Raw genomic sequence first — 144179 nt, 5'->3', positions numbered from 1 at the left:
GGCGCCAGCAAGGAGGTACTTGTCATTGGGCAGGAGGAGAAAATGGAGGGCAGATCTGAGTGCCACTGAAACTAGAGAGATCGAGCCAGGCCAGAGGTTTAGAGAGGAAAAGGGAACTGGGGCTTTGGAGTAAAGGTCATGCAGGAGGCTAAGAGTTTCCTGAGTCAGAGAAACTTGAAGCAGGTAGAGGGAGAGAGCTGAGGTTTGGGTCAAGGAACAGACTGGTGTCACTGCAAAGTAGAGCGAAGGGGAAATGGCTGGGTTGGTACAAGGAAGCTGAGATAAACGCTCAGGAAAAAAATGCAACCCTGTTTAAAACGTGCCTGATATATGTTATATTGCATATTAAAAAAACCAGCATCCTTTTGTGTCTCATGAAAATCTCTCTGGTGGAAGGGTTACATATTTAACAGCCCTTTAAGGAATAATGACCATCAGCAGCAAGAAGTCAGAGGCTGAAGTTTGGTTACAATGCAGAGCTAGAGTGTAGCATCACAAGCACCAGGTAAACATGACCTGTTTGTGCACCATAAATAATGGAGTAATTCAACAGAATGGGTCCATCAAACAAAGTGAATATTTAAAGTATCTGTGGATGACTGAAGCAAGTATCATTCTTCGGAATTCCACCAAACTGCAGTAGTAGATCACACACATTTGTTACAAGCTTCCTTGTTGACAGCTCTCGCAATTTGATCATGAATCTTGTGATACTGGAGATTTTCTTAAAGCGCCATTAGAATTTAGGGGTTGATTAGGTGAGAATCTCAGCTTTTAACAAAACAAAATGGATATTTCTACGCCTCATGGTTATAGAAAAGGCTTAAAAACAAAGTCTGAAGGCTTATAAACCAGAAGGCATAATTACCATAAAAACTATTTTAAACCTCTTGATTTTTAAGCCGCTCTCATGATTTCTCGGGGGCTGACTCCTGATTTGTGAATGCTAGGGTTGACAGTTCTGATCATTATGTTTTAATCATTTTAAAATTACAAGAGTTTTGTTTTTCTCTGCTTCAACTATTAGAGAAGGAGATACCCCACATAGACCACATTTCAACATAACTAAGGTGAGTCAAGCCACTAGGCTATAGCAAGCCTTTTTCAGCAATGGGGCATGCAAGGCCAAATTATGGCTCCTACAACTGAGATGCACTGGAGTAGGGGAAGAGGGGGACAAAGCAACGCGAGTCTTCTCCTTTCCCATGTACCCAGGCAAGTATAATACAGTTACAAGTGCAGGAAAAGCAGGGTGCTGACACTGCCAGCCAAATCCTGGCTCCCTTGTGTGTTGGAATTGATGTGCTGAGGGAGCCTATATGAAGCTTATTAACCAAGTGTAGCAATGGAAGCCACTCTCCCAATACCAGTGATCACGTTGTGTCATTCAGAGGTGTAACGCTTTCAGACGGTCACTGGAGAGGTGCACCTTCTCCAGCACAGCCTAGCCCTACAGAGGCATAACTTAGCCCTCAGTGTTGCGTATCTGTCTAGCACACTAGTGTTCGAAGTAGTAATTGCTAACTCATAAACCAGCAGCACATACACGAGAGGGGGAGAGTTTACCCACAGATGATACCTGTAGAGTGACAGTTGTCAAGGCTCACTAGCAATAATTGTAATAAATAAATAATAATAATAATCTTGCTCTATCACAGGGGTCGGCAACCTGCTGCACGCATGCCAAAGGTGGCACGCAGGCTGATTTTAGTGGCACGCTGCTGCCAGCCGGGGTCCCAGCCACCGGCCCCGCCCAGCCTGCTGCTGGCCGGGATTACGGAACCCCGACCAGCAGCAGGATGAGCCGCTCAGCCCACTGCTGGTCTGGGGTCCCGGCCGCCAGCCCCTTGGCAGCCAGAGTCCTGCTGCACAAGGACTGTGACAGGAGTTGGTGGTGGTAACTCTAATAAAACTCTCAGGAGGTGCTGACAAGTAAGAGGCATCCAAAACTGTTTTTAGGGACCCCAAGACAGGAGAGGAGTCTGCCCTGTTGCCACATACCATACTTCAAATTTGAATCTCTAGCTGTATCTTCCCACCACTGCAACTATTTTACTTGGGTGAAGGAGAGGGATGAATCATTTCCACTTGGGGAAGCCCAAACGGACATTCCTTTTCTATCTGCTCTTCCTCAGACATGGGGTACTGGGATAGTCTCAGACTTCATGCGACACTGGACTGCCTCTAGGGCTAGTAATATTATCTTCCAGCACAGAACAGTCTGAGCAGGTAGCAGGAAGTGAAAGGAGCAGGAGAAAAGTCCTAAATCTTTTCTGATTTGCACTGGCTGCCCATTGCTTTCCAGGTCAAGCTTAAGGTATTGGTTTTGAGCTATTAAGCCCTAAACAGCCTGGAACCTCAATAACCAAATAAAATGCAGGACATGCGAGGAAAGACTCTTTGCAGGTCTGCATGTATTACAGCCAGAAAAAACACACAGATAACCTCAGTTATTCTCCCTTGGAGGAAGGATTTGGGGAGGGGGAATTGGAAACAACTGATGCCCTTCTAAAAGTTTTGCACACAGAATACATTTGTATTACATCCAAATGATGTAATCATAATTTGCAATCTAATTATCTCTCTTCCATGGAACCAGAAACCTTCAAAATAATATTCTTGTGGCTCTCACAACATTAGAAAAGGTAACTTCCATAAAATGGGGAAGGCCCTTTATACAGGCATGATTGACCAGTAGAACCCAGCTGTCTCTGGGATTTGTTTATCAACCAGAACTTCGTTAGCAAAGATCTTCTCTACCAACTTGCAAAGAAAATCCTTTGCAGGCAGCTTAATGCTGAGTCTAACGAGTCAGACCAGCGCTATCCAACAAAATAGTAGCGAATCAGTGTCTGAATACTGCCTTGTAATTACTATAGTAGATGATAACCCTGATGCTATAATGGAATTGACAGTGATAGGAGAACACTTAAATATACATAGAGCATTTCGGGAAACTTGTGAGGATACTACAGAAAGTACGGTTTTCTTACTCAAGTAGAGCTGCTTTCACTCAAAGCCAGTTTAATTTGGGGCAAGAGATTACAAGTAGATCCCAAGGCTGGTTCTCTCTAATTTCAAAATAAAACAAATATAAAATTAACAGGTCCAAGTCAGACAATCTCAGTCTGCTGACTTTAAGCATCTTCCAGTGTCAAAATTGACATTTTCATTTTCTTGAGCGTAAGAAGGGTCTCCTAAATCTTGTCAAATATTAACATTTTGGATCCTCAGACAAATAACAGTCAGACCACCACATACAGCAATAGATTTCCTGTATCTTAAGCAATGTTCCCAAAATGTATAATGAAACTGACATTCATAAAAAATATTTGTTATATGAACAATTTATTGCACATACAGGCTCTAATTCAGCAAAACAATTACTCACGTGCTTAACTAAAGTATGTGCTTAAGTCCCATTGACTTCAATGAACCCTCATGTTTAAGTGCTTTGCTGAATCAGGGCCATAACCTTGGCAACTAGAATCCAAAAATTTTATATTTTTTCAATTACATTTAAACTCACTTTTCACTGACAGAGGTGAAGCAGCATTCAGTACATCTATTCTGCTGTACAGTGTAATCTTGAATTAGGAGGGGTTTTTCTTCCATCAGCCCTAGTGCTAAAAAGAAAGTAGTAAAGCTGCTCCCACACAGGTCTCGGTCCCAGAACTATTACAGACTTTAATGGAAGTTTTTCTAGTGTAAGGAACATAGGCTCATGCCCACCACGAGTAAAGTAATTCCTTGCTCATAAATAATACAATCAGAGACAAAACTGTTCAGACTACTCATTTGTACTACCCTTTTCAAAGTTCCTAGCAAACTATCATTTACGTGTCTGATACGGAGAAGATACATAATTAAAACTTACTACTGCAACATGTTACATCTTTGAGGCTTACAGAATGGTCTTTACAGCTTTTAAAAAGCTATTTTATTTGGTATTGATTTTTCCTTTCTAAGAGCCTCTCTCTCTCTCTCTCTCTCTCTCCTGTTGGCTGTGTTTTTCCTGACAGACACTGAGGTCCGCCAGGAAATTTAATCTTCAGAGGTGGGGATGAGTCACAATATTCTGGACCATGCTTTGCATGCTTTGTTGTATTTTTAAACTCATGAAAACGTTTTGGACCCAGAGCTTTAGCCAGTTTAATCCCAGCCAGCCTATAATCTTTGGTATACACCAGATTTCTAAAATGCAGTGTTACTAATGTTGGTGAAGTTCTATTAGTCATTATAAATTGTTAACGTTCTGTTAAAAGGAACTGAGAATACTTATCTTAACTATCAATTTCTGACTGAAAAATTGTAGCAGAATAACTGCATTTGACTGGAGTGTGTATTCATTTCTAACAGGGAAACTCCAGCACTTTATCAAAATCTGTTTTGTACATCTCTCTTTAACAACAAAAATAATTAACTCATTCATATGAAAATACAAAAACTATAGGAGACTTCAATCTATCACTCTGTTTCAGGGTCATCCCTGTTATCAATGTGTGACAAGTTAATGGGTCTTAATTATAAAAGTAGCAGTAAAGCAATTAAGCAAATGGAGGGATTATGGTGATTCCCAGCTGTGGCAGCATGTTTCTTAGTCTTTCTAAGATAACAGATATTTTCCATTGTAAATTAGATTAATCTTCTTAAATATTGTCTGAATCTTGTGCTGAGAAACTTTTTAAAATAGATCCTGGTCTGAAACATGACCCTGCAGATAACATACCATTTTAGTCTAGATATTTGATAATTGCATACTGTGATTCAACTTAAATTATTACAAAAAAGTGACAATAAATTAGTGGTATATGTCTTATGAAAGCCCTGGAAAGCAAGTGGCTATGGGTTTAAGACAAACTATCTTTAACCCTTTCTATTGTGCCAAGGTATTCAGTCTCCAGAGCTGGTACACCCCTGCAATTTCTATCAGGTAGCCATCTCATGGGAAGCTTTACATAGTTCTCACTGGCACGATCCCTTCAGAGAGAGAGAGAGTGTGTCTGGTTATACCTTTTGATTAGCTAATCACTTACAAATGGAGGGCCTGATTTGGAACCACATAGCTCTGCAATTGCACACAATTCTGTGTGCACACACCTTGGTGTACTAACACTTCTATTAACAGCTGATAAATGCCAACATTTCCACATACAGGTGATAACACTTTCACATGTGACATCTGCTTATTCCAATTACTATTGCATACTCAGGCATTAGAATCTGTGTGGAGGTGTTTGTGCATCAATTTGCACACTGAGATGTTAGTATGAAGTGTACACACGGTTGTTACTGTACTGAAGTATGTATGAGAGGGAGTGTGAATGCAAAAACGCACATGTTGCCGGTCTATTGAAGATTTGGCCCTGAGTGAATGTTTGCATTCAATTGAAGTGAAACTTTTGCAACAATATATATTTTGTGCTTGAACAAATCCAAACCTTTAGAAGGGGATTTTTGATGACATGCTACATTCAGTTACCTAGGAGTTTCAAACTGAAAATTAGGATTGCACTGCATTTTTACATGTTTTTCTACTTTATATATAAATAATCTTGTAATATTTCTTAATGGATTAACAAATACAATATATCTTGAATTCAACATATATACCACATGGTTTCTGTGAGCCGTATTAGTATAACAGTCCTGGAGTGTTATAGCAGGTGTTTGCTGTAATTGCTTGTAGTATTCCTGCTATGTATGGTTCAGTTGAAAGTCAAACCAGTAAATGTTGTCTGACAATAAAATATGAGTCTACAGAACAAGCCACTGCATCACTGTCTGATGAAAATACACGGAATTGTAAAGACTGAAACTGTGGCTTGTGTATTAAAGCATATACAGAAAATACAATTTCAGGAGTATAACTTCAATTGGCCCAATGCTTCAGTCATTTCTCAGTCAAATTTTCCAGTGAACTCAGTGGGAAGTGTGCCCAAGTAAAAAATGCAGGATCAAACCCGGATTCAAAGCTCGGATTCTCATTTACACTAAGGTCCCTCTACACATCATAAATTTATGCTTTGTACAATTACTGCCAGAGTGGTACAAAGTGGCCTTGGTATAACTGAATTCAGGCCATAGTCTGTTTTATTAAATTCATTTTGTAATGTTTCTTATTGATCTAATTTGTATAAGATGTACATTTTACTTCAATAAAAAGCCATGTTATAGAGCAAAAAAAGTGGATTTTTCTATGTAAAAAATTAACCAGCCAACTCCCACTTCTTCTTGCCATGTTTGTCTCTTTTTATTATTACCTTATGCAAAAGTGACATTTGAGTTTGTGGGCATACATTTTCAGTGTGCATTTGTTAGTTGAAAAAGCAAGAGTGTGTACAGATACATACTAGCACAACTGCATGAGCCAAGACCACACACCCAAGACCCACAGAGTTCTCTGCCAGCAAAATTTGGAACTAGAGTTCCAGTCTGTGGCTCATCACCATCTAAATTACAACATAAATTTCCCACTTTCCTGGTATTTTTCATTTTTAGTAAATATATTGGAGTATCATCATAAGGGCCCAACTCTCCAATGGTATCCATTAGCACAGATCAAAGTAAGTATTGTGTGGCAAGTCAGTCTTCTGCACATACTACTGACGATGAAGTCAAAGTTTCGAAACAAGCTTGATTTACTAAGTTGGAATTGATTTACTGTACAGTTATGCAACATTTTTAAATGCCACTTCAGGCTAATTACACCATTCAGCTAATCCCCAAGTGATTAATAAGGTTCCTGACTAATTTTCTCTCCCCTCAACTGCCAGATGGACTGAGGAAAATTCATCTACATCACATAATGCATATTTGCACATTAATGAACAGAGCTTACAGCTAAAAGAACTAGCGAACATTTTACTTGGTCTCACTCTTCTCTTAGATCCCTGCAGAAACCAAACGAGAAGAACTAATAAGGGTTTCCTTTTTCGCTTTCAGACAATATCACTAGTCCTGCTGTATTCCTTTTTATTTATACCATAATAAAATTATTTTCAATGTTGTCGCTGGAACAATTCCATTGGTAAAGTCTCTTATTGTACCATGGAATTTTGTATCTCTATTCATGAGGTTTCGGGTTCTCCCCCCCCCCCCAACTTCAAACAATTTTTGCTGGGAAGAAGAAACAGCATTGCCACCTCTCACAATATTATCACAAATTTCACGATATTTAGTGTGGTTCTTAAAGAGACATGTCCTGTAGACATGTTGCCAGGAGAGAATCTCAGCTTAAACTCTATTTTAAAACAAAGTTTAGTAGAAAAGATTGTAAGTCACCCTAGTTGTCTTAAAGCTCAGAAATCAGAAGGCAAATAAAATTAACCAAACTCTGGAAATTTTTTAATTGATCAGTGGTGTTCGAAAGTTGTGTCCCATTCAAATGTCCAACAGAGAAAAACAATTAAGTTAAGTGTTAGGCCTCCCAAGCTCGGCCAAAAATGGATTTTTTAAAACAAACAAACAATGAAGCCTACAGAAGAGCTCTCTTGTTTTTTTGTGGGTTCCAACATAAGGAGGCAGAGTCCAAAAGATCAATTTAACATGCTGTGAATTCCTCAAAACAATTTTCAAAAACTATCCTATCCACCTTATATGTTCTAATGGCCTGACAGAACTATGGAATAACAGCATGGGGCTTTTAACCTAAGAGCTTAGGTGGTGGTTGGGTTGGGTTTTTTGGGGGGAGGTGTTGTTGGGCATTTGTTGTGTTTTAAACCCAAGAGATTAGATGATTATTGGGGTTTGGAGGGGAGGGGTGTGTGTTTGTTATTGAAACCCTGAAGTCATTTTAAGTGTTTCAATCAAAAGGCATTCATAGGTGGTTTCTTTCCTGCACAAATTGAAGCAGGTTATTTTTAAACATTTTTATAGTCACAACAACATTGGCAAACTCTGTGTTTGTAGGAAATCTGATTCAGAGAAGTGAAGGAAAGTGACATTAACGTTTCCTCACAAACAAAAAGCCATGCCAAAGGTGACCTTGCTGTTCTTTTTTAATTTTATAATGAATGCAAAAAAGTAATCAGAATGAGATAGCCAGTGATTCAATTCTTCAGAGAGTGATTCAAATTCATTTGTCCCTTATAAGGCCCAAAGAAAAAAGCCATTATTAATTTAGGCAATTAGAGTACTTTGAAAGCAATATCCAGTACATTAAAGAATCTATCCCTTGAGTGCTGCCTACAGTCTACAAAAACTTAATTTTATAGCATTTAAAATGAAGAAAGGTCATTTCTTAGATGTGCTCTACAAAGATTGTAATTTTAAAGTGGTGATTTTAATGAGAAGTGGGTTTTTCATAAATATGGAATGAATGATTGCATGAATTAGAAATAAAACTAAAAGGCATATATTATGTTCATCATGTCATTTTAAATGAACCTATGCACAAAAATATGTATTGGTCCCTTCCACATGTGCATCAAAAGGAGACTTATTCTTGGTTTCACCCCTCCCCCCTCAGTTTCCTAAACAGATACCCATCACATTATACTACTTACAATCAGAAAATAGAAAGTTTTGACACCTACCCATATTATCCATCTGACAATAGGAAAAGGCCACGTGTGCATGACCTTGAGCAAGTAACTAAACTTCTCCAAGCTTCAGCTGTACATTAGGGATCTATTTACCCACTTTAGAAAGTGCACTAAAAGGCACCATAAATGGAAGCTTATTTACTTCATGAGAACATTATTAAGGGCCACACCATTCTGAAAGTTTGGTAAAACAAGTTCTTTGCCTTTGTGTATAGTTTCCATTTGAAAAAAGTTTAAAAATAAACTCAACACAAAAATAAAGTATCCATGGCACACATTAGCATCTTGTAGTTTGGTTACTTTCCCTCACAGAACGATAGGAGAAAAGATGCTTTTGGAGTTAAGGCACAGGATTGGAAATTAAAAGACAGGGTTCAATTCCCATCTCCGCAACAGACTTCTTGTGTGTGACCATAAGCGAGTCACTTAATCTCCTTGTGCCTCCGTTTCCCCATCTGTACAATGGGGATAATACTTTCTGGCAGAGAAATCCATCAACGCTCATGTGAAGTTCAGATACTAATATGATGGAGGCTGTATAAACTAGAAACATATCTAGTTTAATTAGCGGTAAACCAAGAAGATTCTAAAAATTACAATATTGTAAAAATAACTTCTGTATACAGAGTATCCTTATTACATTTTGTAAGATGATTTTAAAACCTCTAGAAAAGTTATCACTTTCTATTAAAAACACAAGGGGGCTTTTCTAGAAGGGTCAAATCCTGCTTACCTGACTCAGTAAGGCAGTCCCTGACTTCAAAGGAATTATTGATATCAGTACAGAGAACTAGATTTGGCTTTCTCACAAAATCTAAACCCCTTAAAAAAGGAGTTAAACTGATTGCACACTCTTTTATTGTACTATAAAAATATACTTAGTAAGGTTTTTATGAACGCTTATGTTCTGAACTGGTCATTATGAATATGTATATAGATTGTGGTTATAAATTATGTTTATAGAAAATTGTGCTCATAATCTGTGGTGGAAATTTAGCTATACCTCACAGGAGATGGTGAGCAGTCAAGCAGGGACAGTCAAGACATCCTGGCTAGAGTTTCCCCACTCTGAATACCCATGAGTCACCCTCGAGGAGAGACGGAGGGCGTAAAGAGGGAGGGGGTTAGGGGAAGCCTTTTAAAAACAGGTTTGAAACTGAGTTTTGTCTGAGGGACAGTCTCTGGGTGGGAGGCTGTCTGTGAACACTGGATCCCCCCTAATGCTAGGCAGTACAATGGGAACTGTTCAAAGACCACAGGTAACTGGAACTGAAAAAGGGATCATATCTAATATAGAAATGTAAAGCCTGAAGCTGCATTTTATTTTCAGTGTAACTTGTACATTTGCTTTCCCTTACTATTTCATCTTGGAATCTGTGGTTTTTCTATTAAATATACTTTGTTTATTTTTACCCAAGGCAGGTCCCTCGTGTGCAAACTGCATGGAACGTGTGCGCCAAAGTAAACTCATCTCTGTGGAGGCTGGTTTCATGCCTTTGGGATGACAAACCAGAGGGGAATGGTCTGAGTGTCTGATACTTAAGGACCAAGGGAAGACAGATTTGGGGAGACTTGAGACTAGAAGGGCTGTTGGAGTCACCTTGCAAAGAGTAACTAGGCTAGTGGAAGCCAGAGTGAGACCTTGTGCTTGTGGGCAGGCTACTGCTGCCAGGGAATAGAACCTTATCTGCACAGCATAAAGGTTACAGGGCAGGTGGTGACAGAACTCCTTACTGGTCTGGGCAGTCCCCAAAACATCACAGTGCTGAACACCCTTCCAATCCCAGTGAAGTCCACGGGAGTTGAAAAGAGGTGTTAAATACCTTGCAGGACTGGACTGTGTAAGAAGCCAGTGTCGCATATAGGGTAAAGCATTGGAAAGGGACTCAGGGGAGCTGGATTCTTTTCCAAGCTCTGCTGCTGGCATGCTGGGTGACTTTGCTTAAGTCCACTTTAGTGTCTCAGTTTTAGTGTCCCATCTTTAAAATTAAAATAATGGTATTTACCTCCTTTGTAAATGACTTTGAGAACAACAGATGAAAAGTGCTACATGAACTAGGTATTACTATATTCTATTGTTACCTTATTCAAATACAACTACTCAATGAAAGGGCACAAGATACTATGGTGACATTTTATACATGTACATAAAAACACATGGGAATGAAAAAACAAGTTCAGAAACCTGTCTGAATTCACGCAAATAATGAATCTAAATAACCAATACAAAGCCCCGCAACATACATTAGATTTACTTGTCTCCAGGCTGAGAATACAGATCCTTCTGTCTCTTATTCTTAATGGTCAGCATGGATCATCTGAGATTAACTGCCTCAAGAGAGTTCTCAGTACAATAAGAAAAATAGGCAAAAATGGCAACATCTTAAAACAAAATTTTAACAAAAAATTCTCTTTATAAATTATGTTAGAAATGCATCAGTTTGAAATAAAGGTCTGTTTCAATCACACAGGATTTACAGGTACATTTACTGATGACAGGGTTATCATATTCTTTCAAGCTGGAAGATAGCGATAGCTTTCAATTTTATAGAGTAAAGAGATTTCATGGGACAAAACTGTATAGTCTAATACAAAAACGGATCTTCTTTGTGTATTATCTATTGTGACGCATGGCTAGAAAGGGTTAAACAGCTTACAGGCTGAATGACCCAAAGCCCACATTTAAAGTCGTGTTAGAAATGTATGCAAATGATAATTGGGGCCATTCATGCTAAATAGGCAAGAACTTTGAAATGTAAACCTATATTTTTAGAAGTAATACTAATTGTATGCATCTTAGATGCTACCCCTAAAAAGACAGTTCCTGTCTGTCACTATAACTACTGATTCAGAGATCAAAAGGGAATATTAACATTTGGATGAATCTTGGGTAAAATAATGTCAATGTCTCTTTGAAATTTGTAACAGACTGACTAATAGATAAATTGCCCTATGTTAATTTGTGCAACTAATTACTGGTGGTGTTTAGAAAGCAAAAGGTTACATCAAAAGCCTGTTGTTTAACCAGGACTGTATGGTCAAGTGGACGCTTGGACACTATATAAAAAGGACCCTTGGGTCCTGATCCTGTTCATCTCAGATCTGCTTAGGCTTCATCAGGGGAAGTTTGAGTCACAAGACAAAGATCCCAGTTATGCTGGTATGCCCTGAATAGGATATTTGGACATTGGACTATATATAATCTATGAACTATTTCTGAAAGAACTCTTTACAACTACAAAGCTCACCATCTATGCTATGAATCTGAACCTCAATGAATTGAACTCATGTCTGTATGTATATTAAGCTTTTAACCATACTCTCTCATTTTTTAATAAATTTTCATTTAGTTAATAAGAATTGGCTGTAGCGTGTATTTGGGTAAAATCTGGAATATTCAATAACCTGGGAGGTAATGCGTCCAATCCTTTGGAATTGGTTGAACCTTTTCTTTTATATGATGAAATAAGATTTTCATGAATCATCATATCTGACGTGGGTACCTGGATGGAGGCCTGAAACTGGATCACTTTAAGGGAACTGTTTTTTGACTTCTGAGTAACCAGTAAGGAAATAAAGAAGCTGTTTTATGCTGGCGTGGTAAATCTAAGTATTGGAATATCCACCAGCTTTTGGGGGTTTGGAGCACCATTCTTTGCAGTTCACTCTAATTGAGTGACCGTAGCTGGCCCCCACAGCTATGGACCCCGATCACATCTATACACACAGATAACGGTCCCATTAAATTACATTCTCATAATTACTAATACTATTGGAGGACTAATGCTCACCTGAAACTGGGGGAAAGATGGTTTCTGGGTTAGAAATGTCTTTCTTTTGCAAAGGTGGGATTGGGGTGGGGAAGAAAGCCTGGCTCTAAGGATTGCCAGATTTTTTAATGGAAATATCATAGGCAAAGCTCATTAAAGTTGTGTTAGTTAAAGCAATACAATGTGTGTCCTCTAAAATATTGTGAGTGACAGCAGCCAACCAGAAATAATGAAAAGGGTAAATAAAGCAGGTAGTGAATATAGAAAAAAGGGAGGAAGAATTATAGATAATGTAGAACACTAATAATATAGCATAATGTTGAATGAAAGGTGAAATGTAGGTTGAGAGTAAGAAAAATCTTCAAGAAAAAAAGACTCAAGAAGGCTCAAATAGCAAGTGGAATGCTTGTATGCAATTTTCCTATTAGTAACCTGCTAAAAATGAAAGGAAGTACATGGCTAACCATTGTGAGTGCTTTTTATGTGGCTCTCTAAGCTACAACAATTATTTCATTAATGTGCATATATTCAGAATGGACTGTGCATGGAGTAAAGGTACTGCTCAGTGCAGCAATAATAGGTCTTCTCACAGGCTTCCAGGGTAGGAACTTGCTGCTTTATTTAACTGCATCTGAATGGAATGGGAGGACAACTCCCACTGACTAAACGGTAAAGTAAGGGCTCCATCCCATAACTCAGTTAACCTTTTCATGACCACTCTATTGCAATATTTCACTATTGGATGAAGTGGTCCAGATTACTTCCTTTTACCAGCACAGACCTTGGCAGAAGGCCTCAGCAAGGAAATGTGCACCCAATAGGTCACACTGTTGGTGATGAAGGAATGACAGAAGTTTCCTCTGCATTCTTGGAGCAGCCCTTTTTGCTTTTAAATTCTCTGTTTCTACATCAGACTTCCCGCTCCTCTCCCCCTTTGTGTCGGGTCCTAGTCCAAAGACCTCACATTTAACAGAATGCACCATTAAGATGACGACAGACATGAGACTTTCTTACCCTTTTATGTAATCAAATGAAAATAGTTGCACATTTTACCTCCCTTTGTAAAAGCACAGCCATTTAGGGTGTGGCTTGTCAACTACCATGCACTAAAAATGCCTCACAAAATGTCTTGGTTTTAAAGGTAAAGCATTCTGCCAGCCACTGTCAGGATGGATTAAGAGAAATGTTGTGTGCACCTTAAACACAGGAGGAGCCCTGTGTCAGTTATTATTAAGGTTTTTTTTGTTTCATTAGGGTATGCTAATTGGTTTTGTTCATAGGCCACTGGCTCCAGAGCTCATCATGTGCATCTTTCTCACCATCAGTCAATTGATAATACTGTGCTCCCCTTAAAACATAAACAAACACCTTCTGTCTTTATCCTGGCTCTGTTTCAGCTTGTTTAGTACTACAACATATGTCATCTGTTTCCCTAAACAATCTGCATGAGCACTGCACTCTGGGATCAGTAATTTGAGAAAATGAAAAACAAGCTGTAATTGCCATACATATGCAGTCACATCTGATTTGCTTTAAGTAGACATTTTAGTACATTATTCTCCCCTCCCCAAAAAGCATCTCTATAAATAACTTTTTTAAAAAAAATAGCCTTGTTCCTGTAGGCTTCATCTTTTCAAATACTGTAATACATGAGGCAGTAAAAAAAAAAAAAAAAACCCTCCAAGCTGTCCTGTGCAATTGGAAAAGGAAACCTCTCTCAAAACATCTGCCAGAGCTGTTCTTTAATAAAACTAAACCAGTGTTGTAAAATTACCTACCCAACAGAAAACAAGTTTGTTTTAAAGAAACAGTAACTAATCTAAGTATTAACCAAACCTTCCACCATAAGCTAGCAAGTCAAGCCAGCATTATAGAAATTATATCTAATTTCTTGGCTGCAAAAAATTGATTCTGCTCTTTGCTGAATTAATTCTTTTTACAAAAATTCTAAGTTCTAGTCATTTTATGCATGCAGGCAGCAGTATTTTTAGTAGTCCAGTTGTTTTTCCTAATATATACATTGCAGAAATACTTTCATTTCTCTCAAAAAAATGCATATCATTGTCTGTTACAGCTGTAAGTGCCATTGGTAAAAGGATACATTGTAGTCTCAAAGATGGCATGCTTGGTGCTAGAACAAATTCCACCCTTGGAGGAATGAGAAAGAAGGCCGACTATTCAGAAGTGGGTGCCTAAATTGTATGTGTATAGCCTGTGTTTACACATGGAAATAGACACCTAGTTCCCCAATTAAACTAGATGGTTTCATTTCAGTGGTGGGTGAGTTCTTCTGAACATATACAGGACAGGATTCTCCTCACAATAATTTTTTTCCCCACCAGTTTAACTTCATTGATTTCAGTAGAGTTACATCTGATTTACACCAGAGTTCAGTCAGAATCAGCCCAACGATCTGTAAAGAACCACAGGATACTTTAGGGTAATCTGCACTATATAAACATAAGTGAAGAATAATAAATAAAAATTGATATTTGCAGATTAAAAACATTTCTAGGTAAAATGTTCTGTGCTGTATGAAGAAAACAAGAATGCCTTGAAGTGTTCCAGATTAAATTGAGCCTGTCATCTTCCTAAAGAAGTCCCAATAAGAGATTTTTTTAAACCCAATTACAGATTGACAGAATCTCATTAATGTCATAATCTTCCCAGCAGCAAAAGATAAGGTAAGATCTTTCAAAAGCACCAAAGTGACTCAGGAGCCTCAGTTCCTTACAAAGTCATCCCATACCAAGAATAAGGTGGTAACATCCTCTCATAAAATATATTTGCCTTTTGATAAATAGATGAAGAATTGCCCATTGGTTAGGGCAGTAGCTAGAATGTGTGTCCTTGGTTCGAGTCCTTTCTCTGCCATAGACTTACTGTGCGTCTTTGGGCATGACATTTAGCTTCTCTGTGTCTCAGTTGTAAGATGGGCCTAAACTAGAGATAGCTTCCAGTCTAGATACTTAAGCCAAGAAACTGACAGAAGTTGGCCTACTCAATCTTGGTATTAGAAAAAGGACACGATGAAACAAGGAAACAGAAACAGGGAATATGCAAACAGGATCATTTTCATTTTTGTTCTTGTCTGTCTTTTTCTCTGACGTTACAGACCAGGAATTTGTTCTCCACCCAGATATAATGTTTAGGGTCACTCTTTCTAGATTAATTTCCTTAAACACAGGAAAAGAATGGATTGATTAAAGATACCTGTCGTTATTCTTTTATAGGCAAAATGTTCTTTTGAGATCTGCCCAATAGAATTCAACTTTGATATACTTCAATTGGAGTCTGATCCAAGAGGACAATGGCTTTAGATGAGACCCTAAGGCCAACATTTTCTTGGTTAAGTCAAATAGTACACAACCAACTTGTGTATGTGAGCAGTCCCATGTGCATAAAGTTAAGCATGTGCATAACTGTTGCAAAATCTGGGCCTAAATCCTTATTTAAAAATATGTGGCCTGGCTACGCAGACACTCATCATAAACATCTCCCACTGAAGTGATTTTGACCTGTCATGGTCAGTATGTCTGAAACCTGGCCACTTATTTGGGTGTCTAAATATAGATTTCAGTGCCTTGCTTTAAGCAGCAACGTTTGAAAAATTTGTCATTAGTGTCAAGTGAAGAATAGTACTTGAGTTTTATTTCAAAATTATAACTTTTCACAGAAATCAACCAGAAATCTACATGTGTAGATAAAGGAGACTATTGGAGTTGAAGTCAACCAAGAGGATTTGAGAGAAGAATTTTGCTTTCAGGTTGTTAAACACTTCTAGAAGTTTTAATCACTAGAACTAACTGTAAACAAGCTATCAAAATGTCACTTTGGATAAGTGCTATGCATGTGATTTCCAAGAGCAACCAAATATAGTATTAAACTGAATACAAATTAACAGACTCTGGATGCCAGAACTGAGAAGTTTATTAAATAATGTGAAACATGTTTTATTAATGTCAAAAGTCAGTCATACATAAAGAATAACACATTCAGAGAGAATGACACAAAAAATGTCATACATAAAGGATGACAGACTGTAGAGCTTTTCACATTCTGTACCAGCAGCACTTTACAGTTGAGCTTTTTTGGAAGTGAATGGAAGTGTTGTACAATTTGTATTTCGGCGATGCATACACGATTGTTATTTTCCTAACTTTTGATCCATTATCATAAATAAAGAGTGATGGCTTATATTGAACGTTTGCTAGTTTCCTTTGACTATGATGCTTTTTATGTTGCAAATAGAAAGCTGGAACAATCTGAGATCTGTGTGTATATCTTAAAGCATGAAATCCATGTCACGAAAACTGGTTTAGATATTGCATATGCTTTCTGAGCAATCTAAATTTACTTGTTTTTAATAATCATATTTAATCATGTTAACTATGGCAGCACCTAGGGTCCAACCTGATTGAGACCCCATTGCCCTAGGTGTTGTGCAAACACATAATACCACCTGAAAACAAACTTTGAAGAAGAATTTAATAAAGTGGTAACAGGCACCAACGTGTAATTAAAAGGAGTTCGTCCCTAACATGGTAAAGAAATAACCAACATCAGAATGAATCATTGCCACTAACAAATAAAGTTTTAAATTAAATCTAATTTCTGGAATTATTTGTACTGCTGTATACAGGCCTTTGCAATTGTACTGGCCTTCAATAGCAGTATGGTCCAGTGGGTTAATCATGGCGGAATGCATATGAATCAAAATTTGGTATTTGTTTATCTGGACCAGATGCTCAACTGGCATAAATCAGCCTTGTTCTATTGACTTCGATGGGGCTGATTTACGCCAGTTGAGAATCTGACGCTTTGTATTTGTGTATGCTGTCATTACTAATTTTCATTTAATTTTGTTTTTAAATTATTCTTTAGGTTATTAAAAAACTAGTGATTTGATTGCCATGCTGACCTCTAACTACTCTATACGCTACACACCAAAACAACTAACTCTGTGACAGAGTCAAGATTAAAACTGAAGTCTTAACACACATTCCTGTGCTCTAGACATTAGAAAACAATTGGATGAAATTGGAAAGAATTATGTTTACAGTTATTCTGTAACTATGTCAATAAATTATTTCAGTGGCACTCACACTGCCCGGGTCCTGGCCACCGATCCAGGGGCTCTGCATTTTAATTTAATTTTAAATGAAGCTTCTTAAATATTTTTAAAACCTTATTTACTTTACATACAACAATAGTTTAGTTATATATTATAGACTTGTAGAAAGAGACCTTCTAAAAATGTTAAAATGTATGACTGGCACGCAAAACCTTAAATTAGAGTGAATAAATGACGATGCAGCACACCACTTCTGAAAGGTTGCCGACTCCTGCTGTAATGTGATACTAGAGCTGGGTAAATAGCTGACTTCTCAATTAGCTGGCAGCTTCAAAAAGCTGGGGGGGGGGAATTGTTCACAGGCACAACTGAAAAATTGTCAATTTTCCAAAATAATTTTGATTCTTATTGGAGTCAAACAAAATACACCATTTGACCCCAAACATTTTGGTTTTGGGGCTGAAGAGGTGGGGGTGTTAGGGCACTCTCTTGGAATATGGGCAACAAAGATTCGATTCTCCCTCTGGTACATGTGGAACAAGGACTTAAATTTGGGTCTCCACCTCCCAGGTGGGTCCTGACCACTAAGCTAGAGAATCATTTGCACTCTGTCTTTGGCCCAATGACTATTTCGTGCAAAGTGGAACAGCTTCGACAGGGGGTGTTGAGAAAGACCTGCTTCAGAATAGCCCATAGTCCAGTAGTTAGGGCACTCACCTGAGAAGTGGGGAGTTAAAATCCCTTCTCCACATCAAGCAAATAGGGGAGTTGGACTCAGGTCTCCCACGTCCCAGGTGAGTGCTCTAACCAGCTAAAGGTTCTAAGGGGGCCCTTCCATTCCAGCCATTTTGTGAATTGCACCGAAGTCCCTCTAAACCATTATGGGGGCAAAACTATTCAGAGATTTCAGTTAAACTGGCGAACAGTATCAGGCTGACCACATCTGTATTTTCAGCAAATAAACTGTCCAAAAAATTTCACTCACCTTTAGTAACTAGTGCTCCTTTGGGAGTTAGTGCTGCTGTGATTCAATAAACCACCAGAATTCTAGTTCAGTTTTAAAAGGTGAAATTGTGCTAGCATCACAAACAGTCAAAGGTGTGCTGTTGCTGAAGGCAGCAGTCATTCAGGGCTTACTCTTTCACAGATAACATTGCCTATTATATATTCTTCTCCATACAAGTGATAGAAAGGAAGAGAGAAAATAAGGTACACAGAGATGACCTGAAGAGAACCAGCAAGGTTTGATTTAAGGACTGATCTCAGTGCCCTCTCCCCAAACTCCCATTAAAACCTAGCAGAGCTAAGAAATAAGTTTTTACTTTTGTATTTCCCATAGGTATCGGAATAGTTTATCACAGAGAACCTTGTATAATTACTATTAGTTTACTCAATTCTGATGAACTCAGCTTGGACACAGAGATTGATCCTGACAAAACTGCAATAAGCACATCATTACATGCCAGTGGCAAAGAATGATATAAATGTCGCTTTCTTCTAACACTGAAGGAGGACATTTATTGGGATAAGGAAAGCAGATATATCCCTAAAACTACTTAGGGCTTCCTTCTACTTCACCATAAAGCTTCTTCTTGAAACTTTCCCCAGCTCCGTCTGGCCAGCCTTCCTGCTACAGATTTAAAGAAACACTACACATTTCCAGAAACGATTAATTGTCAAAGTGATCACACTTCTTAGGTAATTAGTCCAGGATTTATGAGGCTGTGAGAGGGAAAATAAGAGTGGAAAAAGTGTTTTCTAAAGTCCTAGGCACACAACATTTTATTTTGTAGGTAATCACATACTAGATTTTAAGTAAAGATTTTACAATGAATAGTTCATCCTCTTTCTCTGCTTGTGAATATTCACAAGCATATTACAACTTACTTTGGTTAATTTGTCTCAGTTGCATTATTATTAGTTTTAATTCCCTATAAGATTCTTTGTGGGTTTTTTAAAACTCTATGGGCTGATTGCATACAGTTCTCTGAAGATATTCCCTGCTTGCTATTGTGTGTTAGTAGTGATTGGTCAAGTAAGTCACATTACATGGGTTTCTCTGGCTGAGTGAGCAAGCAAGCACTTCCATTGGGAATATTTAAGCATATTTACAGTGTGTTCAGAAATCTTACATTTCATATGCAGATATGGTGGTGCATTGCTATGTTGTGTTTGCCTACAAGTTCTGGTAAACATACATCATTGCTAATGCTGTTTATTGAGCAAAGTTCTACGGCACACGAGATCACTGACTTTTATTCCTATTCCGGTGTGTTCCTTTTCTGAGTTTTCTTTTGGAATAAATGATAAATAACAATCAACTTTTTTGATTTTGACATCCACTTTAGGTCTAGTGATACTTTTTCCTTCTTGGAGTTTCTAGAAACTAGCACCATATCAATATTGATTTGTCATTTGAATTATGTATTCATTTTCTGTACCTGGTCAGAAATCATCACTGAAAACTTGTTAAAATTTGAAGCTATATAAAAAATGAATAGAAATGCCAAGATCATTGCTCTGAAGTCTAAGGAAAGACTCCCATTAATTTTAAAGGGCTTTGTGTACTAAGCAAGTCATCTTCTGTAATTAGTTCAAGAAATGAACAGTAAATTTAAATCTGTGTACCTTATTTAAAATTATTTAAGGTTTTAGATTATTTTGGTTTTCTCCAGTGATGACATCTAAGCAAAAGTCTAATTCTGTCAAGAAATCAGTTTAGTCTTATAGGGTGAGGGCTGTGAGTGACAGACATTAAATCACAGAAATGTGTGTAGAAGCGAGAGATGGGTCATCTACAACAGCACTTCCCTCAGTCTCAGCAATTTCCCTATGATATACAAATATTTTCCAGCATTTAGCCTAGAATTAATCTCTGTTGCCCATTCAAATACTTTTTTGTCAATACCATAGAAGAGAATAGCGGTGGGCACATAGTGGGCTTGAACAGTGGATCAAATGCAGAAGCCCAGTGAATATGGCACAGCAGTCTGAACTCCTGCACATTTCAGCAGAGATTTTCAAAGACACAAAGGGCTGCTAGATGTAAAAGTCCCATTGAAAAATCCACTCTAAATCTTGAATATTTTTTTTTTGTCTTGGGTCAAAAGTTTTGATGATTTCATATGTTTGTTTAGATTTTGATCTTTTTCTTTTAAACCTTTTCAGTCTAATTAGCTTCCATTTTGAAATAAAGTCACTATTATTTTATAATAATCATTGGAGATATACCAATCTCCTAGAACTGGAAGGGACCTTGAAAGGTCATCAAGTCCAGCCCCCTGCCCTCATGGTAGGACCAAATACTGTCTAGACCATCCCTGATAGACATTTATCTAACCTACTCTTAAATATCTCCACAGATGGAGATTCCACAACCTCCCTAGGCAATTTATTCCAATGTTTAACCACCCTAACAGTTAGGAACTTTTTCCTAACGTCCAACCTAAACCTCCCTTGCTGCAGTTTAAGTCCATTGCTTCTTGTTCTATCCTTAGAGGCTAAGATGAACGAGTTTTCTCCATCCTCCTTATGACACCCTTTTAGATACCTGAAAACTGCTATCATGTCCCCTCTCAGGTCTTCTCTTTTCCAAACTAAACAAACCCAATTCTTTCAGCCTTCCTTCATAGGTCATGTTCTCTAGACCTTTAATCATTCTTGTTGCTCTTCTCTGGACCCTCTCCAATTTCTCCACATCTTTCTTGAAATGAGGTGCCCAGAACTGGACACAATACTCCAGCTGAGGCCTGACCAGCACAGAGTAGAGCGGAAGAATGACTTCTCGTGTCTTGCTCACAACACACCTGTTAATGCATCCCAGAATCACGTTTGCTTTTTTTGCAACAGCATCACACTGTTGACTCATATTTAGCTTGTGGTCCACTAGAACCCCTAGATCCCTTTCTGCCATACTCTTTCCTAGACAGTCTCTTCCCATTCTGTATGTGTGAAACTGATTGTTCCTTCCTAAGTTGAGCACTTTGCATTTGTCTTTATAGAGTAATGGTCCAACTGGCTTTCCAACCGTGGCCAGTGCCAGATGCTTCAGAGGAAATGAACAGAACAGGGTAATTTATCTAGCGAGTCATGCCCTGTCATCCAGTCCCATCTTCTGGCAGTCAGAGGTTTAGGGACACCCAGAGCCTGGGGGGTTATGTCCCTGACTATGTTGGCTAAAAACCATTGATGAATTCATCTAATTCTTTTTTTAATCTAGTTATACTTTTGGCCTTCAAAGCATCCCCTGGCAAAAAGTTCCACAGGCTGACGGTGTGTTGTGTGACAACATGAGACAGTGTACTCAAGTTCTGGTCTCAGTAGCAGAATGGTGAGATTCCTCCTTGAGACAGGTAAGGGAAAGAGGCTCAAGACCTGAGGTGGCTGCTCTTAGAGAAACTAGAAAGAAGATAGAGATGCAGCTAACCTAGTAACCATGTTAGGAGTTTTCTTCAAAATATTGGAATAGCAGCTCCTGCAGCACTGCATAATGTAAATTTTTTCTTTCATTAAAATAATCATTATAAATATTTTATTTTCAATTACACCTGCTGTTCTAGTTATCTACTGGAGCTTTGTTTTCCACCTCCAGGCTCTTGGATTAGAAAAATGACATGCAGTTGGTGGAGCTTAAATAAAGCTGTAAACAGAATGTTCTGGAAATCCTGTGGAGCTATATAAATCAGGGTTTTACTTCATTGACTTTGACATTTTATGAAGTTTTATACATGCCTTTAAACATGTCATCTCGAGACTGGAAAATAAGAATCAGGTCCAGGAATTAATTTTAATTGTGATCCAACCAGGAGCTACATGCATTAGTCTTGTAAATATTAACAGAAAAAGCTAGTCAAACTGTGCATGAACATGCATTCAAATTCTAAATCCCTGTCCAATTAGACTCTAATCTTGAGCCCTTGCTGTGTGCTCTTCAAGAACATTTACACAAATGGTGTTTTTGTTGACAAGAGTGTATGAGGAATGGCTTGTATTCATAGTCTCATGCAAACAAGGGCATTTTTGCCAGAAAAGTTTGTTACTCACTAATTGTTTTTAGAAGTTGCAGTCATCCAAGTCAGAAAGCAAAAACAATACCATGTGACTTAGTTGACCTGACATCAATAATGAACAGCAAATAGTCAAAATAGATTAATTTCTGCTTGTGCCTTGTGAACAATTAATTTAAACCACCAAGAAAATAGCTACAAGTCAACACATTGACAGAAATCAGGATCTAGTTACTAACATTTCACAAACAGATAAGAAATTAATATTATTGTGAACTAATGTTATTCAAAATAAATTATTTATCCAGCCTTAGCAACCTAACCAGTGCATGCAAGTCCCCATACACGAGGCACTTAACATTAAAATATTGTAACTAGGAAAGCCTGACTTCCCGAATCCATACAGCTTTGAGGCATTATTACAAGTAAAATTTAATTGTCTTATAGTGAATGGCCCAAATCATTTGGTTATGGTGGCAATTACAGGTGAGTTATAACCACAATGGAGACATGGCGTTATTCTCCTTTAAGGTAAACACGATTATTAATTTTCCTTCAGCTTCAGACCTCACTACAGTTATCCATGCCATTGCCACCTCACGGTTAGGCTATTGTAATACTCTCTTCATGGGGCTACGCTTTGAAACATTTCTAAACATTAGCACTATTAGAGGGCAAAACATCGATGCAACCACTGTCCTCACCCCCAACTCTTCACTATTCTGTTGATATCCTCCTTAATGCCACTGCAGCTATTCTGAATGTCCTGTGCTGGTTTCCTCCCCTTTTCTCATACATCTGTCCACTCCATAGGTTGGGGCATTGCATACAGAGCTCTTAACATCACCGTTCCCACAGGCTGCATTGGCCTCGGATTATATTTTGGCTAGAGGTTAAGGTGTTAGTTGTTACCTATAAAATTCTAAAAGGCTTGGAATCCAGTTACTTAACAGATTGCCCCTCTCTTCATGGGATTTTCCTGTAGTTGTGAATACTACCTGTCAATTTTCCCTGGAGCATGAGATTACAGAGAGATGGTAATAGAAACTACGAGTGTAGTATGATTTTAAAAGTTTCATAGGTGGTTTATTGTAACAAGTGGAGTGGCTTGGGGGAAGGTGGGTAAATTTACATTTAAAGGGGCAGCTACAAGTCTCCATCCAGACTAGTGCCCCATTTTGCTAGGAACTGTAAATACACATAGTAAAGCGCAGTCCATACCCTGAAGTGCTGAGGACTAAAGCTGATTGAAAAATGCCAAGTATTTCTCATGGGAAATTTCAAAGAAAGCACATGTAAGGGAAAGGTGTTTGTTTTCAACAAAACACATTTTTGGTAAAATATTTTGTCTGTTGAAAACCAAAAGCTTTTACTGATTACCCAAATATTTTACTGAAAATGTTTTGTTTTTTTCATTGTAGGCAGAACTGGTTGAAATTATTTCAGTGAATAAATGCTTTTCCATCAAAAGCAAAACATTTTCTATTTTTGATGGGAAAGCATTTCCTCATCGAAATAATTTCAACCAGCTCTACTTCCAATGTAAAGAGATGGGTGAGAGAAAGTATCATCATTCTGGCTTTGCATATAAATTAAGTCAGTCTGTAGTAGAGTTGGGAACTGAACCAGACGCCCCATCTATTGCATTAACTGCAAGACCATCCTTCCTCATTGTCTGTTATACTGATACTTAGTGGTATAGGTTTTAAAGTTTTCTACAAACATCTAGAATTTGGGATGGGCACTTTGAAACAAACCTGAATAAATAAGCACACACACTGATCACAGGTTTCTGTGAGGATATTATTCATTAACCAAGAGATCATCATCTTGATGTTTTCAGAGCTATCACGCAGATTGCCTCTGTAGTGGTCTAAATATTAGACTGTACTCATACGCATGGGATTACTGTTCTACAGTTTCTTCTCAGAGCATTGTGATTCTTGTAACTCACAACTAATCAAATAAAAAAAGGGAAATTGCAGCTCAGCTCACAAAAAGGTGTTTTAAATACACGTTTCTAAAGGTGAAAAACACAAGCTCCAAGGAGCACCAATCAAGAAATCACCAGAGAGCATGACAGCTAATTAGCAATTGGCACCTAGTATTTGTTATGTGTTTCCTCAAAGTCACTTACACAGATTTTGCGGTATTTGAAAACAGGCTTGAACTTCTGACTTTCAGTGTAAACTCACTTAAAAATTGAACACAGTACACGTCCCTGAAGGAAATGACTTGTAGTTGTCTTCAACCCCATTATGTGCAATATCATTTCATCACCCAAATATTCCCTGCAGCTGCAGCAGTCTGGCAAGCACAAGTCACAAGAAAAACTCATCTACATATGGCTTCTGGCCTTGCTCACTAGAGAAACTTGCTAAGACAAATTACAGTGTCAAAAGAGAGCTCATTAAATTTTTATATCAGATGGTTGTGTTACCCTTAATTCCCTGGGTACTCATCCCTTTTGTTGCTTTTAGCTTTGAGTCCTCAAGGCTCAAAAATGTTCAAGGGCAGCAAGCACCAATTATAAACGAAAAATAAGTTTGCTTACTAATATAAAATGAAGCATAAGAACATCACTAATTCCCATTTACCAAAAATATAGCTCCATTACTATGTTGCCCAAGTCTGCTGAATAGTGTGGTATTCCCGCATCTGTTTAATTTAGTGCTGGTATTTGTGCTGAGGCAATGACAACAATTAAATATAATGAAATGGGGATTAAGCACATTTTCCACCATTCGTCTGGATATTTTCTTTTTTTCCTTGATAAAAAATAAACTCGGACTGTCTATCTAGTGCTGATGTGAATGCTTTATAGAATTTTAAAATCCTCTGCTTTGGGGAAAGTTAAAAGAATGTGATCATAGCTTGCACTTATAGTCAGTATTCTGAAGGAATAAACATTAAAACAAATAAAGAACATTCAAGTTACTATATTCCTACACATTCATTTTTTAAGTAAATGAATTAAAAGAAAGCTTTGCCTCCTTTAGAATAGTGCATCTAAAAATATTTTTATTTTCCACCAGAATAGTCTAAGATTTTTTTTCTGCCATCTTCATTATATTTTCCACTATTAATAATATTTTAAAGTATAACTATTCTCTCTTTTACTATTCTTTAACATTTAAAAATTAGCTATATGTGAGAACAGTGTATGATATTTTAATATTCGTTTCTGCAAATGTTTCAGTTGTTACAGGGTTTCAGCATCAAAATGCAATAAGAAATGTGCAGTGTCTCTTTTCATAAACATTTCATCACTTCTCAATAAAGACAGAGTCTCAAGATTTCATACAATGACAGTGATGCTGCATTTAGATTGAGCTGAGACAGTTTGGTCCCATCTTCTGCATATGGCTCCTAGGAAAAGGTCAAATTACTTTTCAGGATTGACACATTCAGAGGTCAGCTGATGAAATGCAATCATTCCTTCTGGGATTGATGCAGCACAGCTACTGTAGGATGCAATCCAAATCAAAGTGATTACTTCTGAAACTTCAGAACATGTGATTTATCTTTGGTGAGTGTCAGAGACAGCACGCGTCAGGCCCTGGATGATCTTGGAGTGCTCCTGAATTCTTAGAGCTCTGTAGTCACAGAATCAGAATTAGAGTTTAAACCTGATATCTGCTATGGAACTGCACTCTTATCAAACAAATATCATCAACAACAATTTACAGATAATGTGCCTATCTTCCCCCCGCCCCCATTACTTTAAGTGATTGCTCAAGTTTACGTAGCAAGTTGGTGGCACAGACAGGAATAGAACCCAGTTTTTCACTGGGATGCCTACTCCCAGGCACTAATCACTAGAGCACACTCCCTGCTTTCCTTAGTAAGATTAAAACTCCAATAAAATGATTACCGTCTAAAATACATTGGTATGTATATCAAATGCATTGCAATCTATTTACCTACAGTTTTGAAGGTCCTCGGCATACCATTTTGTAGTACAAAACAGCAGATTATGCTGTTAAATATAACATGTTTGTATATTTTTCTTGGTATATATTGCTTTTGAATATTTTTAGTATATTTACTCTCATTGAGGTCACACTGAGATTAACACTGGACTATATAACATAGGTTTAAAAAAAATATTGAGAGACAGATATAGAGACAGATTATGGCCTGGCCTATGATGCCTTGTAGGCACATAAGTGAGAGCAAGTTAATCCATTCCCACAACTTGCACACAACCTATCTGGACCTCAGGTTGCACACCCATACATCCCACCCACCAGCCAGTGGATGGAGTGGGCTGAGGAGTGTGCAGAGCCTTGAGTTTGTAGTTGTCACAGGGTGTGGGAAGTAATCTGTGACCATACAGGGCCAATAGTAATTTACTACCATCCTGGAGCAAGCGGAGGGGTGGAAGGAAGGCATCCTGCCTCTCTGAGGAGCATTTCTCTCTCTGTTACGTGCCATCTCTTATGTACACGTACGTGCAGCGCCATAAGACAAAGGGTCATGGACGCTGCTCCAAACAACATGCTAACATTAAGAAAAAAAAGACAAAGAATGCTTAGTATTTATGCAGCATGTTTCACCCATCAGTGTGAAAATGCTTTACAAAAGGTGGATAGGTACCACAGTGATAAAATGGAGGGTATAGATACGTTAAGAGACTTGGCCAAGATCACAGCTAGTAAGAGTCAGGAGCAAAATCCAGTTCTCCTGATCTCAGTCTTGTGCCTTAGCTACTGTCAATGCTGATTCACATGATTTTTAATTGAATATGCATTTAAGAAAAGAAGAAGAGTCATGTGTGTAGGTGAGCATTTCCACAAACTTCAGGTTTGTTAGTTATCCTGGAAGTACCATATATATTAGATCATAAGCCGGTTCATTTATAAACCGACCCCCACCCCCAGATGGACATGTAAAAATGGAAGCCTTTTATGACCCATTCATAAGCTGACCCCATAATTCAGGGGTTAGCAAACTTTGGCTCCCGGGCCATCAGGGTAAGCCGCTGGCCGACCGAGATGGTTTGTTTACCTCAAAAGTCCACAGGCATGGAAGTAAACCGAAGTAAACAAAGTGTCCCGGCGCACCAACGGCTTACCCTGACGGGCCGGGACAGCAACTGGTGGGGACATTTTTTTGGGTGAGGGGAGAAGCTGGGGGGTCAGGGGAGTAACCCCTGTGACCATCCCACACATGACCCCACCCCTAGCCTGGGACCCCGACACTCTCTCCATCACATCCCTTCCCACCTTATCTGGGGAGGGCCAGGGGAGAATGTCTCCGGCCTGGCTGGAGCTGCTCCAGCAGGCTGGGCGGCGTGGCCACAGCCTGCTCTGGTGGGCCAGACTGGGCGGCACAGTACAGCCTGCCCCGGTGGGCCAGGCGACGTGGCTGCAGCGTGCTCCAGCAGGCAGGGCTGAGCGGCGCAGCCACAGCCTGCCAGCCCTGGAGCTGCAGCTGTTTTGGAGGCTGGGGGAAGAGCACCGTGGCCAGAAGCAGAGAGACTCTGGCTCAACCTCTTCCCTTCTGGCTCTGCTGCCTCTCCTTGCCCCCTCTGTTGGGGGGAGGGGCTGTGTCCCACCTCTCCCTCTCTATACCCGTTCATAAGCCGACACCCTTCTCTGATGCTTCCCCTTTTTTACTAAAAAAATTTGGCTTATGAACGAGTATATACTGTTACTTTTGTTACCCCCAGACAACTTCAGGGCAGCTTATCCTTGGAATACAAGTCCGTTAGAAAACTTCATTCACAATTTTTTTTAAAAAGCAAGTTTGCTCATCAAATGAGCTTTCCAAGTTTTCCTGCAAGTTAGTTTTGGATTTGACTTCCTCTAACATACAAGTGGGTGTTATGTGGGTGAGTGATGGGCGGGAAACTCAGACCCAATCTGGTAGCATTACAGAAAGAATCTGTTGGAAAACATATTTAGAACATTCATTGTTTCACTAAACTGGACTTCAAATAAATACAGCTATTAGAAAAAAAAACTGTTACTAAACAAAGTGAAATCAGAAACCACCTGATACAATTTCCATAATTTCTATGAGGAATACAATACTTGTCAAAATTGTTTGATATTAAATATCAATACTTAAAAGGTCTTTCCACCATAAGACTAACACTCAAAACATGAAAACCCTTCAATCCTTAACCTTACAAAATAAAAGAGAACATGAATGAAATCTAAACAAAAAACCCTACCCCAGAGTTTCTGCTCCAAAGAGAAAGCACCAGAGACTCTATGAAGTCCACAGTGGATTTCACTACTGCAACTAATTGTGTGTGGTTGGTGCTCAGATACTCGGGTAATGAACAACAGTATAAAACTCTAAGATAGGCTATACAGTATATAACAATCCTCATCTCATTTGCAGTGGACTGTCTCCTTTTTAGTTAACTACCTGTTCAAATCATATTAAGCCTTTAAACTTCGTAGTAGGAAAAAGACCCCCAAACAAATAATCATTTTGGCACCAAGTGTCTATGAATAGGGCTTGCCAGAAAATAATTCTGTTTCACAACAAAATTTAAAGTTGCAACATTTTCATTCATTCCAATGCAAAATAAAACCAAGACCTTTCAAAAATTGTCATGCAAACAACAGACACTCCCAGAATATCATCAGTCTCTCTTCTGGCCCAAAAGGATATTTAATTATTATTACAAAGTGGAACAACTCAAACAAACGAGACTAAGAAAGAGACTCAAATCAGGCAGAACAGGGATTTGAGGCTGTATTTACACACACTTGCAGTTTGGGGTGTGAATACCGGTGTGCACAGAAATGCTGAGTTGTAATTCCTCCATGTGGACACCGCAGGCAGGGGCAAAAGGTTCCCAGTTGGCATTAATGTAAAAGTCCTCTTCAAACAGAACTACGTTAATGTGAACCAGGAATCTTTTCGCTCACGTCTGCAACATCCACATAGGGTAGTTCCAATGCAGCTCTTCAGTGTGCACAGTTATTCACACCTCCATAGTCCTAACTGCAGGGCAGTGTAAACAAGCCCTCTGACTCCCACTACCCATCAAGCTATTGACTCTTCTGAGGATAGAGTGAAGGTGTCTGGTTCTCTCTACTGGCCTCACACACACAGATCCTGGACCTGAGAAAATGTTTCAATGAAACTGCATTTTTCAATTTAATTTTTTTCCAAACATATTTATGTTGTGTCTTGATCTCATGAAAATTAGAAAAGCACTTAAAAAAATTCACAGTGGAGGGTTGCCCCCTTTGAAGTGCTGATGAAACCCCAAGTAAGAACATGGAATTATATTTTAATGTTCAGCTATACAGTGAATGCTGTTATGTGAATGGGAAGGCTTTCTCCCCTTCAGTCGGAGCAGAGAGCTGATCAGAGGAGCAAGCATCTTGACTGACGTTATCTCTATCTAGGCAGAAACCAATTTCTGCAAGAATTCTGCAGTTTGGAACTTGAAGATATAACGCATTCAGAGAATCATTTTTCTTCCATAAATTATAGGTTTGTCATTTAAGATGTTTAATACTTCTGTAAGGTTCCCACTTCTCACATTTTTTGTTACTGCTGCCATCTCTGGACACACTAAAGACATGTCTGTTTGCTTTAAATAACAATCATGATAATATCTAGACTTCCCTCTAAAAAAATGCAAATTTTTGGATCATAAAGGTATTAAATTATGAGTATTTCTCTAGAGGGGAAGGAGTTTAGATTCAAAGCGCTGGATAGAGAGCCACACCCATGGTTTTGGTTCTAAAACAGGAAGGAACTGAATTTCCACTTCCAGTTCTCAGACAGCCAAAATCCTCAGCATTTCAGACCAAGTTGCTAGAGATCTCACAAGAACTGACCTCCTGAGCGGGGAAAAAACAACACTGGCACTCCTGACAAATGTAAATGTGCATAAAGAAGGGGCACCATCACCACTCAAGCACCACCTTCTGGTGGAGTGCAGCACTGCTGTGGCCTGCCTCAGTTCCCCCTCCCAATGAAGTCACTTAAACAGCCAGGCCAAGCAGAAGCCAAATAATTTACTTTACAGAAGTTTATCTCTCTCCAATAAAGCCTTCTGAAAGGGGCACTTGTACAACAGTGTAAAGGCTCTTACCTCAGACCCCAGATAAAACTTAAGAGTCCCAAAACAAGAGTGTCTAGGTTCCAGCAGAAGCTCTCCTTCTGCTGTAAGGCCTCTGGCTTCTGCACTGCCTGGAGAACTCTGCCATCTTCCCCTCTGCTTGTTCAGGGTCTCTCCTAGGCCTCCTAGCCTGCACAGCTTTTGTCTAGTTCAGGCTCCACATGAGTTCCCCTGCTGCAGAGCTTCCTTTCTCCACAGGAGTCCTTGCTAACTGAGGTTCTGAGCCTTTTAGCATGCCCAAGTGCTTCCCTGCCTAATTAACTACCTCCCAGTTACTCAGTGAGTTAATACTCCCAGGAGAACCTTAGTTGCCTCATTCCCCCTGTCAGCCTGTAAGCTGGGCTTCTGACTGCTTCAGCAGGCCAGCTACCATCTGATACTACCAAGTATGCAAAATTAGTTGACATCCTAGATTTAAAAAAAAAAAAAAGTTTAAAGAATATCAGGGTTGGAAGGGACCTCAAGAGGTCATCTAGTCCAACCCCCTGTTCAAAGCAGGGCCAATCCCCTGACAGATTTTTATGCTGGTTCCCTAAGTGGCCCCCTCAAGGTTTGAACTCACAACCCTATGTTTAGCAGGCCAAATGTTCAAACCACTGAGCTATACTTGGCTACCTAGGGTCCTTTCCTGCTTGCTTTCAAATCAATAGGAGTGTTGCTGGCCATCTTCAGCGAGTAAGGCCCCTAATTAATAGACTATTTCAAAGGCACTCCAAAGTACTTTTATAGTCTTCCTCCTTATATACCCTTTCTATACAGTCAGACAGTTCTTTAAGCCAAACACCATCAGCAACTCCACAGGCAGCTTACAATCTTTTGAGAAGATTAAAAGTTCCACAGCAATAACCTCAACATTAGCCACATAGCCTTTCAAAAGTATTCAAATAGTACTGGTTTCAGAGTGGTAGCCATGTTAGTCTGTATCAGAAAAAACAATGAGGAGACCTTGTGGCACCTTAGAGACTAAATACATTTGTTAGTCTCCAAGGTGCCACAAGAACTCCTTGTTGTTTTTTCAAATAGGACTAGTCCTCCTTGGTGACAAATAAAATGAGGCCCAAATCAGTGTGCACCTTACTCAGGGTGTACACCTTTGCTCAATGTATAGGCACAGATTCCCACTGCGCACAGCAAATCCCAAGGTTGCTTGCCTGCATACCTATTTTGTGCACAAAACCCAATTTACAACTGCAAAGTGCAATTTCAGTTGCCTCTGAATGGCTTTATTTCCTTACTGACCTCCTGCCTGGTACTAAGTTAAGTGCAGCATAACACTCCTTACTCCCTCTGAGCTATAATTGCAAAGCCACAACCATTAATGGATACTGGGAAATGGTTGGAAAATAGCCTAGAACTGAGACAGCAAAGTTGATTAAACAGCAATAACAATAGGTGTTTCTTCAAAGTGTCTAAAGCTGCTCTATCAACCCTGAATCAGCAACTATAGATTAGAATTGTACCATTTGTGCTGCTCAGCAGAGTGAGGCAGTTGTTTTGGACAGAATGTGTCAGTCTCCTAAATTAATTAGAGTCAGTTCAACGGCCCATAACCAGGGTATTTTCTACAGTCATTGTCAATTGACTTCATTCTAATTCACACGGGGGCCACATTCCATCTTGACTTCCTCTTTCACATCAGTGGGGTTTCCTGATATGTTAACAAAGCCATCATTTGGCCTACTGGATTCCGGTGTGAATTTCTATTCAGGAATCCATGTGATCAAATTTGCACATATTGAGCCTGATATAAAATTGGTGCAATGTAGGACCAGACCCTGTGTTTATAGGCCTGCCAATACCTTATGAAAATATCTTTTTAAACATTGTCTTTACAAATAATTTTGCTCATATTTTCTGCTCACCCAGTGCTTCCATCCTTACACAGAGGATGGGGAGCAGGTTATTTGTTCATGGTTGTGGTCCTGCAGAGATGGGCTGAGGTGAGTGGGAAAGCTAGATTCCCAACATCCCCAGCCTAAGTGGCTCTTTCCCTCTCATAACATTGCTGTCCCCTTTCTAACTGAGGTAGTGATATGTCCCAAGGAGCTGATTAGAGAGTTCCCTTTTCACACGTTCTCCTACAGAAGGAGTGATCCCCTGTGCTGAAACCAGGAAGATGGCCAGCACACCCTATTGCATTATGGGTAAAAAAAATTAAAGTGCCTAACTGACACAGTTAATGGGCTTTTGAAAAATATCACCCTATGTGAAACAATAAGGATATACAATAGTATTATGACGACATGGATTTACGTTCCTTACCAGAGCTCAGATTATACATTTTAAAGTTTCTATTCAACTTTTGTTTATAAAATATAAAGAGCTAAAATAAATGCTATCTTAAAGTTTTATTACTGGAACTATGTTTAGAAATAGTTAAAGCTGTTTGCTTTAAAATTAATGAACCAGTTGTTTACGGAAAGTAATGGTGACATCAGGGAAAATAAAATGTAACTTTACAATGCTCTGACAAATACAATTAAGCTTTTACAGATAAAGGTGTATTCACATTTGTAAGCTGGTACAGACAATGCATATAGAAAAGTATGCCTGGGTACACAAACAGCCACCACTTCACAGAGATCAAAATAGCTTGGCACATCTCCATATTTTAAGTTAAAGCTGTCAATTGTCCATAAAACAATAAAAACATAAAAAAAATAAAGCTGAATTCTAGGATTAACTGCAACAACTGGTTTGACAATGACACAGCAATCTTGATAAAACAGGAATCTATATTCTGTCTCATTATTGGCTAATTACAATGAATACACTTTCAAGGGAGCTCTCAAAAAATAGCAGATAACATTCCTGCACCTTTGAACAATAAAAGAATGAAGGAAGCATGAAAGTACCAAAAAAAGATGCTTGTTAGTTGTTAATTATGCAAATAGTTAATTCCCACGTTAATCTACAAGAGAACTAAGTAACACTGTTTGCCACCCTAGAAATATAAGATTTTGTTTGGGGGTGACAGAAGAATAAAAAGTTTAGTGATGGGGCCAGAAAGGACAGTTCTTGTTCTTTTGCTGTCTGAATCTCTCTTCAAAGGCCCTTTTGAAGAAAGACAAAGAGGAGGAGGAAGACAGAAAGGAGACATTTCATGGTGTCATCATTAAGAACACAAGACAACCACACTAAGATCCATTCCTTTTCTTCATCTATCAAAAGTTTGTGTGTGGGTTAAGTAAGTATATAGCCCTTCATCTGATGGGTCTAACAGGGGAGCTTTAATTTTCCATAGCAAATATCACCTGAATAACTCAAGATATTAATTTGTGTTGTGCAGGTTATTGATGTCCTACCCCAGTCATTCTGAATGATGAAAAGAATGGTAAGGATGACAGAGAGGAAAGCCAGCTATAACTCTAAGAGGAAGCAGAACATTTAAGGAATGAAAATCACCTTAATAGATTGTCAAGCCTGTGAGCCCAATTTCAATCCAGTACATCTTAGTGTCCTGCTTGGGGTATCTAGCTTAGACACACAGGTTTCAAAATTGCACCCACTGTATTTAACATTGCTCAGTAAGAAGAAACATTATAAACACAAGCTGGTAAAAACTGAACACTGTCAGAATACATCATTCTCAAGTCTATGCAACTTCCCTTTGGATGCATTTTTCACTCTTTTGTTCTGCGTTAGATGAATATTAGAGGGAGAAGGAAAGAGAGAATCCTATTCAGTACCTTCCTCCCAGATCAATGGTTTGCTTCTCCTGGCTCTATAAAGGAGGAGGGGCACAAAGAGACGATAGAGAGAAACAGGCAAGAGGAAAGGATGAGAAACAGAGGGCAGAAATAGAAGTCTTAAAGAGAAATGTATTCTAGCATATTGATAAATGTGTGTATTGATTAGTTTCTTAGACCACAGTCTAAGAATATGGGTTCAGTCTCCCAAATGGCCACAGCATCAGGATGACTATTACTAATGGTATTAGAATGGGAGCACCAAGGAACCCATGAGAAACAATTACAAATTTGTCACGTCCCTTGATTAACAAATCCACTAAGCAAATAAACAATCCTACAAACACTGAAATACAAACAGATAGAGAGTGTTCGACAAGCATGTGGTTCTATGACTAGCATCACTCACCTCTTCTGTTGGGGAACCCTTCATCATCATCATCGTCACCCCCACCACTGGTGGGTGTCATCCTGGCATCTGCCACGGCATGCAGGCCATGATACCACTTTTATAATGGGATATGCTGACACCCACTGCAGTTCCTACATTATTAATTAATTATTAAGGTTTCAACCCCATTTCCCTATTTGAACTTCCACATCCCAGTACTTTTGGATTCCCTATTTTTCATAGACTAACTTGTTGGCTCCCCTTATACTCATTAACGTTTATATTAATCACCATAACTTGTGGTTAGCACACTGCTGATACCCTAAATCTGCAAAACTCCTCAAAACACTCTAACTGGCTTTAACTGGCACATTGCAGTATGTACCAAATATCAGCAGTTTAACACACTTAATAGAGCATTCTATTTTATGACATCCTGTGATATAAGGTCATTGCTATCTTGTGACAACCTATGATCTAGGGTCACTTACTGGTTAGTTGCTTATGTCAAGTTTTTCTTTAGGCCTGACACCTTGTTTGGCTAAGCTAAATATCTTACAGGCCTGAGGACTGTAGGCCCCGTGTTACAACATTAATACATTTCACCTCTATATCCTAAATATACCAGATATCTTTTATACTCTGCTACAATATTTTCCCCCTCTGTGACACTGAATGCAACAAAGAGGTATTGAAGAAACAACTGTCATAATTTAAGGTCAGAAGGGACCACCAGATCACGTAGTCTGACCTCCTGTATAACATAGGCCACAAACCCCACACTTAGTAAGGGCCAGATTCTGATGCCCTTATTCATGCTGAGATGTACCTTATTCCACGGTGGTTTCACTGAGCCTACTTAAGAAGTATGGTACTAAGTGTGAGTAAGGTGTGACCATTGACATCCCTGTAATCACACCCACGTACTACTGCAATGATATTAGTACAAAATATGCTTTGTGAGGTATTATTTGATGGCTGACAACATGTGGATTATTAATATGGTTGTAAAATGCATGTTAACATTACATGTTGAGTTATGAATTCCCTCTGTATGAGGTTACTAGAACCTGTTTAAAACCATACAGCCTAGCCTAGGTATTAGACAAACAAATGGGAGTTTACCTCAGTTTACATATTATCAGTAAACAAAGCCATCCAGCTAAACCATTGGGAGTTATTCTGATTAACATGGCTCCTGCACCCCAGAGATATATAGGAGGACTGAATCCCCAGGAGGCCCTTCTGACTTGTAATATATCCCCCAAAGGTATATTTTTGTAAGGGAGTGAGAGAAAGAGAGAAAGCCTCCATCTTTGTCCTTCACATTAGGAGGCAAAGGAACTGAGTGATTTGGTCTCTCTGATGGTTCCTGGGCAAGCAGTTAACTCAAGGCTGAAAAGGAGACTGGGGGTCTTGAACAAAGACTGTATCTTGCTAGATTGAGTTTTAGAGTCTTTAAGGTGTGTGTTTTATTTGCTTGTAATCATTTCTACCTGTATTCCTCCTACTTGGTATCACTTAACCTATGTTCTTTTGTTAATAAATTTGTTTTTATTTTTACTATAGATTGACCCAGTGCTGTGTTTGAAGAGAAGGATGTGTTTACCCCCAGTTAATAAGCTGTAACGTATTGACTCTTTAAAAGAGCCTCAACTTAATATCTTCTTTGAATGCACAGTGGTAGGGGCTGTGCATTGCAGAGAAACATCTCTGAGGAGCTCAGAGGCTGGATTGTTACTTGCTGGGTGAGGTTTGGGCTGGGAGAGCCTTGATGAGTTTGCTGGTGGGGAAGACAGGCTGGTGTGACAGAGAGCTGAGACACAGTCTAATCACCAGCAAAGCTCACTCAGTTGAGGCAGAGGGGTAACCATGGCTCTGGGTGTCCCTAGCAGGTTACATAAGGCTATCAATCTTTTAACTGCTATCTAAAGACCTATTCTACCCTTGATTTGTGTGTAAGACTCCCGTTGACAGGAGTGGGAGTTTTGTCTCCACAGAAAGGAAGGCAGGATTTAATCCTAACTGTACATTTGAGCCCTCTAACCAGAACTATAAAAAAGGGGATTTGGGCCTGCCCACAGAATGAGTTTGACAGCGGTATCATCCTGATTTGCTACAAAAGGCTGAAGTTAGCTACTTTTCCCATTTATACCATTTCACCTTTAATTTGAAACATACACAGGTATTTTTCTTGCTTAATATTTATCTGAAATGAACAATGAATTGTCTTTCAATTGTTTTGGAAACCTCCTTTTACATTCAAGTTGCAATATGTATAGCAGCTTTGGATTAGAAATGAAGTGCTTTGCAAAAAGCAAATTGCATATGGAAATATCTAGGTATATTTCTTCCAAGCAAGAGGAACAAACAAGAAGGGGCCTGGCTATATTTTTGAATCAAGACATACAAAACACAAAACAAATTTAAGTCTGCGGGAAAGGTTAACTCGCTATTTCCAAGCTTTTCAACCTAGAAGGAAACTTATTTCTTTAAAAAGTACATTGGTTAGGAAGAATGACTTAATATTTTTTCACGGTTAACTCACAGCCTCCACGGTGTTAATGGAAAATGTTCTACTGAAAGCAGATCAGAGCCACAAATACCATCTATGGCTGCTGAACTGTTAGTAATAATAAAGGAGATTCACAGCTGTGAATATTCCTTTGTCATATTCCACATAGGGCTTACTTTATGGCTTCATGCAAACATATTACATAAGAAAACAGACACGGTCAGATCTCCCCCATGCATAGAACAGTGGGAAATGGAAGCACAGCACTTAACTTACTTTTATGACGAATGCATTTCACTCAGCTACCTTGTCTTTATTTTGATTACCAGCTTTATTGCTGCAGCAGTATTATACGGATCTTAGTCATTGTTTCACTCAAAGCATCTGTGAAACGGGAAGGTTTGTGGAACTCCTTTCCCAGACATACTGAAGGGCAGTATAAAGCTTATTGGGCAGCAGCCTGGAGGAACTGAACTTCACCTTTCAGTTTTACCATGTGATTACAAATTCCCACAGATACAGGTTCACAGGCTAAGCTGCCTTTACATGAGAGTCATTAAGAGTTTGTGAAAGTACTTTTGCATTTTCTATTTGGCCTTTTTTTAAATGGACATTTACTATTCAAAAGGGACTGCTCTATACAGCTGACAGTATAGATTTTCTGCCTGTTATATTCCATTTAATTAAAAAGGGTAAATGGGAATGAGGACTGGACTAAAATAGATGAATTCAGTTTACTCATCTACTTTAAGGTCAGTGTAATGACCTATCTTCTTGGCACATCAGTGCTGTTGTCCCTGCCTATTGTGTAGTAATTTGGGAAAGAACTACCAGCATGTTGATGGACATGTAGAACTCGGGCTTTGGGGGGCGGGGACACAGGAGGGGCAGGAAGGGAAGAGAAATACTTTTCCCACAAATTTTCTACCATTAAGAGTTCTGACATAATCTGAAGTATTCCCCTAAACTCGCGTAGTGGAAAGGCTACACACTCATTTATTCTTCTGTCCAGCTATAATTTTCAAATATTAATTTTGTCTAAAAGGTAAGAGGTGGTATAGTTCAGTGGTTAGTGCATCAAAATGGGAATTAAGACACTCCACTGTATTCCCAAGATCTGCCTCTGATTTGTGCAACCTTGGGCTGAAGGTCACTCAGGGCTCAGTTCTGCATAATCATTGCCATTCACTTCTGTGCTCCAGTTTCCCCACCTGTAATAATGACTCGCCACTTTGTAAAGTACTTTGAGAGCTACATGGGAAAAGTGTTATGAAGTGCAAGGTTTATTACTTTTTAATCATAGTTGTACTTAAAACAGAGCTTCTGTTCCTTTGGTTTTTAGCCAGACCTGTATTAATGCAATAGCCCTTTTGTTTCTCGAAGACTGCACAAAATATCCAAAGGGTCTATATCCAAATCTAGCTCATATTTACAGCTAATGAGATTAATTGAAGTATTATATTACAAGTGCCTTCAGCTAAAATAAATTGTTTTCTTAATTATTTTACTCCAACGTGGGAACAAAGTGAAATATCACATGCAAATTTTTCTTCAGGTCAAAACATCCTTAACCAACTGACCAATCTGTAACTTCTAACTTTTTAATAACTCTTTAGGAGAGGAGGGGCTGGGTTGTACCTGACCCAAGACTGAAGAGGAGTCTGTCTCCCCCCAGCTTTGTGCATATCAAGCAAGGATCAGGAGCAAGCAAAATTCCTGAACCTAAGGGGCACAAGGACTGCTTCCCCCATACACCCCTGTGGCATGCATCACTTTAAAAGGGGGAGTGAGGGACAGGATGAAACAAGGCCATGACCCCACCTGTGACTGTACATAGTGCATGCAGCAGGTGAGGTCCCTTGATGGGAGAGCAAGGCACACCAACCAAAAGAACATCCAGAATAGTTACCAGTCATACACATGCTGGAAGGGCATATCGAGTGAGGTCCTGCGTGGATCAGTTCTGTTCAATATCCTCATCAATTCTTTAGACAGTGGCATAGAAAGTACACTTTAAAAGTGTGTGGACAATACCAAGCTAGAAGAGGCTGCAAGTGCTTTAGAGGATAGGATTAAAATTCAAAACAATCTGGCCAAAATGAAGAAATGGTCTGAAGTAAATAGAATTAAATTCAATAAGGACAAATGCAAAGTATTCCACTTAGGAAGGAACAATCAGTTGCACACATACAAAATGGGAAATGACTACCTAGGAAGGAGGACTGTGGAAAGGGATCTGGGGGTCATAGTATATCACACGCTAAATATGAGTCAACAGTGTAACACTGTTGCAAAAAATAAAAAAATAAAAAAATAAACCAAACATCATTCTGGGATGTATTAGCAGGAGCATTTAAGCAATACATGAAAAGTAATTCTTCCATTCCACTCTGATTAGGCCTCAGCTAGAGTATTCTGTCCAGTTCTGGGTCCCACATTTCAGGAAAGATGGGGACAAACTGGAGAAAGTCCAGAGAAGAGCAACAGAAATAATTTAAGGTCTAGAAAACATGACCTATGAAGGAAGATGGGTTTGTTTAGTGTGGAAAAGGGACGACTGAGAGGGGACATGATAAAAGTTTTCAAGTACATAAAAGGTTGTGAGAAGGAGGAGGTGGAAAAATTGTTCTCTTTAACCTCTGAGGATCAGACAAGAAGCAATGGGCTTAAATTGCAGCAAGGTTTAGGTTGGACATTAGCAAAAAACTTCCTGTCAGGGTACTTAAACTATGGAATAAGTTGCCTCAGGAGGTTGTGGAATCTCCATCGTCTAACCTGCTCTTAAAAATCTCCAAACACCTGTCAGGGATGGCCGAGATCAGGGGTCGGCAACCTTTCAGAAGCAGTGTGCCGAGTCTTCATTTATTCATTCTAATTTAAGGTTTCGCGTGCCGGTAATACATTTTAATAAGGTCTCTTTCTATAAGTCTATATTATATAACTAAATTATTGTATGTAAAGTAAACAAAGTTGTCAAAATGTTTAAGAAGCGTCATTTAAAATTAAATTAAAATGCTGATCTTACGCCGCCAGCCTGCTCAGCTCACTGCCAGCCTGGGGTTCTGTTCACCTAGGCCAGTAGCGGGCTGAGCAGGGCCTGCGTCCGGGACCCCAGACCTGGATGGGGAGGTTTCAGGGGTCAGGGCAGAAGGCTGGGGTGTGGGGGGTTCAGGGATGAGGGCCGGAGGGCAGAAGGCTGGGTGCGGGGGGGGTCAAGGGTCAGGGCAGAAGGCTGGGGGAGGTGCATGGCAGAAGGCTGAGTGTGTGGGGGGAGGGGTCAGGGCAGAAGGATCGGGCTGTGGGGGTGCAGGGCAGAGGGCTGGGTATGTGTTGGGGTGGGCGGGTTCAGGGCAGAGGGCTGAGTGTGTGGGGGAGTGCAGGGCAGAAGGCAGTGTGTGAGGGGGGTTCAAGGGTCAGGGCAGAGGGCTGGGGGTATGGGGGCTGCAGGGCAGAAGGCTGAGTGTGTGGGGGGGTCAGGGCAGAGGGATCAGGCTGTGGGGGTGCAGGGCAGAAGGTTGGGTATGTGTTGGGGTGGGCGGGGTTCAGGGAAGAGGGCTGGGAGGTGTGAGGGGTGCAGGGCAGAAGGCTGGGAGGTGTGAGGGGTGCAGGGCAGAAGGCTGAGTGTGTTGGGGGGGTCAGGGCAGAAGGCTGGGGGTGTGAGGAGGTTCAAGGGTCAGGGCAGAGGGCTGGGGGGCATGAGGGGTGTAGGACAGAAGACAGTGTGGGAGGGGGATCAGGGCAGAGGTCTGGGGTGCTCGGCCCATAGGGGTGCTCCCAGCCCCCTGCCCTGAGCGGCTCAGGGCAGGGGGGGGGATATGCCCTGTTCCACCCCCTTCCCCAAGGCTCCCTCCTTAACTCTCTCTGTCCCTTCTAGGAACTGCCTGCACACTGCTGCTCTTCCCCCCTCCCCCTCGCTAGGGCCATCAGCTGATTGGCGCAGGGACGGAGAGGGAGTGGGGCAGGAAAGCACCACTCTGGGGGAAGAAGCGGGGGAGAGGGAAGCTTGGTTGCCACAGAACCAAGCTTCTGCTTCCTGCCCCCGCAGGGGAGAGCAGTAGGCGGGGGGGCTGAGTGGGGCTGGGGGCCAGGACTGCGGCAGGCGGCTGCATGCCGCTCAAAATCAGCTCGCGTGCCATGTTTGGTACGCGTGCCGCAGGTTGCCAACCCCTGGCCTAGATAATACTTAGTTCTGACTTGAGTGGAGGGGACTGGACTAGAAAACCTCTTGAGGTCCCTTCCAGTCCTACAATTCTATCCATAGAGGGTCTAAATAGCGCCCTTGGATGTGCTTCATTATATTTTTATAGTCCTAACCTTTTGCAATAATTTGTCTTTATTCTTAGACTTGGTCCCTTTATTATACTGTGACAGTCTGTATCTCTATGTCCCCCTTTTTCAAGGCTATGATACTTTGCACAAAATGTATGCCTTGTGAGGGATCATTGGAAGCTCATAAATTGCTGAGCAATTTATTATCCTGCTAAAATATGTGTGGCAACATTGTATGTAAAGTTATAAAATTCTACTGTATGACATTGCTGAGATATGTTCCAAGTTAGAAAAGCAGCCACAAACTAGTTCCTCAGAGACAAAAGGCAAACTGATGCCTTAGTCAGGTGTCAATGAAACCTTGGACCATTACCTAGTTAAGTGGCCACTTTTTGGCAGGAAAAAGGGTGCGAGAAACAAATTTATATCTTGGCAAAGAAGCAGCTGGAGGTTCCCATCCCTACAGACTTTCTGTCACCTGAATCCCAGCTACAGATGATTCTCAAAGAAGAGGAAAACGTATAAAGAATGGGGAACAGATGCCCCAAGTTATTCCTCCCTTTCTCTCTACCCACAGCAGCCATGACACCTGAGGACTGAGGGAGGAATCCTTTCTGAAAACGTGTGGTGAAAGATACATGCTTTGAATTCACTTAGCTTGTTACCTTAAGTATTAGTTGCATTTTACCTTTTATTCTTTGTAACCAATTCTGACTTGTATGCCTCATTACTTGTAATCACAATCTTTCTGTAGTTAATACATTTTTATTGTTTTATCTAAGGCAGTGTGCTTGGATTGAAGTGTTTGGGACACTTCATTTGGACATCTCATTTGATATTTATAAAATGACTGACTTTATATGGGCTGGTGTTGCCCAAGAGAAGGCTGGGCAGTACAAAATGCACATTTCTGGGGGAAGTCTGGGACTGGCAATTTGCTGGTGTTGCTCTGCAGTGTAATTTGAGAGTGGCTGGCCAAAGCACTCATGCAGTATAGCTGGGAGTAATTTACATGCTGGAGGTTGTGTGACCAGGAGTGGTTGCTCTGAAAGCGAAGCAGTGTAAAAGGCAACCCACAGTTAAGGGGACACAACTGTTCAACAGTCTAGATAGTACCCTGGGGAATGTCACATACACTGACCTGATAAATTCATTCAGTCACTGTAGCAAGTGGAGCTGTCAGCAAATGATTCTCTGCTCCACCACAAGGAAAATTTTGACTTTTGATGAACATTTGAATACAGAAATATTTTGATTCAAAAGCATTGGCATGGTGTCTCATGGGACCTGTAGTTTGGGTTCCTCATGCTCCCACCTCTTCTCCATTGACTAAGCTACCTGAATGAAATACATGTCCCACGATGCATTATAGTCTCCCTTCTTGGAGGGAAGGTAGTGCATTAGGGGAGACTGGCATCCTGGGATATGTAATAAGGTGAATGGGGCATAACGCAATTGAGTTACAGCTCCCATCGCCACGGTGACAGCATAACCACATAAAGATATTTCGCTTTTTAGGAGTTCTGGGGTTTTTTAACCCCAAAAATAAATTGCAATTTTTGCATGAAAAGACTGAGTCAAAAACCTATTTTTCCATAGAAAAAAGAGTTTTGACAGAAAATGTTTAATCAGCCTTTGGATTGCAGGCATTGTCAGCTTTACAGTTGATCAATTTTCATACTATGGTTAGACAACCGTGTTTCCCACACCAACGCGTAACCACAGAAAACATCCCCTCCCACACACACGACACATACTGAATGCTGTTAGCATTCCATCCGTTTTTAAATGAATGACATACATCCTACCATATGTACATTATAGCTTCAAACATATTTTAAAAACAATCTAAACCCAGAATGGAATGGAGTGAAGTCACATTATGCTTAAAAGGTAGCACACACAAAAGGGCTCATTTACTGATGAGCCACCAACATGGTGTTCAGAGCCAGATGAGCTGTAGGTTGAGATTTGCAGTTGACAACATGGAAATCTCGAACAGTTCTCATGCAATCAAGCTAAACTGAAAAGATTTCTATCAGCCTGAGTTTAAGAACATGCAGGAAGACTCTTCTTATGAGACTGACTGTACCCAAACTGGTACTGGAAAATAGCTCTGTAGCAGTGCGACAGGGTGCCTCTATGGAGCCCCCTATTGGCAGGTACTTGACCCCTGCTGGGAGACACTATTTGATTCATGCTGGCTCATTGGGCACGGCTCTCTACTTATACCCTCCATAAAGGGAAATGGGAGTAGCCCTGGGGGCTGTGGGACCTAATACAGAGATGTGGAATAGAAGGAACCCTAAAAGCCACCAAGCCTGGGAAAGAATCAGTTACATTGATATTCGTTTCTCTGTTGATAAAGAGCCAAATCCAAGGAAAGGGGTACGTCTGATCCTCTACAATGTGCTCAGATTTTCTTTGGAGCAGGACAGGAATGCCACCTGCTCCTAAGGTCTTTCTGCTTTAGAATTCAGTTCAGAATGAGACAGTAAAACTTGCGGTTTGGAGCTAAGATTTGAATCTCAAAGGTCCTCCCCCCCCAAAAATGCCAAGAGATTTAGATTTGAGGTTCCAGTTTTAGACCCTCTCTGTTCCCAAGTAAAGATCACCTTCCATTAAAAATCTCAGACAATAATTGTTTTAATTACTTCTGACAATGCTTATAAGCGAATCAACTTAATATTTTACATCACGTTAATTTCAAATTGCTAATTGGCAAGTTTCATGAAACCTTTTAGTTCACAAGTCACTTTCTATAATCTCTTAATTCTCAGACTGCATCTGATTTTATTGTTCCAAATAAGCACATCTGATTTTGTGATAGAGGCATCCTAGTAAGATATTTATCATGTTTGTAGCTTAGCAAATTAGAGTGGTATAGATCAAATGACTAAGAATATTATTTGGAATTGTAAAATGTTGATGCGCACAGCCCAAATATGAGCAGTTCTAGTTAGCGTGTTCTTGAAAAGTACTTGATAATCTAATACTTGGTTCTTATAAAGCTTCGCAGTCCTACAATTAAGATTAAAATGAGCTATTCTGTTGCTAAAAATCTCATAATTTACTGGGTCTGACAACCTTTACTGTTTGTAATATAGCAAACCTTTCAAGCAGAAGGGTATATTTATACATTACTTCTTACATTGATTGGATGCTGCAAGCGTATATGTGCCTGCTTCAATAGAATTTCAACAATTTTTCTGTTTGAGCTATATGTTGAGAATCACAACACATCTCTAGCTTGTCATTGGCAGTACCCTTAATACCACTGGATTTCAAAGCTGCTTGCTACAAATCCTCTGCAATCAAGCAGTGTTCATTATTAATACCTTTAATCTGACCTTAGACATAAAATCTAGTGCGGTGTAATTTCACCAAAAGAGACTGAACAGTAATCACTAGCCATAGATGATGGATTATGTTCTTTGTATCTTATTTACTATGAGCACGATACCAGAGGAAGAGAGCGTGCACGTGCCTATGTGATTTGTATGGGCACTGGAGATGTGAATCTGTTTGTGTTCCAACCATTCTGATCTTTGCATTAAGATCAGTTGGAAAAAGGAAGCATTTTGTGGAAAGAGGAAAATACTCTCCCCTTAAGGGAATGAAATGTTAGCAATTTTTGCTGTGATCGTCTGAACAAAACTAGTGTTCTAATTTGCATAATATGTGCAAGTAAATAAACATAATTTCATGCATTGTCACTTATTCATTTTGCCTATGAATATTTTATTGCAAGTCTAAGAGCTTTGGATATTTAGGAAAGATAAAGAACTGTAGTTTATATTCTTCTTCAGCATAATGACAATCATCGTACTAGGGCATTATCTATCCCTTCAGTTTCAGTTTAACCCAAACTATCATTTCAACTGCCAAACACTTGAGACTCTCACAAGTCTGAGATGACAATGACTTAAACTGCTTATTTAAATTAATTCTCTTTCCAGAGATTAGTGCGGTCTGTCCCTTCCCCATCCTCTTTTTAAAGTCAGACTTTGAGCCTGATTATTCTCTCACCTATAAAAGGTAATAATTGGAGATATACCAATCTCCTAGAACTGGAAAGGACCTTGAAAGGTCATTGAGTCCAGCCCTCTGCCTTCACTAGCAGGACCAATTTTTGCCCCAGATCCCTAAGTGGCCTCCTGAAGAATTGAACTCACAACCCTGGGTTTAGCAGGCCAATGCTCAAACCACTGAGCTATCCCTCCCCCCATATAGGAGTGTAATTCTTTAGTCCTAACTTAAGAGAAATGAATCAGGGTAGCCGATGGGTCTTTTACCCTCGGCAAGATAGGAAAACTTCCTTTCTCTAGCATGCAAAGACTGTTCTGGGACTGGGCTGAAGAAATCAATTTGTGATTCAACAGCCATGAAGGCGGTTCAGCAACGTGCTGTGGGGCATGGAGAGCATGACAAGGCACTGAAGATGTCCTGGTCACCCACTGCAGCTAAGGAAGTTTCCAGCCATAACGATTCTTCATGCCTGGAATGAGGCTTCTTTGCGACCAACAGAGTGGGGCTGCCCCTGTGTGTAAGCTTTCTCACTTGAATATTTCCCACACAGGTTCTCTTGCAACTCTCCTCCCATTAACATCATTTTATCCAATCTCATCATCAACATTATATCATTAATCCAAGTCCTGCGGCAGTGGTGGCATTGCGAGGCCAAGCAAAGCAACTGGTGGAGATGACCACTGGCAGTCATAGTCACAATCCTGCACATGGGCAGCTTTGTGACTAGGGGCTGTTCGGCTCCATCCCCAGGGAAGTGGAGAAGTTCAGCAGCATCCTAAGTGACTGAGCAGCCCTTTTTAGGATAGCTCTGCTCACCCTTGTTAAGGGAAGGGGGCTAGAAAAGATGCCCTAAACATTGTCTGCCCCATAACATCTGGTCAGACTACCACGGCTGGCAGATCATCCTACAGCAGTTGAAAAATGAAGAGAAAAGACTCATTCTAGGAGCATGGAATGTCCACACCCTTATGGATGGAGGCGCTGCACATAGGCCTGAGAGAAGAACAGTTCTTGTCTCCAGAGAACTTGATATTGATATTGCAGCACTGAGGGAGACTAGATTGGCCGGAGAAGGTTCCATCAGTAAACTAGGAGATGATTACACTTCCTTTTGGAAAGGAAAAGCAGAGGGTGAAGACAGGATCCATGGAGTTGGATTTGCAACGTCATCTCTCCTGAAACAACTCCCTGACCTCCCTGTTGGCCTGAATGAACGCCTCATGAAACTTCAATTTCCCCTGAATCCTATATGGTATGTCACTCTCATCAGTGCCTATGCACCTACACTGACCAGCACAGAGGAAAGCAAGGAGCAGTTCTACTCTGATCTGGACTCCATCATCAGATCAACCCCTGCATATGACAAGCTCATCCTGCTAGGAGACTTTAAACACTAGAATTGGTAGAGACAACAGTGACTGGAGAGGTGTGACAGGATGACATGGAGTGGGAAAGATGAACAGCAACAGACTCCTCCACTTGGGTAAATGTGCAGAACATAGTCTGCTCATCATTAACACCATCTTTAGGCAAAATGATAAATATAAAACGACACAGATACACCCACAGTCGAAACAATAGCACCTGATTGACTATGTTATCACTGGCCAACGAGACATAGAATCATAGAATATTAGGGTTGGAAGAGATCTCAGGAAGTCATCTAGTCCAATCCCCTGCTCAAAGCAGGACCAACACCCACTAAATCATCTGCAATATCAGAATGACCAGAGCCATGAGTGGTGCAGAATGATGGACAGATCGATTGTTAAGAGCAGTGCTTAACCTGCATATAGTCCCTTCACAGTGCAAGCGTCCCAAACTTACTAGAACAGCCTTCAACATAGCAAAGCTGAAGTACGCCAACTATCAGGTGCAGTTTCAGAAGTCACTTGATGACAAGCTTTTTTCATGCTCGCCAGTCACTGGCAACCAAACAGAAAAATGGAACCAGTCCAAACGTGATTATTGGACACAGCTAAATGAGTGCTAGGCCTAAAGGAAAGGGTACACCATGATTGGTTTGATGAGAACAACGAGGACATTTCCAAACTCTTAAGTGACAAGCATAAAGCATTTGTTGAATGGCGGAATGAACTCACCTCCGTCTCAAAGAAAGGTAGGTTTAAGTACCTACAGAGCAAGGCCCAGTCTGAACAAGATGAGCAGTGGGAAAGGAAAGCTGCAGAAGTTCAGCATTATGCAGATATAAACAACGCAAAGATGTTCTTTGACTCTCTCAAAGCAGTCTACGATCTACATCTGGCACAGCCTCCTTGAAGTCGGCAGATTGCACAACCCTGATGAAAGACAGAGGGAATCGTATGGAGAATGGCTGAATGCTTCAATAGTCTACTCAATAGACCATTCACAGTCAATCAGGATGTTCTTAATCATTTACCTGAGAAACTCATTGAAGAGGATCTCAACCTCCCTCCATCAGTTGAGGAAGTTATGAAAGCCATCAAACAACTCAAAGCCTCCAGAAAGGATGATATTCCAGCAGGACTAAATTAAGTAGCAGGGCCCAAGGCCAGAGAGGTGTTTCATGACATCTTGAGTAGGATTTGTGAGAAAGAAGAAATGCCACAAGACTTCAAATATGCTATTATTGTATCACTGTTCAAAAACAAATGCAGCAAAACTGACTGTGGAAACTACAGAGACATTGCTATCCTCTGTAAAGCAGAGAAAATACTAGCTCAGATTCTACTGACCAGACTCCTCGCTCTGAAGAGAATATACCAGATGCACACTGTGGTTTTAGACCAGGTCATAGTACTATGGACATGATCTTTGTCATAAGGCAGGTCCAGGAAAAATCTTTAGAGCAGAACATGGGCCTGTATGCAGTTTTCATCAATTTGACCAAAGCTTTTGGGCTATTCTGCACAAGGGCTGCCCAAGAAGGTTCATACAAATCATCTGTCTGTTCCATGACCATATGACAGTGCAAGTGCTTGCCAATGGTGACTTTTCTGACCCGTTTGAAATCTCGAATAGAGTGAAGCAGTCAATCAGGATGTCCTTGCTCCAGTATTTTTCAACTTGTTCTTGGCCTGTGTCCTCAGCCATGCCACAGGAGACTTGAATCAGGGGATATACATCCACTATAGACTCGATAGCTCCCTCTTTGATCTTCAAGAACCCAAGACTTCCCATCAGGGCACTTTTTGCAGATGACTGCGCCTTGACGGCCCATAGACACGATGACCTTCAGGTCATCATTGACAGATTTTCTGAAGCATCCCAGATCGTTGGTCTTGGGAAGACAGAGGTCTTGTTCCAACCAGCACCCCATTCCAATGCCCCAGTGCCAGCCATCATCATCCAAGGCACACAGCTGAAAAATTGGAACCATTCAAGTATATGGGCAGCACCATCTCAAGTCACCGTTCCCTTGATAAGGAAATTTCCTCCCGAATTAGTAAAGCCAGCCAGGCCCTTGGCCAACTCCGAACAAAAGTCTTAACCAACACAACATTCATCTCTCCACCAAATTGAAGCTCTATAGTGTAGTGGTTCTAACATCTCTCCTGTATGGATCTAAGACATGGACTCTTTTTAGAAATCACTTTAAACAGCTTGAGTAATTTCACATGTTCTCCCTCTGCTCAATAATGAGCATTCACTGGTAGGACAGAGGTCCTTGAAAGAGCAAATACAACCAGTACTGAGGAAATGTTACTGAAAGCACAACTTAGATGGACTGGACATGTCAAAATGGAAGACCACCGTGTCTCAAAACAGACCTTGTATGGGGAGCTGAGCCAGGGCAAAAGAAAGAAGCATCGTCCATATAAGCGCTTCAAAGATAATCTGAAGAGCAGTCTCCAGTGGGCTGGCATCAGTCCCAAAGAACTTGAGCAAATGGCTCACTGGTGGTCTCTGACAAAATCAGCGTATAACAGGTTTGAGCAAGCTCAATAAATTCAACTCCAGGCTGCACGTGAAAGGCACCACAGAGCTGCATCAAACATAATCAATACAGACTTCCCATGCCCTCAATGCAGCTAACTCTGTGCATCAGGGTTCGGACTTCAGAGTCATATGCGTAGCTATACATGAGAACTGCGACAATATCGCCATCATCAGCGATGGACTATCAAGTTAAGAGAGGTGAATCAGGCCCACAGTATCTATAAGATTCCACTGCTGATTAGGGCATGGTCATTAAAGATTCTCATGTCAGCTACCAGCTAGAAAAATTTCATCTGCTCTGGCAAATGGCATGAATTTAAGAACTGCACGAGAACAAATTCAAAAAGTGTTGACAGTAGAAGTTAAAGAAATTATAATCACAAGATAAACCTATGTGTACTTTTTTCTACAAACAAATACTAGTCAGTAAGAAAGAACAGTAGACTAGTAGAGAAGTTGGCAATGCTGATAAAAACACGATATAACTATAAAAACCAATGTGAAAGTCATTCCAGCTGATGCTCCTAATTTGGTTTTGTTTTCCTCTGAAAGTTTAAAGGAAATGCAGATAAAGAACCAACATCATAAGGAGTTGTGTAAGCTTCCACACATAGCTTTGTCAGGGCACATCATCCTACATATGCTAACCTATTCCTGATCCAGTCATGGTAAGTCAAACAGTCAATTTGGCATAACTGAACAACTATTTCTTACTGTGGGAAACACCCACTAAACTAGGGTTTCTCAAACCTCATTGTACTGCAACCCCCTTCTGTCAACAAACATGACTACATGACTCCAGGAAGGGGGATCAAAGCTGGAGCCCCTCCACCCCAGGTGAGGGGCCAAAGCCGAAGCCTGGGCCCCACATGCCTGGGGTGGGGGGTGAAGCCAAAGCTTGAGAGTTTCAGCCCTGGGCAGGTGGGAGCTGTAACCTGAGCCCCACCGCCCAGGAAGCCCTCTGGGTTTGGCCTCAACCCTGGGTGGTGGGGCTCGGACTTTTGGCTTCAGCCCCAGGCCCCAGCAAGTCTAACACCAGCCCTAGTGACCTCATTAAAACAGGGTTGCGACCCACTTTGGGGTCCTGACCCACAGTTTGAGAATCACTGCATTAGACAATTGTAGGGATCTAGCTCGGGATATTTTGGTTGAAATCTATCATGGTTACATGCTAATCTTAACTTTATCAGGCTTTAATTTACAGCCTGAGTTCCACAAAAGATCCTCCAGCTAAATCTGCTCAGGAAATAGGCTCTGGTCCAAGATAGAGGCTTGAGGTACTACCACAATACAAATTATAAAAGCCACCCTGTAAGCAACATCTCCTAGTTTGCCCTTCTGACTTTCTGTGTTGCACCAGCCAGCCCCTGATTCTCCAGAAGAGCAGAATTTGTGGGCAGCTCATACTACTGTACCCAACTTGAGGTAGTTTTTTTTCCCCCAAACACCAGTGAAACAAGCCTTAGAAGATAACCAAATGAGTCATTTTTTGGCTGTTTATTCATTTTCTTAATACAGGGAAATGTATTGAAAGCCAAGACACTGTTTGTGTGTTTTATTTAAATCACAAATCAAACAAACAACTGCAGCACAGACAAAATAGGGATTTTATTTCCTGGTAATTATTTTTTACACCTCTGAATTCAATTGCAGTGAATGAAATAAAAGTTGATGCAGGTAGAAGGACCAGGAATCGCTGATTTAACTCATTTTCATGACAAAAAAGAGCTTACAAGCAGATGAGCAAGAAAAAGCACAATTATTGTTTTTGATAATCCCAACAAAATCAGGTTTTTCTATTGCTCAGTTGTACTGAACAGAAAAAAAAAGTGTAATTAAGAACTTTAAATTCCTAGATTTTATTTTGTTAAAGAAAATTGATAATTTTTTACCTTCCCCCCCACACACACCCACCCACCCATTTCTTTGGATATCCCATTGTAATGCTCTTCTTAAATGGAGAAAGACTTATGGACAAATCAGGAAATAAAGGGGGTCTTTTTCATAATTATTGCTTCTTCTGTGTGTCATAACTATACAGGGGAGGGGACTGTTATACTTGCCACATAGTAGGAATCACTCTACTATCAGTTATAATGAACTCATGCCATGCAAAATATTATTGATGATAAATTTAACTCCCTTTTATCTGAAAAGCAGTCAAAGAAGGGACAAAATTTTGTCTGAAGCAAACATACTTGAGTATTTGTATCAAAGCTCTCTTTGTTTTATGATCAATTCTATATCACCCTGATGTACTGAAGGCAGTTCAGCCCTTTGTTAAAATTCCACTACTGAAAGGAGCCGCAGATCTATCAACATGGGGTTCCCAACTGGTCAGATGTACAATACATTAAAACCCTACTTTTTCCAGACTCTTGCCACCAGCAAGTGCTGTTAACATGGCCTCCAGTCTAAAGCCAGGATTGAGGATCGGATTCTACCCCTTCACGTTTAGTACCTCCAAGAGAGAGAGAGAGACTGACTGACTCCAGGGCATAGCCAGACAGAGATTCAAGACAGCCAAACCAGACCCAAAAGCAGTTGGAGCAGCTTCATGCACAGAAGAGGAGAGGAACCCCAGCCAGAGTAACCCCTCTCCCATTGCAGCCCCAGCCCCCAAACCATGCAGAAATCCCACTCCCAGGACATATAGGACTAACTCACAGTGCATAAAGTTAAGCAGGCACACCACTCTTTGCAGGATTGGCCTTGATCTGCATGGCCATTCAAACCCTTTTGAATCCTATCAAGGACACCAATTAATGCCAACTACAGCTGTAGTTTGGGGACATGAACACTTACATGTTCCCTAGGAACTAGACAAGCCACCATTACATTCCACATAAGACACTAAGCAGACACCAGAGAATAACTTTCAGACATTATTTAATTTAGCAAGGTAATTAAGTCTAATTTTAAGCATGTGAACAGCCGCACTGGGGTCAGGCACATGCTTAAGTACCTTGGTGGATCAGGCTCTTAAAAAGCATATCTACCAAATGAATGATACAATATCCCATTTTCTAGTCCTCGGGACCATCTAGTTCTTGTTTTAGCTGTTTATTTTCCATGGTTTGATTCTTAAAGACTATTAGAATATTTTTACTGTATTTGATATTACCAAGCAGCAACATAAGGATTGCTGAGCAAGGCTCATGTATACTTAAGAACCAAAAAGAATTGCCAGGAGATGTTGTGATGGCCAAAAGTGTAACTGGGTTCAAAAAAGAACTAGATATATTCATGGAGGATAGGTCCATCAATAGCTATTAGACAAGATGGTCTGGGATACAATCCTATGCTCAGGAACCATAATCCTCTGACTGCCAGAAGCTGGGAGGGAAAGACAGCAATGGATCATGCCACGATTGCCCTGTTCTCTACATTCCCCTGGAAGCTCTGGTATTGGCCATGATCAGAGACAGGATACTGGGCCATATGGGCAATTGGTCTGACCCAGTATGGCATTTCTTGTGTTCTTATTATTACTTTGTATTATGTTAATATCTTGGAATACAAATCATGGACTAGAACCCTATAGTACTAGGTGCTATAGAAACATGGAACAAAAGAGTCCCTGCCATGAAGAGCTAACCTTCTAAGTAGTCTTAGAATTCTAAGGAAATATGGAGACTAGCATATCACCATTATGACATTTCTATGCAGCTGGACTGAAGGCTTTTGTCTACTATTGTGTCTACTATTTGGTGTCCAGAAAACATGTATTTTGGAATGATTTGAGTCTTGTTGCATGTCTCCACATGTTTTCTTGGTCCTGGGAAAGGTGTGATCATATGCTGTCTGTTTTTTAAGGGAGATGGTAAAACTAGCACATACACTGCACACGTCTACTCACTTCCTTGCTTTATTTTGCCTGCAACATGACAGCACTACACCAGGAACTGCACAATCTCATTTTCATAATCGTCCAATGGACAGCAGGTAAAATATTCACACGTTCCCCTCCAACAAACGGCTCATTGCTTTAGAATCAGGTTTGCTCTGATCAAAAATTCAAAGCAAAAAAACTCATACTGTGAAAACTAAAGAAAACATTCACATGAATGCCAGTAAAGCAAAACTGCCAAGCTTCCATGCTCTGCATAGTCTCCATACCTCAGGAGATTCACAAGAGTATCACTATGATGTAAGGGGCTTATTTTGCTGCTTTGATATGATGTGATTGACATGAGACCCTTGTTCATTCATTAACTTTATGAGTACCAATCTATCTTTACTACATTAAACAAAAAAGAAAAATTAATAGATTATATGCCTCCCCCCCAAAAAAATGGGATTTACATATTTTGATAATTGACTTGAAAACTTGTGCTGGAGAGACTGAATTAAAATAATTTTGCATATGCAGATCACAAGTGTGCCTAACTGACAATTTGCAGGCAGAATAAAAAAGAATGTATTCTTCATAAGGAATCAGTTTCCTAATAATTTAGCGAATAGTGGTGCCAATTATCATATATGACTTGTTTAGTAGATAGCTGGTTGCTGACCTAAGACCATCAAAAATATAATTAATTAATGAATCAACTGCTTACTGAGAAATTAGCACCCAGGGCTGCAAATAAGAAAGAAAATGTGTCTCTCTCACCCATAGTTTCTCTCAATGTCCCTTTTCTGGTGTAAAGGTTTACTTCCATGTCTATAATGGTATTTGCTGCCATTTTAGAGCATGTATTATTCATTCATTTTTCTAGTAAGAAAATAGATAGTAATTGCCATCTGCTGTCTATTGATTTTCTTCTATCACTTAAGTGTGGCATTTTTGTGTTCAGCTGGACCTTGAATGTGTATTTAATACTGATCTCTAGAGCCTATAAATCAGTATGTAAATATAAAAAACTTTCTTTGTACTTCCCTTTTGTTTAATGTCAGGCTTTAAGTAGTTCTTCCTGCTGTTTTACTGAAATCTAGTAACCATTTCTCACATTCAAGAAACAAAACATTTAAAAAATATTACTGTAAAGAATAGGGATTTGGGGAAAGAAAGAATGAGAAAGAAGACTAAAAACTTAACGTGCACATAAATAAGACTTAAAATGTGTATGACTGTACACAGACTAGACACTGTAAGCTAAGCCAATGGTATAGATAATTATACCTCCTGCTGCAGACATGTAGATTTTAAGGCTTGTTTCATGATCTACTCTGACCTGGTCACTTAGACGAGGAAGCAAAAATAATTCCCTAGATCTGTCATGTTGCACAACTGACATTACAGAGTTCACTCAGCTTCCACTGAACCATCAGTTATTGGTCACTGATGAAAGCAGGATACTAGATTAGCTGGCCTTTGTTTTGCTATATGTAGTAAATACAGCATAACACACAGTCTTTATTCAAGGATGGTAGAACAGACAGGGGTTCACACAACATCCTAGGAAGATTCTTGCCAAAAAAATTCAGTGGGCCAAATTCTTATTCGATTTACACCTGGTGTACTGCCACTAGAGCCAATGGGGTGTAAGCCAATAGAGAAATTGTTCATATGACTGGAAAATAAATTCTCTTTTGCTAAGTAGTACAGCAAATAGAAAAAAAGCCCCTCGGCTATTCAACCCATTTGTGTTTAGGTTGCTGCATGTGTACCTGGCCTTTCAGAGTTGAAGCAACATTCTTTCTTTACACTTCCAATCTGGCACTTATACCACCATTTTGGCTAACTATTTTCCAGGTGTTGCAGGCACTAGGCTATGCAATAGCTGTAACTGAGATGTTGAATTTATGCCTGGTGTAAGAGCAGACATGCAGGTCAGTGGAAGTGCATTCATTACTAATCTACAACGCACACGGTGCTCTTCTTGAATACTTGTGGCCTGATTGAAAGCTCAGTGCATTCAATATACTTCAGCAGGCTTTGGATGAGGCCATTAGTTCACCGATAAAGGCATTCCGAGCTGCCATGGTGCTTTTCTAAAAGAAGACACCTGCTGACACCAGTAATTAAACAATAATATCAAATGTTTGAATGACACAAGATTATTCGTGCCTCCTGCTTTACACTGAGAGGTGTAATGATGCCATATTTGCAGACTAACTAGGTCAATTAGTATTTCTACTAATCACACACATGATCAGAGTCCTGGTCCTTCAGCTCTTAAAAAAATATATATATATATCCTCTTTATCTTAAGTGTTAGAGGCCTGTGGAAGTCCCTTCACTGGTAACAAGGTGAGAGAAAACACTAGGCTGAGCTTAACAGATCTATGCCAGAGGCCCCAGCTGAGGAAACAACCTGGAGAGCATAAGCAGCAGACTGGTAGCAAGTAGACTGCCTACCTAGCCCCAGTCCACAACTCACAACACTCTTATAAAGTAGTGCAGTGCCATTATCCCCGTTTATACAGACAGGGAATTGGTGAATTGAAGCACGTTAGAGAAGATTCACCATGCGCGGGTTAAGTAAGTTGGCACAAACTGAATCTTTAAAGCCTGCAGCAGCACAATAGTTGAACATGAATTTCTGAACCTTCTATTCATTCAACCATCATCAAAATGAAGGGGTGTGTGTTGATGTGTTCACTGTCAGAGGACAAGTAAAATAAAGGCAGTCACTGTGAGTGCACATAAAAGGACTCATCTTGGGATTTGTGAGAAGTGTACTTGTGATTTACCCTATTTATGCTGAAGGATCTTTGATATTTAAATTAGACGCCATAAGACTGAACAACATAAGAAATCACCTCTTTTCAATGCAAATGCTAATCAAGATTTGGTATTTATGTTAACGCTACCAACATTATTTCTTTTCAGTAAAAGCTATTTTCAGGATGTTACACATGCCTTGCTCAGGAAGGCCAAGTAGGAGTCTCTCCATCTAAGGTACTTACATGGCCCCATTACTCTAATAGCTGGGCAGCTCCATTTTTAACATTATTCACACAACACCCTTATAAAGTAGTGCAGTGCCATTATCCCCATTTTACAGATTGGGAACTGAGGCACAGAGAGCCTTGCCCAAGGATGAACAGCAAATCTGTGGTAGAATGGGTTACTGAAACCAGGTGTCCTGAGTCCCCAACTAGCATGCTAATTGCTGACCCATCATTCCTCTTTAAGGATAAATCTAACTTTGCCAGCTTTTAGAAAGCCTACCGCCAAGTTTGGGGAGGTTTTCCACTCTCCCTACTGCAAACGTATTTAGTTCCTGGAGGAAGTGACAAATATAAAACAAAGCTGTATGTTTGTTTGTGGATTTGAAGTTCAGCTTAATCCACACATTTTTAGGCACATTGTAAAACTTAAATCATGTCTGATTTTCAAATGATTGTGAAAGGTTTTGGCCACAGGGTTCCCATAAACTTTTAAAAAGGGAGTGACTCATCTAAAACCCTACACAATTCTGATATTTCAGCGTTAGGTCATCCAGGGGCTCTATATCTTTAATTTGACTAAAACCTGCTCACTTATAACAGAAAATATAGTACATATCAATCTAAAATGGAAAGGCAAAATCTGAGCTGTTTTGATTGCATTCCCTTCTGATATGCAAGAGACTGGTTGTCAACTTCTGAACCTAATTGCTTTCTCCCCAAAACAATCTGTGCTTTCCCCTGGGATAAGGACGGGTCTTAACCATACACTCATCCATTGACGATGCTGTGTAACAGGCTCCCACGCAGTCTCTTCCAGGTCTTAAATGAGCTCTCCCAGTAACAATGAATTAAGGCAGCAAAGAGTGCTACAAACTGAAAGAAACCATAGGGAATCAAATTTTCAAAGTGACCTCAATCCAGCCTCCAAATCCAATCTTCCTTCTGGAATGTGCAGTTTTGAGTGCCCATCTTTTTGCTTGCCTACAAGCGGATCTGCATGCACAGATGGTTTTTGTGCACCCTAATCAGGCAGATGTCTAAACAAAAATGCTTGCAAGTTTTGGGGAATACAAAGAGTGATCATCAGTCTGCAGTTTTGGGAACACTTATTTAAAGGCAGTTTTTGAAAAATGTGCCTTTTACGGCATGCATATTAAAAAACCCCAAACAGATAATAAATGAGACAAAGTGAAAGTATTTCATAGCGTTGTGTTGATCCTTCAGACAATACATGCTATTCAGATAAAAAAAACTCGCATAACACATAACTTGCCCACTCTAAAAAGTTTTAAAAGTTTTAAAACATTACGAAGGTCCCAGAGCCTGCTTCTGGTCCTACGCTACTAGTGCCCATTCAAAGAAAGCTGGCCACTTGCCAAAATCTAATATTCCCCAGATGCCCTGAGCAGAAAAGCATGGGAATTCAAGGAGCCCCAAGTACAATAAATGTAAAGTAAAAGAGAGGGTTTGGCTCTTGAGGACTGGATGGGGGAAAAAGTGAAGAGCTAGGACTGTACGTACTGCATCAGGCTGAGTCCCCAGACATTCCAAGAGTGGACTAGAACCCAAAACACCCTGATTTCTGGTGGGTTCACACTGCTCAGCTATTGCCACTTTGCAAAGGTATGTTCTACAATCTCTTGCCTGGTCTCTCTGCCTGGTCACTTGCCTGTATATATTCTTGCCTGCAGCTCTGCTTCATGGGATTAAGTCATGTTGCATTGGCTAATAAGAATGGGGCACTCAGACAGCTCCCATTCCAAAGATCAGTTTGGGCCCTGTTCTAAAACAGAATACAAAATAAATTAGACACAAAGCATCTCCTGTTTGGGGAATCTCCTGCAATCCTTTTCTGTTTATACTGGCATTGTTCTCTTGTCGCTCTAGCTAAAACATGTATGGTTTCAGAGTAGCAGCCGTGTTAGTCTGTATCCGCAAAAAGAACAGGAGTACTTTTGGTACCTTAGAGACTAACAAATTTACTTCAGCATGAGCTTTCGTGAGCTACAGCTCACTTCTTCGGATGCATAGAATGGAACACATAGACAGGAGATATTTATACATACAGAGAACATGAAAAGGTGGAAGTAAAACATGTATATAGCATATCAGTATAGAGAGCTCGGGGCATCAAACAATGTTACTGTTCTACCACTGAAGAGCTGCTACAAGCTGGTTGCCAGTGACCCAGACTGATTACTGAGTATATCTGCACACTCACTGTTAATAACTTATTTCTTTGAAGCTAAGTAAGGCTAAAGTTCAAGCCATAACAACCTAATTATGAAAGACAGTGACACTCTGCCTATTAGGTTAGTCTCTCTTTAAACCTGAGAAAAATAATGAATTCTTATTTAGAATCAATGCCACATCAGAATGACAAGTGTTGCATATAAGCACTTTTGCCGGTTGCCGGCTTTAATGACACCTTGATTAACACAGCAATCATTGGTAAGGGAGCCAAGCAGTCTCAACTAGCGGTATACAGCGGTTGTGTGACTTATGGCTTTATATTTTTAAATTGGCCTCTCCAGCACCATCTGATAAATCAACACACAAGTCATTAAATGGTTCATTATCCCAGAGATATGATTCATTCTCACTGCCAGAAACACAAGAGATGGCGGGCAACTTAGAAATATTCCACTTGAATCCATACCTGTCCATCAACATAATAAATTAGCTGTATAAAAGAGTGCAGTTGGGTGTAGAGGTCAATGAGATGCCTCAATTCCTTCAACAGGGCTTGACCCCTTATTAGGAAAAACCACATTCATGTTCTCACTGTCCAAGCTGGTTATCCTGCTGTATAGACTTCAGTCTTTAAAAAAAAAAAAAAAAAGCCGTGATACAGTAGGTGCAAAATCTCAGACGCTCAACTCTGCTTATCTCTAGAAGAGGCTTATTATTTGCAAACATGTAATGAATGTAATTTTAATACATGCCGTATCTTCACTACAAAAATAAAATGTGATCTCTTCAGAGAAAGCACAGATTGTACTAGGCATTTACTCCTTCACCTAAAAAGATAGGAATCCTGAGATTTTTCATGAGGAAACTCGATGTGGCTAAAACATGCTACAAGATCAAGAGAATCATTTAATTATTAAGAAAATAGACATTAGATATAGTTAATAAATACAAATAGTTCTGGTCACTACAAACATAGTTACTAAGAGATGTTTGTCCCCATAACTCAACCATCATGAAATATGGAACAACTGGCTGTCTCTGCTCATGAAACGCCAAAAACTGAATAGTGTGCCAGGTGTACTCGAGATCAGGAGTGCAGCATATTGGCAGTGTTATTCTATGTGAAAGATGGCACAGAACTTGTCTGCCCTCTGCCTTAGTCTAAAAATTGCTGAGCGTTCCTAAAAGGTCTCATGCCAATATTTAGCCTTAGATGGAATTTACCACCAGCTTTGGGCTGCATTCCCAAGCAACCTGAGACCAAGAAGACCTGGTCCCAGCACGCCAGAGGCAGCTACCAGCCTCACACCGTCCACAGGCATCTCTTAATGGTTTTGTGCCCTCTTGAGCTCTCAGTGTCTTCTTGGAGTCAGGTTGCTTGAGAATGCAGCCCAAAGCTGGTGGTAAACTCCATCTAAGGCTAAACGCTGGCAGAAGACCAAAAGTCAACAAGTACCGTAAGGGAAAGTTGAAAAGAACTTTGAAGAGTTCCTAAAAGGCTTATTGTTTAAGCAACAAAAAAAAGTCTTGGAGACTAGCAGTATGCTAACAGCAGGTAAAATCTCTCTCCAGGGAGTTATACCATACTCATCATGGTAGTTTGAGGACTTTAAATATAAACGCACACACACGATTCCAACTGGTCCACAGCTGAGAATTCATTCCCTACTACCCTTTGAAAAAGTAAGAAAGAAATCAGCTATAGTTGAGGTATATAGGCTGGTGAAAGCAGCTTAGCACAGCCAAACTAGCCCATTTGGTCATAAAGTGGTTGGTACTATACTGATAACACTGACAACTCGTGAGATGTTTGTTCCACGACAATTACTTACTTCAAAACTGTATATTAGCCAGATTATTCTAAGGATTTGTTTGAGTAACTCAGGAAGCAACAGAAGTATTCCCACATCATTACGGCTTCTTAGTGAAGACACAGGAAATGTTATTAAGAGACCCATTTCTTCTTACAGAAGCACAATCACTGCCACATTGCCATGCCTCAAAGCAAAAGACATTTCAAAGTCTTAATACACAGTATGTCATTTTCAATTTGAGGGGGGAAAAACCTCTCCTTGTGTTTTCAATTAAAGAAACAACAGTGCTATCTACCCCCATTCTTTGAGTTATAAAGTTATCAGCATTCAGATTTATTTCAAATAGATTTAGTTAGGCTATTGGGTATATCCATGGATTTAGGGTTACAGTGGGAATTCCTATATATGAAAACATAATATTGATGATTTTGCACCGTCTTTACACAGAAAGCCACATACAGTCATAGTACCACTCTAATGGCACCTAAAAAGCATAACCTTTTGGCCTATTCTGGGGAACAGGGGAGATGGCTCTGAAAGGGAAGGGAGAATCTTCATTCAAAGCCACGACAATGCCTTTTTTGCTATTGCTCAGATCAACATCTGATTCAGCCTAGCCAAAAGCTCATGTCACCTCCATTACCCAAGCTTAAAAAAAAAAAAAAAAAATCACAACTGGATTATGCCTTTAGCCTTAACCACAGAAGCACAAGATTTATATAGCAACTATCCAGAATTCTGGGAATGTAAATATTCTCTCATTCTTGCCTGACATTAGAATCTCAGCAAATCTCGTGTCCATACAGCACATAAGCCAGAAAGTAATGGTGCCCCCAAACATTTTTGATTACCCCTGAATTAAGAGATGCAAATAAAAATGTACATGACAGGAGTGTGGAGTTACTTATGCAAGTCACCATGTGGGAAGGATAATTCCAACACTGAAAATGTTTTCAGATGTTTCGAGATGGGCCTGGATCTAATCCCAGGTTCAAACACTTCTGAATTTAGGGGAAAAGTAAATCCAGACTTTGTCACTCCAGTTTTCACACAACTTGAGGCTCTGGAAGTTTAGCTTTGAAAACCTTGCCAGAGTTTTTAGGAGCTGAAAGTCAGACACGTATGTCCCAATTTAGGAACCTTAAAAAAAAAATCAGCCCCTTTATTTAAGTATTGACTACCCAAACATTTCCATTGGCAAAAACTGGAGTTGCTGGTTTCTCAGCACATTTGAAAATCAGCCCACTTGTTTAAGAGTCTGTGAAAGTAGAATGAATTATATTGTAAAAATAAGAATGGATTAAAGAAATGTTGTATGTACCTTTAAGCAGAAATAAGAAATGTTGAAATACAGGTGCCAGGAAAAGAAACATTAGGCATAAACAATGGTGCTAATGGCAAAACATTAACAGAAGATGGGTAATAGTTAGTAAGGAAATAAGATATGCATGCCTAGCCCAGGTAAACTTATCTGATTCTGCTTCCTTTGTTATCTTGTTAAGTTCTCACCCTTTTATCTGTATAAATAAGATAGTTTGTGTCTTGCATGCTGCTCACATTATCTGGGTGTCATTAGCAGAGCGCTGTGCTAATAAAACAGAGTGGTCTGACAAACTGTGAGTCCTGAGTCTAACTTTGACAATTTGGAGGTTCCACCGAGATGGCAACCGTCTTCACTGGGGCTGTGTGATTCCTGACCGTTTTTGTAGGATGACAGCCGGCACCTGGGCATTTGGCCCGAGCGGTCCTCCACCAGAACGGAAAGGTGCACGACCACAGTGAAGTCTACGCCATTGAACCTGTTGGTTCCCACTCTGTTCTGGTAGGGATCCCGGGATCTGACATCAGGAATCTGGTCAGGTAATTATTTCTGTGTTTTGTCCGGACTGAGGACTGTCCTGTCTCTGTGTCTATCCGTCCTCCTGTGGAGTGTTTGAGTCTGGGTGCCATCTCCGTCCGGGGATCGGCCGACCAAGGGGTTCCTGTCCCCGCGGTCTGAGTGAGTGGAATCTGCACAATCGCAGCTGCACCGCACTTTGGGTAAAAGCCCTGGTGTGAAAGCAAGGGCGATTGAGGCAGTAGCCTGTGGGCTCCTAACCCGAATTTCCTTCTTGTGCGATTGGTGTGTGAAGTCCTCCTGTATGGGTAACCAGACGTCTAAGTCAGGACAGTTCCCTAAACGAACGCTGGCTCATTTTATATATTTAGAATGGGTCCAGACTCCTGTAAATTTCTGGAAAAATGGTCTAGGCTAACTCAGGGGGATCCCAAAACTCAGTGGCCACTGTTAAAATCTTGGAACAAAGACCGAGTGGACGTCTTAAATGACAAACTCGGCCAACCTAAAACTAAATTGGCTAAAGAAGAGGTTAATTGTTTCATTCAGTGGTGGGAAGAGGCAAATCGTAGCTGGACAAAATCAAAACTCGCCTCTCTCAAATATTCAAATAATAAGTTAAAAGCTTTATTAAAAGCCTCCTCTCCCACCACCAGACTGAGCGCTCCCCTTTACCCCGTTCTCAAAAAAAAAAAAAAAAATCCCCTCCACCCCGGATTGATCCAACCCCCTTAATACTCCCATCTCATTGTAAAAAGGACAAAAAGCCCCTTGTTCTGTTCCCCTTTGTTGTCTGCCTCAAAAACTGATTCTTTAGAGTTCCACTACCAATTCAGCAAAGAAGGTGGGTTCCTCAACTAGCCCCCACCCTTCCTGGTCCCTTTCCTTAAACATTTATTTCAAAATTGTGAAGTGACCACAATATCACTCACAAACGGTTCATTGGAAAAAAGCAGGATCGGGCCCAGAAAAGCAGGCAAGCAACAGATAAAGAAACTGAAAAACAGGTTGGAAGCCCTAAGGGCATAGTGTAAGAAATAAGAAAAGCAGTAAGTGCAGGCATGAACCCCTGGAACAATACTTAAAATGGTGAAATCTGAGGTGATAAAGGTGTTATTTTGGGAGATAAACAAGTGATTTAAGGGAAAAAAGTGAAAAGTTAACTCTACAGAGGCTGGAGAAAATTAAGCAGTTAAACTTTGTGAAAATGTTAAAAAGGACCATGTTAAAGAGAGAGAATTCTTGGTTTCTTTGCAGCCATTCTAAAGGAAAAATGGGCCCTTTTCCAAAAGAATGCCTGTAAATAATCCAAATATATATATACAGCTATGTAAAAACAAAGCAGTGTAAAGCAATGTTAAGGAAAAGAAAATGTGTATGTATCTATTTGTCTGTGAAAATATGTAAAGTTCTTAGAAGCTAAACCAGCACATCTGGTTTGTAAAACTCCTGTTTTGTAGGTATAAAATAAATTGGTTTTGTTTTTGTTTTTAATGCCACTAAAAATTCATTTGACTCTTAATTCAAAGTTGCAAAACTGACAGACCTTTTTGCAAGACACAGGTAATTAGTGTTGTTTGGCTTTGGGATTTAGCATTTAACCCTTAAGGGGTAACTTGATTCTTTATAAAAATTTAAAATGTTTTTTTAAATAAAAACCAAGTCATGGCTATAACATTTTCTGGATGGTCTCCCACAACTACTGGCATACTGTTACTACCCCTAATTGTTTTGGGTTTTAAATTGTATGTGTTTAATTGAAATGTTTAAAATGTGCTGGTGAATAAAACAAATGTATGCAAAGCTAAAGCCACAGGCCCAAATCACCTCCCAGTATTTTCTATTATGTGGACTAAATAAGAAGTGACACTGGTGATTAATAATCTTAGTGTCAAAAGGGGGATATGTAGGAGCAGGATTTTATAATGTCCCATAAGAATTAAAGTATAATTTGATTTCATCCTGCTAGCCACCCTTTTTGAATAGCAGAAAGAAATGACCCTCTGGGACTATAAGATTCTGTTTTCCCATATGCATTACAAATTGGGCCCTCTCTAACTCTTTGTTTTAAGATTTAGGTAGTAAAAGACAGGATTCTCTATTGTGTCTATGTTAAGTAAATTAGAGAAACATTAAAGGCCTGGGTCTCAATGTAAATTGTCTTGGTTATTAATTGTAAAACTTAGCAAGATTTAATTTGCAATGCCTTTTTTGCTCGATATAAAATACTACTGTTTGTATTCTCAATCTGTTTGTGTGAATGAGGAATAAATGCATCAGGAAAAGATAAGGTGTGAAGGTCATTGTTATAGCCAGAGTCAAGGAAAGAAGCAAAAAGACTTAAAGAGCATCAAAGAATCATCAGGCACTGCTTACTACCCAGACGGCTGTTAAACTTTCTGGCATCCGCAGCATGGATACATGCTTTGCCGTGTAAGAATGCACCACCCCCAGCGAACCAATCACCACCTCAGGACCACGCAGAGTCAATTTTGACTCCAGAAGATGATGTAGAGGAACAGCCTGCAATACCTTACAATCTACGTTCTCGTAAGAGTTGCCAGAAGCAGACGACTACCTAAAGCAAGGCCCAAGAAAAAGCAGTAGTGAGCCTAGCGCCTGCTGCCTGGTGGACATAAAACTGTGACTACAGTTCCCTCAGTTGAGGTTGTCAGAACCAGAAGGGCCCTGCCTCCAACATGCGCCTCTGGTGGTGCCTGTTCCTCGGCTGTTGGTGTCTGAAGGTCTGGAGAGTCCACAATGACAATTCTTTTACCCAGCAGCAAGTGTGGATAGCTCAGACCCTTAATATTTCTAAATGCTGGGTCTGCAGTCACATCCCAGCCCACTCTCAAACTGATGTTCCTGTCCTGGCTATCCCACTCAATTCCCCAGACCTCACTGGAGGACCTTGTCCGTTTAACACAATATGGAACAGTAATGACACCTGGGAAGAGACTATTGGCAGTTCCTTTAACCCACTTGGGGGAGTAATACACCAGGCAAAAAAAGGCTTCTGAGGTTAAAAGTAGTAGTTAAAATAATGGCAAATAAAACTGGAGAAAGTTTAAGAGCCCTGGCCAAAAAAACAGGGGCAATCCAACAGGTGGCCTCCAAAACCGTCAGGCATTGTACATAGTGCTGGCGGCCAAAGGAGGGACCTGTGCTCTCATTGGAAAACAATGTTGTGTGTTTATACCTGACGATACCAATGAGGTAATAGATCACGCTAGCCACTTAGAACAAATCACATATCTTCCCCATAAAGAGCCGAGTTCTTTATGGAAGTGGCTAAGTAACCTGTTCAATTTCTCTGGCATAGGAAACTGGTTGTTTCAGGGAGCCCTGACTATCCTGTTTGGAATCCTAATAATTTTTGTATGTTTTCAGTTAGTCTCCTGTTGTACCCAAAATTGCATAAGGCATGCCACTCAGGTAACTGCCCCAGAACAGAGTGCTAATATGATAATTTTGAATATTGCTGATGAACAAAGAGATAAAGAACGGTTAATATGTGGAACCCAGTAAAATTTTGGTCATAGCGTGAGCTTGACCAAAAGGAGGGATTGTGAAAGTAGAATGAATTATATTGTAAAAATAAGAATGGATTAAAGAAATGTTGTATGTACCTTTAAGCAGAAATAAGAAATGTTGAAATACAGGTGCCAGGAAAAGAAACATTAGGCATAAACAATGGTGCTAATGGCAAAACATTAACAGAAGATGGGTAATAGTTAGTAAGGAAATAAGATATGCATGCCTAGCCCAGGTAAACTTATCTGACCTTATAAGGTATAAACTTATTCAACCTCCCTGGCCACACAATAGCAGATCTTAAGGTGGCCATCCTACAGCAAAAATACTTTAGGACCAGACTTCAAAGAGAAACTGCTGAGCTCCAGTTCATCTGCAAATTTGACACCATCAGCTCAGGACTAAACAAAGACTGTGAATGGCTTGCCAATTACAGAACCAGTTTCTCCTCCCTTGGTTTTCACACTTCAACTGCTAGAACAGGGCCTCATCCTCCCTGATTGATCTAACCTCGTTATCTCTAGCTTGCTTCTTGCTTGCTTATATATACCTGCCCCAGGAAATTTCCACCACTTGCATCCGAAGAAGTGGGTATTCACCCACGAAAGCTCATGCTGCAAAACGTCTGTTAGCCTATAAGGTGCCACAGGATTCTTTGCTGCTTTTATCTGATTCTGCTTCCTTTGTTATCTTGTTAAGTTCTCACCCTTTTATCTGTATAAATAAGATAGTTTGTGTCTTGCATGCTGCTCACATTATCTGGGTGTCATTAGCAGAGCGCTGTGCTAATAAAACAGAGTGGTCTGACAAACTGTGAGTCCTGAGTCTAACTTTGACAAGTCTAATACAGACATAGGAACTGTGACAATTTGGAAAACCAGTCTATGTAAGAGTTATAAATTCTGGTTGGTATGAAATTGCAGTATAATTGAATGCTGTGTGTATATTGAGAGGCCAGGGACTGTGGCTGGATCCTGCCCAGACACAGGGGAGCTTAGACATGCACACGTCCAGTACAGGGGTCCAAACGCAGCTGCCTGGTGAGTGTCCCAAGTGGGAATTCAGCCAGGGCTGCCACACGCTCCTGACTTTAGGTGCCTGCTTGTGCAAGGCTTGCCTTTTCCCACTGTATCCTGTTTGATGTTTAGGATGTAGTGAGAGAAACATTATTCATGGTGCTGACAAAAACAAAGAGCCATCATAAGTTTGGGAGGCAGTGGAAAGTTGGACGAGGGTTGGGGGAGAGAAAAAGAGAATCCTTTCAAGTTACTGACCAGACATGTACTGCTCAACATGACTGAGTCTTAAAACTATGTATTATTTCTGATGGCTTTGAAAAAGCCCTCTCTAGAAGAAAGACAGGGAGCACAAATACATAGTGCAGGAAAGGGACAATTTTTTTTACTGGATTGTTTAGTCTGACACGTTATTTTCTATTACATAACTAATATAACAAAGGTGATCAGGTATCAGAGGGGTAGCCGTGTTAGTCTGGATCTGTAAAAAGTGACAGAGTCCTGTGGCACCTTATAGACCAAGAGACGTATTGGAGCATAAGCTTTTGTTGGTGAATCTTGTGTCTGACGAAGTGGGTATTCACCCATGAAAGCTTATGCTCCAGTACATCTGTTAGTCTATGAGGTGACAAAGGTGATGGAATTTTTCCACCCAGTACTCATGTCTGTTCTTTAGATACCCCTGCTACCACAATAATTGACATCATTCCTTTAAGTGCCATTATTGGGGGAGGTGGAGAAGGGAATGGAATTTCAGTGCCAGAGAATTAGAACATGCCACGTCACTTCCACCCAGGTAACAATGTCTGACAACTCTGAGATCCCAACTGTACTCTTACATGCACCAGTGTTAATCAGAAGCACCAGTGTAAACCAGAAGTAATTCCATTTACACTGGTGTAAAACCAGTGTGAGAGACTCATGCCCTAAGTATTTGTCTCACTGTTAAAAATCTTCATGTTATCCTGTCATGACTTGACATATGGGATTAAACTGCAACATGTTTGATGCAAATATACACATATCAGAATTCTTGCCCTGAAATCTACTTCATGTCTAGCGGATGAATCTTCAACTGGAAAGAGAGAAGTGTGCCCAAAGGCAGGCACAATTGTGATAATTTTCATTTAAGGGCTTGTCTAGACTCAGAAGTTGCACTAGTTTTAATAGGTGTGATAGTGCCACAGCTGCATTAAACTGGTGGAACTGTGTGTGTGTGTATATATTATATATATATATACACACACACAGGTGAGTGTGCATTACAGGTCCCACTCTGGGTCAGAGTGACACAGGACTGAGTCTGTGTTACAGCCCCAGCTAGAGCATATTGACACTTGAATTCAAGTTGCAGCAGTTCAAGCTTTTAGCCTGAAAGGTTCCTGGTTCAGGCCCTGGTGTGTTGGCCAAAATGGTGGCAGTCACCTGTTGGCACTCTTACACTGGTTTAAGATGGTTTAGTTTACCCATACTTAAATAAAAGAGGCAAGCTAAACTGATGTAAGAGAGTGACCACACAAAGGTCTGGTCTACACTACGGGGTGGGGGGGTCGAACTAAGGTACGCGACTTCAGCTATGCGAATAGCGTAGCTGAAGTCGAACTACCTTAGTTCGACTGACTTACCCGTCCAGACGCAGCGGGGTTGAACTCCGCGGCTCCAAGGTCGACTCCACCACCGCCGTTCGCGGTGGTGGAGTTCCGGAGTCGACCGGAGCACATGGGGAGTTCGAACTATCGCGTCTTGATTAGACGCGATAGTTCGAACTCCGAGAAGTCGAACTCACCGCGTCGACCCGTGCGGTAAGTATGGACCTACCCAAAGTGGCACCAGTTTAACAACCTACCTTTAGTTAAACCAGTGCAGCTTTGCTTTTACATCAGGACTTAAACATGGGCCAAAGCAACAAAATTTAAATCCAGGTCAGATTTTATCCACGGCTGACTGTGTTTGGATCCAGGATTTTGATTCTGACCCATTAAAAGTAATATTCTTTTTCTGTGCCTAATGGTGCTTTCACTGTGATGAAATAAATATAAAATGACTGCATTGTTTTCAGATCTATTGTTGTAATTTGCCCACAGGCAGTTTATATTTTTTTAAAATGTGAAACAAGTGAGATTACTGCATTAATAATTGATTTTTTACAATCATCACTCACCAAGTTTTTGCATTATATTTTGAACAGTAAATCTGCTTGCTGATAAACCTGTAGTGTAAATTCTCCCTCCTTAGTTGTTAAGGGGAAAGAATTCTTTTTGGAGTGATTATACTTTTGTTTTACATGTAGAATAGTATTACAGACATTATCACCACAACATTTTCATCTTTCCAGGCCTCTTGCAGGCTGATGACACATGAGAGAGACCTGAGTCTATGCCAATTACATCTGTTATAATTTTTCTCTCTGAAGCAGTGCAGCCTACTCCAAATGTAATTTGCATCCCCTATTGCTCATTAGCACACCATTGGTAATGAGGTATCCTCGACACTTCTTCTGCATTTGATTTGTTAAAAGGGCAGTAAAGCACGGATTAGAGATGTGTACTGAACTTCTAATACACCTCTACATACTGGGGGAAATTACTATGAGGGGTTCAGATATAGAAGGCCTCAGTAGAGATAAATATTGAGGAATATGAGTGAAGAGCATGTCCAGAGGGTGCTACAAATCTTTGCAAGTGAAATATATTAGCAGAACTAGCAAACAGCTTTTAACCTCACAATTTTTTTTATTTCCAGATGCAGATCCCCCCCACTTCTGCAAAGAAGAATGGCTACACCACACCTTGATACATGCTACAGAGGCATCCCCATCCATTCCAGAGTCCATAATGGGGTGCATGAGGCAGGGACAGGATACACAGACACAAAATAGAAATTAAGTGGAAAAGGTAATGCAGCCGCAGAACATATTTGCTTTTCCATGTAGGCGCTCCCCTTAAATCTCTGGATCCTCTGGGATCTTCCAGGTTTGGGGGTGGGCTGGGCCCTGCAGGCTTTTCAGCAGGGGACAACCCACAGCCCCACAACAGAGGGGATATCTGTGAGGGAAATCTGGCAGACTTCTGCCCATAGAGACTCTTCCATGCATGGGGTCTAAAAGGAAGTGAAATGATTCCCAAGTTTCCCCCAAATCATTCTTTTGGGGGGAGCAGATTGTCCAATACATCCTATGAAACAGGTCATAGTTCTGCCCCCAAGCACAGCACATCTGCAGGAATCTCTAAGAACCCTAAGGCCTCTGAGCTAGCATTGGTGGGGGCCTAGCATCCCCAGTGATCTCCATCACTCCCAGCGCCTCCCCTAGTCACAGCTCCTCTCAGATCAGCTGAAAAAGAGGCGCCGCACAGAAGAGGTAACAGGGCTGTATTATCTTTCCGGCCTAATCCTAACAGCCCCATAACCCAACATGGCTCCACCCAGCCTACCCACTGCCTCTGTGTGGATCCCAATCCTCTGGAGAGCTGTGGAGTCCAAGAAAGTTGCACATGGCTCCTCCCAGTAAGGTGTGGGTGGCTTATACACGGTACACCCCTTTGTGACATGGGTCAAAGGAGAACCACAGTGTGCAGTGCCTCCTTGGTGTACCAATTAATAGGGGGGCACAACCTGGCGCAGTAATTGGTACTCTGTTTTCTAATGGGCCAAAGCCAAACTGGATTTATTTTAAAGTCTTTATGTGTGTGTCTCTCTCTCCTTGATAGTTAACTTGCTAGCTGTGCAGCAGCAGCAGAGCACACACAGCAGCACAAACTAGAAACGCCATTAAACACTAGCATGTTGAGGACTTTCTCCATGCTACAAGTATTTTATGATAGGGAACGTTTAGGTTCAAAGCTGCAGGATTGCTTCCCTTTTATAATTGCTGCTTTCAATGTACTCTGTGGAATTCATTTACTATCTATGAAATGTTTATGTTCAGAAAGTAAAGGGGCATCTAATTTAATAAAAAGGCCATAAAAGTTCACTTAAAAAGTAGCCGAAGCTTTTAGGGCAATTGTGGGATCCGACAAGTTTTTCATTTAAAATGGCAACTCAATTTTATTTTTTCCTTACCTATTTTCACAGAAAATAGACTTGAAGAGCCATTCTGCAGATGTTTTGCTGTGAGATGAGAGCAACCAATGAGCAAATGGTTGCATGCCATTTCAGTTGCATTTTGAACAGCATCTTTCATTTGACTTTAGCATTGTAATATTCAAGACTGCAACAGCACCCTCTGGTAATTATTCCCTATAATACCATCTCATACAGTGCAGTATGTCAAAGAACTCCGAGAGTCTAAATCATTTAAAAACCTAATGGAGCTCTAATGTTATTACTATTTAGATTATTCATACAATTTTACCCTGATTATTCATTTTTGTTTCCATTATAGTATCTTTCCCTCACATTAATCTTTCTTGCACATCTCACTAACTGCAGTGCTTTCATGTAAGTTAATGATTCCCTCAAATCCATCTTTTCACTTGCATCCTTCAAAAGATAAAAGGTTGACTACTACCTACTTAACAGTCAGATTAACACCCCCCCTTTTCCATTTTCTTTTGGATCTGACAAAAAGCAAATGTGATTGGGGATGCATAAAAATGAGGATCACAAGAAGATAGTGCTCAACTTTGGAAACTTGAATGGTAATTTCCACTAAGGGTAATGGAAGGTGCTATAGTACCTTGTGGAAAACAAACAGTCTTTTGTAGAATGGTGGAGAAAATTAAGAACAAAAGGAAGTATACAGCTCAGCCAAGACATGACACATTTCACAGTGGACTGTGTCATTACTACCACCTTAGATTATTAAATCTCAAATGGATTTAAAAAAAAAGGGGGGGGGGAGACTGCTAAATCATTTGTGTTGCTGAGTTGGTGAACACTCTCTCCTCTGGCCTCAGGTTACTGATTTAGTGTAGGTTGGGGAAGGAGATAACACTGTTAAATAAAGCTACCTCCCACCTGCCTTTAGCAAAAAGATTGATCCTGTCAAAAAGAAGTTTCCTCTTTGATGGCCACAGACAGCGAGGCTCGTTGTTCAACTTATTGACCCTAATGCGTGAGCTGTGAGGCAGCATGTCAATTGTTCATCTAGGATTATACCTTTGACTGTGCACTCCCAGTTGTCTGCAACTGCTGGAGACTAGATAAATGAATGATCAAAAGGAACAATTTTGCTGCTACCATACTGAACTGGACATTGGGATTCTGAAAGAGGGGATTACTGTGAGAAAGCTAGACTTCCTGGAACTACATTTTTCTTTTTTAAACTGATCCTTGTTCCAGGTGCACTTCGTTCACCTTGCTGTGTGTAATTAGACTGATAGATCAGATCAATATAGAGTGCAGACCAATATGCATCAGCCTTAGCTTAAGCCAATGCATACAGAGGGTTTGATTCTCCTCTCACTATCAGTTGTGCTTCCATAATTCAGCAGTTACTCCCAATTACACCAGTTTGAGAAGAATTCAGCCCTCACTGTGCAACAGTAGTTGCTACACAAGCCTTTTAATTGTTATTTAAACAGAGCTTTACTTTGAAAGTTATCTTTACAACTGGACAAAAAAAGGGAACATGAAATGTATTTTTACATTATTTGAGAGCTAGTCTTTCCTCCATTAGGCAAATGAATTTTTTCCCCTATAAAGTACACTGTTTTTTCTGCACTCTGTTTAGCTCAGGGTAAAACCCTGATTTCAGAATCAAGCAATGGATCTCAGGTATCCTGCTTCTCTTAGTGCAATGGCAGTTCCATGCACATCAGAAGAGCAGAGCAGAGGCCTGGAGTCAAAGGATTGAATTCTGATCTCACTTAAACCAGCCAGCCTAATTCTCCAGGTCCCCTTTGGTCCAGCTTTTAAAGATAAGTACCATTTTGAAACCTATCAGCAGGGAAAGGGTAACTAGGAAGCATCATTCCCTGTGGAGGAGGTGCTGGGAAGGTGTTTCTTACCTTCCTGTGAGCAGTGCCATCACTGGAAGCAGGGGCTTTCCAGTGGGGATTATCTTCTCCCCAAGGTCTGGGGTCCCAGCTCTTTTTTTTGTGGGGGTTCAGGGAGGGAGAGAAGGTCTGTCTTGCCTGTATGTGGTGTCCTGGGGTCTCTACACTGGGAGAATGTCAGAGAGCAGCAGAATTGCTACACCCTTGATGTTAATCTCTTATGTCTGCAGCTTCAGCTTTGGGGTCAGCAGCAACTCCAAGATCTTGCAAGAAACATGGACACTGCACAACAACAAAGCATTCCTGTAGAGAGTACAAATTCCTGTCCTGCTGCCAGGACTCTGATCACAGCAATCTCTCCCCAAATGCCTCCTGTGTCCTACTGATCTAACTATATCAGTAAAAAAAAAAATGGGTTTACCAGTATAACTCTTACTGTGGACATACTTATACCAATATGAAGATACCTTATACGGATATAGCTTATTCCTCTCCCTGCATGGGAATAAGTTATACCAGGATAAGCATTTTCATACCAATACTACTCTGCCCCACTCTAGGATGGTCAGTTTATTGATTGTGTGCAGGCAAGACCTAAGTATGGCAGAGTCTGGACTTTTATAGCTAGATGGAACAGACATACACTAGTCTTTCCCTTTAGAAACAAAATACAGCTACTACATGGATGCCTTTGGGATTAGAATGCTGACATCCATCCTGGCCCAACAATCTGTACCAGCATGCAGACAGTCCACCAACAACAATTTTCTATTGTCCTAGGCCAGTACTGGTTTTATAGAGTTTGCATGCATTCATCAGTGTCACATCAATAAAGTTCCCTGGTCTCTTTGACAAGCATTGATTGCTATTGAAAATGTTTTCTTCCCCTGATTTCCCTATTGATGTGCACTGCAGAGAAGAGGGGTGATAACTCTGCAAGACATTAGCCCTGATGCAGTATTGGATCTGGCAACAAAGAAACATCTTATCCTTAAGATGGAAAAGAGGGGTTTTTAGAGATTTTAGTCGGAGCTATTTAAAGGAGCAGGGCTCCTTTTTACAGGCAAATTGCAGAAGGAAGTTTTTCAGGATCTATAGCACAGTTCTGTGAGTAAGTCTTATGACTGCTTCTTGCAACTCCACATTTTTTATTAGCTCCCTATAGCAATGAAAATTCAGTGGACAACTATCCACCCTCCCTCTCTACAACCAGCCACCCCACTACATTTTCTCTCCTGTGGTCCTTATTACATCATTTCTTCTACCTCCACCCTCAAATGAATGGAGCAGGAGTGAAGAGAAAAATCTTGGGGTGGCAGTAAGTGACCTTCATAAAAGCATCTTACCCAAAGGGTTCTTCTCCCCAGTCTCTGTGAATTGGCCAGAAATTCTTCCTATGGGGAGGGATCATTTGCTGGGTAGTGAGGGAGAGAGGAAGGCTTCCTTCTTCCCAGCCTGTCCTCTTCCGTCTCCCCGAGACTGCCAACAAATATCTGCCATGGACACTTGCCTGAGGCCACCAACTCAATTCGCAGAGGGATGCTGAAAAGTCACCACAATGGTAAAGACACCACCAGGCAACAAAGCATGTGCACTGCTGAAAGGCTCCATCTGATTAATCAAGTGCTGAGCCATCCAGATGCCCAGGTCAGAGGGTGTCTTAAATTTTAGCATACTTATTAATAGTTGCTGCATTCAGACAAACGAAAAATAGCTAATGGTGGTATGTGCATGGGTAATGGAAGGCATTAGGATAAAACAACCTTTTATACTGTGATGGGGAAAATTAAGAACAAAGGAAGGAAGTATCAAGGTAGAAGGGGCATATCATAGTGGACTGGAGCCCCTGAATATGAGATTACATAAGAAACGCAACGATAAAAAGATTTCTCTCACTCTCAGAGCTCATACCTCCAGGTCAGATTTGTGCAGCTTGAAGTCTCCTGGGCTGTTAATCTAACACCTTTCACAAGCACTATTTACACTAATATTAAAGTATAGAAAAGAACTCTGTTGGCCGGGAAGAAATGCAGCATTGCAGACAAAGAAAGGGTTTGTAGCTCAAAGTCAAATTTATATACACAGGACTGAAACACATGAGACAACTTAAGTTGAGAAGAACAGTTAAAAACAAACGATTATAGGAATTCTGGGTAATAGAGGACATGTATAAAATGACAAATCATGATGTGTCTGAGCAAACCAGAGAATCTGTGTAATAGAACCAGTACACTGATACAAGGAATATCAGTTACCTTGACATGGGACTGGAATAAGATTTATTTAATAGGTAAGAAAAGGTTAACATTGTTGGAGACTGAACAGTTGTTCTCTTACATAGTTTGTTGAGCAACCAACATGATGAGATGCTAATTTTAGATGCATCTCTATAAACTGTCTTGGAGATAAGATAAGAGTTGTTTAACATCCAGGGATAAGTGAACCTAATTTGGCACTTGAGATATATATGAATGCATACTCAAGCCACTCAGTATTAGATTTTAAAGTGACAGACTGAAGGAATATGAAGTAGATTATAGAAACTGACTGGAATCCATTACACTTGAAAAAATGAAATATAGCTAATGAAGAAACTAAGGACATGAAATCTTTATTTGTTCTGGTAATTGTAAATTATAAAATGTCAAAAGTGACAAAAGGAAGCAGTGCAGTTCATCAGTGAAGTAAAGAACAATGACAAAGGTAAACAAGGTACCCAAGATCAAATAACGGAAGGACTGAGAAGATTAAATTTGAGCGGGGGGGGGGGGAGCCAATCAGTCATAAGTGAAATACAAAAGCACCAGGCATCACAATAGTGTAGCATAATGAGACTGAAAAATCTAGTCTAAGTGAGAGAGAGAGAGAGAGAGAGAGAGAGAGAGAGAGAGAGAGAGAGAGAGAGAGAGAGAGAGAATATGTGTATATAAATAAATAAATAAATAAATAAATAAATAAAAGCTGGCTCTTGGAGTCCTATAAACCAATTTTCTATAAACACTTTTCTATAGATGTTTTAAAACAATCCTGAAGACTTTAATACAGAGGTTATATTTCAGTATTAAATTCTGCAGAATAAAAAAAAAATCTATAGATAATATCTACAAATTTCTATAATATTTTAGAGACAAGGTGAGTGAGGTAATATCTTTTATTGGATCATCTTCTGTTGGTGAGAGAGAAGCTTTCTAGCTTACACGCAGCTATTCAGTATTTTAGTCATTTCTAGATAGCTTTTTAATTCTCTTGACTAAAGTTCTGTAGCACTTGTCGACCGAAGTGAATCTGGTACAAGATTTCAAAAATCTTGTATGTGCACACAGTGGTGTATATTCTTCTGAGTACCTAGTATGGTTTCTCTTTCCAAAGATTAAAGTGCATGCATAGGCAGACAGAAAGCTTGCCCAGAACTGGGAGCAGCTAGGGTTTCGGTGCGGGCATGACTGTGGGATTTTGCAGATAGTTAATCACATAGGTGCTCAAGCACTGGGACACATAGCAAGTTTTAGAACATGCAGGAGGTCAACAGGCTACTTGGATCTGCTTCTTTTCAAATTCTTACATTTTAAATGGATACGTTTAGATAAGAAATGAGTTCTCTAAATAGCATAGGACATGATCAGAGGATGGGAATCTGGTCAATATGGTAAAGCAGCTTTTAAAAATTGAGTGATATTTCCTATGGGTTTTGAGAGATAAGCGGGGTAGAAGAGAAGAACTAGGAATATGCCCTGTGAGGCATCATTTGATCACTCAGACCTGCTGGTCAGTATTGTAATGGTGAAATTTATATAGCAGCGTGCTGGGTAAAGTTATGAAATTTTCCCTGTAGGATGTTAAACACATAGGTTTTATAAGCTTCACAAGCCTAGGCCCCAAAGTACAAAGTATCCCTGGGGAAGGGTTCTTGCCCTCTGCCTTCCCAGGTCCAATTTGCAATAATCCACTCTGGGGTCATTCCAAATTTGTGAAACAGAACAAACTTGATTCCCCAGCATCTTTAAAATAGTTCATAAATAATTAACTTCATTTTATATATTGCAGGCACCAGCATCCACCCTTCTCTCTGGTATCCATTTTGTTCCCATGTAACATGAAACTCTTTCAGATTAACCAATGAGATGCTGGTCATTTAGCATGAACACAAATATTCTTCAACTAACATTGATCACAGCTGGTAAGATGATGATCAGTGTACATTCAGGGAAGTTACTAGGGAACTTACTATATGTTTAATGCCCAGAGGAGGCACTTTAAAGTGATGCTTTAAAATACTCTCTTGTCTAAATATTGTGATAGCTACTGAACAGACATCATATTTCGGAAGACTTGGGGTGAAATCACAGCCCCAGTGAAGTCAATAGCAAAACTCCTGTGGTCTTTAATGGGGTCAGATTTACCTTTGCTCAACAGCCTCTGCAGACACATGCATACCTGTGACCTTTCAGACGTTATCAGAGATGGTACCAAAAATTTCAGATAAAGTATTTTGAGGGAGAGTCGGAAGCAACTTTTTTCCTTTTTAAAAGCATGTTCAAAAATCCAAATACCTCTGAGAGTGACACCAAGATTTCCCCCAAAGTCTCTCCGTATTGCATTTTCCCCTATCAAGGTACCCCATGCACACAGCTCAGTAAAATGTTTGCCTCTCTTGCAGAGTTGTGTCCAATGTGCTGATCATTTTTATTCCACAAGCACCCAACTTGACATAGGAAAAACTTTGGTAGTTCTGGTGGCAGTACTGAAAAGTTATCTGCTTGCTTTCACATTCAAAGCAATGAGAACCTTTCAGCAATTCTCTCTTTTTCTAAAAGGTGGGAACAGTTCGATGTCTCTGTCTTTAACAAGCTATTTTTTTCTTCTGTTCCTTCACACTTCTAGGTTGCTTTTCCTAGCAAACTAAACCTAATAGAATCTCCACCAGGCACACACCCCATTACTTTTACAAGCTACTTATGCAAAATGACAAAGTGAACTGGAGACAGTTAGCATCCTGCACAGAACATCAATTATAACCAGGATGCACAGAACTAGCAGGCAGTAGAAACCTTTCTGCTTTTGGTTTCATGTCAAAGTTTTAAAGGAACCATAATTTTCCATAAGCATCTAATGCAGTAGACAAATAAAGACTTACAAGCATCAAAACAGTCTCATCAACAGACAATCTCTCCACTGCCGCTGTCACATTCTTCTTGGAATAATTACTTTAGCCTTCAAATGTGTGTCTAAATAAAGGAAATGAAATTCATTCTATATTGCAGCTGCCAGTGGGATGGCATGTCCCCATGTCAGAGACATTCTGCCTGTGGATTAAGGAGAATAGAAGACCTCCAAGATGAAAGGAAGGGAGCTTAGAAGCAGCTCTTACAACTATTCACCTATTATTTAATACTACACAGATACAAGTAGATGCAGAATTTGTTCCAGAGCCAGAGTCTTCATGTCATCTGGTGTGCAGGAAGATGGTGCCCACCTACAACCCTTTGGATAGGGACCACCATAGTCGCCCTCCTCACTTTGCACTCAAGAAGCAAAAGGATTGGCATCTAGGGACCCCTTGGTCTCTCTCCATTTCTTGCACGCCCAGAGGCGGACATGTCCCAGTTGAAAGCAGAAGGACCAAGGCTGCCTGATCATTTCAGGGTAGGACTAACTTCAGTATTCTTCAGATACAACCTTACTACTCTAAAAGGGCTCCATCCTACAAGGCGCTGAGCCCTTGAGTCCCAATCCAGCAAAGCACCTATGCATATGCTCAACGTTCAAGTCTATGGGACTCCTCTTGTGCTGAAAGCTAAGTACATGCTTTGTTGGATTGGGAGTAGTGTTCAGTCCCTTGCAGGATCAAGCCCTGAATCAAAATTAAAAAGGCTAATGAGCTTGCCAAGGATTTCACCATTGTGAGTCTAGATAATACCATATGAAGTATATTTTTGTCAAATATTCTAGGATTTTATCACTTGCCCGTTGTGTTAAGTATATTTTGCACTTCAAATATTTCTAAAAAGGATTTTCCTTGAGGTTTTAAATTTTAAATGTCAATTCCTTCCATGCCAGCCTGCACTTTCATGAGAGCTTTGATTTCAACTTTATATCATCTTGCTAAGTGTTCCATCGGAATTAAATGAAAGTGACAGCATCCGAATTGGTTGAAGATAATACATTTGGAAAGAGATTATGTAAACTAGTATTATGTTTAATTAATGGATGTCTAAACAGAGACCTGTCTTTGCAAATCCAGTTATAGAAAAAGATAGCTTTGTGAAGGTGTGCCACTAGGCTATTTTCATGCACTTAGGTCTATAAAGAAGGCAAATAAGCAATGTGTCTTTCCCCTGGATGCAGTAGGATATGTTCATCCAGAGCAAAGATGTTGATTTTTAGTTTAACAAAAAAATTATGAAACAAAATAAAATTAGTATAAAACTTGAAAAGAAGATACTCTGAAACCTAAATATAAAGTTTCTATATATCCAATTTCTAACAGCTTACCTTGTAACCTTCCTGTGTGGGCACATAAGGGGACAGATCTTCAGCTGGTATAAACAAAACAGGAGGACTTGTGGCACCTTAGAGACTAACAAATTTATTTGAGCATAAGTTTGTGTGACCATTGCTTATTAGCACAGTAGTGTCTAGGAAATAAACCGCTTGTGTGGACTGGTCTAGGCTAAGGTTGACAGACAGCCCCCCAACCTGAAGCAAATACTCACCAGCAACCACACACCATACGACAAAAACACTAACCCAGGAACCTATCCTTGCAACAAAGCCCGATGCCAACTTTGTCCACATATCTATTCAAGTGACACCATCATAGGACCCAATCACATCAGCCACACCATCAGGGGCTCGTTCACCTGCACATCTACCAACGTGATATATGCCATCATGTGCCAGCAATGCCCCTCTGCAATGTAAATTGGCCAAACCGGACAGTCTCTACGCAAAAGAATACATGGACACAAACCTGACATCAGGAATCATAACATTCAAAAACCAGTGGGAGAACACTTCAACCTCTCTAACCACTCAGTGACAGACTTGAAGGTGGCAATTTTGCAACAAAAAAGCTTCAAAAAACAGACTCCAATGAGAAGCTGCTGAACTTGAATTAATATGCAAATTAGATACAATTAACTCAGGCTTAAACAGAGACTGGGAATGGTTGGGTCATTACACTAATTGAATCTATTTCCCTATGTTAAGTTCTCCTCACACCTTCTATGGGTCATCTTAATTATCACTTCAAAAGTTTTTTTTCTCCTGCTGATGATAGCTCATCTCAATTGATTAGACTCTTCCTGTTGGTATGCATACTTCCACCTTTTCATGTTCTCTGTATGTATAAATATCTCCTGTCTGTGTGTTCCATTCTATGCATCTGAAGAAGTGAGCTGTAGCTCACGAAAGCTCATGCTGAAATAAATTTGTTAGTCTCTAAGGTGCCACAAGTACTCCTGTTCTTTTTGCAGATACAGACTAACACGGCTGCTACTCTGAAACCTAGTATAATTAGTGTTGCTGTAGAAACCTGCACTTTCACATTTCTGATATTTTATTTTTATATTCAATGTGAGTCATAACATTGCATTAGTGTACTTTATGCATTTCAGGTGGGTTTTTCACAAGTGCTCACTGTTAGGGTAACTGTGCTACCACTGAAATCAACTGTAAGAGTCAGTAATGGAAGCAGAGTTAGGCCAGTGAAAAATCCCACTTGTAAATGCTTTGGGGCAGGGCCTATTGTTTCGTATAGGTCTGTATAGCACATAGGAAAATGGGGCCCAACCTGGCTGTGGCCACTAGGCACTTCTGCAATATAAATCTTAAATAAAATAATGAACATTTTTGTGTGGTGCATGCATACTATATGCATGCATAAGGTTTCAGGTCTGGAGCGCCTTATAAATAAAAGTTATATTAAGAACTAATAATGAGGCTATGGTTTCACATAAGTGAACATGGTTATCTTTGCAAAGAGTCTGTTTAAAGCCAGGCATGTTTTGTTTATTTGATTTTCCACCACCACTCTTGTTTAGATGCTGGTTTTGTAATCTGTAAAACCAGAGGAAGTTCTATACCAGAGTGCCTTCTAGTGGTTAAAGGGTACACATCTAAGGTAACATTTGCTAAAGAATTATCCAATATCAACACACAAAATGTCTAGAGATATCACAGTAGGATTATCTCCCTCTGAATCCTATTGTTATCACAAGTAAATCTAGCCACAGATACACACAGTTTAGGCAAGTAGGATGATTATTAACCAAATGAATATGACCAATAGAAAAAAAATGTTTAATACAAAACAAGGTACTGGTCAATCTTGGGCAAATGTTTCAAGTGCTCAGGCAGTCAGCCCATTCTGAAAACACAGGACAGATAATGTCAGTTGGCTAGTGTAATAGCCCAATTCAGCTCACAGTGAACTTTTTGATAGGACATGTTTAAGTGGTATCCACATGTACATGTAGAAAGTTTAGAGAACACTGAACAACTGATTTACAAAACAAGCACACAGATTTCTCTCTCTCACACTCTCTCTGCCTTGGAGTTTTGTGCCGCCAATCACTGTAGTAGCTTAGCTCAAATTGCCAAAGCACAGGGACATTATACAGACTCACAACTAAAGTATTTTTCAGCAATAGTTGATGGAATTTACTGCACTATAATTAGCGACAGCTTTCTGAATTCAACCACACGCCCACCACAAGTACGGTTGCCTCAGCTTCCCATGTCAGTGCCCAGAGCTGTCTCAAATTTAAAACATAGCTAATTTTACCTCAGTTGTGTCTCAGAGTCAGTATTCGACATTTCAGAAGAATAGTGAAAGCTTGAGGGGCATCCTGGTTACTCGGTACTATTCAACCACACATTGGGCAAATCAGCCTTCAACATGGAGTCAGTTCAGGCAGGATAAGGCCTTGCTTAAAAAAAGCAAAGGCCATATATACTCAAGCTATCTAAACAACATTTTTCCTTCACCTTTCCTGAAGGACTTCCATTGTTTGCAATTTACACTTAAAGGGAGAGAGCCTTGTTGCCACTAAATCTACCTTGCACCAGGCCCCTGCTGGGTGTAGTTTCTCCTAGAAAAATAGTTTCTACATGTCATGGAGTGAGCAGGCATAGTTGGCCCCAACTCCCAAGCCCAGAGGATTGCGCCAAATAATTCTTTAGGGTCATTGTTAGCCAAGGCAGTTTACAACATTCCTGGGGCTACTGTGAACTACTCCAGGGGCCAGGCTAAAGCAAAACCAATCCTAAGACTGGGAGGTACAAATGGCTCCTCTGCAACCTCCGCCAATGCACCAAGTACTGTTAAGATCTATCTCAGCAGACTTTGAATCAGGCCTGCTGGCCTGAAAGGCTATTGAAAAAAGTGGAAGATAATAGGGAAGATGTCTGTTTAAATGCATTTATAATTTTCCCCCTCTTATCTCTTTTGGGGGAAGGCCACCATGCTTCAATGGACCAGTATGACATCCTCTTTAAAACAACCTCCTTTATCTAAAATATCTTAAGGAATCTGACCATTATTCAAAACAGTATGGTGCCATAATGGCTAAAGCTATTGTCCAAGTCTAGCTTACACCATAGCAAGGGTCCTGAGTATTCCACAGCCACAGAATTCACCCTTGTCACACAATTTTGACCAAAATGTGACCCTTTAAAAAAAAATACGTTTCTAGACCCAGTAAATGTGAAACAAAATTTAAATGCTTTTAGAAGCATAGTATTGGTATCCTGCCTAGCCCCAGCTTTGTTGAGACCACCTAGCACTACAACATTAGGAGGCATAGATCAGCTTTTACATTCCACTCCTTAGTCCCCGGAGGAAGCTAATGATCCAACCAGCAGACCAAATTCAGTCACGTGCCACCAGAGGCGTATTGTGTATATGCTAAGAAGGCTACAATATTATAAATGTTAAAGAACACATGCACAGAGTGTTAACCAATTCAAAGTTGTCTTCCAGAGTATGCATACAGCCTGAAACAATAGCTCTAAGAAGTCTGAATAGCTCCCATTCATCTCAGTAGACATTAACTTTGAAACCTAACAATAATATTGACATTTAAATTGTTCTAAAACTATTTCATTGATGATCCTTTGAACAGAAAAATCCAGCTCATGTGCTTATCCCACAAGTAGCCAACAATTTTCCCAGGTTATCCTGGATGCCAAAATCCCTGTCTCCTACCTAGCTGCCAAAATCATCAGAATCCCAGTGGCAATATGTAATTATGGCTATAAATGTTATCAGTTTAAAGATGTGGAGCACATTGAATATAGAGGGCAACCCACAATAATGTAAGAATGTAATATCAAATTTGATATGCAAGAGCTGCACTAATTGTATTTTCCATTTTCATATTTAAATTCAAAACACTAAGAACATTATTTCTGTTAAACAAAGCTAAAGAACATCCATTAGCCACAACATTTAAAAAAGGAAATGTTAGTTTTGTCCGATGAGGGTTTCAACGTTCTCCTCTCTACTGGTTCTTTTGGAATTTCCAATTATTATGCTTTGGGGTCAAAAAACCAGCCCACAAACATCACACCTCCTTCAAAAATCACAAGAATAAGACAACCCACCATCAGCAGCACCCAGTGTGGAATTTGGAAAAGGTAACACCACACACAATTAGATAACTTATCTTGCAGTAGGAGCACCTGTAAGTTCTTTTTAAATGAAAAGATGTATAGTTAAGACAAAATATATTGTCAGAATTTAAGGACAGAAGGGACCACTAGATAACCTAGTCTGACCTCCTATATATCACAGGCCGTCACCACCACCTAACCCACAGAGGAAGTAAGACGAAAGCAAATGAGACCCACAGGAGACAAGACGTATGTGCCACAGGCAGAGAATAGGAGGGACCAAGGTGCACCAGTGTAAAAGTGTTCTGTGCCAGCATCCCATTTCAGTCTTCCCCATGATTTTGGTGTAGTAATAATAGACTTTTCACTGCCACTACTGATTCTCGTGTAATTTAATGAGATGAACTGGAAAGAAAGTAATTAGGTGACAAAAACATATTCAATAAGGACAGCTTAGCAGACAATGATGTTGTAGCTGTGTTGGTCCCAGGATATTAGAAAAATAAAAGTGGGTGAGGTAATCTTTTACTGGACCAACCAGTAAAACTCTTTTGGTGAGAGAGACAAGCTTTACACAGAGCTCTTCTTCAGGTCTGTGAAACATACTCAGAGTGTCACAGCTAAGTATTGGTAGACCTCATTCTATGGAATTGTATGGGTCTGATGCATTAGTATTACTGCTACCACATCTGCTTTTATAGTGTGTTACCACAATGATACATCAAGCCTGGGCCAGCAGAACTATAATTTTCAAACATGAATTAGACACACAAGGAGGAGAAAAAGTTCCTCTTGAATAGTACAGAACAGAGGAAGGATAGAATAAGAAGGAGATGAACCAATCCACTACCGAGAAGACAGCTTAAAAGAGAAGGATCCACAGATGCAGTTAAATCAGAACCCCCCTCCTTCCCTAAAGTCTCATACACAGAAACCCGAGAAAGAAAAAAAGAACAGCTGCAGAATCCTCTATAATCCACTATAGAAACAATAACCTTAATGTTTTTTACTTAAGGGAAATAGTCCCTTAAATGTAGTCACCTACAATCTTCTGCATCCCGTTTTTGTCCTGAGGCACAGCCGGCAGTTGTTGCTTTCCGCTAGAAAGCACCATCTTGAAAAATATGAATGAGGCTGGGATTTGGGAATGCTCCCTATTTACAGCATCATATGGTGGTCTAAATGAATAACTGCAGTCTCCAATTGTAATGCACGAAAAACAGATGTTGGCTTATTCTTATCCTGTTTTTATTTATTATTCTTTTCTCCACTACTGGAACATCCCCCTGCAGGCCTGAGAAGGCTCAGGAGGAATGTTGTTTTAGTAGACTTCTATGGTAGGCAGGGGAGGAAAGTCAACAGAAAATAAAACAGACACATGCATATTTTGGAAGATGGGAACAAACTTAGAAAGCTGGGGAAGGCTGGGTGGCCAGGACCTATAAAAGTAGTTTCCAGGCACTAAGCACAGGTCAAAGCACCTCTCTTTTTACAGGTCTTATTGTGCAATTGCAGTTATAGCTTTGAACTCTTTTTTAAACACATTAAGACTTCTTCTGAGAAATAAAAGGCCACTTGTGCCACACAACCACAGTGTAACAGACCTGGAAGTCTAATTACAGTAACTCCTCACTTAACATTGTAGTTATGTTCCTGAAAAATGCGACCTTAAGTGAAATGATGTTAAGCGAATCCAATTTCCCCCATAAGAATTAATGTAAATGGGGGGAGGGGTTAGGTTCCAGGGCAGCTTCCCCTACTCTGCAAGCACCAGGGGCAGGGGGCTCAACCCTCATCCTGCCCACTCCACCCCTTCCCCCAAACCCTCACCCTTGACCCGCCTCTTTTCCCCCCACCAACCTCCTCCCCCTTTACTTTGCACGCAGCGTCCTGGCTCCTCCTCCCCTCCTTTCTAAACACTGAAGACCAGCTGATAGCCGTGTTTGGGAGGCAAGGGAGGGAGTGAGGAGGCATGCCGAGTCCTCACTCCTTGCCCCTCCCTTCTGCCCGGGGCAATCAGCTGGCTTGCGAGGGAGGGGGAGTCTGTGCACCGAGTCCTCGCTCCACCCCCCCCTCCAAAATGCCGCAAGCCAGCTGATTGCCGCAGGCAGGAGGCGGAGGGAGGAGGGAGAAGGCACTGATTCACGGGATCTGCCAGCAGGCGGGAGCTGCTGAGGAGGCGAGGGGGGGAGGTGAAGGGAGGCTGCCAGCTGTGGAGAAAGCAGGCAGCCAAAACAACATAAGAATGGAGCATTGCACAACTTTAAATAAGCATGTTCCCTAACTGATCAGCAACGTAACAACGTAACGTGAGGAGTTACTGTACCTAATATAAAGCTATAGTTGGATGTATCATATTGAGCAGAATTCTTTCTATTGGAAGATTCAAGACACCTATGTTATGAAGTGGGGTCTAGTTCCCTTAACATAGAACTGGACATAAGGAATAGAGCTGATCAAAAATGTTTTGGACACATTTATTCTCAGAAACAGTGTGTCAGGTCAACCAAACTATTTAGAAATTTGGATCAAATTTGGCAAATAGTTTTGGTCAAAAGATATTGAAAAGTCAAAAATATTTGGTTTCAACATTGAAAAGGCAAAATATTTTGACTTTGTTCCAAAAATTCAGCTATGTTTAAAAAAAAATCCAAGAGTAATGCCCAAAAAGTGAAGAGATTTAAAAAAAAACAAACACACATACCATTTCAGGTCAAATGAAACATTTCCTTTTAACCCAAAATAACACTGTTTTTTAGTTTATTTTGATTTTCTTTTCAGTGGCCATCAAGCCAAAATAAACCTACTCTATATTTGCTCAGCTGTATTCAGGAACCCTCTAAGTTCTCATTCTTCTCCTGATTGAAGTCTTTAGCAAGTCACATGGTGCTCTGCCTAAAATTCCCCATTTACAAAATGGGAGAATATTTATCTAGCCTACAGAATTTGGAAGGAACACCGGTAATTAAAAGTCCTTTGAAAACATTAGCTAATGTATTATTATGTTCTCTTTTTTTTTTTTTTTTTTGGTCTTCCAGGGTTACTAGAATTTCTTTCAGTAGGTTCTGGTTATTACTGTTCGTCTTTCCAAGATGCGCTTGCGCGCTCTCTCTCTCCCCCTACCCCTACCCTTCCCTGATTCAGAAGTTTCTCTTCTATAACCTTTCTAATCCTCATGCAGGCTCCTGTTCTTGCATTTACAGTGAATTGATTGCATGGGATTCATCATTTTCTACAGACTGCTCTTGCCTTTGCTATTATGTAGAGAAGCTAATCCCTTCATAATTTGTGGACCAGCTAGAGAGAGGCATTTCCCCCTTTCAGGTTTTTATGTGATTTCCTTTTGGAGACATTTCATGTGAATGAAGAGGTGCCAAATTAATTTGATTTACAGTCAGTCCTTGGGCTCCATTTCTATCTAACACCTTGATTTTATATTCCATACTTATAGTGAATATTCATCCCATGCTGTTCTTTCACATCTTCTTTGGTGGCTACAGACTGGGGATATCCAAAAGTCAAAAGGGCAAATTGACAAAGATGCTACTCAGAGCTAATCTAGAGCATAAGTAGAGAGGTTCTATCCAGTAGTGCTAATCACAAATCAATCAAAAGTCTGTCAGCACCTCTCCCCCCTAAAAAAAAAAATTAAAAGAATGCATTTTAGGAGATTTTATTCTCTTTCTAGGCTTTGATCCTTTAGGGTTCACATTTTTGAGCTAGGCATAACCATGAAGGCTAGAAACTATTTTTAATATGAAAGATGATTTTTCTGTAATAACTCAGCTCTAGAAACAAGGGCTTTAAGAAAGGCACCTAATATTATTAGGCTCACAGTAAGATCCTGAATGCTGACAACACTGTAGTAATGGACATAAAATAGGGTAAACCCTGCCTACAGACGAGTCCCCATGACATCTCACTTTATAAAAAAATTTTTAAAAAAAGATACTCTTTTGCATCCATAGCATAACCATAAGACCTCCATTCTGTATTAACCAATTATCTTTATCCCCTTTAGAAGTAGATTATTGCATTTTAAAAAAAAAACAACCAGTTAGCATATTGCAGTACAGTGATTGCAGATCTATCATAAGAGCAAAACCAGAGTAAGAATCTTGCCGCTCAGTCAAAATTCTAACCCACCCCTGTGCAGAATCCAAAATTGACTAAAATGTGTTTGCAAATGCAACCTGTAAGCGTCCAGTGTGGGGGCTCGGCCGTCTCAGGTGCGGCCGGGAGCCAGGCCGCGTCACTACACGGCCTAAATCCGCAAGTCAGTCTCCGAAGGTCCATGGGCTCAGACCCTCAGGCAGGGGCTGAGCACACAGAGTCAGTGGTTTAAGCCCCAGGCCCTCAGTCAGGGTGGGGCAGCAAACAGCAGTTCTAGCTCAGACCCTCAGGCAGGGGCTGAGCAAACAGAGTCAGTGGTTTAAGCCCCAAGCCCTCAGTCAGGGCGGGGCAACCAACAGCAGTTCTAGGCTCAGATCCTTGGCAGGGGCTGAGCACACAGAGTCAGTAATGTAGGCCCAGGCCCTCAATCAGGGTGGGGCAGCAGAACAGCAGTTCTAGGCTCAGACCCTCAGGCAGGGCTGAGCAGCAGCAACAGTTCAGGGCTCAGGTCCTTGGCAGGAGCTGAGCAACCAGTCGGTAAGCCCAGACTTCTCCGTCTGAGCGCTGGGGTGAGGGGGAGACTGCCACCCGGGGCCCTAACAGCAGCAGTTAGTCTGCTGCTGGGTCGGTGGGGTCCTGACCGCAACACACCGACATCGGCTCAACGTCTGCTGTAACCAGACTGGGGTCAGCTACCCCCGGCTACTTTCCATTTCCCCCTCCATGGGTACCTGCTCAGTACAGGTGTCCGGCGCTGGGTCCCACACCATGGGCTCCTTGTCATGCTGAGTGTCGGCTAGCTCGGGCTGCTCCTCAGGACACGGGTCGGGGTTACGCTCGGGTCGCTCCTCGGGATACCGGGCCCAGGGAAGGCTCGGCCAGTCCTCCTCGGGGTACCGTGCTCGGGGAAGGCTCGGCCAGTCCTCCTCGGGGTACCGTGCTCGGGGAAGGCTCGGTCCAGCAGGAGCTCGGTCAGGAGCGTCTGTCCTCTCCGGCCGCCGGGCTGCAACTGAGCGCTGGGCCGGGGCTTTTATACTTCCTGTCCCGCCCCTTGACTTCCAGGGGGCGGGGCCAGGCGGCAATGGCTCCGCCCACTGTGGCGGCTGTTCTGGCTCCTCCCTCTCAGGTGTGGCCGGGAACCAGACCACCTCACTACACAACCTGACTCAAGATCATTATTCTTCTTAGCTATGCCTGGGTGAAGTTCACTTCTTTGTGGAGGACCAGCACAATGCAATCCCCACAATCTCAAGATGTAAGCTTTGTCTGGTAGAGGAGGAGGAGGAGGAGGAAAGGCTCCTCCATAAAGGGTTCTCCCCAAATTCAGTTCATGGCAACAGCAGACTGCGCATATTTTGTTGCGGTGGGATTCCGCTCATTCCAGACTGGATTAGTTACATCCACAGCACACTTTGAAATAAGAGCCCAAACAGATTATGCCTATCAATGGCAGCATCGAATGCACATAAGGGTCTGGAAGTCCCTGTTGGGGAGGATAATTCAGTGGTTTATACATGCTAAACTCTTCGTTTATCCCTTCCTTCAGGATCCAGCAACCAAGCCACATATATTGGTGACTAGATGCCCTGGCATAATATGTGCCTGTGGCACACAGGCAGATGGCCGCTTCCACAAGTTCACTGCTGGGCTCAGTGGGAAGACAACTCTGAGTCGATATGGATGGGGGGCACACTCTGGGGGGAGTAGATGCCCTTTTGCATTTATTGGCCAGGGGATGTTGGTCTATGAGCAGATGAATGGGTCAGGCAAGCTGGTGTATGGATCTGTGGGCATTAGGCCTACAGGCAGGCAGCCTGTTCCCCTGGAGGTTCACAGCTAGACCTTGACAGTGAGAGGATTCTGAGCTGGCATAACAAGAGGGACATGCCTGGGGACAGGCTGATACCTCCCTTGTATTCTTTGGAAGCAAAGTAGCAGTCACTGGACAGGATTATTGTACCGCTGGGTGAAAGCTATTTGGGGTTTTGTAAGAGGGTTGACTTAATCATTAGGGCAAAGAGATTTAGGATAGATGCAGGTCCTTTTCCTGTGACTGTAAACAGGTCTGAAATACTGCAGTGGAGGGTATAGCAGGGAGCCATCAGGCCTCCGTGGGCTGACAAGGCCAGAAGATGGGTAAATCATCATCAAGTGGCTAAATCTGTACATGAATGAGGAGGGTCAATAGTTACCTCTAAAAACACATTTGGAAGCAGAGTTATTCAGAGACGATGGGTTATGGGTTACCCAAGGAAGGGCTATATTTTTGGCTATTAGGGAGAGAACTGTTAGCCATCTGGGAATCCAGGTTGGGATTGATGGGGGGGCGGGGGGGAGTAGGAGAAGGCAGCCATTTGCTGCTGCCTCCTGGTGGCAGATGTCCAGTACAGGTATTCATACCACAAGGAGTCCCGCTTCCTGATAAACGAGAATTGAAGTGGAGTTAGAGGAAAGCATCCTTAAACCGGCTATGGAATGGGACTAGGGCGCCTAATGTCTGGTACAGTAAAGAAATGGCACCTTCAACCTTGTGTAAGGGGAGGGTGGTGTGGTCCCAGCCCCCCCCCAAAAAACCTAATAGTACCTTAGATACAAGTGATCATGACTTGATCATATTTATAAATGTATAAACAGAATAAAGTTGAGACCAGTAATATATATACACACTTGGCAATTTAAAAGGGCTAATTTCACAAAGTTGAAAACAATGAGCCAAATCATCGAGGAGAAAGAATTTAATCAGAAATATATGAATGATCATTAGAAATTAAGAACATTTTACTAGATGCCCAAAAAGCCACAAGCAAGGAAGGTGGTATATTGGTTACAAAACTGACCTGATTTAGAGGGGAAGAGAAGGACAAATAACTATAACAAATGGAAGAAAAGGGAAACTAATAGTAATTAATATAAATCAGAACCTAGGAATTTGATAAGGGAAGCAAATGGACACATGGAGAAAACTAAGGTTTTTTTAAATATATTAGAAAGAAAAAAGAATACTAACCATGGTATTTGTCCATTACCAGATGGAAATGGGAGAATTATCAATAATGCAGAAGCTGGAGAAGTGTTTAATAAATATTTCTGTTCTGTATTTGGGGGGAAGTGATGATGTCATCTTATATACGAGAACACAATTCCACTAGTATCTCAGGAAGATGTTCAACAGCAGCTGTTAAAATTAGAAGGTCCACATCACTTGCATCCAAAAGTTTCCAAACAGCTGGCTGAGGAGCTTGCTGGACTATTAATGTTGACTATCCACAAGTTCCAGAAGACTGGAAGTAAATTAATATTGTGCCAATATTTTAAAAGGATAGATGGGATAATCCAGGTAATTTTTGGCCTATCAGGGTACATCGAGTCTCAGAGTCCAGGTCAATTGACTCAGGCTGGCAGGAATAAAAATAGCAGGGTAGAAGTTCAGGCTAGGGCCTGGGCTCTGAGACCCATCCATCCCAACTCACAGGCTTTCAGAGCCTGGGCTACATCTACACTGTTACTATTAGTCCAGCAACACAAACCCCACAAGCTCAAGTGAGCTGACCTGGGCCAGGTTTTTTAAATGCAGTGTAGATGTAACCCTGTATCTAACATCAGCCCCAGGCAGGATAATGGAGTGGCTGATATGAGACTTGATTAATGAAGAATTAAAGGAGAGTAAGAGAGTTAATGCCAATCAACATGGGTTTATGGAAAATAGATTGTCAAACTAACTTGATATCTTTTTTATGATATTACAAGTTTGATTGATAAAGGAATTGAGGCAATATACTTACACTTATCTTAAAGCATTTGAGTTGGTACCGCACTGACCTTTTGATTTAAAAACTACAATGATATAAAATTAACATAGCCCAAATTAAATGGATTAAAAGCTGGCTAACTGATTAGTTACACTGAGACCTAACAGGGAATCATCACTGAACGGGAATGTTTCTAGTGGGGTCCCACAGTGATTGGTTCTCGACCCTCCCTATTTAACATTTTTATCAATGAGTGGGGGGAAAAAAATCAATTAAGTTTGCAGTCAGCGCAGTTATTCCAGATTTACACAGTTGTAAAATAAATCAGAATCTGAACCCATATTGTGTTATTAGCAGAAAAAAACATTAACTGGATTTTATGGGATTTGTACATTTAAATATATATTTTTTTAATTCTGACAAGAATTTGGAAGTTGTAAAAGAACCAAATTGCTAAAATTTATTCGTGCTGGGTGAAAAATAATGAAGCCACCAGAGAGTTTATGCAAGTATTGTCTAGGCCTGCACACTGTAGAATGGACACCAGAGTCTGACTAGCAATTTAAATGGGCTGGGGAAACGCAGAGAGCAGAATGGCATTTGTTAGTAAACAGAGAAGCTGTTGTTCCTATGGGTTCCCAATAAAAGAAAACATTAAAACAGCTCCTCTGCTGCTTTCAGCAAGATGCAACACTGGGGCACTGTACCAGGAATAGCAACACATACAGAAACCTACTTGGGCTTAAACCACTATTCATTTATATACGCTGCATTCCCCGGTACCTCGCTCAATACCCACCCACTGTATTAATTTTGTATTTTCCAGGTCTCTCTCTCTGTACCCCTGGGTATTTCTACCAGACAGTGACCAGATACTAAGCAGAATTAAACACTAGCAGAGCCCTCATGCAGTGACTGAACTTGCTACGTACATATATGACACATACCATCTCATCTGTGGCGCACACCACCACCTTCATTGTCTGCAGATAGTAACTCTGCCAGATTAACTAAACCAAAGCCACTTCCTGATTGAGCTACCAGGACCTATACTGAGTTTTCCTCCACTGGAATCAGTTATATCCATCATGACTCACTCATTTTGTGTACACATGTATATATTATATGCACATTATGTGTGCGTGCCTGCATACTCTACACCAGTGGTTCTCAATCTTTCCAAACTACTATACCCCTCTCAAGAGTCTGATTTCAGCCCCAGGTGGCAGGGCTTGGGTTTTGGCTTCCTGTGGTGTGGTGCCCCAAGCAATTGCCCTGCTTGCCACCGCCTAATGTTAGCCCTGCATGTGCAACCCCCTTAAACCCATCCCATGACTCCAGCTTGAGAAACACTGAATAGTATATAGAGCAGTATAAACAAGTCATTGTCTGTATGAAATTTGAGTTTGTACTGACTTTGCTAGTGCTTTTTACGTAGCCTGATGCGAAACTAAGCAAATATCTAGATGCGTTGACGTACCCCCTAGAAGACCTCTATGTACCCCCAGTGGTATCCCTACCCCTGGTTGAGAACCACTTCTCTACACGTCAATAGACACCAGGTTATTGTATATGTTCAATACATCTCATCGGCACTCATTTATAAAAGTCACATTGCATCTGCAAACATGTAGCTTCACGTTACTTACACATACTGCTAATTTTGAATGTAAGTTGCCATGTAAGCATTTAGAGGTTCCTCTTTAGCATTTAGGAACACCTCTTTATAACGATGGTCCCAAAAAGTGACTCATCTGAGTAAGGAGTGCAGAGTTTGTCCCCCAGGGAGATCATAGTTACATTTTTTTACCTGGTAGTGTAGAAGTACTAAGAAACAGCACAATTTACAAAAATATCTGAACTGTTAAGAACTTAACTATGTTGTTCCCGTCATATAAAAGGTTGTAGGTTTTCACTATTTATTGTGTGTTACTTTTCCAAGTCCCATAGAAGTCAACTCAACTACATGTAACTACACCATCTGGGGTTAGGTACTGAGATTTTTTTTCTTTTAAACCAACATTCATTCTCCTGGGTTTCAGCCTCAGAGATGACACTAAATGAACACAAACAAAAATAGATGCATTAGGTGATGTACCCCAGTTTCATGCAAACGGTAACATCCGCCGGTGCAAATCATGACCAGTTTTGCCAGGCTAGGCTAGGGATTTGTACTGGTGCAGCTACGCTGACAGCTGTCCATGGTGGCTTAAAAAACACACACCCACCAATCTCACTTCAGAGAAGTGCTTAGTTTTCTCCTTTTTAGCCAGTATAGTTGCTGAGCATTAGCTAACACATTTTGGTAATAGAAATGGGGATTGTAAAATACACTAGTTTCATGGAATACTCTGGTGGTGAAAGAACCTCCAGCAGTGCTGTAATCTACCCTTTTCCTCTTCTTATAAAACAGAAAGAGTAGGCAAAGAATGACAAGAAGTTCTTCCATATCTTGAGGATACATACATATTCATCTTTCTATTATGGCTCATTAAAAATCTCTAGCCTCCACCGACAAAAGAACCTCACAGCAGCAACCCTCTTGTTTAAAAGCATATGAGAGTTAACCTGCAAGATCCTGCAAGTCTGACCTTTATAATACTAAAGAGTTTAAACATCCCACTGGACCTGATCTGGTTGGAAGTTATTTTGTTAAAATGAAAACTGACTAGAAACAAGCAGGAAGTCCCGAAAATAATGTTTTATCGTAAGGACACTAAGTAGTTACTTGTATTATCATCAGCTGTGTTTCTCCCCACCCCTTTCCTCATACAGCCATTTTAGAGCTCACTGTGGTAACCAGCTGTTTTTGAATTAGAATGGTTTTAAATCAGCTGCAAATATCTCAACATTGATATCTATAAAAATTCTGGAACCATTTGTAGGGTGGGACACTGCTCAATGTAAGTAAGGATATGAGACTGTGGCCCTAAATTATAAACTTGTATATCATTTTGCACAAGACCTTCTAATAAACAAACTAGGGAAATCCAATCTAGATGGAGCTACTATGAGGTGGGTGCATAACTGGTTGGAAAACCATTCCCAGAGAGTAGTTATCAGTGGTTCACAGTCATGCTGGAAGGGCATAACAAGTGGGGTGCTGCAGGGATCAGTTCTGGGTCCAGTTCTGTCAAATATCTTCATCAATGATGTAGATAACGGCATAGAGAGTACACTTATAAAGTTATAAAGATAATACTAAAATTAAAAATGATCTGGACAAACTGGAGTAATGGTTGAAGTAAATAGGATGAAATTCAATGAGGACAAGTGCAAAATCAGTTGTATGCATGCAAAATGGGAAATGACTGCCTCGGACGGAGTACTGCGGAAAGGGATCTGGGGGTCTACAGAGAGGGTTCATCCCTCTCCGGGGCAATGGGGAACCACACTGCCTCCCTTAGTCCTTGCACGGCCCCTTGGGGAATCAGGAGTCCTGGCTCAAGCTGTCTGGCAGGGGGCTGAGCACACGCAGGTAACAATTAACAGATAACTAGCCCAGGCCCTGGGTCAGGGCAGGGAAGTAAAGAGTCCAAGGCACAGGCCCTCAGGCAGGGCTGAGCAAACACAGGTAAATAGCGCACCCAGGCTTCAGGCTCCAAGCAGCCTGGGAGAGGGGAGACTGCCATCCACATGTTGGGTGGGGGGGGGGAAAAAAAGGGGGACGCAGGCCCTCCTACTCCACTGCATCCCAGCCCGGGGCTCTAGCAGCAGCAGAAGGCCCGCTGCTGTGTCAGTGGGGATCCTGGCCACAACACACTGACATGGGTTCCATCTGTGTTGCAGCCAGACTCAGGTCAGCTTCCCCCGGGCTACTTCCCAACTAGAGGTACCTGGGTCAAGGTGGTGTCCTCAGGGGGGGCCGATCACCACTGGATCCTTGGGGTAGGCTCAGCGACTCTCCCACACGCGGGTCCGTGTCGAGTATTGGCTGGTCAGAGCAGTCTCCAGGTCCACCGCTGCCTGCTAGAGTCTTCCACGCGGGAGCTGGGCTGGAGGTGTCTGGCCTCTCCAGCAGCTGCCTCTCGAGTGAGCTCTGGGGTTGAGCTCTTATACTTCCTGTCCAGCCTCTCACTCTCTGGGGGGTGGGCTTGGAGTGCTCTGGCTCCACCCATTCTGGTGTCCGGCAGAGCTTGTCCCTCTCCGAGGCATTGGAGAACCACACCGCCTCCCTACAGGGTCAGAGTGGATCATAAGCTAAATATGAGTCAGTGTAACACTGTTGCAAAAAAAGCAAACATCATTCATATATAATATTTATTATTATTATTATATGAGAATGACATTCTGGATGTCATTAGAGGAGGTTTTGGAACACATTGATAAACTAAGCACTAATAAGTCACCAGGATCAGATGGTATTCACCCAAGAGTTCTGAAGGAACTCAAATATGAAATTGCAGAACTACTAACTGTAGTTTGTAACCTATCATTTAAATCAGCTCCAATACCAAATGACTGGAAGATAGCCAACGTGATGCCAATTTTTAAAAAGGGCTCCAGAGGTGATCTCGGCAATTACAGGCTGGTAAGCCTGACTTCAGTACTGGGCAAACTGGTTGAAACTATATAAATGAACATAATTTGTTGGGGGAAGAGTCAACATGTAAAGGGAAATCATGCCTCCCCAATCTACTAGAATTCTTAGAGGGGGGTCAACAAGCATGTGGACAAGGCAGATCCAGTGTACTTAAATTTTCAGAAAACCTTTGACAAGATCCCTCACCAAAGGCTATTAAGCAAAGTAAGCTGTCATGGGATAAGAGGGAAGGGCCTCTCGTGGATTGGTAACTGGTTAAAAGAAAGGAAACAAAGGGTAGGTATAAATGGTCAGTTTTGAGAATGGAGAGAGGTAAATAGTGGTGTCCCCCAGGGGTCTGTAATGGGACCAGTCCTATTCAACATATTCATAAGTGACCTGGAAAAAGGGGTAAACAGTGAGGTGGCAAAATTTGCAGATGATACAAACTACTCAAGATAGTTAAGTCCCAGGCAGACTGTGAAGAGCTACAAAAGGCTCTCTCAAAACTGGGTGACTGGGCAACAAAATGGCAGATGAAATTTAATGTTGATAAATGCAAAGTAATGCACATTGGAAAAACATAATCCCAACTATACATATAAAATGATGGGGGCTAAATTAGCTGTTACCACTCAAGAAAGAGATCTTGGAGTCATTGTGGGTAATTCTCTGAAAACATCCACTCAATGTGTAGCAGCAGTGAAAAAAGTGAACACAATGTTGGGAATCATTAAGAAAGGGATAAAAAAATATATTGCCTCTATATAAATTCATGGTATGCCCACATCTTGAATACTGCGTGCAGATGTCGTTGCCCCATCTCAAAAAAAGATACATTGGAATTGGAAAGAGTTCAGAAAAGGACAACAAAAAATGATTAGAGGTATGGAACAACTTCCATATGAGGAGAGATTAATAAGACTGGGGCTTTTCAGCTTGGAAAAGAGTTGACTAATGGAGAGGCAGGGGGGAATAGGACTGAGGTTGTTACAAGGAGGAGGGAGAAGATTTGTTCTTCTTAGCCTTTAAGGATAGGACAAGCAGCAATGGGATTAAATTGCAGCAAGGGAGGTTTAGATTGGACATTAGAAAAAAATTCCTAACTGTCAGAGTGGTTAAGCACTGAAATGAATTGCCTAGGAAGGTTGTGGAATCTCCATCATTGGAGATTTTTAAGAGCAGGTTAGACAAACACCTGTCAGGGATGGCCTAGATAATACTTAGTCATGCCATGAATGCAGGGGACTAGACGAGATGACGTCGAGGTCCCTTCCAGTCCTATGATTATCTTCAAAAAATGAACAGTCTTTTTACTGATGAATGTGTGACTTGTCTGTTGAATGATCTCATGTTTTAGATGTTAGTGGGTTTTTGGCAAATCTGAAAGCAAACTCAAGAGTACAGCTTTGATTTTGGTATACATGATGATGCAGAACTGTATATGACAGAGGGCCAAAGCTCTTGAAATCAGCTATGCTACTGTCACCTGAGAAAGGTACAGTTAATTGCAGCACACATTAACAAGCTTGATTGTACTGAAAGAGTATTCAGTGTTAGTATTTTTACTTCTGTTAATTACACACAAAATATCTTGATGTTCACTGTTTCAAGAGTGTACGTGTTTACAATAGCACTTCATAAAGCATAATTTACAAGCAGCTACTTAAATGCAATGGGCCAAATCCACCTCTGTTGTAACTCCACAGAAGTCAATAGCTTTATACAGGGATGAACTGGACTCCATTTGTTTTACTGCCTGTTTCATTGAACATTTGGCTTCTCTTGGGAATTGTACTGTTGCAAATTTAACAGCTTTCACTAACATCCTCTGTTCCTTTAGCATAAACATTTCAAAGTCAGGCTGAGGTTAAATACTGATAGAGACCATGTGTAACAAAACAAGCCTAGAGTCCAAAGAAAGGTGGCTAAACTGTCTCATACTGCCTTCCCATTTTCCCCTGGTTCTGTGAGCGGAGTCTAGCAGTGTGCAGAGCAGCAAAATTCATAGATCTGCAGTCAATCTTAGATCAGACTGAAATCAGTGCAGGTGGCATGCTGGCTGATGTTTAAGGAGAGAGAGCAGGTTAGCTAATTTACAGAATAGTTTCTGCCAGCTGTAATTTCAGCCTCTGAATGCTCTGGAAATTGCGTTCAAAACACTTGGGTTCGGGAGGGTGAACAGGTTGGCTAAAACTGCAGTGTGAAACATAGAATGACAAAGTATCTTTGCACCCCTCCTCTACCCCCTTCTATTTTTAATTCCTTCTTGAAAATATTTTGTGTGTGTGTGTGTGTGTGTGTGTGTGTGTGTGTGTGTGTGTGTGTGTGTATATAACAGATGTGCAAGCAATGAAATTCTTTGTTTGCAAAGTTTTCAGATACACTTTTAAATTGCTCAGGCTTTTCATTTTTCATTTTTCAAATTTCCCCTCTCAAAAGTCTACTATGTACAGCATTACCTGAAACCACCTACCTACAGCTTTGGTTTCATTCGGTTCTACTAGCCTAATCCACCTTGGAAAGCAAAAAATTGTTCTCCATCTTCTGTATAGTTTTAGATACTATTATAATGTGTACATCATATTGAACTGCAGGCCTTTCCTTTACAATTCTTATACAGTACTTTACAGTTACCGTGTGTACATCTAGCATTTTTCGGCCTTAACATGATTTTTACATACAGTAGAACCTTACAGTTCCAAACTGACCAGTCAACCACACCCCTCATTTGGAACCGGAAGTACACAATCAGGCAGCAGCAGAGACAAAGGGGCTGGGAGGAGGCAAATACAGTACAATGTTAAATGTAAACTACTAAAGAAAATAAAGGGAAAGTTTAAAAAAAGATTTGACAAGATAAACTGTTCGTGCTTGTTTCATTTAAATTAAGATGGTTAAAAGCAGGTTTTCTCTTCTGCATAGTGAAGTTTCAAACCTGTATTAAGTCAATGTTCACTTGTAAACTTTTGAAAGAACCATAACATGTTCAGAGTTATGAACATTTCAGAGTTATGAACATCCATTCCCAAGGTGTTTGTAATGTAGTAACATACACAGCACTACTGCATAGGTTTTAAGAACATTCTTCCTTTCAGTTTGTGAAATTAATGTAAATTCACATAGTTAATATTAGTATTAACTATGAACTAGGCCCCATCTCCCAGAGTCCAAATTCTGCACCACCACATGACGTAGACCACATCTGCTCAGATGAGTAAGCGCAGACCCTCAGCTTTCATTCCAGTGGGAGTTTGGCCTATATAAGAACTGCAGAATTTGGCCCAAAAGGAAGCAGCTACTATTGATAAAGAAAAAGTAGTAACAGAACATTAAGAACAGCTGCTATATATATACAAGTCACACATTCTTATGAATATTCAGTAAAGAAAGAAAGAAAGGAGCAGCAAGCATATATTGCCTGACTGAATTTAAAAAACAAACAAACAAAAAAAGCAGTGAGTGTTAGCAACATATCAGATCCCAACATCAGGATTACAACCGTACTGTGTCAGGCAGTGGGGAAAAATTTCACTGGTAGAGTGAAATGGATGAAGTTTGCCATGTCTCCATTTGGCAATATACATCATTTAAAACAAACTAAAAAAATCCACACCCCTACATAAATGAGAAAAGTATCAGATCTGCAACCAGATGAGATTTAGGACAGGGCACAGAACGCTATATTGTCAGCAGATTCTGAATCAGGAAATAGCCCATTTCTGCTTATGGATGCAACCCAGGACCAAGACCATGTGCTGACTGTCCAGAGAGTCAAATCCAAAACTTTGAAGAAGCACAGATGTCAAGGTCAGGTACGTCTATCCCCAGTTGTATGCATTTGTGCCAGTGGGTTAAATTTAGCTTGTGCTTCCGTAAACTGTTTTCCTCACATAATGGGAGGAAGCTGCCTTTTCATTTTAAGAGGCAAAGAAGGTCATCAATACTGGTGTTGGGATATATAGTAGTATATGTTGCAATACATTATAGGCCATATGGGCCTGGTATAAATGCTGTAAGCTGGACATGGGTATGTGAGTTGTGTGTTGACAACTGAAGCAAGGATTTAAGGTTGTAAGCAGTCAAGAACTGTCTGTGAAAAACAAATTGTCATGTCCATAAGAGGAAATGGAATGTCTTGGATTATGGTGGCGTGCCCGGAACTGCTTTCCGGGAGTTATGGATGAAAGGCTTAGTAAACAGACAAAGAGCTAATTACGTGATGACTGGTCAATAAAAAAAAAGGTTGCTTGCTATAGCTGAAGTCGGAGTCAGACACTGACCCAAAGCCCTGAAAGGGAAGGGGCGTGTAATGTGGGGCTCCCCACGCCTTGTGATCAGACTGAATTTTGACTGGCCATCGGGATTTCCTTCGGATCTTCAGACTCTGGTGTAGTATGAAAGGAGTGTGAATGTGGCATGAGTGGGGTTTATACTGCAATACTTTAAATATTTTTACTGATTATGTACCAACACCGTGTCCAGTATCTGCCTGCTTCCCCATCCCAAAAGGAGGCCTTTCTCAGAGCCGAACACTGGTTCTACCAGGAATGAAGGCTCTAGATTCTATGGAGCTTTGTTCCTGCACCGGATGCAGGAGAGAGGTGTGGGGCAAAGGGGGCTCAGTACAGGACTACTCTAAGTTGCATAGGCTTGTAACCACCCTCTGTGAGCTATTACGCTGACACGTATAGCCAGGAGCACTATGTGCTTAACCACACACCTTCTCTGCACTGCGGGGGAGGGCAGGGAATGGAGCTGTCATGCCAACCTCATATCAGGTCAAAAATCCTATTGTAACAAGGGTACAGGCCCTACTTAATCCCCCTTCTCACTGGCAGAGTCTCATAAAAAGGTATCTTGTCACAGGTGACAGGCTGGTCCAAAGCATCTAGGTGTGGTAGGAGCACCATGGTTACATTTCACCCACATCAGACAGTCTGCTACAGTTTTCCTCTCCGTAACATACAATGATGCACCTATCGTGTAGCAATATCTGCACTTTGGCCTATATTATGCCTGATGCCAAATCACAGGCCATGATTTAGCAGTGTGGAGGGGTATTAGCAGGAATCCCCAGAGGCATTGTGGCAGATTTGTCTAGAGCAGTGGTTCTCAACCAGCCGTCCAGGGCCTCCTGGGTGAGCAGGAGCGTGTTTCAAGGGGTCAGCCAAAATAAACCAGAGAGCAGGGCAGGCATTAAACTTGCTGCAGCCCAGGGCAGAAAGCCAAAGCCTGAACCCTGCTCGCCTGGGGCTGAAGCCAAAGCCCCAGCAACTTAGCTTTGTGGGGGCCCTCTGTGGCATGGGGCTCCAGGCAATGGCTCTGCTGGCTACCCACAACACTGGCCCCGGCTTTTAATCTACTGGATATGCAGGGAAACAGTGTGGCACAGGCAGGTGGGCCGTGGAGTTTTGATAGCATGTTGGGCGGGGGGGCCTCAAAATGAAAAAGGTTGAGAAGCCCTGGTCTAGAGGCACCAGGGTAACATGCACCAGAGCTGAGGCTATGACAGCTTTTAAAGTGCTCCCCCACAATGGTTTAGCTCCAGGGACCAATGTGGGAAAGGGGTGGAGCCAAGTCTCCAATCCCTTTGGGGAACTACAGTATTGGCAGGGAGGAATACAGGAATACTTGCATACAGTCTGGGGGGCGGGGGGGTGTTCACCAGGTGATAACACAGTTGTAATTATTACAGTCAGCGGCAGCTCCAAGCATGTGCCTGGGGCTGCAACCTGCCCGGGGGGGGGGGGGGCGCCCTGCCGGTCCCTGCGAGGGCAGCAGTCAGGCTGCCTTTGGCGGCACACCTGCGGGAGATCTGCCGGTCCCACGGATTTGGTGGCAATTTGGCGGCAGGTATGCCGAAGCCACGGGACCGGGGACCTCCCGCAGGCACGTCGCCGAAGGCAGCCTGCCTGCCATGCTTGGGGCAGCAAAAAAGCTAGAGCCACCCCTGATTACAATCAATATTTCTAACTTCAGATACCAAAATGATACTTGCATACAAATAAGATAATCCTATTCAGTAAATCAACCTTTCCAATGATCTCAACATGACCCATCTTGCATAAATGTATCTTAGTTATGCCATAATCATAGCATGACAATATCTCTATGAAGACTATGAAACGCAATGTCTCATCCTCCTTCTAAATTGGGCAGGCAGCATAAGCATTTTAACTACACAAGGAGTAGCCAACCCCTCAACAGGACTCGATGCCTGTGCAAATGTTTTTCATAAATTACTAAACACGATCAGCAAATGCAATGGAGGAGAAATCAATCTTCTCCTTTCAGAATTTCTTAAAGCCAAATACTCTAAGGCTTCAAACATCCAGGCCCTTTAAGTGATTCTGAAGCCTCAGAATTTGCCATGAAGTCCACCTTTGCTCCCTTCAGAATGTGCTTGAGACTAGAGTCTCATTTAAAATATCCATCCAAGCAGCCTTGTAAGAATAACCTTTACAATGCAAACTGAGTGTAAATCAATGCAGATTGTACTTCCTGAAACAATCTGTCCTAGAGGCAGGAGTTGCCCCATTCGTTTCATTTCAATAGCTATTAACTCTAAAACCTAAAGATGACAATTTAAATGTCAACATTAAGTATTTCATCGCTTATAATATTAGTACTACTGGATGATTAATATGATATTGCCCAATCCTAAACTGCCTCTCAAACGTCTCTAGATATCTAAAGCCCCAACAAGCCCCTACCCAGCTGCCCAAAATTGCTGCTTCACCCCATGCCTAGGGTGACCAGATAGCAAGTGTGAAAAAAAAAATCATAACAGGGATGAGGGGTAATAGATGCCTATATAAGACCATGTCCCTACCCATGCCCAATGACTTTTATAATGCCATTACACCTTTCCTCTTTATCATGGTATCAATCTAGTTGGATATCTAAAATACACAGGAGAAAGAGCATGAAACAGACCGCATTAATTCAACCAGATTAATCTGTCCCCTTAGCCAAGACTCAAGTAGTTTTATACAGAATGGGATAGATTATATTATACATACACATCCTTCAGAAAGCTTCTTCTTGCACTAATTTGTTATTTTAGCCAAAGCTTCTACATCTCCCAACCCAAAATGACAGGAACCAAATATCTGGAGTTATTACAAGAGTACTTTAAAATAGGACAGTTGTTTGAGGATCAATGAAATCAGCACATTGTCACAGGAAGAGAGAAAGAAGTGGGGATATATGTATGTGTGTGTGTGTGTGTGTGTGTGTGTGTGTGTGTCTTTCACGTGAGAATCTTAAATGGTTGTAGGAGTGGAACACACTGCTTGATGTAAATAAGTATCATTTGCAGGGGACTTCCCCTTTCAACAGGAAAACACTTCTGAAGTTCCAAAACACTAGAAGACATACTAGGAAATCATTGTAAACTTTGCTGCATTAAAGCTCCAATCCAGCAAAGTTTGCAAGTAGTACTAATAACGGTGTGCGCGCGCACACACACACCGCCCATATTTAAAAGATTTGCTGGATAAGGGGTTTTAGTCAGGATTGCTCCTGAAGATCTTTACATTTGCCCCTAAAGATTCTGTCTAAATAGTTTTAGATTAAGTTAAGTGCCGACTCTCAGGGCTTCTTCCCTGAAGTCTTCCCACAGGCCTGATTTAGGAGCTTCCTTCTCTAGTTATCCTCTTCCTCCAGGGATAGTCCCAGGGTACAAGCACCATCTCTGTAATTCCTTTCCCGGAAAGGGAAGACTAACTACTCCTTGCCAGTATCCTGCAGTTCTTACCACCTCAACTGATTCTCCCCTGCTGAGTCTAATCCTTAATTACCTGTCTCCCCCTTCAGATGCCACAGAATGGGTTAATTGGGTTTTCTGGAGCCCCTTAAACTCCTCACTGGATTTGAAAGGGTTAATACACGCCCATTACACCATCTTTATACTAGCAGAGCACCTAGCACAGGGGGACCTTGATCCTGATAGAGGACTCCAGGTCTCACTACACTACAAATGACAAATAGCAAAGCTTTTTTAATTTATTATTATTATTACAGGTAAATATCTTTACCTGACCTTCCTGTCTTGAACATCCATTTTACTACCAAACTGCCAACAATCACAGTACTTAAACTCTCCTTTTAAGACACATTAAGAATCTATTGCAAGAGAAGCCTTGCATCCAAGTTTAGCAGTAATGTTACTGTGCAACATCTTGTTAACGTGTCATGCTATTTGCCACCACAATGTAAATCTGAAGCTAACAATATTCTGCAGATCTAACGAATTTTAACACCATCACTACTTGCACTTGCTATCTGCTGTTTCAGCAAATAGCAGTTAGAAATGATTGCAGCAAAAAAAACCAAACAACCCCACATGACACATCTGATGTTTCTCCATTGCTCCAAAACATTTTTTGAATACACAGAATCATAGAAATGCAGGGCTGGAAGGGACCTAGAGAAGTCAAGTTCAGCCCCCTGAAGAGGCAGACCAAGTAAACCTAAATCATCCCTGACAGGTGTTTGTCCAACTTGTTTTTAAAAACCTCCAGTGTTAGGGACTCCACAACCTGCCTTGGAAGCCTATTCCAGAGCTTAACTGCCCTTATAGTTAGAAAGGACCTCCCGCTTCCCCCCCTCCCAATATCTAACATAAATCTCCTTTGCTTCAATTTAAGCCCCATTACTACTTGTCCTACCTTCAACCTGGAGAACAACTGATAAAGGCTATTCTAAAGAAATCAGTGAACACAGTGGTTCTCAAACTATTGTACTGGTGACCCCTTCCACATAGCAAGCCTCTGAGTGTGACCCCTCTAAAATATATAAAGAAGTTATATGGTATATAAAATTGTGTTTTAATTTATAACACCATTATAAATGCTGGAGGCAAAGTGGGATTTGGAGTGGAGGCGGACAGTTCACAACCCCCTGGGAAGTCCTGACCCCCAGTTTGAGAATCCCTGCTTTGACATATCTGAAAACTTCTTAAGACTAAACATGGTCAGGTTTGTTTGTTTGAAATTAAAAACCATGCCTCACAAGGCAGGTTTTCTAAACCCTTTTTCTAGGGCTGTCAATTAATTGCAGTTAATCATGATTAATTACACCGTTAAACAATAGAATAGCAATTGAAATGTATTACATTTCTTGATGTTTTTCCTACATTTTCCAATATATCAATGTCAATTACAACACAAGTGTACAGTGCTCAATTTTTTTATTACAAATATTTGCACTATGAAAAAAAGGGTTTTTCAATTCACCTCATACAAATACTATAGTGCAATCTCTTTGTTGTGAAAATGCAACTTACAAATGAATTTTTTTACATAACCGCAGTAAAAAAAAACAACGTGAAACTTGAGAGCCTACAAGTCCATCCAGTCCTACTTCTTGTTCAACCAATCGCTAAGACAAACAAGTTTGTTTACATTTATGGGAGATAATGCTGCCCACTTCTCACTTTCAGATGCCATTGTAATTAACAGGCATTTGCATGACACTGTTGTAGCCCATGTCACAAGATATTTACATGCCAGAGGTACTCAAGACTCATATGCCTTTTCATGCTTCAGCCATTGTTCCAGAGGACATGCTTCCACACTGATGACACTCGTTAAAAAAATAATGGGTTAATTAAATGTGACTGAACTATTTGGGAGAGAATTGTAGGTCTCCTGACAGGGGTGAAAGTAACTTAAATGACTTACCAGTATGCTGGAGTTCTGAGCAGGGGCATGGCCTCAGCTGGAAGAGGCATAGCCTTTCAAGATTTACGCCATACCGGACCGGACTGGCTTACTTTCACCTCTGTCTCCTGCTCTGTTTTACCTGCATTCTGCCATAAATTTCATGTTTTAGCAGTCTCAGATGATGACCCAGCACGTTTGTTTTAAGAACACTTTCACTGCAAGTTTGACAAAATGCAAAGAAGGTACCAATGTGAAATTTCTAAAGAAAGCTACATAACTCAACCCAAGATTTAAGAATCTGAAGTGCCTTCCAGAATCTGAGAGGGATGAGGTGTGGAGCATGTTTTCAGAAGTCTTAAAAGAGCAACACTCTGATGTGGAAACTACAAAACACAAACCAACAAAAAAGACAATCAACGTTCTGCTGATGGCATCTGACTCAGATGATGAAAATGAACATGCGTCGATCCGCACTGCTTTGGATCGTTATTGAGCAGAACCCGTCATCAGTATGGATGCATGTCCTCTGGAAAGATGGTTGAAACTTCAAGGGACATATGAATCTTTAGTGCCTCTGCCATACAGGGCCGGCTCCAGGTTTTCTGCCACCCCAAGCGACGGCAATTCAGCAGCAGGTCCTTCGCTCCGAGAGGGACTGAGGGACCCGCCACTGAATTGCCACTGAAGACCCCTTGGTATTGGCCGCCCCACGCACCTGCTTCTTTAGCTGCTGCCACATAAATATCTTGTGACTCCAGCTACGGTGTCATGCAAACGCCTGCTCTCACTTTCAGGTGACATACTGAACAAGAAGCCGGCGGCATTATCTTCTGCAAATGTAAACAAATTTGTTTGTCTGAGTGACTTGCTGAACAATGTAAAAACTTTACAGCCCAATACAGGTTTTATTGGTACATGATTCTACATTTAGAAGCTCGACTTTCTGGATAAAGAGATTGCACTACAGTACTTGTATTAGTATTTTTCAATTCACCTTTTTTTTTTTTTTACGGTGCAAATATTTGTAATCAAAAATATAAAGTGAACACTGTACACTTTGTATTCTGTATTGTAATTGAATATAGTTGAAAATGTAGAAAACACCCAAAATATTTAAAGAAATGGTATGCTATTTTTTTGTTCACACAATTAATCGTAATTTTTTTAATTCACTTTTTTAAATAGCCCTACTTTTTTCATTTTTGCTGCTCTCCTCTGGACACTCTCCAATTTGTCCACATCTTTCCTAAAGTGCAGCACAATATTCCAGGTGAGTCCTCACAAGTGCCACGTAGAGCGGGACAATTACTCCCCATCTTACATACAAGAACCCTGTTAATGTACCCCCAGAATGATATTAGCCTTTTTGGCTCACATTTAATTTTGTGATCCACTATAACCCCACGTGGAGGCAGAGCATAAATGCAGTTGTAAATACTTTATACATTTGCAGTTTTAAGTAATATCTTCAGCAATATTTTTCCTACCGATTGTGCATCTTCTTAGTAATACCCTATAGTGGCAGTTCTATTTCCCCAGGAAAAGCACAGCTATTTAAATAGCTGTGGCAACATGTCACCAGTGTTTACATAAGTATTAACAACTTCCCATATGGTCTTTGCAGCATGTATTCACCTGAAGAGATTCTGCACCCTAGAGCATTTGTAGTTTTCTGTTTGTTGGCAGTGCGATATTTTAAACAGACAATGTTCAGACACTAGGGTTTGTATATGAAGAGCAACTTACAAAACTCTAAGAAGGAAAACAAGCACAGGACTAACCTTTAGGCACAATATGCAAGAAGCAAAGTCTCATCCTTAAAAAGGGATAAAATGTAGTATTCACTAGGTATCTTTTCTTCTGCTGCTATAGAAGCACTTGCATCTTTCATTTCAATCATGTGAAAGCCTTTCCAAGAGAGAAGTTAAGCTCAAGAAATATACTTTTATGTATGTTATTTTTCCCTAGGCACTAAATAAAACCTGTCCCTTTTTAAGTTGGTTCCATATAGAACCTAATACTTTGGCATGTATACTTTCACAGCATCATTGTAGGATATGTTTCCATTATCCATTTTAAATTCTTGGGACAAGAGTGTTTCATATAAGCACATGCCAAGCTGCTGTGTAGGGAGCAGAAGCATCCTAGTAAAAAAGCACCTCAGACTTCTTGCCTGCACATGGCAAGATGGCAGACAGAATAGACATAGCAACCTGTTCTGCAGTTCTCCTCCCTTTTGTTCCCAGGGAAGTACTACGCAGCCTTCCTCCCAACATGTGACCAGTGACAATATGATCATAGGAAGGTCAAGGGCATGGCCACACCTTGAACCTGTGGAGCCCTCCTTCCATATTCCTATTTGTTTCTGACAGAGTGCACTGTTGAGTGCATGAAGGGAGACCACACAGAATTTTTTGCTCTTGTCTGTGGAGAGATGAGGTAGATAAGTTATTATAATATACAATGCAACAGACAGTATCCAAATTCTGTACCCAGAATTTTTAAAATAGGTAAATGATCCACACAAAGAATACAGCTAGCGGGGTCAGCGCTGGACAGTCTTTGTGCATTCCCTGCTGGTTGTGTCAAAATATATATGGGCAATATTACATAGGTGTGTACACACAAACCCCACCCCTGAATAGTAAGCTTTGTGGACCAAGTAACAGCCTCTCTCAAATGTCTGCATATCAACTGGCACATCAGAGCACAGGTACACAGACATTCCAAAGATATTCCAACTCAATGTTGTAAGCAATATGGCTTGTTAGAGCAAAATGCCCTGTATCATACCGTAATTAGCCATTACTCACGTTTGTCAAAATATAAAGATGGCGCTCTTTACATTCCCATGGAAATCTTCTCTTCACCACCCGCTTTATTGTGGGTCTCTTTGAAAGTCCACTTCTCACTTATTAGAATGAACGTTTGCACTTTAATCGCTTTCATCCAAATTGTTACTAAGGCTCAAGTAGTGGAAGGTGTTCTTGAAAAGTGGAAGGTGTAACATACTCAGTTTCTCTCTCCTACTTTAAAAAAGTGATTACTAATAACTTGGAGAAAAAAACCTCTTTAATCTTGTGATCTTTTAAAAATTGAAGACGAGTTTCTGCAGGTGGACATCTTGAATTTCCTTTTCTATCCCAAAGCAATTAGATGTTTCGGCTAAAATAGAACAAGCAACAACTAGGAAATTAAGTAACTCTTAGTGGAATTTCAAAGCCCCAGCACTGTCTAATTACAGCATTCTTAAGGGTATCAGAGATTAATGAAACTAATGTATTAAAAAGATCCATGTGAAAAAATGAAGCCAGACTGTTGAGAGAAGAAACAGTACTTGGAGTACTTTTGGTTTCTTATCCCACATAAGATAGTGGCATAAGGCTCGGATGTTTCTGGACAGCCAGAAGTGATCTATGCAAGTTCCTGTCATCATATTGTCACTTAATGAGAAAATGGGGTTCTACTATTTAAATCAATAATGTTACTCTGACAACTCTCTTCAGCCTTGTCCCCAATGCACTAAGACTCCTAGCCACAAAGAGAGCAGTTCCTGCACCCAGGAGCTTACAGGCCATGGTCCAGTGCTTCACTTGGAGAGGTAGTGTATAGGAATTGGGTAGTATCCTAATTAATAGTTTTCAAGCCCTCTAGTCTCACTCACTGTGTTGCAGGTTTTAGCAACACCCAGAATAGCTATGTGGATATGTAACTAGACCACATGCTTTGTATATTTAGTGAACATTATTTGGCTTGCTTTGCCCATTTGGTTTCTTCACTTATTGTGTGAACAGTATCATCAGCTCTTGCAATTCTTTCCCCAAGTGACAGGCTTTCAAACAGCGCTCAAGCTCGTCTTGAGATGACCTGAGAAACTCCAGCTAGAAACCAGGAAAAGTCTTCGCCTTCTGTTTGCTGTTCTCACAGCAGAGAACAGTGGGGTATGGAGGAATGAGGGAGCAAATAGCCCAGCACATGCATTCTGGGTATGGGCAAGGAGGGGGGAAGTCAAAGACTGAAAGACAAGCTAGACAAAGAAAAGACAAGACAAGCCACACACCACACACAAACCAACACAAAGATTGGATTCAGAAATGCTGACAGAACCTCAGGGGACCTGTCATTTGGTAGTGCATGCTTCCAGTTCTTCTCTAGGCCAGAATTTCGGGTAAGACAACAACATCCCCTGTGACGCACCACGGTCTCCTCTTGTTGGGGAGGCAGTGCATTATGAGAGTTGCATAGCTACAGGTACACAAGGCTAGATTGGCAACTTGCAAAGAACTGTGAGAAAGTGACAGTGCAGGTACTAAACTGTGACTCAGGGGTATGTCTACACAGTAGCTGGGAGCACACCCCCACAGCCCAGACAGACAGACAGGTGCTAGCTCTGCTCAAGCTACTGCATTAAAAATAGAAGCATGGATGTTACAGCACAGACTAGACACCTGAGTACAGACCCAGAGGGTCAGGTGTTTTTATACTCAGGTAGCTAGCTTGTGCCACAAACATCTACGCTGCTATTTTGAACACACTAGCTCATCTGTCTTCCCCGACTGGGAGGCATGCTCCCAGCTTTTGTGTAGCCATACAGTGCATGTTGCTACACTGAACTTAGAAGGATGAGCACTGGTTGCAGGTGCAAAGTGTTGCAAGTAGGAAGCCAGTCTGTGTGCACATGGCTAGAATGGTAGCTGCAGTTGTAGCACCTCTGTAAATATTATTCTTAATAAAGAGCCAATTTAGCTTTAGAAATTGGAGTCATGTAGTTACCCAGCATGAGGTACATGAAACAATTTTTCCCCTTAGATTCCTCTTGTTCTATGGGAGACAGTAAGGTGCACTAGCCCTTTTTCCTGGAACAGTGCCCCCACCATGCTGGTTCACTTGTGCTAGCCAGAGGAAAGTCTCTGACCATTCCTGTGCCAACTCACCTGAGTGGCAGCGAAGTAGTGGCTCTAAGATAGCTGTTCTCTACCTTTCTTCCCCAGGTAGTTTGTACACAGTAGTGAGAGAACCTTACAACCCCCTTATTTCCCCATGCAAGCCCATAGGCCAGTTCAGAGGAGAGTCCACAATGGTTAGCAAACAAGAAATAAATCCATCTATGGACAACGGTAAATTGAAGTTGGTTTAATTTGAGGGTTTTCAGATGATGAATCTCAACAGTTCAGAAAGCGAGATGCTTAAATTCTTGTATGTCATCTGAAATAACTGAATTAGATTTGAAATTGGAATTACAGCTAGTAGTTTGGGTTTTTTAAAGGCAACATAACTAACTACATTTAAGTTATGAAGCAATCTGAGCCACTGAATTATTACTGAACTAGGTAAAGAATAAAAGCAGGTGAGATTTATCAAGTATATTACCACGTATTAGTTACCCCAGCTGACATTTTAATGGTGATGGAAAATGTGAACAAGCTAAAGGAGGATTTTCATAAACCCTAGCACATATTTTGCCACATGCAGCTTTGAATACATAAATTCATGCTTTGCCAATAGTAACGAGACAGAGTGCAGAAGCCTGCTGGGCCCTCTTAAACATTTCCTGTGGGGGGAAAAAACACACTATTAAAGAATTGTGAATATTCTCCTCCAATTTTTTTATTAAAACAGCTCTTCATACTCCCTCTGTATTCTTAACTCACTCCTGTGAGCTGAAATTAAATCTTTACTTGATTAAATACCAATATCATTGGAAGCCACATGCTAGCCAAAGTGGCTGTCCCTTGACCATGTTTCATCAGGTCTATCCATCCTTGTTAAAATATTACACTAATAACTCAGAATGCTGTAGTAAAATGGAGTGCTTTGGATCCAGACCAAAGGACATTTTTTGTAAGAGCAAAGAGAATTGTATAGCCAAAATTATCAGAAATTGGGAGCCTAAAATGTAGACTCCTAATAAGTGGCCCTATTTCTAAAAAAGTGCTAAAAGTCCAGATGCACAAAAATTAATTTTAAAGAGGGCTTCAGTCAGAAAGTTCTACTTCTAACTTGGTTTGAAGCAAGGAAGATAAAAAGTTCACCTTTGTCATCTTAGACGCAGCACTGTAGCATCTATTCTAGACTTCCAGGTAAAGACTTAGATTTCACTAAGTTCTGTGAATGGAGCTCAAAATTCTTGTGTACAAGACCCTGATCCTGCAAAATGACTTTGTTCAAAGCGTTCAAGTGTACAAAATTTTAAGAAAATCTGTATTAGCCAGGCAGTTTACTTAAAAAGCAGATAGATACAAATGGCAAATGACTGACTCACAGGCTACTTTTAGTGAAGTAAACAGTAACCCTGCTATGCTGTGATTAGCCCCTGCAGAATAGATAGTGAATATTGATGAGTATCTCATTAGTTAATGAAAATATACCAATTGCCTGTGGAATTATTTCCCCACTGTTATGAGTCTACAAGTTTATTAAGTATTCATCTGCTGTTACTTATGCAACTGATCTCCATTTCCCCTCCTGTGACTTAAAGTACAGTTATTTCAAATCCCCGAAAAGATAGGCTCCATGTGTTAAAATATAAAGGCCCAAATGAAACCAAAGTGAGGCCAGTACCAGGTAGGTATGATACAGTTCCTTAATTTAGTTAACACAATGTTTGTTGATACAACTGTAGTTCCAACTGCACTCACTTCACTACATTCTGATTTTGAAGGCGAGATTCCGATTTGGTCAAATGAAAGACAGAATCTCCCAGAACATTTAATTCTTTGTATTCTGCAGCTATTAAGAAGCCTTATTGTTTCAACCTCATTCAATCTTTTAAAATTTACCAGAAATGCAAGTTTTAAACAACATTTTGCTGTTATTATTGTTAGTTTCACAGGCAACAAGATGCTTTACAGAATTACAAACTTGGACCTCGCTCCTTCAAAAAAAACAAGACAAAAAAAACCATCACACACACCCACCCACCCCCAACTGCATGTCCTTCACTTTACACACTCTTAATAGACCCTCTGACTTCAATTAGGGCTAACAGTGCATAAAGATAAATACATGGGCTAAGCTTTGCAGGAGTTGGGTCTATGCAGCTGCAGAGATCATTACACCCATTAAATCAGTACCAGCAGTATTACAGACTTGTGTAGGACAGAAGTGGACACTTTTGGCAAAGAGCTCTGCAGAGGGAATTTAGGAAGGATGACTATAATTTGGCCAGGGCAGCAGGGTCAATACCCAAGCTGCTGTGCAAAGTGCCAGGGGCTCTTTAATGAGCATGAATAATCAAAGCCCTAGGTTTTACATCTCTCACTCAAACGAAGTTGCACCACACAATAACGTTGGAGTGAAATTCTCAGACGACATTTTCTGAGGCATCTCCTTGTATAACATTTTGACAGTTATTTATCTCATACAAGGCACTGATGTAGCTTGCTGAAATGCAGCTGTGGTACCCAATGACTTGTCAAGATGCCAGCTTCTTTTAAGCAGTCACTAGCCTGTTTGTACCATTTATTACTATGCAACAGGCATATTTTGCACACACTTGGTTCTATTATTTAACTTTCATCCACCACATGAATATTATTTTCAAAAGGTGATTGCAGGTGCTAAAAGACAGCCCTGAAGAGAAAAGATGAGCAATGAAGAAATAGGAGCTTTAGCTCTTAAGGACACAATCCTTTGATTGTGGTCAAAGACATTCTAAGAGTAACAGCACAGCACTGACCAAGAATATATCACTGATAGTTATTAAATTGTTTGCTGTTGTCAGACATTGTTGCTTCCCTTTTTAAATCTTGTACACATGCTCATCCCTCCTTAACAGAATACTTTGGCTGAATAGCAAGATGCCCAGTGACTCACATGCTAACAGTTTTAAAGAGTTAAATTCAACTTTGCAGCATTATAGCTGAAGAGGATTCCTGCTGTGGTAAGGGAATAGGACAGATGGCATGAGATATTACACTAATTTTACTGACAAAGAACTGAGCATATCACAGAAGAAGTTCAAAATCTATTAATCTGTTTCCCAGTAGAAACAAGTTTAACAGGCACTGAAGCATAAACTTGGTAACATAGTTGTTCTGAAAGACGGAGGAAATAGCAATCCTACTGAAACAGTATGAATGGCTTCTGTGTTTCAGTTATCCAGATGAAAACTTAAAGCGTCTATTTGTATAGAAATAAATGGAGTGCCAGTTCCACGAGTTATCATCATATGTTAAAGTAACATTAAGAGCTCTAGAACTAAACTATACATTGCTTAAAGAATGGACCGTTCCAAGATTTGTTCCTTTGTCCTAAAAATTTAGGATGAATGTAATTGGTAACCGTTGTCGATTTACTATTAATAAAAGCATCAAGTAGTTCATCCCAAGAGCAATTTGTCTAAACCATTATGGATAATGTCTTTTACACTTTGTTGACACAATTTTGGATTCAGTTCAAACATGGAAGTGCAGGGGGTCACTGAATTTACCAAAAATCCATGCAAATGGTTTAATTAAGATAGTTATCCTTTAAGAAGAACAGGTCACAGATAAAAATATCACTAGCTATGGTCTTCAGAAACTAGTCAAGACATGATAAGACTTATGTGGACTAATGGATAGGCACTGGACCAGGCAACAGATGGTGTGTTCTGTTGCCATTTGTGTAGCTATTCTTTGATGTGACCTTGGGCAAGTCATTTCACTATGCCTCCATTGCCCCTTCCAAATCATATTTTCCTGTCCTGTCTACTTAGGATATAATCTTTAAGGGATTACTGTAATGCAAATAATCATCAATCAAATCATCTGATGAAGTGGGCTGTAGCCCACGAAAGCTTATGCTCAAATAAATTTGTTAGTCTCTAAAGTGCCACAAGTACTCCTGTTCTTTTTGCAGATACAAACTAACATGGCTGCTACTCTGAAACCTTTGGAAAAATAAAATACTGCAGCAGAGAGTTCATATATTAACACCTGTACATAGAGACATTGTACATAGTACCAATGTTGGTTATTACTAAGCAAAAGGACTGATTGCATCACAGAGAAGGAAAAAAAAAACATTTCTGTGGGATAAGGAAACCAGAAATAAAGGAACCTGAAACAGGAAGCAAGATGACCACTGCTCTTTCATTCCACAGATAGCTTGTGCTCTTATATTTTTAAATTACTAGCTAGGAAAGCAGCAGTGTTTCATTTTTAAAAACTCCAAAAGATATCTATGGCAAAAACATCCATGCTACTTAAATGAGGAACATCTGTGTTGTGCTTTTGAGTCAGAGCTGAGCAGTAACAACCTACCAGGCAGAGCCAGAGTTATAGCAGGTATACTGGTCAGAACAGAAATCACATAGAATAACAGCAATTTACACCTAAATTCCCCCAGCTAGTCTGTTCACACAAATGGTATCTGCTAACTCATAGTGAGGGAGAGAACAAGTCTCCTACATCATCCCTCCCTGTTAAAACTCCAAAGAGCCCCTCCCTTGTGAACCATTCCACCCAAATCACTGTCATCAAAATTCTTGCCAAGGAATGGTTGTACCTCCACTCAGAGCCCTTAAGGACCATTACCAATCCTTAATTGGACAGAAATTTTTAAGTCAGATGAGACATTTACTCCCTCCAAAGGATTAAACCATTTTCTGCAGCACTCATTGCTTCTGTTCTCCTAGGGAGCAGCAACAGATGAGGAACAAGTCCCAGGAGGTACAAGAACTGCTAGCCCAATGTCTAAACACCCAACACTTACCAGTCTGAGCCGGCTGGATGTTGCGGAGAGCAGCTACTCCAGGGCATGCACCTGAAACTGCCAAGCTGTTCCCCTGGCAGCTAGTGAAAGAGGCAGACAGCAATTTTGATGGAATATTAGGGTTAGCTACAGAACACACAACTTTAACTCAATAAGAAACAAAAGATGAGAGGAGCAGGAAAACTGAGCAGGAGGCTTTCCCAACCTGCTCTAAATCAGAATTTATGCAAAGAGACAAATCTCAGCTTCTTGCTGGAGTTTTGGCTTTATTAACAACAATATAAAGTTCAGCTGAAGCCTTCTCCCCAGCCTCAGGGACTGCTGCTGGAATTTTTATTTCAGGACAGCTCATCTTTCTCTCCAAAGCATCACTCCCACCTCCCTGATACCAATTAGGCTAACAAGCCACCCATGTATCAGCAGAATCCACATATCCCTTTTGCAATAGGAACAACACCTGCTGTCAGGATGGAGCATTTCAGACAAGCCCTGCCTCCTGTTACAGGCATTCAGACACACTGAAGGTAGGGAAGCCAGGATTAACTTTTTGCCTTCTTCCCCATATTTGAGAACTAAAATTGATTCAGTCCACAATGACTCTTGTTTCAAGTCAGTTCTGTCAGCACTCTCATTGTGTCCACCAGAACAGGGGCCTCTCATCCCTCAAACCAGCTGCAATACTCTACTTCAAAAAAACTAAAACTAATTTTATTGAAACTAGCATCTAGTGTCTGGACTGATGTAGGGTAGAACAATTTAAATTTATTGCAGCACTATAACTTTTATAGTTTATTGGTTGGAAGGATTTGAAGTTTCTTTTTAAACATGAAAAGAAATCCAATACACTTAAATCATTTCGCAGTGTGAAAGCCCAGAACCCAACTCATTTTCAAACTCAACCATTTGTTAGGATTAAAAAAAAAGCTATTGATTTTACAATCACTCTCTACAAAAAAAAAGAAAACAAAACTAGAATAAAAAGTCAAAACTCTCCAAATTTTTTGAAATAACATCTATGTAGAGTTATTTTTACCTACTTCTAGCCAACAAAAGCAAAGAGACAAGGGGGGGGGGAGAGAAACAGAATGAGCCTTTTCCTAAGTGAAAGTGTGGCAGATAGGCAGCCCTGAAGACTCAAGTGCTCTGTTTCTCCATACAATAGGATACAACACTATCAATGGAAACTTACTCTTGTACTATCCCATTAGCCCAACTCAAACCTGCTCTGGAAAGGCCACTTCTAAGGGTGAAAGAGAAGTTCAGTTTCCATGATCATTCAGTTATTGACCTCTCTGTTGAAACTGCGTAGAGATGCCAAGTAATCAGGGCCGGCTCCAGGGTTTTTGTCGCCTCAAGCAGCAGGGAAAAAAAAGAAAAAGCCGCGATCTGCAGGAGCTCTACCGCCGCCGCTTCAGTCTTCAGCAGCAATTCGGCGGCAGGTCCTTTGCTTGGAGAGGGAGTGAGGGACCCGCCGCAGAAGAGCCAGACATGCCACCCCTTCCCTGTGGCCGCCCCAAGCACCTGCTTGCTGGGCTGGTGCCTGGAGCCTGCCCTGCAAGTAATGCTGTTTCTGACTAGATGGTCTTACGGTTAAGACACTTGACTGGATCTTGGGAGATCTGGGTTCTTTGACCAGCTCAGCCACAGACTCACTATGGGTATATTTACAGTGCAAAAAACAAACCAAGGCAGGGAGTCTCAGAGCTGGGGTCAACTAACTCAGGTTCATGCTACAGAGTCAAAATAGCAGCATAGGCATTTGCACTGGGGCTGGACCCAGGCTCTGAGATCCACACCCTCCCCGATCTCAAAGCCCAGACTCCAGCTGAAGTGGGAACATCTGCACTGCTATTTTTAACCTTGCACGTATCAAAATGAAACATTTTGACTATTTCAAAAAAACTTCAGATTTTTTTCAAGTCGAAAAGCTCACTGAAACTGATCCTTTCCCAAGAAAAAACATTTCAGTTCCTGACCAGCTCCAATTGTAAGCTCTTTGGGATGCAGCTTGTCTTTTACAGCACATAGCCAAGCAGAGCATCAATCTTAGCTGGGACTTTTAGATACAAATAAGTGTTATTTTACATAGGCAACTCTGCAAAGTAAATATTTAATGAATATTTAAAAAAAAAAACAGCCATGGTTATATGGGAATAGCTCAAAAAGAAAAAAAAATTCCTAAGTCCAGTGGCATAGCTGGTAGCTTGATTCCAGCAATCTTACTCTTTAGGCACTGAAGTATAGTAAAGATAAAGATAGTTAATGCCAATATTGATCAACACTAGTTGGCCATCCAAGGAATAGAGGAACAGTCATAAGAAAAGTGAAACTAGAAAATATGTTTCAAAGTGAATAAAGATAAATAGGCTTGGCAGGATTCAATTTAAAATCGACAGTCATCAGTAAATGTTGATTTCACCTGATGCATAGAAATCAACAACAAAAAATCCATCGATAGCAGTTGACAAACACAGCCTCCCCTGCCCCTTGTGCCTGCAGAGATCCAGTATCCGGACCCCAGGCTATGCAAGGAGCCCTCTGAAGCTCTACTGTCTCCGCCCCATTCACCCACACACCAGCTGGGAGCGTAAAGGGGCAACCCTGAGCAGGAGTTAAGCAGTAAGGTAGCTTCCCGGACAGATGGAAGCTCATCCTCCTCCTTGCAGTCCTGGCCAGGGGTCTCTGCTCTGCCCTGCCAGGACTGCAGCCTTCCCAGCGCCTTGTGCATGCAGGGATCCGACGTCACCAATGCCACGCTGGGAAACTGAACATGTATTTTAAAAGAATAAAATTGGGGGAAAGTTCAAAATTAAAGTTGATATTAACTGTCACATTTATAAAAAAAGAAAAAGAAACTCAAATTCTTCCAAGCCTAAAGATACACATAGGAAGCACATGAGGTACTCAAGAAAAAAAGCAAACAGACAGAGAAAAAGTCAACAGGGTCATTAAGGGACTAATAGTGACAGATGAGGCTGACATTGCTGAAGGCCTGAATAAATTATTGGCCTTAACATTCATGAAAGAAGCTGAAGGACATCCCTGAGACTTTCCTAGGGATGGATGGATGGCATGGCGAGTGACGTGTTAGAAAGGCTTTGTTTATCCCACACCTCATACCATAGTTAGACAATTAGAACTATTAAAAGCTGACATGGCATCAGGCTGAAATGAGACTGCTGAAGAAAGTGACAAGGAAAAGAAAAGCTTTTGGCATTGATCTGCGAGAGCTCATTAACAACGTGACCAGGGAGAAAGGGAAAGTTCCAGTGCAATTTTCATGTTCTATATAGAGATGTCCATGTGCACTCAGAGTGAAGGCCAAAGACCCAGGGCCAGGTTTAACCTAGTTTTCCAGGAGAAATCCAGGCATAGGGCACCTTGGAGAGAAAGTCTATCAGGAGAGGTGGCAAAAGAGGACCACTACCACCTCCTCTGTTTAGGAGGCCTTCTAATAGCCAGCACAGCCCAAGTATAACCAGGCAAAGACAAAGCCAGGGGATGTGCTAATCTAGCATACCATCTCAGCAGTTTTCCTCAGCATGACGCCGACAGAGTCCTGATTGTAAACTAAAGCTGCTCCTCCCCACAGTGGAAAACACCACTTGCCCGCTGTTAGATCATCCCTGAGGCACAGGGATTTGCTTTGCAGGGAAGATGTGTTGGTCCTGCTTTGAGCAAGGGATTGGACTAGATGACTTTCTGAGGTCTCTTCCAACCTTAATATTCTATGATTCTATGTCAGTTACATCTCTCTGTGCCAGCATTCATGAATCTGACTTCTTACAAGATTGTCAAGTAGACAAAGGAGGAACAAAGAAAGTGCTACCCTTGATTTAAGCCCAAATCCTACAAAGAACTCTAGGCAGGTGAATCCCCAAAACCCCTTAACTCCAATGGAGTTCTGCATGGGCATAAGGCTACACATGTGTGGAACAGCCTGCAGGATCCAGACCTTAGAAATTATTGAACTCAGTATCATTCCACTATAGTTGTGCCATGGCCCATGGTTAAATGGCAGCTGAGGGATACACTGCGATCAATGGCTTAAGCCATATCTGAAATCAAACCTTGATGAAAAAGCTTTAATGTACTGCACCAGATAAGTACCCATTTGGGATTGCTGAATGCGTAACTTCTCTATCACATTCACATAGTGTGATATATTAGCCTTTAATGAGTAATGTATATTTTAAATATGGATATATGAAGCAAGTTATTTATTATTTCTTCCACAATTCCTCTTAACGAGAGGCCATAGACTGGTTAATTGGAGCAGATCACTGCTCAGAATCAAGGCATCCAATAATCATGAATTTCAGTCTTGCACTTTTTTGTTCCGCTATTCAGATAATTTAAAATGATCTTTTCTGCATATCAGAAATCAATACTGAGACATTTACAAGAGGAATTTCCACTCCTATTTATAGTTTAAGAGCTACAATGCAAATCACAACAAATGGCTGATATTACTTTATTGGACACAACAAAAGCAAAGAAAACAATCCAAGGAAAAATGAAAATTCTGTACCAAGTTGGCATCAATGTCCCTCTAAATGCAACTGGTCCTAATCCTGCACATCCTTCAAGATAAATGCAATGAATGGTCCCATTGGCTTACACAGGACTATTCATTTGAGTGAAGTTATGCATGTACACCTCTACCCTGATATAACACTGTCCTCGGGAGCCAAAAAATCTTACCGCGTTATAGGTGAAAACGCGTTATATCGAACTTGCTTTGATCTGCCGGCCTGCGCAACCCCCACCCACCCGGAGCACTGCTTTACCGCGTTATATCCGAATTCGTGTTATATCAGGTCATGTTATATTGGGGTAGAGGTGTACATGAGTGTTTGTAGAATCAGTGGCTGTATTTGTACTATTAGGCATCAGTAGAGTTCCTGTGTACGAAATTCTGCTTCTGAGATCAAACAGTGAACAATGAGTAAAAGACTCCAGGATGAATTTTCAGACAGACAAAATGATTTTCCTTCTATGATATCGACAGGGCCAATACTGGAATACAGCATGCAGTTCTGGTGTTCACATTCTAAAAACAATGGTGAAAAATTGGAGAAAGCGCAGAAAAGAGCCACAACAATTTTGAACAACTGGAGAAAATGCCTTACAGGATGTGTCTATGCTGGAGCTGGGAGCGTGTGCCCAGCATGGGGAGACAGACACACACTAGCTCTGCTTGAGTTAGCACACTAAAAATAGTAATGTAGCTAGGGATAGCACAGGCAGCAGATTGGGCTAGCTGCCCAGATACAAACCCACACCACCCCTCTGTGTACTTACTTGGGTGGTTAGCCGGAGTTGTCACCCAAGCTACCTCTGGCTATTTTTAGCTTGTTACCTCAATCAGAGCCAGTGGATGCGTCTGCCTCCTAAGCTGGGGAAACACCTTCCCAAGTGCAGTGTAATTATAGCCACAGAGAGAGACTTAAAGAGCTCAATCTGTTTAGTTTATCAAAGAGAAGATTGAGAGATGACTTGATTATAGTGTATGAGCTAACCTGATACTGGTATTCATCTTAAATCTGGTACTTTTCCATTTAGAAGGGGGGTGGGGACCGAGAGAGATTAAAAAAACCCTGCCTTGTGCCAAAGCTATAAAAGGGGGCGGAACAGAACAAAGGGGGCTTCCAGTCGTATGAAAATCCCTAGTCAACACCTCAGTTGTTTGCTGTAACTAACAAGGACTGTACCAGGGGAAAGGATAGGGTCCAGACTAGGAAGAAGTCTAGTCTGTGAAAGAAGATTATTGGAACATCTCTGAGGGTGAGATATTATCTGTAATCAGTTTCTTAACATATTAGGCTTAGACTTGTGTGTTTTTGCTTTATTTTGTTGGGTGACTTACTTTGCTCTGTCTGTTATTACTTGGAACCACTTAAATACTACTTTTTATACTTAATAAAATCACCTTTGTTTATTACTGAACCCAGAGTAAGTGATTAATACCTGGGGGAGCAAACAGCTGTGCATCTCTCTCTATCAGTGTTATAGAGGGAGGACAATTATAAGTTTATCCTGTATAAGCTTTATACAGAGCAAAACAGATTTATTTGGGGTTTGGATCCCATTGGGAACTGGGTGTCTGTGTGGTGGAGATAGGTGACCTGCTGAGCAGTTTTTGGTTAAAGTCTGCAGCCTTAGGGGTATGGACCAGACCTGGGTCTGTGTTGCAGCAGGCTAGTGAGTCTGGCTCAACAAGGCAGGGTTCTGGAAGTCCCAAATGGGCTCAGAGGTAATTTCAGCATGTCAGGTGACAGTCCCAAGGGGTCTCTGTGACTAAATCCGTCACAACACTATCTCCACAAAATGACAGACAACTTACAGAAACCAAACGCCTGTACCAAGGAAGCATTATAGCAAAAAATTGTTCAGGTACGTGATTTGCAACTGAGTGGAACGTGCTATATTTCCCAGTAACCTGATTTATAGGAGATTTGATTTGTTTGTATGTTGAAATAGAACACCAGCATGTTTCCCATATCAGGCAAAATACAAAGAAATATGAAGATTCTCCCACTGTGGAATAACAAATTTAAAACAGTCTCTTTTGACTGTTGCTATAGTACCCGGCTTCTTTAAGGGCTACTGCTGACAGTTCAAGAGCAGGCTACATGAAGTATTTGTGCAATTACGTTTTATACATAGATAGATCACATCTTCACTAAAAAATAAAAAAGCCTGTATCACAGGAGAGACGTGTTTTACTCCCGCATTGGCAGAGCGAATGTAATTATACATGGTTCCTGAATGCATAAGGCAGGAGACTGAATTTACACCATGACTTGTTAAAGGCGATGCCTTGTCATTACCCTCTGCTGTGTCTGTTCTGTGAAGTGAATCAACAGAGGGTTTCACTCTGCAGGGATGTCAATCCAGCACCAGTGCCTGTGTTCAATTCACTCAGAAAAATCCCAGCTGCTTGTTTATCCTATCCATTAAGTATTTTATAGTACTGAACATGTTCATTTAATCCTAGAATTTAGAGAAAGTAAACACTGTTAAATGAATATCAAGTCTCTACTGCTACAGGATTGTTTCCTTCAGTCTGAGGCTAAACCTTGAGATGTCCTCAGTACCACAATTCACAGTCAGAGTGAGAGTGCTGGGTCCATGGTCAGTATCTGGCCCCCCAAAGTTTCCTATCTGTTTCTTCTAAAATCTAGACTATGTTATTTCCCAATGAAAGATACGTATAAATTCTAAATGCTGTGTAATCCTCTCCCTAAACCTAAAAGGGCATAAAATGGCAGAACAATGGCTATTTGCCTATCCTCAGGGCCAAAGATACAACTGTAAATTAGGCCATGTAAATTAGGTAAATTGGGCCATGTCTACCCTACCACCTATGTCAGTAAAGCCTGCTGCTCAGGCATGTGAATATTCCACGGGCATAAAGTGGTAATCTGCACAACACTATGTCAGCAGGAGAGCTTCTCCCACCCACATAGCCACCGCCGCTCATTGGGGGTGGTTTCATTACGCTGAAAGGAGAACTCTCCCCCGTTGGCACAGAGCAGCTACACGAGAGATCTTACAGTGGTGCAGCTGCATCGGTACAGCTGTGCCGCCGTAAGCGCTATAGTGTAGACATAGCCTTGTCTACTTGTGTCAAGGCTGACTCCCCACTCTGGCACTTTGAGTGCAGAAAGTAGGGGCCCACAAGGATTCTAAAAATTAATACTGGCCACTCCAGGCTTGTATTAACTCCCAAGGTTACAGCTTTTCTCTGACCTTGGATGGGTAGATGCTGCCACCACCCAAGTGCAAAGGTATGATCTGATGGTTTTCATACCTGGCACAAGCTTTTACAGCATAGCTCCAGCCCTGTCCCTCTCTTCAGGAGAACAACACAGACAAAGGGGAATTTTTTGCCACAATTTTAAAAAAGTTCTAGCCTTCCCATTGGCCTTTTTTGTCAGGTGCCCACTCCCTTCCTTTTACCTGTGGACTTTTTAACCCTTTACAGGTAAAGCAAGTAGAGAACATCCACTAACAGGGATTTTATAGCTAACTGGCTGGCTGGGTTTCCATAAAAGGGAACTACCCAGTTCATTTGTGACAACTTGTAACACTGACAGATATTTTTCAGATTTTTTTTTAAGACCCTTTAATAAGAGCAATTCTTGAGATGGTAACAACTAACTCAATATACTGATAAGTAGCTCATCATCATCCAATCAAAGCTAGAAAAAGGCCAGCACCAAAACTCTAGATCTAAACTTCTTAGCTGTCTAATGAGAAGAACCAAACTTTCTGGATCTGAATCACTCCTCGAGGGCTTCCCAGAATAGGGGAGAGGAGTGTGCACCCCCTTTTGATACAGAACATCACCAAGGTGTTGTCCGTGAGGACTGAGACGCACCTGCCTGCTATGTGGGTTTTGAAAGCGTGGCATGCCAGTCGCACTGCTCTCAGCTCTCTGACATTGATGTGCAAAGCAAGGTCCACCTGAGACCAGAGACCTTGAGTCCTGAGGTCCCCTAGATGATCTCCCCAGCCCAGATCCAAGGCAGCTGTCACAAATGAGAGAGAGGGTTGAGGGCTGGCAAAGGGCACTCCCGCACAAACCACTCACGGGTCGAGCCACCATAGGAAGGAGTCCAACACTGGGCGGGGCAGGGTTATGATGCTGTCCAGAGTGTCTCGGGCTAGCCGATACACCGACGCCAGCCAAGACTGGAGGGGGCGCAGTCTGAGCCTGGCGTGCTGTACCACATAGGTGCACGCAGCCCTGTGTCCTAGCAGCTTTAGGCAGTTCCTTGCTATAGTCATGGGGAACTGTCTGAGGCCCTGTATGATGTCCCCTAGTGAGCAAAACCTGGCTTCTGGGAGTTGAGTCTAAAACTGCACCTATAAACTCTGTCCTCTGCACCGGGAACAGGTATATTTGGCCTTTGTGGAGAGGATGGCACCAGGAGGCGCATCAGGTCTGTGGCCGCCTTGAACGCCTCCGGCGTCGATGGTAGCTGTATGTCCCCTTGGTGGTCCAGGGACCGAGGAGAATTCAGACTCAATTGGACCCCAGCCGGGGCAGGAGTCGACGAGACCCTAGGTGGAAGAAAGGAGGGGGTGGTCAGTCCCAACACACTCATGGACACCACAGATCCCTTAGGTTTCGAGAGGGGTGATTGACCCCTCACTGGCCTCTTCTTCTTTACCAGCACCAGGAATGGAGAGTGGTGCCATGCTGAGGCCAACTTCTTATGGCCCAAACCGTGGCAGTGCCAAGGGGCCTTAGAGTCCTTAGTCAGGGCCATTTTGTGTGCTACTGGTGCCAGAGCACTGCGCGCCGATGAGGACATGCTCGGTGCCGGTTCAGTGGGTCCCGGGTCGGAGTGTGGCCTCAATGCTGCCTCCATCAACAGAAGTTTTAGTCTCTGTTCCCAGTCTTTGAGGGTTCTGGGATGGGAACCCTTGCAGATACAGTACTTCTTCTGGTGACTCTCAAGGCACCACAAGCAGGAAGAGTGAGGATCACTCTTGGGCATAAACTTGCCACAGGCCTCATGGAGCTTAAACTCTGGAGACCTGGGCATACCCCAGGAGGGGAAATGTTGTGGGGGACCCAAACGAACTAACTAACTATAAAGGAACAACTGTTAGCATATCGTGTATATAGTTTCTCAGTTAGTTATCAGACACTGCTAGAGCGCTTGCTGCAGGAGCGAGCAAAGTTCCAGCTAGCCGTCACCAGTGGTAAGAAGGAACTGAGGGGGTGGAGGGTCGGCAGGGCCCTATATTGGGCACCATGAAGGTGCCACTCCAAGGGGTGCCCAGGCCGACCCTCCAGATGCTGCTAAGGGAAAATCTTCCAGCTGGAATGCACATGGCATGCACGTAGACATGAACAAGCACTCAAAGAAGAATCTATTTTTCTGAATGTCGATAAGGAAATCCACAATTCCTTTAACTAACCTAATTCACTAATAAGCAGAACATTGCCAGAAAATTATTTCTGCTATATTGTATTTTTGGAGGCACAACTATAATATAATTACATTTTTTTCATCTAGATCTGTATTAAATAACTTGTAGGATATTTTATCTCCAGCTCTGATAGTTATTTGATGAGTCCCCATTCTGACTAAAGTATTCTCTACGTTTATTGACATAAAAGGACATCAAAATGTAGGTCAGATTTTGACTGTTTTCAAAATTCTTTATGGGTTTCTTTTCCTTAAGGAAAAAAATTAAGAGCCTGCACCTTTAAACTCATGTAGCCTTAGAATACAGTAATAAACTACTATGCAAGAGCCAGGCAGGGGAGGAGGAAAAAATGAAACAGATTTTAGGAAACAGATTTCAAATTAGTGCATTTCCAATGGATTATTATTTATTAGAGGTGGGTGAAAAATGTATAGCAAAAACATTTTTAAATAGGAAAAAGGTATTTTTGTGCGTATCCTAAACCCTTGTAAAATTGGACCAATTATGACATTCCACACAGTAATTTTGTTAATGTTAGCATGACTGAACATTTTGCAGCAAATTTTAAAATGGGTGAGTTTGTAATTGTTGTGCAATTCATAGAATGTTTGTTCTGGTTCCCTGATTGGCTTGGCTTACCTTGTCAGGTATGGTCGCTTAGCAAAAGCCATTTGACTCACTTTCTCAGAGGTGATTATTGCGTTTTGCGTGTTCTCTCCACTATTGGCACCACCAGCTACAAGATGGTGGCCTTTATCTGTGCAGTGGTGAGATAGGCCTTCATTGCTTGTTCATGATCATGCTAAATGAAAATAGCCCCAAAGCGAGGGAAGACCACTCATCTGAGCCACCATGAAGAGAGCTTACACTTGGTGCCTTCAAATGTTTCTCTTCCTCAGATTAGCACATTGACCTGGCAGGGGCTGCAGGATGAAAGATTTTGGCACACAGAACCTAGTAGAGATCTCTTTGCCAGGTTCCTGGCTGCCCCCCTTTCCCTTTCTCTCTGCCTCAACTCATGTGTGAGACTATTTCTATTGCTCGGTCAGCGTCACTCAATATCTTAAATAAAAATTCCTCAAGATGGTTGCCATGGTACTTGGAGAACCTGAGCTAGAAGTAGATTTAACCTACTCCTGGAATGGATTCCTGAAATTCTGGGGGCATGAAAACTGCACAAAACAAACCAGCAAGAAGTGTCATGAGTATTTTCTCCAACCTTTTCTAGTCTTATTTATACATAAAAACATGGAGAAATTATGGAAAATCCCTGATCAGGTTCTCTTTAACCATGTTCTATGACAGCTTCCAAGAAAAAGGTTTGGTACAATATCTCAAATAATAGCTGCTCATAACCTAATTACAACTGTCAGTAAATAACTCTTATTTGTGAGCATATTGCACAGATGATCTATAATACTCATCCTTACAGCTTGTCTTTCCTTAGGAATAGCTTTGGTACTAAGGAATGTAGTTTGTTCTTTTATATAGCACTTTGATTAATAACTTTTAAACATGTGACAAATGCCTGATTGGCGTAGACTTCTCAACAGGAAAGGAGATCAAACACATTTGAAGAAGTCTGATTTCCTTGAGCTTCTGTGTATCTAGAGCTTTAAGCATCTTTCAACTAATCTAGAGAAAACTACTGTGGGGTCTTGTGTTTCTCATTAATGCTTTAGCAGTATTCTTCAACGTCTTAGAACTTGTGACTTAATTGCTTTCTTCCCTTTTTTACTGCTTCAAGAGGCAGTACTCTCTCCTCTAACTCTTTAGAATCAAGTATTCTTCATTCTTAACCCTCATCTTCACAGCAAAACCTTTTCCTCCTCCCCTTGGAGGTAAAGAATCATCTCCATTTTTTATTTTTGACATTTGTTTTTCCTGTCTTCCTCTTCAATAACTCAGTTTGTAACTGAATTTCTTGTCTTGTGCTTTTTTCCCCCCTTTATGCTGCTGTATCATCATATTTTTCTAGGTGCTGACAGCCAATGCTGAGTTTGTTCAATATTGCTGTTTTGCATTCAGTGTGCTTAGATCTATTTCTAAACTTACCGTATTTCTGCCATTATCCATTTGTTGTATTCACGCCACAGGTGGAAGTGTCAAGTGCACTTTGGTGAGTTAAGATCCCAATCCAATTGATTTTCAGTGGGACTTGTGCTCCAAAGTCACTTATGCCCAGCTCCACAAAGGTGCCTGGCCCCAATATTCAAGTGTTTAAGTCCTATTTTTAGGCAGCACTTCAATTAAAATCCTTGCTCAACTGCCACCTCATGCTAAATGCCTAAACTTAGTGCCTCAATTTTTGCAGTAGAAGCTCCCTGGGCGCCTGCATTTCTGCCTGGGACCATGCACACTGCAGCCTCACTCTGGACATCTGGGTGCCTAAGTCCCAGGCCACTCCATGAACTGGGGGACGCTAGGTATTCTTCCACCTAACTCACACGCAGAGCCCAATGTGGTAGGCATGATCAGAAACTGCCAAGTTCTACACAAGACAGCTTGGGAAGGGGTCTCCCCTATGAGCTGTAGCATGGTAGGTACTTGATTTGGGAACAGGAAAGCAAAATCCTCAAACTGTAGCAGCCATCCAAAACACCTTGCATTAAAATGTTTACATTGATTTATCATTAAAATACAGGTACTTTATATACCTAATGGGGGGGGGGGAAATCAATGCTCAACCATGAATTTATTTTTTTTGCCAAGTCCTTTATTGATTTGGAAGAAAGCACAATGTAAAAAAAGTCAAAACAGTTTCATTTACTGCATCACTTAACTACTGTTAGCTAACAGCATGTGTAAACCATGGATATAATCAAAGCAGCAGAACAAAAATTAACTCAAGAAATGAAATCCAGGAATGACAACATGCAAGTAGAAACACTGAAATCGCAATTGAAATCTAGCTTGTTTAACTACTCCCTCTGAATTTAAGTATTCTAATTAAAATAATCTAGAATTAATACTGCACGAGTCAATTATTAAATTGTTTCTTTATATCCAATACGCACAAATGTAAGGATAAATTTAAAAGCACTGTGTCCTTCTAAAATACCCTGCAAAGAACAAAAATGCAGTTTTCTAAGAAAACATCCTATGAACGTGAATAAAGCACCTGACAGATGAAGGATGCTATATGTTTGAGATGGTAATAGGTACTGCAATGTGTGTCACACTATTTCAATAGTTTAAAACTTGAATTAAGCGGATACAGAGAAAGTACGTAGCAGAACAAAAATATGAACAGGAATGCAGGTAAAAAAAATGAATGGATGCTGCAGGTAACTATATATTATAAGGCAAAAAGTTCTTTCTGGTTTTTGTAAAGGGAAATCATGCCTCACCAATCTATTAGCGTTCTTTGTGCGGGGGAGGGGTCCAAGCATGTGGACAAGGGGGATCCAGTGGATATCGTGTCTTTAGATTTTCGGAAAGCCTTTGACAAGGTCCCTCACCAAAGGCTATTAAGCAAAGTAAGCTGTCATGGGAAGGGCCTCTCATGGATTGGTAACTGGTTAAAAGATAGGAAACAAAGGGTAGAAATAAATGGTCAGTTTTCATAATGGAAAGAGGAAAATAGTGGGGTCCCCCGGGAGTCTGTACTGGGACCAGTCCTATTCAACATATTCATAAATGATCTGGAAAAAGGGGTAAACAGTGAGATGGCAAAATTTGCAGATGAAACAAAACGACTCAAGATAGTTAAGTCCCAGGCAGACTGTGAAGAGCTACAAAAAGATTTCTCAAAACTGGGTGACTAGGCAACAAAATGGCAGATGAAATTCAATGTTTATAAATGCAAAGTAATGCACACTGGAAAACAAACTTTACATATAAAATGATGGGGTCTAAATTAGCTGTTATCACTCAAGAAAGATCGTGGAGTCATTGTGGATAGTTCTCTGAAGGCATCCACTCAAGGTGAAATGTCAGTCAAAAAAGCCAACAGAATGTTGGGAATCATTAAGAAAGGGATAGATAATTAGACAGAAAATATCATATTGCCTCTATATAAATTCATGGTATGCCCACATCTTGAATACTGCATAAAGATGTGGTTGCCCCATCTCAAAAAAGATATATTGGAATTGGAAGAGGTTCAGAAAAGAGCAACACAAATTACTGGGGGTATGGAGCATCTGCTATATGGAGGAGAGATTAATAAGATGGACTTTTCAGCTTGGCAAAGAGATGACTAAGGGGGGATATGGTAGAGGTCTATAAAATCATGACTGGTGTAGAGAAAGTAAATAAGGAAGTGTTATTTACTCATTCTCATAACACAAGAGGTAGGGGGTCACCAAATGAAATTAATAGGCAGCAGGTTTAAAACAAACAAAAGGAAGGGTTTTTTGTTTTTTTTGTTTTTTTTTTTTTCCCCACACACACACAACACACAGTCAACCTGTAGAACTCCTTGCTACAGGATGTTGTGAAAGCCAAGACTATAACAGGGTTCAAAAAAGAACTAGATAAATTCATGGAGGACAGGTCCAGCAATGACTATTAAACAGGATGCGCAGGGATGGTGTCCCTAACCTCTGTTTGCCAGAAGCTGGGAACAGGCGACCTGTTCTGTTCATTCCCTCTGGGACACATGGCATTGGCCACTGTCGGAAGACAGGATAGTGGGCTAGATGGACCTTTGGCTTGATCCAGTATGGCCATTCTTATGCTCTCTCTCTCTCTCTCTTTATATATTTCAAAGCAGGTCTAAAAATGAAATGCTGTATTTGTGTTTAGTGAAAAGAAACTGACAAACTAATCTACAGTAAATGTTCTTCCATTATCTGGACTGCTTAATACCAGCACAGAAAACCGAGAACAGACTGACCCACTCCCTACCTACTGGTAATTCAGGGCCCAATCCTTAATACTTACTACCCCCCTTTACCCTGCCTTACCATGCCTCCTGTGTCATTGCAGCAGAGTAAGCCAGACCTATGCAAGGTAATATAAATATGACACTCTCCTCCATTGAAATAATCCCAAATTGGGAACAAATCCCCCAGGTTTTGAACATATCATTGTTAATGTGGGTCAGTGCAATTGCTAATGTCTGACATTCTGCCTAACCCAACCACAGGGAAATGTTAACTGATGTGATTGTTCTTAAGGATGCTTGGTTAGACTGCAACTGGAACCATGCAAACCAAATCCTCCTAGGAGGCTGGAAAATTATGAAGGAGATCTTGGCCAGTTATCCCATACTTTACATAGCTTTTGTACAATCACTTTAGCATGAAAAAATGTTCTTCCACTCTCCTTCAAATTGCAATTATGGACTTAATTGTACAGCTCACTTGTTCTCCTGACAAACTATGTTAATATACCCCAAATCAAATTTCCTCTCTAATCAGCTGGTTAAGATTGCCAGCTGCATTCCTAGAAAATGTGCTTATAGGGACATTAAAAGTTTGTGCCATGCGTCCTTTAACCCTGATTCAGGGTTCATACGCCACATCTGATTCAAAATGAAAAATTTAGGCATACAATCCAGCAGACAAAGTGTGTGCTTATGTGCAGAAATCAAGCATGAGCCTGCTGAATGGATTCCTTTACACATGGAAGAACCGATCATGTTCACAGCTAAAATTTAAATGGGTCATTATTCAATAAAGCAGCAGTAATCACCTTTGGATGTGTTCCCACAGCATCAGCTTGTATGAATGGGAAAGACATCATGCAGACTGGTTGATGCTTAGGCACATTGGCTATTCCTTCTCTAAATATAATCCTCCTTCATTTTTCTTATATTACACCCTTAAGAATATTTTTTAAAAGCATGTTTACTTCATGCTTTAATTATTGGTGTTGATATCTGTCTCGGAACTGTACTTTTCAGTTTCCTTATTCCTATTTAAACTCAAACACCGCATTTTGTTGTGTGCATATGCCTTCCCTGGACTACAGAGTGATAAAACAACAAGAGGAATGGCCTCTGAGCCAAGGGAAAGAGGACTGCAGAAAAGGGTTCCCTGCAGAATTTTTCCTTGGCCACTCATCTGAATTTTTAGACCTATTGGAAGTGGGCAAATGAGATAGGTAACATTACATAGATTTTATAGCCAGAAGGGACCATTATGATCCTTTCATTTGACTTCCTGCATAATAGAAACCATAAAATTTCACCCAGTAAGAATGCTGCCAGGCCCACAAATGTCTCCAGTTTCAAAGGTAGGATAGCAATACTGGTTGATTTAATCTCCAATACAGAAAAATAAATAGATTTCCCCTTCATGATGTGACATCACTATGCATCAGAGAAAGGAAGAGGTGCATTTTAAAGAAGTAGTTGAAGGGGGAAAGGATAGAGGCAATGGCAGGCTGAGCGAGGAAGGATGCTCCAAGCATGAGGACTGTGTGGGAAAGCCACAGATATGGCACTTAATCAAGGTGCTTGGGGAAGAAAACAGGGCAAAGAGGTGACAAAGGAGATGAGAGCAGAGAGGTAAGGCAGGTGCTTGTTCAAGGTGTGATGAAGTGGGACTGTGCCTAATGTTTCCTCTGAATACTGTGTGGGTGCCTCAGTTTCCCCTATGCATTTCTTAAGTCTCTAGGCGGTGAGAGTGTTGCAGAGCAAAGGGCCAGTGCACATAAATGGCTGACACACTGTCTCCTGGCAACTAATGGCCGGGGCCCTTCCCCCCAGCAAGGAGATAGCTAAAGGTGTTGGAGAACAAAGAGATCAGGTGACCTCCTGGCCTGGGAAAGGAACAAAGCCCAGAGGAGGAGGGGCTGGAGGGTGAGTCGGTTTGGGGCTGGCTGGGGATGTGGAGTGAGTGCAGACATGGGTGTCTGGCTCGCTGCCCCCCAGGATGGACCCGGCTCAGGGGTCCTGTTCTCTGTACCTACAAGCTCTGTTTTAGACCATGTTCTTGTCATCTAATAAACCTCTGTTTTACTGGCTCGCTAAGAGTCACGTCTGACTGCAAAGTGGGGGTGCAGGAGCCTGTGGCTTCCCCAGGACCCCGCCAGGGCGGACTTACTGTGGGAAGCACACAGAGGGGCAGAGGATGCTGAATGCTCCAAAGGTCAGACCCTGGAAGGTGGAAGCCATGTGAGCTTCTGGCCCTGGAGACAGTCTGCTCACAGGGAGGAGACTTCACCAGAGTCCTGACTGGCTTTGTAGGGAGCAGTCCCAGAGCATCGCCCGGGGACTCCGTGACACAAGGCCTTTCTGAAATATTGTCACCGATTACATTAACAGACATGCTCCACTTTAAAGGGATCTCTTAGGTAAAAAAAAAAAAATCTCATCCATAAAAATTAATGCAAATAAATTCTAATGAACAAAGAGTAGAGAAGAGGATGGTCCAGTGGTTAGACTATTAACCTAAGATTTGAGAGACTCGAATTCTTTTCTGTTTCCTGCATTATCATTGGTTAGTGCTCTAATAACTGGGCTATGGAATAGTCTGTTGTGGGGCTCTCTCAGTCTGTCTTGGCCCTTCCATTGTTTATTAAATAATTACATATTAACTGGGCCCGGGAAAGGGTGAGAACAACATTGTAGTCCAGCGGTCAGGGCATTCACCTGAGAGGTGGGACACCACTGTTCAAATCCTCTCTCCTCATCAGGTAAATGGGGGACTTGAACCAGGGCCCCCACATCCTTGGTGAGTGCCCTAAACTCTGGGCTAAAGGTTATAAGGGAGGCCACCTCCCTCCCCAAACATTGTGTGTGGAGTCAGGCAGGCACCTAAGCCATTCTAACAAGAAACAGCTTAGGCGCTGTGACCAGGTTCACTCACCACAGCAGCACCTCCTGCTGGCTGTCCTGGGGATTAGCTCTGCTAGCCAGTGCGCCCTCTTCTGCTGGCTTCTCGCCACCATCACTTCTGCTCCAGAACCCTTGTCACTCCCAGGACTGTGGCGTCCTCTTCATGACACAGGCCTCTGGCCACGTCATGCTCTGTTCTCCCCTGTTCTGGGGGAACTGCAATCCGCTGTCCAGCCACTTCCCTCAGTGGCAACTGCAGCCAATTGTCTGACCACTTCCTCAGTGGCGAGGGGGAGGGAACCAAGACCTACCCACTATTCTGGGTCCAGCCCAAGGACTCTGTAAGATGGCCACCACTTGAAATATTCCCACCCACTCCTCAGTTCATTGTTCTGGGCCACTTCCCCACGGCCCCTCAGCACCCTCTTCACCCTTGCCTCAGCGTACAAAGCCCTGCAGCCACACAGGAGTCATCTTTAGCTCCCCTCACAGCTAGCAGCACTGCTCTGCCCAAGGTGCTGGTGCTTCCTCCTCCTGCTAGGAGCCTGATCTTCCTTCCTCGAGCTCCAGGCAGCTACTAACCCTGCTCTGCCCTGCAGCTCTTCTTATATGGGCCTGCCCGGGCCTGATTGGCTGCTCCTCGCAGCCCCTTTCTAATTGTCTGTCTCCCACGCAGCCTCCATAGGGTTCTAATTGGCTGCCTGCTGCACAGCCTCCCTAGGGTTCTATTAACCCCTTGTGGGCCAGTGTGGGGCATACGCCTCATCATGGGCACCTTAGGCACCTGACCTCAGGAGAGGGGTTTCCAGCTGTGGATCACAGTCAGAGATAGGCACCTTCACCAATCCTGGACAAAGGCACCAAACTCTGAGAGTGGGTGGGTTTAAGACACCCCCCCCCCCCGGACAAATCCCACTGGGTAGCTTAGGCAGCTCCCTGCCTAGAGAACTGACTTTTATGGATCCCATTCCCAGGTCCATCTCTTCCCCCATGCAATGAATAGGGTGCCTATGTATTTAACCCAGGCTTTGTGGAACCCAGTGATGTTCAAGGCACCTAAAAGTTAAGTGTTTCACTGCTGAACATATCAATGTCTTAGTTCTCTAAGGCCCAGATCCACTAAGATATGGAGAGGCAGGCTGTAAAATAGGGATAACAGCACTTCCCTTCCTCACAGGACTGTTGTGAAGCCGGGACCATAGTTATTTAAGAGGGAGGGAGAGGGTAAGAGATACAGGAGAATTAAACTGAAGAGAGATTTTGTATGCTGCAAGAATGTTCTTTTCTGCCATGCTTGTTCACACACACACACACACACACACACTTCATATAGTGTTACGTGACCTTATGGAAGCAGTGAAAGGCGAACTGGGATGGCAGAAGAGGAAAACATTTGAAGTCAGAATCTTCTCCATACCCACAATGCTGCCTGAAAGGGAAGTGGCCCAAGGTCATTCCATTCAGTGCACCAGTCTGGTTAATGCAAAAACACTACACATCATGCGCGCACATACACACACATAACAGCTGCTTCCACCAGATTTTCAATTACAAATTTGTCCCCTTGCAGTTATGACTGTTGAGCAGCTGGCAAGAACTGACAAAAGAGCAGAGTGAGAAAAACAAAGAAACTGCACAGAAGGAAGAGGAGTAAAGCAAAGGGAAGGGAAAGAACTGGAGAAGAGAGTGCAGAAAGAAGCACAAAAGGAGAGCAGAAAAAAAGAGGAGGCAGCATAACCTAGTAGTTAGAATTGGAGCTGTTTGAGTATTTTCAACAAAAATGCTGTTTCATCAAAGTGCTAATGTTTCGCAGACAGGTAAAGGTTTTGATGATGTTTTTGTCTGAAAGCTTTTTAGGTTCAGAGCTCTCTGGTTGAGAGAGAGAGAGAATTAAAAAACCAAATAAAAAACTGGAGCTGTTGAATCCTAAAACAGCTGTTGTTTTGAAATAAATCCTTTTTGGTTTTCAAACGGAAGGTTTTGGTTTTGTTCAAATAAGGAACAAAAACAAATTTTGAAGCCTCAAACGTTGTCATGAATTGTCATCCCTTGGACAGCACTACTTAGAACAAGAGACTAGCAGGAAGTCTATTGCCAATTCTGCCAGTGATTCACCAGATGACCTTGGACAAGTTACTTAACCTCTGTGTCACTCTATGTAAGAGGAGGATAATACGTACACATCTTTGTGAGGTGCATTGAGATCCATGGATGAACAGTACTATATAAGGATATCGTATTAGACTTTTCATGCTTGGCAAGTGCAAACTGGTAAGGGTAACATACTTATATGTTAGACAAGTTTCTCTCTCTGCTGATCTTAACACCATGACTGGACGTGGACAGGACAATCCACTGCCAACAGCATGAAATGTGTTCAGATCAGGAACCATTGATCCTCCAGCCCATAAGCATGCCATGAATTCAGGTGAACCGTGAAGACGTATTATGGCCCCTCTATCTCTGCCTACAGTAGAATATGCACTGCTGAGTAAACATACAGGAGGACAAATTATCTAGAGATAGGCCCAAACTGAAAGTAGATCTGAACCTTCTTGAATTCAGAGGAAGATCAAATCTGAATTTCGTGCTTGGGCTCATCTCACATAGGCCTGGCTTACATTGCCGCAATGACACACGAGCCAAGGTAAGGCAGGCAAAGTGGTAGATATCAGAGGGTATGTCTACACTATGGGATTATTCCGATTTTACAGAAACCGTTTTTTAAAAACAGATTGTATAAAGTCGAGTGCACGCAGCCACACTAAGCACATTAATTCAGCGGTGTGCGTCCATGTACCGAGGCTAGCGTCGATTTCCAGAGCGTTGCACTGTGGGTAGCTATCCCATAGCTATCCCATAGTTCCCGCAGTCTCCCTCGCCCATTGGAATTCTGGGTTGAGATCCCAATGCATGATGGGGCCAAAACAGTGTCGCGAGTGACTCTGGGTAAATGTTGTCACTCAATCCTTTCTCCGTGAAAGCAACAGCAGACAACCATTTCGCGCCCTTTTACCCTGGATTGCCTTGGCAGACGCCATAGCATGGCAACCATGGAGCCTGTTTTGCCTTTTGTCACTGTCACCGTATGTATACTGGTTGCTGCTGACAGACGCGGTACTGCAGTGCTACACAGCAGCATTCATTTGCCTTTGCAAGGTAGCAGAGACATTTACCATCCCTATTGCACCATCTACCATTGTAAATTGGCGATGAGATGATGGTTATCAGTCATTTTGCACCGTTTGCATTTGGAAATTGGCGATGACGGTTATCAATCCTTTTGTACCGTCTGCTGCTGTCATGGGTGCTCCTGGCTGGCCTCGCTGAGGTCGGCTGGGGGCGCATGGACAAAAATGGGAATGACTCCCCGGGTCATTCCCTTCTTTATGTTTTGTCTAAAAATAGAGTCAGTTCTGCCTAGAATATGGGGCAAGTGTACTAGAGAACCAGAGAGCACAGCCGCTCCGTGTCAGAGCCCCAGAGATCCCGCAGAAATGATGAGCTGCATGCCATTCTAGGGGGTGCCCCTGCAACAACCCCACCCATTGCTTCCCTCCTCCCCCAAGCCTCCTGGGCTACCGTGGCAGTGTCCCCTCATTTGTGTAATGAAGTAATAAAGAATGCAGGAATAAGAAACACTGACCTTTTAGCAGGGCCGCCCAGAGGGGGGGGCAAAGGGGGCAATTTGCCCCGGGCTCCGCAGGGGCCCCCAAGAGAAGAGCGGAGGCTCCCGCCTCCGCCCCTCTCCTGGAGCCTCGGCACATCAAGCGCCGAGACTCCGGCCGAGCCCCTGAGCCCCGCCCCACTCAGAGCCGCGTGGTGAGGGGGCGGGGCAGGGCAGCTGCCTCCGCTCGGCGTGGAGCTCCCAGCCCCGCCCCCTCACCACGCGGCTCTGAGCGGGACGGAGCTCAGGCCCCGCCGGAGACGCGCTCGGTAAAAGGCCGAGGCCGGGGAGAAGCCGGGGCCGAGGCCGGGGGGGGAGAAGCAGGGGCCGGGCGGGGAGAGGCTGGGGCCGGGGGGGGGGGTGAGGCCGGGGGGGGAAGAAGCGGGGGCCGGGGGTGGCGCGGGGGGGAAAGAAGCGGCGGCCGGGGCCGGGGGGGGGAGGGAGAAGCGGGACCCGGGGCAGGGCGGGGGGGGGAGGGAGAAGCGGGACCCGGGGCCGGGGAGAAGCGGGACCCGGGGCCATCGAAGCGCAGCCCGGACTTTGGCGGCGGGGGGCCCTTCTGTTCTGGGACCCGCCGCCGAAGTGCCCCGAAGGCCCACGGCGGGGACACCCCCCCCCCGCCACCGAATTACCGCCGAAGACCAGGCGGCGGGTCCCGCTTCGGCGGTAATTCGGCGGCGGGGGGCTCCCGTCGCAGGTCTTCGGGGCACTTTGGCGGCGGGTCCCGGAACGGAAGGGCCCCCCACCGCCGAAGACCCCGGACCCCCGGAATCCTCTGGGCGGCCCTGGTTTTTAGTGAGATAAAATGAGGGGGAGGAAGCCTCCAGCTGCTGTGGTAGTCCAGGCAGGACATTAAAGGGTAGGGGGGGAGAGGAGCTCAGCCTCCAGTTGCTATGATGAGGATGGTTACCAAGCCTTCTGTACCGTCTGCCGGGAATGACCGGGAGTCATTCCCATTTTTACCCAGGCACCCCCGGCCGACCTCACCGAGGCCAGCCAGGAGCACTCACGGGCTGATGATGACGATGGATACCAGTCATTTTGCACTGTCTGCCAGCAGGAAGGGGATGCTGGTGTTCAGCGCTGCAGCACCCTGTCTACCACCAGCATGCAGTAGACATAGGGTGACATTGAAAAAAGGCGAGAAACGATTTTTTTCCTTTTTCTTTCGGGGGGGAGGAAGGGTGTAAATTGAATACACACACCCTGAAACACCTGGGAAAATGTTTTTGACCCTTCAGGCATTGAGAGCTCCACCAAGAATGCAAATGCCTTTCGGAGACTGCGGGGACTGTGGGATAGCTGGAGTCCTCAGTACCCCCTCTCTCCCTCCATGAGCATCCATTTGATTCTTTGGCTTTCCGTTACGTTTGTCACGCAGCACTGTGCTGAGTCCCTGCTGTGGACTCTGTCTATCATAGCCTGGAGATTTTTTCAAATGCTTTGTCATTTCGTCTTCTGTAACTGAGCTCAGATAGAACAGATTTGTCTCCCCATACAGCGATCAGATCCAGTATCTCCCGTATGGCCCATGCTGGAGCTCTTTTTGGATTTGGGACTGCATCACCACCCGTGCTGATCAGAGATCCACGCTAGGCAAACAGGAAATTAAATTCAAAAGTTCACGGGGCTTTTCCTGTCTACTTGGCCAGTTCATCCGAGTTCAGATTGCTTTCCAGAGTGGTCACAATGGTGCACTGTGGGATACCGCCCAGAGGCCAATACCGTCGAATTGCAGCCACACTAACCCTAATCCGACATGGCAATACCGATTTCAGCGCTACTCCCCTCGTCGGGGAGGAGTACAGAAATTGGTTTAAAGAGCCCTTTATATCGATATAAAGGGCTTCGTTGTGTGGACAGGTTCAGGGTTAAATCGGTTTAACGCTGCTAAATTCCGTTTAAACATGTAGTGTAGACCAGGCCAGAGATATCAGTCAGCTAGTTGTAGTAGAATCCAGTTGTACCTGCACAAGAGAGAGGATACTAGGTCCTGCACACATCCACCTCATATCCAAACACCTGCAGCAGAGCAGTTATTTCACTTAATTATCTACCAGGAGACAGATTTCATTTTGAGCATCTCTATGAGCCGGAAATTCTGTAATAATCACATTCATGCACATGTGGTTAGTGGCTTAAATAAGTGGTGTCACTTTTGCACAGAAAGCAGCTGGGATATTTTTGGGCTTCTCATAGCAGTGCATTAACATGGGATACAACCACTCCCCTCAGTTCACAGTCAAACCTTACATATACTGCCTCTAACTGTAAGGATTTAAATTTGCCAGCTGCTAATATAAAATGCAAAACACTGTAGTCAATACAGCCATTCCAAACTGTGAAGGGTTCTGCTGGAGAGTCTGATTGCAAACTATTTAGACTGTCAATCTTTCCAATCTCACCCCTCTCTGATCCTGTCAAGGAAAATACAGCCAACAGTATAATAAACTGCCCCCTAAAATGACAACGTTAAGCTTAAGCATTAACACCCCATTGAGATAAATTCAGGGTGGGAGCTCATATCCAGAAATGTCCCAAGTGCTAAGACAGAACTAGATCAGGGTACATCTGAAAGGTTTTCTTTGCAGTCATGAGGGTTACAAAAGTGTGCGTTCTGCACAATCAGAACCTATCATGTGGGCTGGATAATTTCATCAAGTGCCCTGGCTATTCACTGTTGTCAACCTTTTGCATGCTGAACTCCCACTGAGTTACACAATTCTAACTCAGATCAAAGTCGATGGGAGTTGTGTGTGAGATAATACACCAAATACAGACAAAGGCTATGTTTACACTACAGCCTATACTGGCAAATCTCACATCACTCCAGGGTGTGAATATTACACCCCCTTGAGCAGCATAGTTATACCAACATAAGCTTTCGTGTGCACAGCACTATGTCGGCAGGAGAGTTTCTCCCACCAATATAGCTTATGCCACTTACGGAGGTGGATTTTTAGGCTGAAGGGAGAGCTCTCTCCCATCAGAATAGAGCGTCTTCACCAGACACGCTGCAGCGGCACAGCTGCATCGATACAACTACGCTGCTGCAGTGCTGTATGCATCGATATGCCCTTAATAGCTGGATAAAGTATTTCACCTGTTTGGTGGAGCCTATGCCAAGTAATAAGAAAAAGGACAGAGCTGTCAAGTATCATTCTCTCATTTCCCTATTTATTGCAAGAAGCCAACCCTATGCTCACTGTATGATGTTAGCATGAAGTAATGTTAGCTAACATGATATTATGATGTCACTAGCTGTTGAGATCTATAGCCAATATCGCATGGAGGTTGCAGGGGAGAGGGAGACATAAAGGGGAAAGATAGCATTTGATGTCTGCTGCTTCCAAAAAAATAAAAGTGGATTTGACACCCCCCCTACTTACCTGCATCTAAAGAAGACTGCAGATTGCAGATTCTTTCCATTTCATTCTTAACAGATTTTATCAAATGTGTGTCAGTTCAAAAGACAGTCCCACTTCTATTCATATTCTCTGAATTTGTATTTGGGGATGAAAATACCAAGGTTTTTTTTCCCCAATCCTTTCCACATAGGCCTTCCCCTTGAAATATAAATATCAACACAGTTGTCATTTATGTATGAGATATGTAGGAGGCTTCTTTCATGTCACTGTACAATCGCATCCGATGGCTTGCATCCGACGAAGTGGGTATTCACCCACGAAAGCTCATGCTGCAAAACGTCTGTTAGTCTATAAGGTGCCACAGGATTCTTTGCTGCTTTTAGAGATCCAGACTAACATGGTTACCCCTCTGATACTTGATACAATCGCACTGTTTTTCTATCATTTTTACTGTGTTCTGATTTTTCAGGTCAGAATGCAAGGCTAGATTTCCTTCCTTTTCATTGTCCCGTATTGTTTAAGTGTTAGCATGAAGCACTGACTTCTCAATTTCAGTAACTCTGAGTACAGTAAAAAAGCTGCAGCTGTCAGGAAGTCATGAAACCCAATCATGCATGAACACAAGTTTGTAAACCAACATCAAAACCACGGAACAGCTTTAAAGGAATAATCGGAAATATTTACACAGACACTGCTATGGCCCCTTAGCGATCTTTAAAAAGAAGCAAATCATATGTCACCATCATACCTTTAGGTACCTCCCACGTTTTCATGTTATCTTCCTCTGCCCATAAGCATGCCATGAATTCAAGTGAACCATGAATATGTATTTTGTCCCCTCTCTCTCTCCCTACAGTAGAATATGCACTGCTTGGTAAACATACAGGAGGACAAATTAACTGGTGATAGGCCCAAATTGAAAGAATAGATCTGAACCCCTTGAACTCTGAGAACAATCTAATCAAAATGTCATGCTTGGGATCATCTCACGCTGGGCCTGGCACAGAACCACCAAGTCCAAATGACCTCAAGCTTGGAGCTCAGGCTGATCTCAAATATTAATCATTTGGAAAGGGTGGGGGGGAGAATTCCAGCCCTGTGGTCCTTCACACACATCCAGAAACAGCAGAGTAAAAGCTTCCTTTTAAAGTAACTTGCTTCATTTTCAAATATACATCCCTTGATTAACGTGTGCTGCTTGTCCATGTTACCAATGAAAATAAAAGTAATTGTTTACAGTTACATAACAGACACTCGCATCAATTGAAAAGCACCAGCTTTGAAATGACAAGTAAAATTAAACTATTCAAAGCAACCAGGTACAAAGCATCATGGAGCTGTGAAGGGATGTATTTCAGTGGTGGAGAAGGGCATTAAATTAGCAGATAGCCTGTTTAAATCAACATACAGACAAATGGCTACAAGTACTGGAAATATGCAGTTTTCACAGAGCAATGTGAAGAGAATTTATCGTCTTTTGAGACCACTATTAATCTATTAACATAGGTCATGTTGATGGAGACATGGTCTTACTTCTGTCCCAGAAAATAAAAAATGGAGAAGGAAGCTGTTCAAGTTAGCACAGTAATGATTTTTTCCTGAGTCCATCTCAGGGAGAAGACACTCTGCCAGCTGTACATAAGCCTGAAAGCACTAATAACTCTCTCCCAAACTTGCAGAAAATGAGCTGCACCCAACATGCATGCACATTAGAGACTAGTATTTATTTTAAAACAACTGCAGGACTAGAGACTGTGCTAGTGATAAATACTTGTGACAAAGATGCATACTGGTATCTAACAAGCACACCAAAATGTGGAGCAGTGTTTGCATAACAGGGCATGTTGTAAAATACTCTTTTGAAGAGAAGATCTGAAAAACACTTATGAATTCTCAAATAATCTGACACCTCAGTTCCATTCATTCCTTTCAAGTTTTAATTTTCTGTTGGCAAATTAAGGCCAGCAACAGCTAGTTAGACCTTCCAGTTGTTCACCTAGAATTACATGAAGGTATCATGCTGGATTAATGGCACACAAACTGTAGTCCCTGGACCAGGAAACACATGATAGTGGTCTGCAGCCAGGTGGTTATTCACATGCTGATAGTTTGCCTTATTTTTCGCTGCTAAGAAGCTGAAGATAGAAAATAACATCAACAAAGCGTTCAAACTATGTGAGCCATAGGGCTGTATGCGATTATGAAGGGAAGGGGAGGATCTGTCTGATCTCAGATGGGAAGAGAGGAGCCCTGTGCCAGATAGACAGCTAATTAGCTTGGATGATCAAATCACTCAATACATTAACAAATCTACTTCTTTATCTGAGCCTAAAGTGAGGAAGTCTGTACTCTCAGTTATGGAGCAATCTTTCAGAAAGTTAATCATCCATCACTGTGCACTGAGATACCCCACAGGTATGAGCATCATCCATATTCCTTCAACCCATATCGAAAGGTATCAGGATTCAATGCAAGGCACTCAGCACCTTCACCTCTCAAGTCACCATCTGACAGGATCAAGTCCTAAATATGTACACTTCTACCTTGATATAACGCTGTTCTTGGGAGCCAAAAAATCTTATGTTATAGGTGAAACCGCGTTATATCGAACTTGCTTTGATCCACCGGAGTGCGCAGCCCCGCCCCCTCGGAGCGCTGCTTTACCACGTTATATCCAAATTCGTGTTATATCGGGTCACGTTATATCGGGATAGAGGTGTATTTCTAATGATGTGTGAGCTCTCTAGCCTAAGTACCTGTATTATAAAACATACTCAGATTATGATGTTAGGAGATGAGCTGAAGTGATATATGTCAATCTAGAGACATGCATACTAATTTTAATTACATTTCTTTTCTCCATTCTCCCTGGACTTTGTTCACTCAAGGGTTGGTGCAGTGGTTAATTTATGTCATACATTAGCTCTGACACTTATTAAAAAACTCTAAACCATAAGAATTACAAACTTTCTATAGCTCACTTTTATTTTTAATAAAAAAGTAAAACTTTAAGTCAGACAGCTAGGTAGCGTCTAAAATGCAATTGTTCACTCAGACAATTTAATCTAATGCTGTGTCATGAATTGGGTCAGTACAAACACATCTTTAAATCACATTTTATCTGCAGCTCCAGCTGAAACTTTAGCCTTTTATTACAATATCAGAAATGGGGAAAACAGTTATCCTCCCTGGGAAGGATTTTTAATAAAAAGGGAAAGCTGAAATCAGAGGGGCATTGGTTCATGTGCAACTCCCAGCCACACAGTGCTCAAAAGTAATCGAAACAAAATATTTTTTTAGTATTTTCCAGGGCCTAATTTTGCTCACTACCTCATCCTTCAGTCAGAGAAGAGCTGACAGCAGGAGGTAGCATTGGGATTTCTTGCCAGTAACCAGGATCATAGGGGCAGAGGGCTCATCCTTTCACAGTGTCAGTATGTGGGCTGGAAGGAGGGCTCCACACAACTACCACCTGATGGGTTCCTCCCCTTTTCATAAGCAATGGAATTTATAACTAGTTAATCAGAAAGTAGCGTTGCTGAAATGCATTGAATGATATAGGCTTTTTAGCTGAGATCTCAATTTTATTTCTTTTTACATAATATAATATCTTAAGTGTATTGTTGATTATAAGATCCTTTTTGGGGGTTTTGAAATAACCTATCGATTTTCACAATTTCTAATTCCCAAAAGATTTGAAAATGGTGCTTTCAGTTTACCCAGTATCTGCAAACCATTCCCTGAAATCACACCACAGAAAAGTAAAAAACCCAGACTTGGTTTATAAAAAATGAAAATCTGTCAGTTTTAGTTGAATTGCTATGTTTTAACCCTCAGCCTTCTGCATATGACAAACAAACTTTGTATTCACAAACAAAACGCACACTAATTAGTTCTGAGCAGAATATGAGCTGATATGTTCCATTAAGAAATCAAAATAAAACAAAAATAGCTATCCGGCAGAACTCCTTTGCGCTGGAAAAAAGGTTTTCTGACATATAACATACTGCTTCTGGCAAACCCACTGCAGTATAATACTTAATTAACATTTTTGACAAGGTCTATAGACAAGACATTATTTAATTTCACATAATAAAGGACATAAAGGGAAGGGAAGAACTAAAACAGGGCATCATGAAAAGTGTGGCTCCTCCTCTAATTAGTACCACCAGAATGCGAGCTGATACAGGACCTATGTTTCTGTGACCAAGCAGTTAGTCCAGTTCAGCTTAGTTACCATCAGAAAATCTAGCTTGCATTTTCAGTGACAGGAAGGACATGGGACTAGATATACCAAGAGTCTGATCCACTATGGCAATTCCCGTGCAGTTCCTTCCTTTAGCATTAGTAAACAGTCTGAGATTAGTCATAATTCTGCAAATAACATGACAGAAACGTTCAGGACAGTTACAAAGACTACCCAAAAAACCATTACAGAGATGTCTACTTAATTCAGTCAATGGATAATTAGAGCCAAAACTCAGGTCATATTAAAAACAACTTTCAGCCTGCATTTGGATGGTTTTAGATGGGTTGTTCACTTATGGGTTGATTTTCAAAGGTGCTGACACCTCTAACTCTGTCTACTACGGTATTGGGGAGTGCCCAACACATCTGAAAAAAT

The 144179-nt window shown here is 41.4% G+C and overlaps 2 long non-coding RNA genes across 2 annotated transcripts; one reads left to right on the top strand and one right to left on the bottom strand.

The window, feature by feature from the left end:
- Positions 1–25490: 25490 nt before the first annotated feature.
- Positions 25491–115121, bottom strand: LOC123349238. Its single transcript, XR_006573431.1, has 3 exons — positions 114841–115121; positions 94788–95126; positions 25491–25992 (listed from the first exon to the last, which is right to left on the bottom strand). It is a non-coding gene; the product is annotated as an uncharacterized LOC123349238 (long non-coding RNA).
- On the top strand, positions 67272–72837 carry LOC123349236. Its single transcript, XR_006573427.1, has 4 exons — positions 67272–67335; positions 69282–69433; positions 70611–70764; positions 72706–72837. It is a non-coding gene; the product is annotated as an uncharacterized LOC123349236 (long non-coding RNA).
- Positions 115122–144179: the final 29058 nt, after the last annotated feature.

This window comes from Mauremys mutica, chromosome 14 (genome assembly GCF_020497125.1).
Source record: "Mauremys mutica isolate MM-2020 ecotype Southern chromosome 14, ASM2049712v1, whole genome shotgun sequence".
NCBI classification, from domain to species: Eukaryota; Metazoa; Chordata; order Testudines; family Geoemydidae; genus Mauremys; species Mauremys mutica.
Note: the sequence above shows the minus strand (reverse complement) of the source record. Positions and strands in the feature narration are given on the sequence as shown.